Source organism: Cibotium barometz, chromosome 3 (genome assembly GCF_041138505.1).
Source record: "Cibotium barometz isolate CiBa-2024 chromosome 3, ASM4113850v1, whole genome shotgun sequence".
NCBI classification, from domain to species: Eukaryota; Viridiplantae; Streptophyta; class Polypodiopsida; order Cyatheales; family Cibotiaceae; genus Cibotium; species Cibotium barometz.
The window spans coordinates 52,982,717-53,109,129 of NC_141048.1; the positions used below are offsets into that span (position 1 = coordinate 52,982,717).

General features: G+C 43.5%; 2 protein-coding genes and 1 pseudogene across 4 annotated transcripts; all 3 read left to right on the forward strand.

Moving 5' to 3' along the window:
• Positions 1-2,174: 2,174 nt before the first annotated feature.
• On the forward strand, positions 2,175-5,527 carry LOC147640254 (pentatricopeptide repeat-containing protein At2g13600-like). Of its 3 annotated transcripts, none has more exons than XM_086778592.1 (3): positions 2,175-2,378; positions 2,474-2,556; positions 2,666-5,527. In XM_086778592.1, the coding sequence occupies exons 1-3, from the start codon at positions 2,333-2,335 to the stop codon at positions 4,940-4,942; spliced, it is 2,406 nt and encodes an 801-aa protein (XP_086634718.1). In that variant the 5' UTR covers positions 2,175-2,332; the 3' UTR covers positions 4,943-5,527. The 3 variants fall into 3 exon arrangements, with proteins under 3 accessions (XP_086634718.1, XP_086634710.1, XP_086634703.1); XM_086778584.1 differs by having other exon boundaries at positions 2,177-2,378; positions 2,471-2,556; XM_086778577.1 differs by having other exon boundaries at positions 2,178-2,378; positions 2,462-2,556.
• Positions 5,528-26,537: 21,010 nt separating this feature from the next.
• On the forward strand, positions 26,538-27,419 carry LOC147640255 (F-box/LRR-repeat protein At1g67190 pseudogene; annotated as a pseudogene).
• A 21,741-nt stretch (positions 27,420-49,160) lies between these two features.
• Positions 49,161-117,526, forward strand: LOC147640256 (Nucleic acid-binding, OB-fold-like protein). Its single transcript, XM_086778604.1, has 3 exons — positions 49,161-49,644; positions 116,814-117,020; positions 117,150-117,526. The coding sequence occupies exons 1-3, from the start codon at positions 49,183-49,185 to the stop codon at positions 117,291-117,293; spliced, it is 813 nt and encodes a 270-aa protein (XP_086634730.1). The 5' UTR covers positions 49,161-49,182; the 3' UTR covers positions 117,294-117,526.
• The last annotated feature ends 8,887 nt before the right edge of the window (positions 117,527-126,413 follow it).

The window sequence follows — 126,413 nt, forward strand, 5'->3', positions numbered from 1 at the left end:
TTAAGAAGCATACATGAACCTGTATCTTCTCTCTCAAGACCCAATTTTTTAACTTGGACAATTTGTGGGGGTCCGCAATCCCCTTAACATTGAAGGAGAGAATAGATTTAAACATTATTTTCTTTGGGTTTTTGAAATGTGGCTTCCTCTTCCTATCGCTTTTTTCTCTTCAGCAACAACAGGGGAGTCTATACTCAAACCTACTTTGGAGATTCTCCTTTTGGAGGAGGAAAATTCTTGATGAGGTAATTCTGAGTTGCGGGAGGGTTTCTGCCACCCAATTGAAGAGCGAGAGTCTTCCTGAATAGGTGTTGGGGAATCAGATGTTGGGGTTGGAATCAGATGTTGTTGGGGTTGGAATCAGATGTTCCAACCCCAATTATGTCCTTGTTGGCCAGGCTTGGAAGCTTCTCTTCTTCAAGAGTCAAAGCATTTCTCGGGGAATCCTCACACAAATCCATTTGATCGATTTCTTTTTGAAATCTATTGGTAAAATGGGTCTGTGAGTCCTGAACCACCTCATCCTATTTCAGATCCTCATCCTCTGGAGGTGTAGGATTAGCAACATCAACAAGGAAAGGAGTAAATCTATTATGATTCCTCATACGAGCTAAGGGCCTATTAGCTGGGGGTCTAGGACCTTTGCCCTTTTCTGAATAGTTTGAAACCCATCTTGATTTGGGGGGAGAGACTCATTTGATTGGGGTTTCTTACTATCTTGGGCAGGAGGGGGATTCTTGAGAGGGCAATTTCTGATGAAGTGCCCTGGCTTGTTGCAGTGAAAGCATGCATTTTGTAGATTTCTGAATAGAACAGGCTAGACCATGCTGCTATTGAGGTCAAAGTTGATTGTGATTTCATCAGGGAGTTTTGAGTTCAGATCTACTTGGACAAGAGCTTGTGGGTGCCACCGGGGATTCATATCAGAATTCGGTCTTTGACCAAGAAGTTTCCCTAATGGTTTCACTATGTATTTTAACAGAGGGCGCAGGGGAAGGGGAAGGTCTGTGAGCTCTACCCACACTAGAAATCTTGAAGGTTTAGGCCCATTTGGTGAAAATTCTGGGTGCCAACGGAACAAGGATAGCGGAGTGTTTCTAATCATCCATTGTCCTGCTCCTAGGATATTGAGGGTCATCTCGGCTTCTTTTTGAATAAGAAGCAATAGTAATTGTTTGATAAGAATTGGATATGTTCGACTTCTACACCCCTTGGAACCCAGTTTGCCCTAACCTAGCCTCTAAGGACATCCGCCAAGGGATGAGGGACAAGGGCCATGACATAAACCTATGAGGGCACCGGACTGGTAAACCATGAGCCAGCCATTCACCAAATTCATGGGCAAAAAGACGGATGGTTTACCTTTTACACTGTGATTGCCTTCTTGCTTAGCATGTGGACCGCGGTCTCCTTCTTGATCATCAGGCCCAGATTGTAGTCCTCCACGAGTACTGGGTCTTTGTGGAGCAGTGTTAGAAGCCGACCGACCTCCTTCTCTTCCATAAAACTGCTCTCCATAGACGGCATGGGCTTCTTGTTGGGGGGGGACAAGGGCTTCGCCTGGTCGCATCTCTGGGAAGGGAGATGCGAGTGCTCCTTTACTCGGTGTGAGGAGGGATGTGGATAGCGCTTGCTGTATGGAGTCTTGAGGCAAGAGGCTTCCATCACCCTTATCTGCTTGGCTCCTTGCATGAAGGATGATGGAAAGGTAATGCACCGGGGCCAGAGAAGACTATAGATTAAGATGAGCTTCCTCAAGAAAGGCCATCGTTTGGTAGATATGGTTCTGTTGCATGGTGGGAAAAGGGGGCTTCTCTGCCACGTGCCATGCCTGTCCGTGCATGCCAGGCGTCTTGTCCATTGCACCTGGGAGAGGTGGCATTGATGTCGATTGTGCGATGAGAGTACGACCGCTGAGGTGAATCTACAAATACTCCACTACGATGCCGATTTAGAGGCATTAACGTAGGGGGAGCGTCTAATGGCCTCCCCCACGTTTGGTTCCTTGGAAGGATAATAAGAAGCAACGGAACCGAACCTGAAAGGGGTCGAAACCCTAACATCTCTCGTCAAGCTCGTCAAGCTCTCGTGTGTCGTCTCTATAAAAAGCTTTATGTAATAATCCTTTTCTCTTTTTCTTTCATACAAAGCTTTATGTAATAATCTCCTTTCTCTTTTCTTTCATATAATCTTCCAGTTCATCCAGAAAAGAAATCATGCTTAAATACTACACAGGGCGTGGCAGTCATTTTAGTGTGACTATGATAAGCTAAACATCTGTGTACTTCAATGCTTGCTGTGTTCTACTGCGGTTTTATGAGGTTCTTCTTACATGCAACCGCAGCCAGAGGAAGCTATGCAGCCCTGTTCTCGCTCAGGTACGAGTAAGCAAGTTTCTGTAATGGAAGATCGCCCACATGTTAACATGTGTTTGTGGTGTGGGTGTGTGTGTGTGTGTTAGGGTTTGCAGCAGGTAGCTCAAGAGCAAGCATCAAGCGTCTGTGGAAGGATTACTTTGCAGATCCCTCCCTGTGGCGGGACTGCCGAAAGAGCAAAGTAAGTGGATGCACGTTCTTGCACAGCAATCAAGTTGCCGTTTAGATTCGACGGCTGAGCCTTGTTGTTGTTGTTGTCGTCCCTGCCGCCGCTGCTCTGGATCCAACAGACAAATTCAAAGGCTCCAGATTTTGAGCATAAGGTCAGCAAGGAGTTGCTGTGGCTGGACGCCTGCCACAATCCAAGCTGGGTTACACACATGCTCGAGAAAACGCACAAAGTGTCTTCTTCTCCCAGATTTCCCACAGCAGAGCTGCAAGAGGAGAAGAAGAACCACCACCACCATCGCCGCCACCACAACAACAACAACAACATTAATAATAACAACAAGAGCAGCAGCAACAGTGGCAGAGGTGGTGATTGGGAAACCCTTAGCTTAGAGGATGCACTCGCCTCTCTTGAAGAAGGGTTGCTTCCGGAGCCTTCAGTCGAGACCCTTGTATACATTGTGTGCAAGTGCACAAAAGAGAGAAACCTAGCCTACACCCTGCGGTTGCTTGCCTACATGCGCAAAAGTGGGCTGGATGCTCATAGATCAATCGGGAACTACCTAGTCTCCATGTTGGTGGAAGTTGGAAGCATGTGCAATGCCCAAAAGGTTTTTGACAGGTTGGTGTCCAGAAGTGAGTGTTCGTGGAATGCTCTCATCAAGGGTTACATCAAATGTGGGGAGGTAAGGCATGCTATTGCTCTGTACCAGAAAATGCGACAGGATGATTCTCTACATCCAAGTGGGTATACTTTTGTTGCCTTATTAAAGGCTTGTACTAAGCTGAAAGATGTGGACGGAGGCCGTCAAATACATGCTGACATTGCCAGGGAGGGGTTGTTGAAAACAAACGTTTTTGTTGGTAACACGTTGCTTGATATGTACGCCAAATGTGGCTCACTTGAAGAAGCGCAGGAAATCTTTGACGTGCTTCCTGTTCGAGACGTAGTCACATGGACTGCACTGATTGCAGGTTATGCACAACAAGAGCGTGGTGAGGAAGCACTAAACTGTTTTGAACAGATGCAACGCATGGGTGTCTCTCCAAATGCTCTCACATTCGCTTGCAGCTTGAAAGCTTGTGGCAATATTGGAGATACAAATTTGGGCAAAGAAATACATGCCGACGTTGAAAGAAAAGGGTTGTTAAAAACAAACCAAATTGTTGGCAATGCATTGGTTGATATGTATGCCAAATGTGGCATGCTATCAAAAGCACAAGAAGTGTTTGACAAGCTTCCAAATCGTGATGTAGTCTCATGGAATGCACTGATTACAGGCTACACTGAGCACGAGCATGGTGAGGAAGCATTAACTTGTTTCAAACAGATGCTACTTGAGGGTGTGTCTCCAAATGCTATCACGTTTGCTTGCAGCTTGAAAGCCTGTGGCAGCATTGGAGCCATAGACAAGGGCAGAGAAATACATGCTGAGATTATGAGAAAAGGATTGTTGAAAAGAGACCTTGTACTCGGAAGTGCCTTGGTTGATATGTATGCTAAATGTGGCTTGCTAGCAAAAGCAAAGGAAGTGTTTGACAAGCTTCCAGTACGAGATGCAGTCGCATGGACTGCGCTGATTGCAGGATATGCACAACATGAGCGTGGTGAGGAAGCACTCAATTGCTTCAAAGAGATGAAATCTAAGGGTGTCTCTCCAGATGCTATTGCGTATGCTTGCAGCTTGAAAGCCTGTGGCAGCATTGGAGCCACAGACAAGGGTAGAGAAATACATGCTGAGATTGTGAGAAAGGGGTTGTTGAAAAGAGACCTTGGTCTTGGCAACGCACTGGTCGATATGTATGCCAAATGTGGCATGCCAGCAAAAGCGCAGGAAGTGTTTGACAACATTCCAGTCCATGATGTAGTCTCGTGGACAGCGCTGATTACAGGATATGCTCAGCTTGGAGAAATCGAAAATGTTCTTCATATATTTGACAGAATGAGAGGAGAAGGTAATAAACCAAATTCGGTCACATTCCTTAGTGTTCTCAATGCTTGCAGTAATGCAGGTTTAGTGGATAAGGCTCAGATATACTTTGAGGCCATGAGCAAAGACTATGGCATCACCCCATCTCTTGAGCACCACACATGCATGGTTGATCTTCTTGGCCGTGCAGGCCAATTAGACAAGGCGGTAGCAATGATGAAGAAGACACCTTTCCTTCCCAATGTTGTGATGTGGCTCACTGTGTTGGGTGCCTGTCGAAAGTGGGGCAACGTGGAGCTTGGAAGAGAGGCCTTTGAACAAGTAGTGCGATTGGATGAAAAGGAAGCTTCAGCTTATGTTTGTATGTCTAACATCTATGCAGATGCTGGCATGCAGGAGGATGCAAATAAGGTGGAGGCAATGAGGGTGAAAATACAAGCATGGAAGAAGCCAGGAGATTGTACATGAACTGACACTGGTGGGATTGCGCATTTGCATAAAAACATCCTCAAAATTATGCAAACCTAGAAGACTTATCCCTCAAAATGCAGGAGCAAGTTGTCACAGGACATACCTACAATGCAAAGAAAGAAGTGTTAGGGACACATTGGACATTACTTGAGGGCATAGTGAGAAGTTGGCCCCTTTATTGATATGGTAAAGAGAACACCCATACACCTTTTAAATATATGACTGCCATTTGGCTACAACATTCATATCGAAGTTTGAGGAGCAACCTATTCAAATCAGAGATGCTTACCGATTCCAACCAAGAAAGTGTGGTGGTGGAGACTATTGGTGATGGTAGTGCAGTGCAGGAGCAATGTTTAGTAGTGTAAACCCGGACTGTAGATACAACACCTAAAGGATAGGTACAGGAATCGGAAAAACACTCTTTCGGGTACTGCCAAGGTATTGCATATTCCTATACATGTACACACATCAAATCTACATTCAAGAGGAATGAAATGGTACTAATCTGCTCACTAATTTCAACATGTAAGGATTAATTTCATTATTCATTTGATAACAAAGAAAATTTTGCACTCAAAATACTCTCTCTCTCTCTTTGTCAGCAAACCTAATGAGATTTTGTACAATGAATGTTTTGCACTGCCTTAGGAATCTTGTATGGTTTTTGTCCATGCAATTAGTGATAAGTCGATTATTAGATAGTTCATCAAATTCAATGTTTGCACCACACACAAACTCCATGTTTTCTCCCAATTGCTATGTCCACCTATCTAAGCCACCCCTACAAGTTCAGCCTTTGCATAATACATCCATTCCTTTTTTTTCTCATCATCTTTGCTTACAAGGCATATCTGTTCCTCTCAAACAAAAATTATAGTCCATCATAACTTCTTTTAGTTATTGAAACAATAGTGAAGTTTATGAGGCTTTCATATTTGTTTAGCACTCTCACAAGTCAATTTTGGTGTGGCTTATAGTAGTTGTTATAGTAATCATCTCTCAATTTTAGTGTTTGGAGTTTACAACGTATATCTCCAAAAAATTCCATTTGAATGTGGACAGCATTAACAAAATCCAAAGTGTACGTGACACATTCTAATCATCTAGTGTATGCTTCCATTTGTCTACATACAACTTGCCACATGAAAAAAAAAAAGGTAAAGAGTTGAAGAAAGCAAAAAGTGATGGAGTGAATGAAAATGGAAGAAAGCAGAAGTGTTTAAGAAAATGAAAATGAAAAAATTGAGTTAGAGACATAATCAGAAAATCACTTGCACAAAAACACTTTCTCTTGCTTATAGAACCTTATGTGCCTTCATGGCCTCACCATCAACACAACATCACTAACTATAGTGTTGACCATCCATGACCCTTAGTGCAAAGAGTGACCTCCTTTAAAGCCATCAACATCTTCACAATAAGTTGACTACAATATGATATATTGTAATCAATAAGCAGTGGTCACACTTCCAGTAGCCTCTCCAACCAATCAACATCATTGCATCTTCACTACTTTTTGACAACCCATCTTAAGTAAGAATGCCTAGCTTGTTTCACCTCTCCAATTGAAGCAACCATGCTCATCACAAGAGTTTCAATGCTAAGTGTAGTCAACATGTACACGAGCAAACACATGTAATTTGAAAGACATCAACCCCCTATAGACTTTCAATGCTAAGTGTAGTCAGCATGTACACATAAGCAAACACATGTAATCTAAAAGACATCAACCCCCTACCTACTGTAGTCAACATATACACATGTAATCTGAAAGATATCAACCCCCTACAGAGTTGAAGGTGTGTACATAGTTGTTCAAGTCAAGAGCTTACCTTAGCCTTGCCGAAGCATTTGTCGGTCGGTCTTGCCTTCGAGACTCACAAATGCAACTTCCCAAATGTAGGTGCGCTAGCTTGTCTGTCGTGAAATGCTCCTTGCCAAAGGGGTGAAGGGAGAGCTCTCAATTGCCAAAGGGGTGAAGGGAGAGCTCTCAATTGCTTTTACGGTAGGTCGGGCGGGGGTGAAACCATGTTAATCTATGGAGTGGTTGACATATCCCCCTTCCTAATGGTGATTGTGTCCTCACGTCACCCAAGTCGTTAGTGAAGCGACTGTTGAGAAGTGGATGGTGTGGATGGTCCAGGACATGCCATGGAGTTGGTGGTCGAGGTTAAGTGGTTAGGTAGAGACTGATTCACAACTAGATAATAGAGCAAGGTGATGGGCAACTTTGGGTAGGAAACAGCTTGTCGAGGTGTCATGGAAAATGATAGGCGATGTAGAGATGCTTCATGTTGGGCCTACGTTGGTTGTGAAAGTGGTGTGGACCCATCAAGATGAGGTAGCTGGGAGAAGCGATCCGCACCCTGTGATGAGTGGTGGATTTAATGCCAAGACGACCATGGAGTGATTGGCATTGTTAGATGGACATCTGAGATAGCTTGGTAGCATAAGAGGGTATTATGTTGAGATGGGGCTTTGCGTGACGAATACGTTAGCCTGGGTGCGGTTTTGTTGGTGGTGAATTGGAGTCGAACCAGAGGCGTCACACAGCCTGTAAACGGCATGCGTGAGTTTCCCGTAGCAGCGGGAAAGCTCGACCGGACACGGAGTCCACATGTCGGAGCACGCGTGGCGAGTGTATTCGGGGTTTAGGGGTGAGGTGCCCGTGTCGGAGGACCGTGGGTAACTGGGCTAGTGTGGATAGGTAGGCCACTATATAAGCCCGACAGTGTGGACACTTATCCACATTCCTCTATGGTTAATTACATCAATTTCTTCATCAATTGGAGGAATTTGACTCTCTTTTGCTTAATTTTTTCTTAAAAGAAGAGACCAAAATTAAGAGTATGATTAATCTCTAATTATACATTAATTTACACATTAATTGATGCACATAGCTTAGCAATGCCTTGCTCTATTCAATGATGTGCTCAATTGTGTGAATTAATTTTAGTGATTAGGGTTAATTAGAGCCCTTGATTAGTCTAAAAGAGGGAAAGATTAGTGAAAGGATTAATCTTTGATTAATTTCTAATCACTTTTTTACATAACTCATTAAGGCTAATGAGCATTGAATGAGTAGATGCTCATGAGTTGTCAAATTGTCCATTTTGGGAGTCATTTATGAGGGGTGTAAGGGGGTCATTTATGAGGGGTGTAAGGGGGTGTCATAAAAAGGTTGACTTTTTTGAATCCTATTTGTCTTTTTGGGAAGATGCCAATATCCACCTAATTTAAAATTCAAAAATTATTTTTCCCAAATAAGGAAATTCAAATTTCCCACTAGACTTCAAAAAAAAATATTTCGCGTGAGCCATGTGATTCACGCCATGAACCGTTTCTGCACTCATGCCTTAAGCGTTCACGTCGTAGGGGTCCGCGCCAAAAAATAAAATAAAATCTACGTGAGACACTTGGCTCATGCTGTGAACCATTTCTGCATTCACGCCTTAAGGGTTCATGTCCTAAGGGTCCGTGCCCAAAAACAATAATCCGTGTGAGCCACGTGGCTCACGCGGTGAACCGTTTCCGCACTCACACCTTAAGGGTTCACGATCTTTTTTTTTTAAATCCGTGTGAGCCACGTGGCTCACGCCGTGAACCATTTTTACACTCACGCCTTAAGGGTTCACGTCTTAGGGGTCCACGCAAAAAAAAAACAAAAAAAGATCGGTTCACGTCTTAAGTGTTTCACACCGTGAACCCCTATTGTTTCACGTTGTGAAACAATCCCCACCACAAAAAAATAATAATAAAAATTGATAAAATCTGTGAACTCCATTTCACGTCGTGAATTGTACCCTATTAGTTCACGCTGTGAAAAGGGGTTTGTCAGCGCGCACACACACACATACACACATACACACAAAAAAATAGCCCTGTTTGGAGGCTCGTTCTCCTAAATTATGAATCCAATGAAGGTGCTCTAGTGCTCATCGAAAAGTGAACATCGAGCTCTTCGAAATTGGTCTTGACTATCCAAGGTCAAAATCAATCGTTTTTGCCTCTGACCAACTGCCTCAAAATTCGACCCAAAAATCGAGGCAAAAAATAGCCCGAAAAGCACAAAAATCGTCAAAACAGCACGAAAATGACTGCGAATCATATTCGGGCTACTTTTTGAGAGTCTAAATGACAAAATCAAGAAAGACTCAGAGAGACAAAGTTGTAGTATTCCAAAAATACTACAACTCTCTCATACATAGTTTTTCCAAATTCCTTTTGGAACACCTTCAAAAACGGGTTGTTAAACAAGGGAAAATTTACTTGAAAAAATTTTCATCTTGAGAGAGTGATGGAAAATAGGTTTTAGGACCTCCTCTTCCATCTAGGATTCTATTGGCATGCACTTTTTTCAGAAAAATATCCTTGAGAGGTCGTTTACGTGTAGCGCCTAAGCTAATTAGAGCAAACACACTCGTTTGACCCAGCGAAGAGTACGCCAGGCTTCCTGAGGCCGAACGGACTACTGTGAAAAATTATAAAAAGCAAAAAAAAAAAGAAAAAACAGTGTGCTTGCTCATTAAGGAGCAATTGACAACGTGAGACATGGCAAATAGAGGGACTACGTGGGCCGACACTCTCACTGAACCCAATGGTGGCTGACATCATCGAGCCATTGAGATCCATGCCGCAAATGCACCTCCCAATACCATTCGCCATGCCAACAACAAGAGTGTCATTGGGTTTTGCACCACTTCAATCCCACCGGGTTTTGGTCCTTTACTTAACATTTCCACAAATCCTATAGGTACCAACCCTTTCCAACCCCTGGATGCCCACACCTTGGACATATTGACTAGTCTAGGAAGGGGGGTTGCCCAAGGACTAAGTGAATCCCTACCAACAAGAGCACTCACATATGGCCTCAATGACTCATATAAGAGCACTCACATGTGGCCTCAGTGACTCATATAAAAATACGACCGTACAGATTTCTAAAATTATGGGCAAATACGACGGAACAATTGATCATGTTCAATTCATTCAAATGTTTGAACAGAGATGTGAAGCCTTTGGAAATCCAAACTGCCCCACCAAGATACATACGTTGAACCTATGCTTAGTGGGAAAGGCAAGTCGATGGTTCATCACATTGATCAAGATAAACTTCAGAACCTCGAAGTCAGCCTTTATCCATGGCTTTTCAGACAAGGTGATCGGTGGAGTGCAGCAAGCAAACTATATTTCTTTTGAGTGTAAACCAAATGAAACCATTAGAGACTTTATCCTTCGGATAAAACCCTTAGACTCACGATGTGTATCATGGGAAAAATTAAACGATTCTCAATTGAAGAGATGTTTCATGATGGGCTTTTAAAAAAAATAGCTTACACAACTTGATCATTGTATCCAATCCAAAAACATTCGATCAATGTTGTAAAGAAGCAATACGTTTAGATGACAACATGATGGAAGATAATCATGATACGAGATGTTCCTTATCTAAGCCAGGTAAGGCAATGGCTAAAGAAAATTTGATCTCATAATTGTCAGTCCCCGAATTCTCTATGCAGCTTTGCTTAAAAGCTTTCAATCGACATCTCTAAGAGAGGATGAGATCCTTTAAGACCAAACATCCTTAATGCCTCTCCAAGTGATGAGTGAAATTCATTGTGTTAAGTGCAATCACTACGACCATCTCGATCCCCATTGTGCGTACAAGGAGGCTATTTTTCTGTAGTGCATATATTGCAAAACCTTTGGTCATGATACTACCCAAAGTTCTAATTCATTGATAATTGACTCAAAACCTCCATCTCCCGTGTACCAAACAGAAATAGTCTAAAGGGTAGAAGCCGCTCAAGAAGCAGTCAAGCAAACACTTCAGTGTTTCTATTGTCATGGACCGCACAAGGTTTTGCACAGTTTAGGATACTTCCATGTCCACAATCACTGACACTTTGCAACCCCTGTGTGAATGTTGTGGCATCGACCACATGTTTCAAGATTGCCCAAGGTGAGTTGCTTCACTGCAACCTGTCTCATAGAATACAACTCTAAACATCTTAAGTGTGAAAATGGGCAATTGTCCATGGTACCCTTGAATGTGCTTACGCTATTACAAGCCAAGGCATGAGAAATGGTCAAAAAGAACACAAAAGAAAACACTTCAAAGTGGGTAGAAGAATATGCCTTAAAGCAAAAACCAAAAGAGAAAACAAAACCTTCTAAATCCAAGAAAAAGAAGGGACAACAAACTATCGAAACCAAGGTTGAAAGAGAGGACAAGGAAAGGAGCCTGTTGGAGGACCTAATCCTAAAAGAGCCAAAAGCTACACATGATGCAAAAGCATCCACCTCAAAGGATACCACACAAACCACAACACCCATATGTGCGACACATAATACAAAAGCCCAAAGGAAATTTTTGATTCGTCATCACTGAGTGCACTTAATAGACTAATCACGAAACTAGAACCCGCCCAACCACCCCAAATTGAAAATCATGATCATATGACATATGCGGAATGCAAAAATCAAGCTCAAGAGAGCATGCTTAGCATTGTTGAGTGTTATACAGGATCACTGGTTATGATTTAACCTCATCATGCCAATCCTAAAAAAGTAACCAAAATACAAGAAATAGAGGATTATCGCTTCCCCTTTTAAGAGGAAGACACTTTCTCTATAGAAGAGTCTTTAGAGGGAGATTACATGAATTATGCAGTTGAAAAAGCACGTGAGAAATTTGATGAATCCCTTACGAAATTAAAGCAATCTCTAAAAACCTCATTTGGAGGAATGGTCTTCTCTTATGGTGAAGCCAACATAGCATCAGCACTTGCACCTTTAAAGACTAAACGTGAGTTATACCAAGATATAAAGAGCTACATAACACAGGACTGTGAGGATTCACAAGTTTCCAAATAGACCTCAATTAGAATTGTCTGAGGACCAAGTGTGCCATCCCTACAAGCAATGATGTTAAGCGCAAATGCACATTAATTAGCCCTCGAGCTAGTCATAACATCATGAACCCTTGGGTGTCATTGGGATAGCCTAAAATCACCCCTAAAGACAATGGTCTTGCAAGAGGATATGGTCATAATAAAACTATTTGGGACACAATGGTCTTGGGGATACCTTTAAGCTATGCAGGGCTATGAGGCCAGTTTGGATTTCCAGGTCATACACTTGGCTAGAGCATATATTAGTCTAAGCAGGGAGTGGTTGTATAACCTCAACCCTAGCCTGAGTTGTAGCTACCAAGACAATAGCCTAGAGTTTGTGCATGAGGGGAGAGTGGTGGTGAGGCTACAGGGCGAGCAGGAGGTTCCAGCTTCACCCATGATTTCGTCCCTAGAGTTGTGCCATGCCATCGACATTGACGATATATAGCAGGTATATATTTGTACTCTCTTGTATCAATTTTATTTTTGTAGATGAAATAAATGTGATTAATAAAGTTTTCATGGAAACTAATTTAAGTTATGATAACTTAAATGGCCTTGGTCGAGACCACTGTTTTCCAAAACCTCTTTTGTCTTCTTGTGAAAAAAACATAAATACCAAGGCTAAAACCGAGACAATAAAACAAAAGTATGCAGTTGCTTTGAGTGATTTATTGCGCGAGTTTAGGGACGTGTTTCCCGATGATCTCCCAGATGGTGTTCCACCGTCTAGGGAGCTTGACTGCATTGATGCACTACCAGGGTCAAAACCTATAAGCAAACCTTCTTACAGGTTAAGCCACTCTGAGGTAAAAGAAGTAGAACAACAGTTAGTCAAGTATATTAATAAAGGATTTATACGTCCAAGTTCTTAACCATGGGCATCACCCATTCTTTTGGTAAAAAAGAAAGACAGGTCTATGCGGATGTGCATAGACTACCATGCTTTGATCAAATTATGATTAAGAATAAATACCCAATGCCACACATTGACTAATTTTTTGACCAACTTAATGGTGTGAATTACGATCTTAGATCGGGCTATCACCAAGTTAAGATAAGGGAACATGATATTCCCAAGACCGTATTTAGGACTAGTTTTGGACATTATGAGTTCCTAGTCATGCTGTTTAGCTTAACGAATACTCTAGTTGTAGCATTATATAGTAGTGATGTGTGTGAACACACTTAGGACCTTCAAGGCACTTTTACCCTCATGGGAGGTTTTTTCCCCGTGCATATGTACACCCTCTTATCTACTCATTTTGGAGTGTGTACTTATCTTTTGTATTTGGCACACATTTTTTCATTCTAATCTAGTGAGTTTGTGTGCTCTCAAGCTTCTCTTGTGTGTGTGCATTGTTGCAACCCTGACCCTGATTCCAACAATTGGTATCAGAGCTAGCTTCCTTAACACTTGATCTAGTAGTCTGCCTCCCTCCTCATGACCCTGATTTTCTGTCTCTAATTGAGATACCCTCTTAGGAGAAGAAGGTATATACTATAGTGTGATGTATACGGAGTATACAAAGTTTTCGAGGTACGCGGCATGATTCGGGCGCGTTTTGGGCACCGCAAGGTTTCTGCAAACGTTTTAGAGAGGCATCATTTTGGATTGTTCTGCTCGATTTTTGGGTGTTTGGGCTTTGGAGCGGTAAAGATTTGGTGTGTAGCAGCATTTACAATGTCTTCAACAACATCGACCATCATACGTTTGCCAGTAACACTCTATTCTCTACTTTGTGTTATTTTTCATACACTTTGCAGATGATTCAGTCAGTTGGCAGCCATCCGGGGTTACATTTAGGGAATACTGAGTATTTGCAGTGTGTTGAAAGATTTTGCATTTGGTAGACAGTCATGGCTAGTGATGTATTCAACATGTTGTCTACTAAGGATAAACTTGATGGGACTAACTACCCATTGTGGTCCTATATGATGGGACTAACTACCCATTGTGGTCCTATATGATGAGACATGTACTGGTTGCTAAAGGCCTTTGGAATGTGGTCAGTGGTAGTGAAACTCGTCTTGTTTCATAACTACCAGTGCGACCAGGCGCTGCAGGTACATCCGAAGTGGAATATGATATAGATGTGGCTCCTCGACATGTACCACCAGTACCTCCCACTGCTTCTCAAACGAGATAGGATGGAAGAGATGCACAGGCACATGCATTGCTTGCACTTTTTGTGAAGCGAAGCATTATTCCTCATATTCGATCATGTAAGACTTCAAAACAGGCATGGGGTGCACTTACTACATTATACCAGGTGTGCAATGAGGCACGTGTTACATATCTGGGCAAACAATTAGAGTCTGAGCACATGAATGAGGGAGACTGGAATGGATAGCTTCTTGACCAAGATCAAAGATTTTAAGGAGCTGCTCGTCGTCGCTAGTGTGGAAATAGACAAGACAATCATCCTCACCATCTTCTTCTTCTTCCTCCATAGCTAGGAAATATTCAAGAACAAGGGAGAACATTGGTGCCCACAGTTCTCAATACATTGCCGGATTCTTATCAGAGTTTTGCCTCTACCGTTAGACTCATGATGATGAAGGGAAATCCAAATGCCCTTACATTTGATGTGCTAGTTTTCATACTCGTGCGAGAAGAACAGTCTAGGCAAAACAGATATGTTATGCGAGTTGGTGATGACCAAGCTTTTGTTGCCAGTTATTAGAAAGGCAAAGGTAAAGCTTCTTCGTATGGTGGCTACTATAAGCCAAAATCAGAATCCTTAGGTAAGGATGCAAAGAAAGACGGTGATAGGGCAAGTGTCACTATTGCAGGAAACCAGAGCACTACATAAATGAGTGTAAAAAAAGGCTAAAGAAAAAGAAAAAGAAAGAATTAGGCATGGCTATGATGCATCTTCACCAAGTGCGCAGAGAAGAAGGAATCTACAAGTTTTGCTCAAGATGATTGGGCATAGACTGTACATTGCAGTTATGACCCTTTTGTTCATGATGTATGCATGTCAGTGGTGGCAAAATCGGATGCTTGGTACTTTGACAGTGGTGCTGCTAGTAAGCACATTACTTCACAAAAAAATTTGTTCTCATCTCTGGAATCTATCCCAAGTGCAAGAACCGTCACGTGTGCAAATGGTTCCTCATATCCTGTCAAAGGAGTTTGTAGAGAGTATTTACTCTTTCTAAAGTTTTATATGTGCCAGGCATTAAGAAGAACTTGCTGTTAGTTTCAACCTTAGCCTTATCAGGCTTAATGGTGAAATTTGTAGATGACAGATGTACAGTTCAGGATAGAAATGATGGCTATTCTATCATTGTCTCTCAGGTACCTTCTTTCATGGCCTATACAAGATGGATGTATTTGAGAAGTTACAGCATGATGCTTGCTTAGTCTCTACGACTCATGCTATGAGTGATGTAGAATTATGGCATGCATGATTTGGCCATTGAATTATGGCAGTTTATTATGCCTTCAAAGGCATGACATGGTGTCTGAGTTGCCAACTCTTGAGACCCCCACTAGACATGTATGTGAGGGGTGTATTCTTGGTAAAATGCATCGGGTATCATTTTCAAAGGATGGATCTATGAGAGTTGTTAAGAAATTACAGCTAATACATAGTGATGTATGTGGTCCTATGAGGACACCATCTATTGGGGGATATCTCTACTTCATCACTTTTATTGATGATTACTCCAGATATAGCTGGGTGTATCCATTAAAGAAGAAGTCATAGGTTTTTATGTGCTTTAGGCACTTTGTATCCATGGCTAAAAATGCATGTGAATGTAAAGTTGGCACTTCGTTCAGATCAAGGAGGAGGGGAGTATATGTCCAAGGAATTTCATCCATATATGGCATCAATGTACACTGCCATACACACCTTAGCAAAATGGTGTGACTGAGAGGAAGAATAGGTCTCTCATGGAGATGGCACAATGTATGGTGAAAGCCCAAGATTTACCTTTGTAAGAGGCAACTATATGCACAAACTATGTGTTGAACAAATGCCCTACCAAGGCCTTGCAGTCTAAAACTCCTTATGAAGCTTGGCATGGCAGGAAACCTTTTGTGGCTCATTTGCATGTTTTTGGTTGTCTTGCTTATGCTCTTGTGCATGAGCAACAACATAGTAAGCTTAATGATAAGGCAATTAAATGCATATTTGTGGGATATACAGTTCAAAAAGCAAGGGATATAGACTCTACCATTCGGCCTCAAAGCGGATTTTAGTAAGTAGAGATGATGTTTTTTTCGAAAACTCACTTCAGCCCATGCTTTCATGCAAAAACAGCAGAATGTATGCTCATAAGACATGTTTGATTCGCTCCTACCTTTGTTTAATAGAGGGCAGCCATATGTAGAGCAATTGAATGCTCAATCAAGTGTTGAAATTCATCCTTTGTAGGTGCAAAATTAGCCTGCAAATCAGGCTTTTGATGAGGCAATTATTGAGGATGTAGTGGATGAGGAGAGAGCAGCCATAGAAGAATCTAGGCATATGCCAAAATGGCTTGTGTAGACATCGAGGGATAGAAAGTTGGCAGCTCCTTTGCCTAGCAGAACTCGTGTAGGTTCTCATCATGCAGATCATTCTCATGTGGATCATGTTCTCATTTCTACTTATGTAATGAGGAGGAACCTGTTTCCTTTGACGAAGCACAGGATGATAATCATTGGATGCATGCTATGCAGGATTAGTATAACTCTATACTCAAGAATGACACATGGTATTTGACAGATCTACCTCATGGCAAGAAGGCCATTGGTACTAAGTGGGTTAAGTTAAAACTCAAAGCAGATGGTAGCATATTGATCGCTACTACAAGGCCAGACTTGTTGTTGCAAAGGGGTATGACCAGCAAAAGGGCATTGATTATGATGAGACCTTTGCACCCACATCTCGTATGACTACCATTAGGTGTCTCATTACTTTGACAGCACATCATGGGTGGAATGTACATCAGTTGGACATTAAGAATGCATTCTTGAATGGTGATTTACATGAGGATGTGTATGTATTACAGCCTCCTGGTTTTGCTGTGAAAGGAGAGTCTAAAGTATGCAGGTTGAAAAAGGCTCTTTATGGCCTTAAGCAGGCTCCTAGAGCATGGCATGAGAAGATTCATGCATACTTGGTTGCAAATGATTTTTGCAACAGTCTAACAGAGAGAGTACCCTCTATGTGAAGAGAAGTAAGGGCACATTTTTGTCATTGTTCTATCATGCTGCTCATGGGACCCGATATAGATCAGATTTCAGCCTTTATCCACTCGTGTCCCTCTTTCGAGTTGGGGAGATGCCATGTAAAAAAGAAGAAGAGCAAGAAGCATAAGAGAGAAGAAAGAGATTACTAAATACAACCACTTGGAAGGATATTAAACAAGGAAGAAAGAGTCCTAGAACATATAAGAAAGAGAAGAGAAGATATAAATAGAGCAAAAATTATGAATAGAGCAGAAAAGCAAAAGATATAAATAAAGTAGTAGATATAATAGAGAGAAAAAAGATAAATTTAACAAAATAGGGTTTTGAAAATGGAACGTTAGAGAGAGAAGAAGGAGGAGAAAGAGGGAACAAAGAAGAAGAGAGGGGAGGGAGGGAACAACAAAGAAAAGAGAAAAAGGAGAGGAGAGAGAAGGAGAGGGGAGGAAAAGGGATATAGAGAGAGGGGGGGGAAAGGATAGAGAGAGAGAGAGAGGGAGGGGTCGGTCCATGAGAGAGAGAGGGAGGCAGGGGATGCTCCATGAGAGAGAGAGAGAGGGAGAGAGAGGGAGAGAGAGAGAGAGAGGGAAAGAGGGGGGGCTGTTGTGTTTGAGTTGAGTAGGGGGCTCATCGCGTTTGAGTTGAGAGAGGGGGGCAGCGCGTTTTAGTTGAGAGGGGGGGGGACAACGACACTAAGGGCCCTCAATAGGGGTGATCATCGCCCTTATTGAGGTTGGCCCCCTCAATAAGGGTGACGATTACCCTTATTGAGGGCGACTGTAGAAAAGAGAAAAGGAGAGGAGAGAGAAGGAGAGTGGAGGAAAAAGGATAGAGAGAGAGAGAGAGGGAGAGAGAGAGGGGGGGGGGACAACGACACTAAGGGCCCTCAATAGGGGTGATCATCGCCTATTGAGAGGGGTCGGTCGGTCGGTCATGAGAGAGAGAGAGAGAGAGAGAGAGAGAGAGGGTGAGATGGGGGGGCTGAACACATTTGAGTTGAGGGGGGGCTGAACGCATTTGAGTTGAGGGGGGGCTTGTCGCGTTTGAGTTGAGAGAGGGGGGGTGGCAGGTTTTAGTTGAGAGAGGGGGGGCGAACATGTCAAAATACACAGCGGAAATAATAACCAAACTTGGGTCCACAAGAGCAAGTAGAGTGCAAAAAATAGACAGCACAAGAAACACTGAGAGATAGGCTTGTAAACTCTTCTCTATACACAAGATCCCGAACAAAACTGAATGACAAAATGGTGAGGAACATGGGGCCTATTTATATGCCCCATGGATGCAGTCGGCCAACGCTTGAGGGCTCTCCACGACTGCATAAAGCAAGTCGGCTAGCAGAAAATATCTCCACACGACTGTACAAAACAGGTCGGCCAGCATCAAAACCTCCCACGACTGCATCATAGGCAGTCGGCCAGCCACCAGGAACACATGAGGTGCAGTCGGCCAGCACACCAGGGGCTCTTGCCAACATGTGGCATCCATCCGCACCATGGAAAAATGGGGAAAAATGGGAAAAAAATACGGAGAGTGGGGAAAAATGAGAAAACACCTAATAAGGGCGGGCACACCCACAACAAAGGCCCTGGTGTATAAAAATAGATAGGAGATGACTTCTAACACCCCCTCTCAGCTGCTGTCTATGAAAACAACCACAGGGAGCTGGGGTGCCGCCTGAGCAAATCCTGAGATAGCGACTTCGTGAAGAGGTCCATCGTACCGTCCTTTGTTGAACAGAACTCTAGCAAGATGTCATCACAGCAACGATTTGTTCACGAACAAAGTGCCTCTGGATGACCATGCGTTCCTCCCAGTGGAAGCCCAAACCTGCAATGCAACCTCTGCATCCTCACCACCTCACAAGCAGCATCACACGCAGCCCGATACTTTGCCTCTGTCCTTGACAAGGCAAAAGATGACTGCCTCTTACTGCTACATAAAACTGCTCCTGGGCCTAAAGTAGATATCCTCGTGTCCGGATCTCCTACCCAAACTGAGTCACTCCAACTGTGGATTCGGACTCCATCAATCAATCCCCCTCCTGTGTAAAAGAGTCCATGATCCTTCGCATGCCGCAGAAACCACAGGAAACGCAATCCTGCCTCCCAAAGAGTCATCCGCAAACCATGAGCTCAACTGCCTCATCAGGAAGCTCCCGTCCAATCTGGTGTCCATCAACCAGATCAATGAACCATTCTGCTTCTGAGTCAAAGAGGCATCACACTGCTCACAAGGATCAACACCTGTTTTACGGTGCAAAACCAAGTCCTGAAAACTTGCTGAAGACCACGCAAGGCCTTCTGAAACCTATCAACCACCCCCTCTAAATCCGGAACCACAAAGCCTGGAGAAACCACCTCCTTCTGCAAGTAATCAACTGCCACCTGCCTGGCTTTTTGAAAGGTCCCCATGGAAAGAACATCCTCATCTATAGGAGTTTCTTTGTCCCGAGTACTACGAGACATCAGAGCATAAGTTACCTGTCAAATTTCCTCTGACTGACGAACACAAGAACTACCAACATCAGTACTAGAGAGTTCCTGCCAACTACTCTACTACCATCTACTGGGGTAGGCTATCCACCATCTGGTCCCAGAAAGCCTGCACCTACAATGTATCCACACTTAAGTGGCCATTACCAGACTCACAAACCTGAGGACCTGGGAGAGAGAGTGCTAAAAGCTTGTAAACTCCATTCTCCACTCCGCCTTCCCAAACTACCTGGCCTGTTGCTTTGTCCCGGAGAGCAACAAAGTGCTCATCAAACTCCACCCGTACGCCAGTCTTGCAAACCTGATGCACTGACAACAGATGAAAACCAAGTGACGGAACATACAACACTTGGGAGAAATGCTTCCCCCCTGCCATCAGGAACTATCTCCAACCTGCCCTCACTCTGTGAACTGGGATAGTGGATGTATCCCCAATAAAAATGTGATCAGTAAACTTGCAAATATCCTGTAAGCCAGAAAGGGAAGGAGTCATGTGCCTGGAAGCACCACTATCTAGAATCCACTCCCTAGTATCCGTTTTGCAGAGAGTCCTCCATCTCCTCCCTGCCTAAAGAAAATGAAACATCGGTGTCCACCACCTCCAGGTGCACAAAAGCCAGAGTCTTCATGATTGCTGCTGAGGAATCTTCACCCTTCTCGGTCTTCCACTTGGGACACTACCTCCAATAGTGGCCTTTCTCGCCACAATCATTACAGGTCCTCTCTGCCTTTAGTTTCTCGCGGTCAGACTTATTCTTAGAAGACTTCTCCAACGAAGCCTTCCCTTTGCCCGTGTTACCGCCTTTCGACCGTTGGCCAATTAAGGCATCCGAACCTCCACCCTAAGGAGGGTTCGTGAATCGTTCCTCCTGGTCCAAGACCATGGGCGCAAGCTCCTCCCATGTGATGGTGTTGAGCCTACCACTGGTAATCAAAGACGAGTAAAATGTTGAGTACTGAGAGGGCAAGTGTGACAGCAATGTTATGGCCATGTCCTCTACACAAGATCTCGAACAAAACTGAAAGACAAAATGGTGAGGAACATGGGACCTATTTATATGCCCCATGGATGCAGTCGGCCAGCGCTTGAGGGCTCTCCCATGACTGCATAAAGCAAGTCAGCTATAGCAGAAAATACTCCATGACTGTACAAAATAGGTCGGCCAGCATCAAAACCTCCATGACTGCATCGTAGGCAGTCGGCCAGCCACCAGGAGCACATGAGGTGCAGTCGGCCAGCACCAGGGGCTCCTGCCAACATGTGGCATCCATCCGCACCATGGAAAAACGGGGAAAAATGGGAAAAAAATAGGAAGAGTGGGGGAAAATGAGAAAACACCTAATAAGGGCGGGCACACCCACAACAAAGGCCCTGGTGTATAAAAATAGACAGGAGATGACTTCTAACATAACAACCATACTAAGTGTTGTCTGCAATCCTGTAAACACTTATATGACCTTGCTTGAGAAGGGAAGAACCCAACAATTTGGTGCATTGGGTTGGGATGACTAGACTACTAGATTTGGAGGCCCTTACATAGCCTTTGTCCTGCCCAGTTGACCTTGGAAGTCCCCTAGGCACGTTGGCCCACTTTTTAAGGCTTGATCCACTCCCTTTTAAAGGAAGGGGAAGGCAACGGTGGAAGGGGTAGGTTCGGCAGCACGTTGGGGCTCAAAGAGGTGTTGCTTGAAGGAGAGGGCTGTTGAGATATCGAGCTCATCTAGTGAGGCAGTGGACACTGATGACCCACCTGGGGGATAGGCCCCACACTTACACCACTGGCATAGTTGGTGAGATCATGGGTGATATGCGGCCAGTGGGATGATAGGCTGTGTGTGACAGCCATTCTAGAGACTGGCATAGTTATAGCGCTAGCTCATTTAGTTGGGTTCACACTATAGAGAACCCTAGTATGTATTTGGTTGAGTACCTTTCATATTGTGTGTACTCTTATCTTTGTATATGGTGTGTTGAGTGTTGAGTGAAGAAGAAGAAGATTTTTAGGCTCTCACCTTGTGTGTTCTCTCTTAGGGTTTTGTGAGTGTGTGTGTGTGCTTGGAAGAGCTCAAGCTCTCTTCTCCCCTGCATCTTTTCATGGTATCAGAGCCTGGTTCATGCTAAGGGTTGAGCTGCAAGCAAGAAAAGCACAGGAAGCGGTACGAGGGTAAGAGCTTCAACTACTCTTCCCTATTTGTGTTGGTGACTACACCCTTGTTAGGAGCGGGAGGCACCGGCAAACGATCTCTGATTGAGGAGCTTTCTTCGCGGGAGTAAAGCTATAGGGCAACTATAATGTCCTATCAGACAAAAAAAATTTGGGCCAAAAACGCATTTCGGGCGCATCAAGACCTCAGTTTTTCAAAAAGCAGGCGATTTCGAGCACTACGGGTAAGTCATCGATTTCGAGCACTGTGGGTAAGTCATCGATTCTCTGCAAAACTCTATTTTAAGAATGCAAGAAGACAGATTGACTGTGCAGACACTGTGTGTGCTGCAAGGAGGTCAACAGTTGCCATTGGTATGTATGCACATTGAGGTCACTGGTTGTGACATTTGAGTGTACTACAGTACCGCTGCAGAAAATACAGCAGTTTATGCAGGACAAACTAGAGTGCTATTTCTGGTAAATTTGTGTCTGGCAAGATGTCAAATGATGGCATAAACCAGATTGTCGCTGAGAAGCTTGATAAGAACAACTTCCATGCTTGGAGGTTCAGGCTGACAAATTTCCTGATGGGAAAGGGCTACTGGGACTATATAGAAGGTGAGCATGAAGAGGCACCAGAGATACCAGACATCAATCCGACTGCTGCAGATGTGAAAGAGTTCAAGGATTTGAACCAAGGAGCCAGAAAAATTATGTATTGGCTCTCTATCAATATACAGGACACCATGATTGGGCACATACAGGATGCCAAGTCCCCCACGGAGGCGTGGGATACCTTGGTAAAACTCTATGAAATGAATACCAAGGCACGAAAGATACAGTTGAAGAATGAACTTCATATTGTGGAGAAAAAGAGTATGTCTGTGAATGACTATGCATTGAAGATAAAGAGTATTGTGGAATCCCTTGCATCTATTGGTGTTTCAGTAGATGATGATGATAAGGTGGAAGTCTGTCTACATGGTCTCGGACCACAATACAAGGCGTTCAAGACATCTATTCAGACTCGGGAAAACATTCCCAATTTTACAGACTTGGTATCTATGCTGATTATAGAAGAGAAGAGCTTGGGTGAAGACCAACAGTCTTCACAAAACAAAAACAGTTCAGAGCAACAGGCCTTCTACACAAGTTCAGGAAGAGGACGAGGTAGAGGAGGCCGTGGACGCGGTCAAGGACGAACAGGTAATCAGAATTATGGCCAGCAACAGCAACAACAACAGTCCCAGAATTCACAACAACAACAACAACACGCAGGTGGAAGAGGCCAATTCAGAGGCTGAGGGGAGTCAAAGAGGTCGTGGAAATTGGCAAAGGCAGTATAATGATACACGTGGATGCTTTTATTGTGGTAAGCCTGGACATGTGCAAGCAGATTGTTATAAGAAGTAGGCTGACATGCAAAATGGAAAATTGCAGCAAAACAACTATGCATTCTCGAGCAGAAACAATGAGGATAATGAAAGGTTGTTTGTTATGCAGCATGTCGTTAATGCCATGTCTGAAAATGTTGAAGCAGTACATAAAGATGATGTATAGTATGTTGATTCAGGTGCTTCGAACCACATGACAAGTCATGGGGAGTGGTTCAAGGAGATGAAGAACCTTGAAAGACCAAGTTTTGTGGAAACATGGGATGACACTGCTCATCCAATTGCCCATGTTGGAGATGTGCCACTGTCTATGCAGGATGGCAAAGTGAAGTACCTTGCAGATATACTTCATGTTCCGAACATAACAAAGAATCTGGTTTTAGTTGGCCAGATGATTGAGCAGGGTTTGCAGGTTCGATTTAACCCTGATGGCTGTTATGTTGAAGACTTCAAAGTGGGCAGAATGTTTACGTTGAATGTAAACATGCCTGAAGTGAGTGCTGCGATGTTTGCAAATAGTCCAAGAATTGTTGCAGACACAGACATTTGGCATAAACGAATTAGACATGTGAATGTGTAGAGAATGAAGTCTATGCAGACTAAAGGAATTGTGACAGGGCTGCCAAAATTTAAAGTTGAAGGTATGCAAAAAATATATGAAGCATGCCAATTTGGAAAGCAAACAAAGCATGTATTTCCACATAACAGAAATGTGAGCAGAAATGCACTAGATGTTGTGCATTCAGATGTATGGGGTCCTACGAAGACCATGTCTATGGGAGGCTGCAGGTATTATGTGACATTTATTGATGACCACATAAGGAAAGTGTGGGTATACTTCATGAAGGAGAAGGGTGAGGTGTTCACTCACTTTCAGAATTTCAGAGTTATGGTTGAAAAGCAAACAAGGAAATATGTACAGTGCCTAAGGTCAGATGGAGGGGGAGAGTACTTCTCCAATGAGTTCTTTGAATTTTTGAAGAAGAATGGTATTCGGAGACAGTTTACATGCAGGTACACTCCGCAGCAAAATGGAGTAGCTGAGCGGAAAAATAGGCACATTGCTGAGATTACGCGAGTATTGATGGAAGAGAAGAATATGCTGCATAGCTATTGGGCTGAGGCTGTTTCTATAGCAGTTTACATCATGAACATGACTCCAACCTGCAGCCATACATGATGTAACTCCAGAGGAGAGGTTTACTAGCAGAAAACCTGATTTGTCTCATCTGAAAGTCTTTGGATGCATTGCATATGTGCATGTGCTAGATGAGCTGAGAACTAAGCTAGATCCAAAAGCAGAAAAATGTGTATTTATTGGATACTCCCTTGAGCAAAAGAGATTCATGTGTTATAACCCTGCTACACGTGACTTGAGGGTAAGTAGGGATGTTGTCTTTGATGAGATGAGCAGCTGGTATGCTGCTGAAAAAGAAGCTGTTGGGGCTGATGAGAGTGGAAATGTGGTTGCACAAAATACAAGTCAGCAATCACAGTCTTTGAGTGGACCAGGAGAGTCCTCATCTAGTGGTTCAGTTGATAGACCATGGAGTGGCAGGCTGCATCATAATACCAATCCTGCAAATGTGATTAGTATATCACGTAAAGGAAAAGAGAAAGTGGTTGAGCCCCTTAGTATGCCTGACATTTCTGCAAGGCATTCTCATGTTGATGGAGAGTCTAGTGGCTCAGAGATGAGCCTTGATGAGGAGCTTGGGATATTAGTGGCTACGTCAAAGCAATGGTCTTTACATCAGTTGGATGTAAAGAATGCATTCTTGCATGGGGATTTGCAGGAAGAGGTGTATATGTTGAAGACAACTGGTTATGAGAATGTGAGTCACCCCGAGCATGTTTGCAGGTTGAAGAAAGCCTTATATAGCTTAAAACAAGCACAAAGAGTATGGTCTGACAAGATTTTTGAATATCTTGTCACTATTGGCTTTCATGTAGCCAATGCACATTTCTCGCTGTATGTGAGACACAGTCACAATAGAGGGGTTGTGCTTGTTGTCATCTATGTAGATGACTTGATCATTACGGGAGACCATGATACAGAGATCTTTGATGTAAAGATCTTACTTCGACAGAAGTTTGAGATGAAGGATCTGGGGGAGCTCAGATATTTATTGGGCATTGAGGTGATTAGGTCACCACATGGTATTGGATTACTGCAGAGACAGTATGGCTTGGACATGTTGTCCAAGTATGGTATGACAGGCTGTAAGCCTATCTCAGTGCCATTGGATCGAAATGGCAAGTTGAGTGTAGATTCAGGAGAGATTTTGGAGGATCCTACTATGTATAGGCGCATAGTAGGAAGCTTGATCTACATGACGATCACCAAGCCGGATTTGAGCTATGCTATTGGGTTGGTGAGTTAGCTTATGCAGGTTCCTCGGAAGCCGCATTTGGATGCATTGAGATGCATACTGAGGTATGTGAGGTCTACTTTGCATTGTGGACTATTTTATGAAACTGGGATAGAGATGTGTACATGGGTACACAGATGCTGATTGGGCTGGTAGTATCTCAGATAGAAGATCTACTAGAGGCTTCAAGTTTTCTTTGGGGAGTGCTGCTATGACTTGGAGCAGCAAGAAGTAGCCTACGGTTGCTCTATCCAGTATACAGAGGCCGAGTACAGAGGTGCTGTTATGGCAGCATGTGAGGTAGCTTGGTTGAGAAAGCTACTTGCAGATTTGGGTCTATCAGTGGATAGACAAGTTGTCACCTTCTGTGACAACATTAGCAGTATACAGTTGGCCAAGAACCCAATTTTTCATGCTCGCACGAAGCATATAGAGGTCCACTACCATTTTGTCAGAGAGAAGGTCTTGGCTGGAGACGTTGACCTTGTTTATGTCAGCACACAGGATCAGGTAGCTAACATCTTCACCAAAGCATTGGGTACAGAGAAGCTTCGCAGATTCAAGGCTTCGCTTGGTGTACATGAGATGGAGTTAAGCTCGAGGGGGAGTGTTGAGATATCGAGCTCATCTAGTGAGGCAGTGGACACTGATGACCCGCGTAGGGGATAGGCCCCACACTTACACCACTGGCATAGTTGGTGAGATCATGGGTGATATGCGGCCAGTGGGATGACAGGCTATGTGACAGCCATTCTAGAGACTGGCATAGTTATAGCGCCAGCTCATTTAGTTGGGTTCACACTATAGAGAACCCTAGTATGTATTTGGTTGAGTACCTTTCATATTGTGTGTACTCTTATCTTTGTATATGGTGTGTTGAGTGTTGAGTGAAGAAGAAGAAGATTTTCAGCCTCTCACCTTGTGTGTTCTCTCTTAGGGTTTTGTGAGTGTGTGTGTGTGCTTGCAAGAGCTCAAGCTCTCTTCTCCCCTTCAAGGGCTGGCCCATTAGCGCTTAGCTGGCTGCTGTGACCTTGAGACCCATCAATCTTCTGCATCTTATAGGACTTGGGTGTGATTGATTTAAGCCTTGCGCAGTGCCCATGGGGGGTTGGCCCTCAATAAGGGAAACGGTCGTCCTTATTGATACCTTATTGTGGGGGTTCGTGTACATATCGACAGTCGACCAGACCATCCACAAGTTCCCATCACTTGTCTCTCTTACTCTCTCAACAATCGAGCCAGGATGTCGGCATTAGTCCTCAATCTACTACTTTCTATCTATCCCAAGCTAGAGTTTATGTCTTTGTTCAACATTAACATCACTTTCTCTGATGCACTATAACGATCGAGCTAAATAGTGCTTCTTTGAAGACTCCCAACATTGAGAAGCTCAGTGTTGACAGTATTGTGCTGGAAGCAGATAGGCTCGAAAGTATGATCCTAAGGGACTCCACATTCAAGCAATTTGAGCTTGTGAGCAAGGGCAATTTGTAGCATCTACGATCAAGGATGTGAGCATTATATAGTTAGAAATTTGGGCAATCAACCGATTTACTTGAGGAGGTGATTATGAGTGATTTTACGATTATGTGGCCAAAATTCTATCAAATGATTTTGAGGGCAAGTAACCTGAGAGGAAGTTGCGGCTGTGGGGTCTACCATTTGATGCTGAGGAGGACGACATTGACTTGGAAATGCTTGCCTTATTTTTTCTGTGCCTAAGTTGGCTTGCTCTAAATTATGAGCTAGGGGATGGGCATTTTGTACTCGAGCTTGGTACATCCAAGATCCATGAGCTCTTTGCTCAGTAGATTGTTGGCTTCTTGGAATGGTGCCCAAACTTGAAACGGCTAGGAATTTATGGTTATGTCTCTAAGGCCAAATGTCGTGAAGATTACCAGCTGATTGGTAGGTTCACTTCCTTGATGATAAAACTCACGTGTCAATACTCACACATCGATGTGAAATTCGAATTTTCTTGAAGCCTGTAAAACCAATAAATTGCAACCCTTGCATTTAATTATTCTTTTATTGGTTGAAGTCCTAAAGACTTAATTCTTGATGGGAGGTTTCCTAACACTTTTTCTATTGTGCAACTATGTTAATAAATGATACTTAAGGTCAAATAGCAACTTCAAATTTTTAATGAGCTTATAGGATTTTGACAACTAGAGAGAAATTAAGTGCATTACACACTGTTTGCGGCTTGCAAAGAAGAATCGCAATCCAAGTCCACACACTATGCTTTTAGCTTTTGGCTGGTTACACGCTACTACACCTACCTCTCAGCAAGGGATTTCCATTAGGAATGGACACGATTAGACCAAAGGGCATTTCTTGGGTAGGGAATGTTGTGTTACCAACCATAGCAATTATTTTTCATTACGTTGGCTATGAGTAAAGTGAAAACAGTTGGTGGTGTGAGCTGACCCATGCTATTTTTTAAAGAGAACATTTTGTCATAATTCGTGATTCATGATGATTTTATTTTGACCTCATATGTACATATGCAAGATTAAGTAGTCTTATCACATGCATGCATTCTGGTGGTTGTATTGTCTTCCTAGTTTGTTACATCATTTTTCATGTGTCTTTATAGTGTGTGAGTTCATCACAAAAGAATGATGAGAATACAATGCAAAAGAAATTAATGAGTGGATTATAGTATACACAAAAACTTTAATCAATTCTCGAAATTGGAAGAAAATGAATGCATTCGCAGATTGGGAGTTTTAGTTTTAGCAGTAGTAGTAATATTGGCTACCGCCATGGGTCTATGCATAGCCAAGAGCTCAAGTACATGGCTATTGCAATTCATTTGGTTACATCAAGGAATAAGATGTTATATGTTTGGACAAACTTGGGAATGTCTAGCTTGTAGGTCGAGCTAAAACTTGTAGCTATGGGAGCATAACAGTCGATATGGGACAATCATGTAGACATGTGTGATCTAGATCTTCGCACATTATGTGTGATCTAGATCTTCGCACATTATGTATGGTTCACAGCTTGGATTTGGTTATATTCAAAAGTATAAGTGTGTGACTGCTGCCATGGGTTTATATATGCTTAAGAACAAGAGCACCATGATTTGCCTTGTTGATTGGGAATCATATACACTGTCAGAAGATTGAAAATCATGCATACACTTAACATGTATGCAACATACATATGTTAAATTTTTTTGGTTAGCAATGCTAGTAATTTGTTTAGTATGTATAGAAACTTATTTATTGCTAGTTCTTGCAAGTGATTAAAGATCTCATGATGAAGTTATTTCATATAGTTACTTATGGCAACATAAAGACATGTGGAAGCTTAAGGAGACAAGCATAGCAGTTAATGGAAGCTCGTGTCAGAGCTAACGCGACGTAAATCCCTAAGGATGGCTAGAAACTCAAAAAGTGTGTCTTTGAGAAGCTCCCACCGAGGAGTGCATTATTGAGCAACCAAGCAACCAAGAGGTTGGACCAAGTGGTCGATCTTAGGTTCTAAGCTAGTAGAAAAGTCAGTGAGAAAACACCCAAGAAAGCACACTAAGAAACACCCTAGTCTAAGCAAGAAGCACAATCAAAAAGGAGGTGGGAAGCGGATTAATCGATGTATGAAAACTCAAGCAAAACTAATGAGAAGGCACCGAGTGTCAACAAGGCATAGGCTCACAAGAGTGTAAAAAGGTGTAAAAAGGCATAACTGACCGAGAATCGGGATCTTTTTGAAGTCTTTGAGGTCGTATCTTGATACATTTACTGGTAATTATTGACAATCATTATCTGAGCAATCAATTGTGCCTTCATTTTGTCAAAACCTTGTACTTGAATTCTTATAATGGAATCGAACTTTCTTGTGGCAATTGTTTCTTGTGCATTTTGTTACCTTCCTTGGACACTTCTTTCTCGTTTGCTTTCCCTGCCACTACTGACACCATACCCACCTCAAGTATTACCATCCTAGTACTTAGTGAATTTGCTAGAAGACTCCAAGAGCAAAGAAAGGTATTAAATGACATGCAAGGCTATGTAAGTAATGCCACCTGGGGTGGCTACTCCCTGCCCAAAGAGAGCAACCAAGTGCCCACCACAAAGGGAGAGAGAGCGTGCACAGCCCATGTAAGAGGCAGAGAGGGTATGAGAGAGAGAGAGAGAGAGAGAGAGAGAGAGGGTGGGAGCATAAACAACATTCCATGACTGGATGAGTGTATGATTACAAGGAATTTTGTGTGTTTTATAATGGGCACCCCACTACACAATCAGGGGTCACGATTGCACTGAAATCTCAGTTTAAGCCATCATTAGTTATGTAGGATGTCCGGGGGGTGGTTCATTATTGTGGAAGTGGAGTTTATGGGAATGAAACATTATGGCTTGTGGGGCTGTATGCGCCTAATGGTTTTACACAGCGTCGTCAGTTATGGGATGCTTTATTGTGTTTGTGCAACGCTAAGCCTGGCTTTGTGCTAGGCGATTTTAATGTATATGAATTGCCGGAGCATGCTCCATTATGGTGGATTGGAATTGTGGCATTCGTATCATCACTCTCATAATACTGGCCCAATTGGTTGACAAGTATTTTGACAAATCTGGGTGTTACCTCTTCCTCATGCACTAGGTTTTTCTCTGCCAGACGTGACTGGCTCTCCTTTGTAGTGGACATTGGGTTCAATCTTCCTTCTACGCAATCCTTAACATCTGCCCACAATGCCGGCGTGTTGCATAGTAATGGTCCTAGTGGCATTCTAATAGTTGTGGACAGTATGGCTGTGAGACTACCTATGTCTCTAGGTTCCCTGGAGGGCTCCTTACACGTATCTATCGTGTATTCAATCCTAGGACATGAATGGATTGACAAATCTTGCTCTGCTTTCTCAAAAATTCTGGCCATGAGGTCACCTTGAGTCCCTTGAACTCTTTTGGGATTGGAGTAGAAACATCCAATCTGCTTTCCTTTAACAGCTCAGTTCTTGGATATGCTGTATCCCCAGCCCGGTTTAACTTGGCTTCGTGATTACGTTCACACTCCTCAATTAGGGCCTTAGCTTCTTCAAGCTTCCTTATTTCTTCTTCAATATTTGGATATTCTCCAATCCCCTTAGGGGTTGCTGGTCTCTCCCTTGCAGTTTCTTGGACATGCCCATCATGTTTCGGCACTTAGTCACCTTCTTCCTTTGATTGGGTGGATTTGGTGTCAACGGTATCTTCTTCAAATCCATCCTGAATTATGACCATGGTATCTCCCTTGCCCACTTTTTTCACTCTTCTCCTTCTCCCAGTCTTAGAGGTTGTAACACCACTTGGGTTTTCTCCTTTGTCCACTTGTTTCGCTTACGCTCGTGTTAGTGATGTGACATTTCTAGGTTGCACACTTATAGTCCTAATAGTGGCACAATTAAAAGTATAAGTGGAACCACTAGCACGATATGGGCAGTCTTTGATCAAATGATCGACACCACACTTCACACATGAAAGTGTAGGCATTACATTGGTCTATGCTGCACGACGACTGGCTGAGCTTGGCCAGCATTAGCCACATTCTTAAGAGGACACTCCACCACTCGATGAGGTCCATTAGAATGAAAACATTATATGGGTCCCCTTCTCATAGTTGAGTTTATGTCTTTTCCTTTTAACCATGGTTTAAAACACTGGTACTAGCGTGTTGTTCTATAAGACATAATACTCTGGTGTGATGTCCATGGGCTCCTCATAGTAGTCATTATTAACTTCTACCTCGTGCATGATTTTTCCCTCATCCAAGGGCTCCTTAATTAACACTTGGTTGATTTTGGCCTCCGGTGGCTATGGGGGTAGAACATGTGGCAGCAAAGGCGACATGTCCTGCATTCGGAACATCCCTCTTGGTAGGTAGGATGTATTTGGCTACCCTACAGTTACATTGCTTTACACTAGTGGTGCTGGCAAGGCTAGCGGCACTATGGGTGCTGGTAGTTGTGCTAAGGGCTTGATCCTCAGATATCTGCACATGGCAGTGTCATGGTTGCCCAATCTCTGATAGTGAGCACAATAGAGTAATTGCCTTGGTTTTAAGTGAGGGCATTCGATGCTCGTGTAATTTTGTCTACAAATTGAGCACTAAATGAATTCTCTCCAGGGGTAGAGATGAGCATTTCTTAATGCCTCTCTCCCATCCCTGACTTTTAATTTCTCCAAGATGGCATTACTGAGTTCTTTCACTGTCATATTGCCAACTTGCTTGCTCTTGGTTCCTATGTCTTAATGACTGGAGACGCATGAGGTTGCCACTATTGAAGCTACCTTGGCATCTTCTGGTTGTGGCAACTCAAGCATATTGTCCTCATATTCAATTGCCAGCTTATAGAGAAAGTATCTAGAGTAGCTAGTCAGACTAACTTTAGATAAACGTGCATCTTATGATCTCAGACTCCTCTTTGGAAGCAGGACAATAACTGATCATCGAGTACATCACTTATGACTTCATCCTAACTTGCTACCACACGCTCTTGAAGCGGGAATCGCCATAAATACTCCGTCACACCATTACGGGCGCCCGTCCAAGTTGCAGCTTTGGACACTATTGCTTCATATCTTGAATGTATGACCCTTTGGCGTATCTACCGTGACTCCTTGATGTAAGATAATGGCAGTAACTCTTGTTAATCCTAGAATTGGATTAACATTCCCCCCTTCCTGATGACGATCACGTCCGCGTGATCGCGTTGAAGACCTTTGTGTGGGGAGAATGAACAAGCTTTGTTAATGGCTTTGATGTTGAATGATGTTCAATGGTCTTAGTTCCTGAATGATGTTCAATACACCACGAAAGAAATAAGAAAATCTAGTTAATGAATGAAGAGGTTAATGGTGTATTGGGAATTCCTAATGGGGTGGGGGGTTTTTGCGAATGATTGCATTTTTATATTTGTGTGAGCCCCTTTTATTTTTTCCTTTTTTTGGCTCACTTTGTTTTTGGCAATCATCGGCAAGGTTACATGTGATTTTTGTTAGTGGGGACACTAAGAGATGTTAATAATAGGAGAGAAGAGAGAGAAGGATCCAGAGAAACGTAGACTTAATCATCAAAACAAGATGGTGATTCTCAGTTCCTCATTTGATTCATTGAAGCGACATTCATCATTTGAAGTAATTGGCTTATGATGATGTTCCTTTGTATGGCAGGATTCTTGTCAAATGTTGTTGAGTAGGACCTGATCCTATCTTCTTTTGCCCATGTTCTTTTATGTTTTTATGCATATTTAAGTGCTCTTAGAAGCAGATTTTCAAAAGTACAAGAATTGAGTTATATCGACTCTTATTGAACTGCTTTGTGTTGAAGTAGCCACTTGTTGAGGATTGAAAGAATTGCGTCGACTTGCGAGGCTAATATAGATATCTTCACTAGGGATTGAAAATCATTGAGTTGTGAAGATTCTGGCGTCGTTTGGAGAGGTTTGTAATTTGAAGGGAAATTCCAGGTGATGGGTTATACCATTGACTAGGCTTTCACCCACCATGGCCCCCCCATCCAAAGATATACCTGGAAGTTGTCGATGATGAGGCTTTTCATATGATCCATTTAGACCCAAATTAACACATTTTCTAAATTTTTGGCCTCTTGAACAAGATTAATCACCCTTAATAACAAAGACCAGTCCATTAAGAGAAATTAGCCAAATTCAAGAATTTTTTATGGTTTTAAGAATTTTCTTGAAAGATTAAGCTACTCCTAATGCTTGCTAACACTCTAATCCAAACAATTTCAACAAAAAAACACACAATTAAACTCAAATTAATGATCTTAGATCTATGCTTAAACTAAAGAGAGCTAACATTCACTAAGAATTGCATTGTTTGATGCAATGGATGTAAACTATGCCTAATACAACTATGTGTAAGTCCTAAGAACATGAAAAACAACAACAAAAACAACAAATTAATCTAAAAATTAAGTGAAAAGCATTCTTTTCAAAAACAAAAAAGAGAGCTATTCTACACCAAATCTCACACAAATCACCATCAAATCCACATCTTTTTCATGGGAAACCACAAATCAAGATAATGGGCAATGGGTTATGCTTAGATTAGAGATAAAACGATGGAAAAAGCCAAGGGATGGCTCCCCGACAGCGATGCCAAAAATGTTATGGCTCACCCTAACCCTCCTTGAAACACATCCAAAAAGAGATTACCTGGTGAACCGCAACTATCGTGAGGATCTTTCCAATGGCCGAGCTCATAACCCTTGAGGTCTCCAAGCTCTACAACTCCTTGAGAAGAAATTCCACTGCATCTCCCCGCAAGCGTTGTCACACCGCCGCATTGCACTATGGGTCCTCGTCCCTCCTCTCACCTCACTTCACTCACACATACTCACTAGCATGCATTAGGGAGAGAGATTAGCAAGAGCAAGACTCAATTGCACAATGGGAGAGTATGTTGTATTATGAGAGAAATTCACTTATATACATGGCCATAAGTGTTCACACTCACTTAGACTATGGTCGGTCGGGCACTTTAGGCTCATAAGAGACCTAATGCTATTCCAATGACTAATCTCATAATATATCCATGAAGTACATCACTTAGGACTTCATCCTAACTTGCTACCACATGCTCTTGAAGCGTGAATCGTCATAAATACTCCATCACACCATTATGGGCACCCGTCCAAGTTGTAGCTTTGGACACTATTGCTTTCATATCTTGAATGTATGACCCTTTGGTGTATCTACCGTGACTCCTTGATGTAAGATAATGGTAGTAGCTCTTGTTAATCCTAGAATTTGATTAACAAGGGTATTCTAGGATTAACACATTGTTAGCAGCCTCAACCCACCTTTGTTGGATTAGGAGTTTCATGCTCTACAAGAATGTGGGATCATTGATCATTTCTTGTATATCCTCTCTTGTATAGAGATGATCCTCACCTCCTACAGGTGACGTAGGTAGATTTTCCTCCTCTTCTTATGTTTTAAGGCTTTCATCAGGCCTTGGTTCCTCATTGATCTGTTCTAGAGTTGGTATCACTCCTTCTGTTATTCCCATCCACATGCTATTAGTGATATTTCTAGATGTTTCTGGTTCTTTGCCACATGGTCGAAACGGATTCAAATCCTCCATTTCCCTTTGTTCCGCCCTTGTTCTTTGTGTATCGAGGTCTTGTTTTCTTAAGCTCAATAGTCGCAATTGTCGCTCTGCCTTAGCACTCTTCAAGTCTGTTTCCATTTCCTTCGATGTGGGGAAGAAGACTTGACCTATCCTGGCGGTACTTACCTTATCCCTTCTAACCCTCGGGGTCATCCCACTAATCCTTGGGCTAGGATATTGGGTTGATAAATTCGATCTTAGACTGTGTCCCGCTCTTTTGACGGGCCCATGTCTGCAGATTGCGCTTCATCTTCCGTACCATGCTGGGGGAGAGCAAAAAATCCCCTAGCCATATCAAAGATTTCGTTGGATCTCGCCACCCAAGAGAAGAGGGTTTTTCTTCCTCTCCTAGGCCAAAGAATTTTAGCCCTTCTTCCATGGATTCCTCACTACTTGTTTTTACGGTGGTCAGATTCCTCCAAGCTGAAACACTCAATTGAGTGCTTGCCGAGTGGCTTCAGCCAACACTTTTCTGGTAGGAAGAACCTAGGTGATTTGATGCACTGTCATCGGTCATCTCCAATGAGTTTCCCAGACCTCAAGTACATGAGAATGTGTTTCAATAAGCAAAATCACTACTCCAACTGTTCCACCTAGTTTTTTGCCAAGCTGTCTTTTCTTGTCGTGAAATAGCAAATCTCTATGAAACAACAAACCAATTCACATCGTGAAGTAGCACGCAGTAATTCATGTCGTGAAGTAGCACGCAGTAATTCATGTCGTGAAAGAGAATGTTGTTCACGTCGTGAAATATTTTTCATGCTGCGCGGCAGGTGTTTCACGTTTTGAATTTTCAGCTTAGAATTAGTTTTATTTGAGTCAAATAGACTCCAATGGTGCAATTAGGGTACTCTCTTACCTCTAGTCTAACAACCCTTGATTTATGAACTAGCAGTTCATGAAAGGTTATTTTGTGAACTGCTAACACATGAACGTGAAATGAAATGTAACCTGTGGAGTAGCAAGTTATAGTTCACGCTGTGAAAAAGTAGCACACTGCACTTCACGTCGTGAAGTAGACTATGCTATGCGTCAAAAAGAATGTTGTTCATGTCGTGAAGTGCCTCGCTACTATTTCACGAGATAAGATTTTTCTAATCATTATGTCAGATGTGTCAGGATAAGGTGCCCTAATTTTAGTAAGGTAATCCCGAGATTCTCGACGCTGATTGTGGAAAGTGTTTCACGCCGTGAAGTGGCAGGTTATGTTTCATGTCGTGAACGATTTCCTGCACTTTCACGTGTTTAGAGCCTCATCGAAAGAATGATGGTTAGAAGGTGATTTCCCTATCCAAAAAGGTTGTGCCAAGGATTAGGAATGCAATGTAAGACATGAACACAACTAATTGCTTCTTTTTTTGTAGTTTTTGTGATTTTTAGCAAACACAATATATTGCGTGTCACCATCTGCTAGCTCATGCTATAGGAATTGGTGACGAAAAACAATAAAATTGAATGTAAAACTAAGTGTAGTTTTCCTCTAGGTACTATGAAGTACTCACCCACACTTCCAACACACGATTTTCCAGAACTATTGTAATTCCTTCTCTACCACTCAAAGCTTATCTACATAATTTCTTCACAATGTACCTTCCAAATGCAAAGGCAATAGTGAATCTAGCTTAATGGGAGCTGGAGCTCTAAGAGGATGGAAGAAACAATGGTGTTTCCCTGACAACAGTGCCAAAAATGTTATGGGCTACCGCACCTCCCAAAAGAGAACTCTACCCAAGGTCACAATCGGAAGAAGCAATAGACAACAACTATTGTTGGTACTTACGAATGCTTCGAGCTCACATCCCTTGAAGCTCCCCAAGCTCGCTTTTGGAGGCTCCACTCCTCCAATCTCCACCTTCATGCTGTCACCCTACAAAGTCGCTCTCACCACAATGCGAGGCAATCTACCTCTCACTCTTCCACACACACATGCATAGAAGAGGAACACGCACTAGAGTACACTTTCACTCTTTCTCTGACACTCGTAAAACAAAGCAAGAGCTCTCATAGCATAAAGGGGGATTGTGTTCTTTCATTATATGAGAAATTGTCTTTTATACATCTTGCACTTATTCACACTTGGGCGCTCAAAACTTACTAACTAAGGCCTTGGGTGGCCAATATCTCAAAATGTATAACTTTTATAGTGTGTCATTACATAACACTTATTAATGTCCTTGATTGGAGGAGCATCTTTGTTAATCCAAAACGGGATTAACATCTGGTGGGGCAAAGAAGGTGTGGGATTTCCTTTCTCGCGCTTGGATTCCATTGATAGATAGGCCCATAAAGGTTAAAGACAAGATTTTTGGCAAGATTTCGAATGGGCCGGATAACCAAAAACATTCAATTTTCTTTCAGTTTCCAGGTGGACAGGTTTGTGGCATATCTACTTAACTAGGAATGCCTTCATATATTTAATGCAAAAGTGGGTAGTACAGCTCACATAGGTCATAGAAAAGGGTTACTATTGTGGCAAGTCTCTTCCTTGCAGTCAGCTCATTTGGTGGAGAATGACACGGCTATATATTGGATGAGGGTACTCCGAGCTACACCTGTGGTTTCGGAGTAATTAGTGAGAGAAAGCTAATACATCACATGGTGGCCATGTGGCCATTTGTAAAGTAATTTGGGTAATATATCTTCTATTATGAAAAAAAGAGAGGGTGGGAGAGAGTGTGTGATATAATGGAATGCTAGCACATGCAAAGGAATAAGAAAAGCAAACATAAAAGAGGAAAAGAGAGATGATAAGGGGGAGAGAAATAGAGAGAGAGAGAGAGAGAGAGAGAGAGAAGAGAGAGAGAGAGAGGGAGAGAGAGAGAGAGAGAGGGAGGGGGGAGGGATAGAGAGGGATAATGACATTCCAACACATGCAAAGGAATAATAAAAGAAAACATAGTAGAGAGAGAGAGAGAGAGAGAGAGAGAGAGAGAGAGAGAGAGAGAGAGAGAGAGAGAGAGAGAGAGAGAGGGGCAGGAATGGAGGGGGCAGGGTGGGAGATGAGATGAAAGAGAGGATGGAGAGAGACAAAGAGAGAGAGAGGGTGGAGAGAGATAAAGAGAGGGGATGGAGAGAGAGAGAGAGAGAGAGAGAGAGAGAGAGAGAGAGGAGAGGATGGGAGCAAGATAAGGTGAGATAAAGAGAAAGTATGGAGAGAGAGAGAGAGAGGAGAGAGAGAGAGAGAGAGAGGAGAGGATGGGAGTAAGATAAGGTGAGATAAAGAGAAAGTATGGAGAGAAATACATGGCAAAAGAAAGAGTGAGAGGGAGAGAGGGAGGGAGGGAAGAAGGGAGATAAAGTGAGGGAGAGAGAGAGAGAGAGAGAGAGAGAGAGAAGGTGGGAGAGGGAGGGGAGAGAAAAGGAAGGAGAGAGAGAGAGAGAGAGAGAGGGTGGGAGAGAGAGAGTGAGAGGGAAGAGGGAGGTGGAAGGAGAGAGAGAGAGAGAGAGAGAGAGAGAGAGGTAAGAGAAGGCAAGGGAAGAGGGTGGGAGAGAGAGAGAGAGAGAGAGAGAGAGAGAGATGGGAGTAAGATGAAGTCAGGGGGAGAGAGAGAGAGTAGGAAGAAGGTGGGAGAGAGAAGGGAGGAGAGAGAGAGAAGAAGAAGAAGAAGGGAGAGAGAGGGGAGAGAGAAGGGAGGAGAGAGAGAGAAGAAGAAGAAGAAGGGAGAGAGAGGGGAGAGAGAAGGGAGGAGAGAGAGAGAAGAAGAAGAAGGGAGAGAGAGAGAGAGAGAGAGAGGGTGGTGGAAGGAGGAGAGAGGAGGAAGGAGGGTGGTGGTGGAGGGAGAGAGAGAAAAGGGAGGAGAGAGGGAAGAGGGTGGGAGAGGGGGAGAGAGAGAAGAGGAAGAGGAAGAGAGAGAGGCAAGAGGGTGGGAGGGAGAGAGAGAGAGGGAGGGGGGGTGGGAGTAAGGTGAAGCGAGGGAGAGAGAGACAGAGTAGAGGTAGAGAGAGGAAATGGAGGAGGTAAGGTGGGCTAGAGGGAGAAAGTGGATTGGGTTGAGAGGTGGTGGTGGAGGTAATGGGAGGAGACAAGAGGAGCTAGTTGTGGAGGACTAGAGAGAGAATGTTCACATCTTTAAGAGAGAAGGGTTGCTAGCAAAAGCTCCCTCCACTAAGCTCCCTCAAAAAACACACTCCTATAGCTGTAGGGCTAGAGAAGGAGAAGTTGCAGTCTGTCAAGGAGTTCCTTAAAGACATTAAAGATATGCTCCAGACAACAAAAGATAGCATACATAGTGCTCAAGATTATGTGAAGATGTACGTAGACAAGGGTCGCAACAACAGAGAAGTAGCCTTTGAAGAAGGTGACTTTGTATATTTGAAAGCCCTTGTGAAGTCAAAGACTTCGTAATAAGTAGCCTTTGAAGAAGGTGACTTTGTATATTTGAAAGCCCTTGTGAAGTCAGAGACTTCATAAGTAGCCTTTGAAGAAGGTGACTTTGTATATTTGAAAGCCCTTTAAAGACGAGAAAGTGTCAAAAACTTTCACCTAAATATTGTGATCCCTTTAAAATCCTTAAGAAGGTTGGTGGATTAGCATCTTGAGTTGCCGAAGAGCTCTCAAGTTCATCCTATTTTTCATGTCACTAGATTGCGATAAGCCGTTGATCATAAGGAGAACATAGTTTCTCCAAGCGTTTTGGTGGAGTTAATAGAACCACCATCTCTTCCGCAAGAGGATTCTCAGATTTAGAGATCAGAACACAAGGCACACTGTGTACTGAGAGGCACTTATTAAGTGGAAGAATCGCGAAGGATGAAGCATCCACATGGGAACACTAAAGTATGCTATCCAAGAGCTTTCCGAACACAAGGCACACTGTGTTACCGAGAGGCACTTATTAAGTAGAAGAATCGCGAAGGATGAAGCATCCACATGGGAACACTAAAGTATGCTATCCAAGAGCTTTCCGAAGTTTGTTTTCGTGGATGAAAAAATCTTCTTAAGGGGGGAGTAATGTTACATAGCCCATAGCGCTACGGGGAGCTTAACTAGACTCCGAGACTGCCCAGTAGAGCCTAGGCAACGAGCGAGCCGAGGTTCAAGGGAGAGGGCGCCCAGGCGTAGTTTCACGGGTGGCTGGGTATGTGTGGGCAAGCAGGCCACCATATATACCTAACAGTGGGGAACCTTACCCTCATTCCCTATATGGCTGAGAGGTGATCTAGAGCTCTCCTCCTCTGTTATATCGACAAGTTTCCACAACTATAGTGTAACAAATAGAAAAGCCAAGGTTGAACACATGTGTGTCTTTGGTTGTTTAATATATGCACATGCGCCATCTGATCTTTGGTTGTTTAATATATGCACATGCGCCATCTGATCTGGACTAAGCTTGATGAAATCATTATTTTCTGGAATCCAAATGTCCTAGACCCATATCCAAACATCATTTTATTTTTCTACATAATTCAAATGTCCTAGACCCATGTCTGCTAAACAGCAACTTTATTGTGGATGATCGTGCTTCCATAGAGGATCTCCATGATCATGAAGCGGATAGTATCTACTTGGTTTTTGTCTCTTTGATACAGTTGCTCCTCTTCCAATCGTTCAACTCGGATGTTTTCCCTATACTCGTTCTGGATGATTTTGCTTTTCTAGATGCCTATGTATACTCCTATGAAGGGTACTTTTGGCCATATGATATAGTTAACATAGATTCAATATACAGATCTTTAGAGATGGACTCTCGCACCATTGTACTTCTTTGATGTACCTTCCAATAGATCTTCCCTAACATTAGGTTTCCTCTTGATAGTCATTTAGTTTTCCTTTGGTTTTACTAATCATCTTGTATGATCTTACATGGCACACCTTGTACCTCCATGGCACACCTTGTACCTCCAAGTTGTACCTCCAAGGCACATGTAGTTTTAACAAACCACTTGTTGGCACAACATTATGTTGCATTTTGTGGATTCGATTTAAATCCATAGAGCAAATTATCCTTCACGCATGCTAGGTATTAACACGTGCACACATTAGTAGTTAGTACGTATATCATGATACACACACACTAGCCTCACCCCACACATTTTTTCTTATTAGCATTTAATTACAAAGGTAATTAATGCCTTACGTTTTCTTGGAAGATCACATACAATTATGTAACAGGATGGGGGGGAAGGAAACAGAGGAGGGAAAAGGCAAGCCAATGTGAGGAATGAAAATGTAGATTTTGTATCTTCTCCTCCTCCTCCTCCTCCTCCTCCTCCTCCTCCTCTCTCTCTCTCTCTCTCTCTCTCTCTCTCTCTCTCTCTCTCTCTCTCTCTCTCTCTCTCTCTCTCTCTCTCTCTCTCTCTCTCTCTCTCTCTCTCTCTCTCTCTCTCTCTCTCTCGTGTTGAACATTTTCTACGTCGAGGAAAGAACCCACAAACACTCTAGCAATCCTATGACTTCGACCTTGGAAAATGTGTTTTCTTTCTACTAACTAAGTTATGCTAACCCCATTTCATAGAGTTAAGTGGGTGGACAACTTTGGTGGGCCCAATCGTTATATTTTTTATGCAAACAAAGTATTTTAGGAGTGATGGGCATCATTAATTCATTCATTTAACATCTCATTGTAATTTATGTCTGCTAGAGCGTTCTTTATTTAATGTATATCTTACCAAATTTTTCGCTCAAATGAGCTACACATAATGTAAATAGGGGATAAATAGTTAAGTGTAATGCGATCGTTTATTTCTCATGTGCACTAGATGACCTAGGTCACATAGGCATTATAAACAATGCTCGATTGCCCAAATAGGGTGCCCAACCACTTAAAATTATGTATAAATAATAACTTAACTAATGAGAACATGCTTTTCCCTTGTGCAAACTAGTGAACTCTTGAGCCCTTGCTTCCTTTTCATCTTGTGTGAGAGTGAATAAGTGAGTTTTTCTCTTGCAAGTTTGGTTTTTTGTACCATGGCTTTCCTTGATTTGTGAGGTGGATCTGCCCTTGGTGCATAAATCTTCTACAATGAAAATCGAAGCAGCCTCGATGAGCTCACTGAGTAATTAGTTAGGCAACTTCCCTTGGGAAGATACCAATGGGTGGGTAGATTCCCTTGGGAAGCATGTTGTGTAATCCCCACGACAACATGGTGGTTTCTTTCCTCTTTTTAGTGTTTACACTAAAAAGTGTTATACCCACCTACATAGTGTTTACACTATGTAGGTGGGTATAACCCTACTGTGACCTTAAGGGTGGGATTTGTGCTTATTAACAATGGTGTCAATGTTATGGAGGCACGATCCACTTCAGCTCTCTCGACATCTCTTTGAAGCTCCAAATTCCATTTTTCCTTCTCCATGTCCTACAATAACAATACTGTGTAAGGTGGTTCAAGGAGATAAGGCTTGGAAGGGTGTTTTCAACCATGGGTTTGGATTGGTGTTTTTTGTTTATGAGTGGTTTTAAGTGTGATTTTGAGTTGGTAAGGTTAGATTTGTGGCTGGATTAAGGTTTTAGGAGGCTTCATTTCAGCTTCCAACTGAGTTTTCTACTATGTGTAAAGAGTTTACACTATTTTTATAATTAACAATTAATTAAGCTAATTAGTCTTGTTTTTCATTAGTTAGTTCAATATTTGTACTTAGCTTTGCATTGCTAAGCATTAATTAGGAGTTTTATCACTTTAATTATTATTTTTATTCTTGTAAAGATAAAACCTAAAAAGTGTGCAAAGTTGCTCAAAGAAGCTTCCAATGAGCTCTTTGCTCATATTTCCTTTTACGATGTCTACTCAAAAATCAAAAAATTCCACGATGATCAGGATGGTAAGATTGAGCTATTTCTAGCTTATAGTCTTGAATTTTTACTAATGACTAATTCCTAATTCCAACTAGGTAAGATTTTCCCTCAACTTCCTTGGTGAGAGCTTGGAGGAGAGAGCTCAAAGGAGAGGAGCTAGCAACCAATATGCTAGCTTAGATGGCTTCAAGAGACCTAATCCCCACAACACTTATGCTTATGGGTGCGCGCACGTGCAAATGTGTTTCCATGTAGTGCAAATGTACGAGAGAGTTCTGGAGAGAGCTGAGAATGGGCCATAACAAACACTAACAACTAAGTTACCAATGCTAGATAGTGCTCCCCACTTTTTTTATCTAGTTCCAACCTTTAAGAGCACTTACTAATTGTATTAGTATTGCCAAGTTTCCACCGGTAGGACATGTCTTTATCTAATGCAACTTTGTGTGCATATGGCAAGCTCATCAATAATTGTATTAGTATTGCCAAGTTTCCACCGATAGGGCATGCCTTTATCTAATGCAACTTTGAGTGCATATGGCAAGCTCATCAATACAAACAAAGCATGCTAAATTTTCATGGTATTATGTATGATTGTCTTTGTAAAAAACCAAACAATCAAGAGCAAAAAAAGGTTTGTGTGCATATGGCAAGCTCATCAATAATTGTATTAGTATTGCCAAGTTTCCATCGATAGGGCATGCCTTTATCTAATGCAACTTTGTGTGCATATGGCAAGCTCATCAATACAAACAAAGCATGCTAAATTTTCATGGTATTATGTATGATTGTCTTTGTAAAAAACCAAACAATCAAGAGCAAAAAAAGGTATGTAAATGCATTAGCCTTCTAATGAGTTTATTTGTTTTAAATACATCCAACATTGGGTCCATTAAAAACTCTACTTCTATGTATCAAAGATTAAAAAACTCTACTTTTTTGTTTTAAATACATCCAACATTGGGTCCACAAAAAACTATACTTCTATGTATCAAAGATAAAATATATGACACTCTTTCTTTTCAACATTATTTTATGTTGCATCATGAGTGACTCAAAGAGAGAGATATCCACCTTAAACCACATTGGGTTTGGTAAAATGGGATTGCATCTTGGTCCAAAAAATTCAAGAAAATATAGTTTTTCTTTCAGAGGGATTTGACTCATTACCAACTTATGATCTATTGAAAGAATATGCAATGCATTGTTCGCATGGCCCAATGTAAACTTATTAAGGGGTCCAAACTTATTAGAAGCGGTCCAACCAAGCTTTCAAAAGAAAAGGAGTTACCCAACTTTTGGGGTATTAAAGAGAGATAGATCTACACCATGAGGCTATAAATGTGTTCCCACAAATCGGTTCCCTACACCAGTTTTTTGGAATTGTCACCTCACGTTTTCCCATAACTTAGTAACTACACCATAAAGGTGTTCCCATAACTCAGTACCTACACCAAGTTTGTAGGATTCTCACCTCACAATAGTATGTCATTGTGGGTAAGACCCTTGTACTGTTACACCAATGCATGTATCCACAAGAAAATACATGGGTAAGACCCTTGTACTGTTACACCAATGCATGTATCCACAAAAAACCCATGGGTAAGACCCTTGTACTATTACACCAATGCATGTATGCACAAAAAAAAGACATGTTGCAAGGTGGGATTATTAAATCCTTTATCCTATAAAAGAGAATAGGTAACAATGATGATCTATGTTAGAAGCTAGCATACATTACAAAGGACATTATGATGTGCTCAATGATTCTCTCTACATTTTGGAGAGACAAACAACAGTGAGTCTATATCATTGAGGACCTTGCTAGTGGGGTATCAAGGGATGATCAAAGAAACTTCATTACATCAAACTCATATGTGGTGAAAGGTGGGCGATTTCATATTGTATCAATTTCCCATGGAAGTTGTGAACTATGAGAGCAAGCTTTGTAAATCAATTTACATTAGCATGCCCTTGAGATTAATATTTGTGCTACTTGCCAATGGCTTGTTATTGTTGAGAAAGGTAGAAGGTGCAATTTGCAAGCACTTTCTAGTCTTGTTTAAAGTACATCATGGAGTTCAAAATAAAACAAGTTGTAACACAACATTTTCATAGGAATGCTAAATATCCATATGTTATTAATGTAGTTTGCTATCTAGCACTACTAGCATATTGTTGTTTGTAACTTTGCCACATTATATATTATTGCTTTTAGGAATCACATAATAATTAGTGCTCATGATATTAAGAATTGCAATGACTCAAACTAGCACTTCTATTCGTGGTGTTGGTAAAAATCAACACATGCAAGAGCCAAAAAAGGTCCCAGCTAAGAACCTTCACTTATGCATTGGGCACCCCATGTGAAAAGTCCAATCACTATATAAGTAACTTTTTGATACATCTCTCTTCTTCTTCTTCTTCCCAGAGAGAGAAGAGAGGTGGGAAGTGATGGTGCAAGAGAGGGCTCATGTCCATGGCTTGAGATTATGTGTTATGCAGCTTATAACAGCTATGGGGAGCTCGACCAGCCTTCGAGACCATTCATCAGAGTGTGGGTGGTGAGAGAGCCGGGCTTGAGGGGAGAGGGCACCCAAGCATAGCCTTGCGGCGGGCGGGTGGTAGGACATGTGTGGGCAGGTAGGCCACTGGCGCGCGGTCGATGCTGCAAAACGTGGTAAAAAACAAAAGAAAACTTTTTGAAAAGATTAGCCAAGTTGAGTTTTTTTTTAACACTGGAAAAATCGACCCTTCTTCAAGCTTCCATATCTCCAAAACTGATGAGAATTTACCTGCGCTCGTGAGATAGTGTTTTGTTCTCCTCGGTGAGCTCTACAAGCGCCGTGAGACACTCTCTCTCCAGACTTGCCTCCGAATTCTCAAAAAATAGACTTTAATATTGAATTTTCTAGAGAGAATGAAAAACTGGCATTTTCTTACTTTTTCTCTAATCTAAGGCATCAAACGAGATTGAAAACGACTAAAGTATGAAACCTTCACTCTGGCAAAGTTGTTCCATGTGATAAGGACTACATTTCATATATACAAAACTTTTTCTAATTCAATCCATAACATGCTCAAAAATCAATCCCAATGTATGCACTTGTGAAGGTGGGATGAGTCACTGTCAGAACATGCCCATATGAGACTTTAAATCACCTAAAAATCACTTTTAAACTTTATCTACATGCATGATACAAAAAAGCTTATTATGGCCTACAAGGGTCTATTACAATTAACTCTTTATAACTAAACATTGTCAAATAAAACTTTTAATGTACTAAGAAAATTAGCATGGTAGTGGTATAATCAAACTAAAAAATGTTTCTTAGTCCTTATATGATATTGTGGTGTGGTGTTTTAAGATGCAAGAACATGTCCCTCCAATGTGATATTTAACTATTTTTCTTTAACATGCAGTAAAAGATATATGTATCTTGCTTCTTTCTTTAACATGAAGTAAAAGATATTAGTATCTTGCTTTTTTCTTTACTCATGCACAATTTTCTTTTCTTATGCTGAAGATGTAAAGCCTTAATGTTGCTTCTCAAGGTAATAGGCCAGTTCTCCTTCCACAGGCTCATTGCTTCTATGGAAGCTTGTATAAAGCCTTAATGTTGCTTCTCAAGGTCATAGGCCAGTTCTCCTTCCACAGGCTCATAGCTTCTATGGAAGCTTGTAGAAAAGATGTCTGTTTTTAGAAGAGTTGTAGCCTAAAAATAATGCTTTTAGAAGAGATGCCGCCTGTGAGTGAAGCTATGAAATCTTTAAAGCATAGAAGCTATGGAGGCTTCAAAGCTATGAAATCTTTGATATCACTATTGCCCAAATCAGAGCCAAACTCACACACACACAATGTTCAAAGAAAAGAACATGAGAGTGTAGAGTGTGAGGGAGAGTGCATAGCTCAAATGTGGGAGAGATGAAGCTCTTTGTAATAAGTATAAATGAGAAAGTACAAATGAGCACCAACCCTAAACAATGGATATGGTTGCTTATATACTAACTAACCTTAAAGTGTCTATTCACACTTGGATGGTCATAGGGAAAAACCTGATGGGACAAAATTACCCATGTATCATTACATGGCCTCATTGTAGTACTACCATGAATATTTAACAATATAATCATCTGAGAAATTAATGTTTGCATGTGCATCTACATCCATAGTATACTCAAAACATTCTTTTCGAAGCATTATGCATATTCTTGGTAGGATTCGAGGAAACATCATCATGAATAATTATTAATCAGATTAATAGCATCAATAAAATCATGTATCTGAAAAATTGGTATGTCATGCATACTAGGCATATAACAATTCCATCATGAAAAGAATATGTTTGTAATCTGGATCATAAGCTCGATCTACTAGAAGTGGAGCATTCATAGAAGGTTATCTTGAACTAATACATTAGCATCACGAACCATATCATTATGCATTACAGTCCGAGTGTCAAGTGAATACAGTACATCATCATGTATTATAGTTTGATCATCGAGTGCACCATCATATAAGACACCTTTGTCCTGAGGATTAACTGGAGCTAACATCAACATCATATGAATCTATAACATGTGGCTCTGGATGCATATCGAGATCAATTCATAGAAGACTTTGACAATCAACAATACTATCGCGAGGAGAGATATTTGCCACAATGCTAGTTGCAACCGAGGATTTGTCTTGGCTCTCACGACCATCATTTACCTCATCATTCTTTGCTATTGCCACCTCAGTAAGTCTCTAATCAATGAATGGAGATAACCATCACAGGTAGCAATATTCTCATGAGAGATACTTGCCACTTTAAGGCTAGGGCTAGGTGCAATTGAGGATTTGTCTTGGTTCTCCACGGCCATCATTTACTTCATCATTCTTTGCTATCGCCACCTCCGTAAGTCTCTAATCAATGAATGGAGGTGACCATCATAATCAACAATATTATCATGAGAGATACTTGCCACAAGGTTAGGGCTAGGTGCAATTGAGGATTTGTTTTAGCTCTCACAATCATCATTTAGCTCATTCTTTGCTGCCTCCATCTCCCTCTCCTCTAAAATCCGATAGAGGTCATTAACTTTTCCATACATACATACCTTCGAAAAGACCCGAATGGAGAAGATAATTTGAAGAATCATCAAACCACACAATTGTGTCATTTAGATTTTCATGAAATTCCCCTAATAATGAAATGCCAATATCATAAACCAAAACTTGCACTAGTGGGAAAATATGGTGAAATTGGTGTTCAGTCTTCTTTGGACAATGCTTATGGTGATGACCCATTTCCTTGCATGAGGAACATGGACAGATTGGACAATGCTTGGAATGATGCCCCCTTTCCCCATAGAATTTGCAGATCTTTCCCATTTGGATCCCCATTTAGATCAAGCTAGATGTTAGCATTTTCTTGTTTTCTAAGGGGCTCGTGTGGACACGATGAATCTATTACAAGATCGATGTTACTAATTGTTGGTGTTGCTAAAATTTTTAAATGGGAAGTTGATTTCCACATGTAGAAATAGTATGAAATCTTGGAAGCTTATGACTTGTAAGTTTGGAATGTAGGTGCCAGAGTACTGATGAGTATACTATGGAACAGAAACATTAGCAAGTTGCTTATTCCCCTATACTATTTACCTACCTAATCTATCTATTACTGACTAGATTACTCCGCTTTACCCCATCCCCTGGCACCAACTCAATTAATTGAGATTACATAAAGAAATTGGGCCGGATTGGCCGGCCTTTCCACACGGTTCATTATCTTTCAACCAAATTACCAATACAGTCATCTTTCCACCCTTTTCCTTGTTTTTTTTTTAGGGGGGGGAGGGGTGGATAATTCCAATCAAATCGATTGGCTGGGTCGATAGGAGTCAATTCTATTCAAAAAGAGACTGGCCTTGATTCATTGTCCCAATGGTTGATTCCCCTCGTTGTTCCTATCAAACTCACTAAAGATTTGGTAGAGCTCTTGGTAGATTCAATCGGTTCGATCAGTTTATCTTTCGTTGGAATATTCATTTCCTATGTAATGTATAGACCAAATTCTTTTTGTGAAATAAAAACTTATAAATCTATTAAGAATATCAATTTTTTAGATGAGAATTTGTTGAGTCCGTTCGGACATTTCATTCAAGGTTGGTCATGGAGTGCCCAAGGAGTAGACAAGCTATATATGTAGACAAGATTTTCATCCCACATTTGATCCCAAGTCATTTGCTAGAGACAATCTATTAAGAAACTACATATAAGCCAAGAATGAGATCAAGCGATTTCATGTAGCTTGCTAATGCTTGCAAATAGAGGATTGAGACTTGTGCATTCATGTGGAAGAAATGCACAATGAAAAAAATGCGAACGTTTACACTCGCACCGATTTTTGATCATTAGAGACATTAACGATAGAATATTGCGGAATAAACCTTAAGAGCTTTGGATAATCATAATTACGATGCATTCATAATTATGAAATGCTACTCAATTTAGTTAGTAGAAAGAAAGAAAGAGTGTTTGTGGGTTCTTTCTTCAACATGGAAAATGATGGGTGATCTTCCAAGAAGACGTAAGGTCTTAACTGCCTTTGTAACTGAATGTTGACAGGATACGAGGGGGGTGATGCCAGTGTGTGTATCATGATTCATCTACAAACTACTAACGTGTGCCCCCGGCAGAACAGATGGAGCTTGATGGAGATGGTGGAGACAAGGAACAGGACCCTACGGTGGCCATCTTCTACATTTCATGTTAGAGTCAAGGGTAGAGAGGTTAAAAAGCAATTCAAAGAACCCTACCGTGGGCGTCTGAACCCACACACGTGGCCGAGAGGAATCGTAGTGTGAAAGAGACCACATTTTTATCGTGTGGAGAGCAAATGTGGAGGCTGGGAGGTTGTACAACAGCCATGGCATTGAGGTCGGTGTTGTGCTGCAGGGCAACCATAGCCAGGATTCAAACTCTAGCGCCATCATCATCATCCACAGCTTGCCGCTCCCCCATCCGCGCAAGCAGTGCGCGAGCCTTACCCTCCTCCTTTAAAATACGCTGCCTTTCTTCTTCTTCTTCTTCGTCGTCGTCGTCTACACCATCGTCTCTGTCAGTTGAAGAGGCTCCAGCGCCATTTTCCCCTGCAGAATCAGCAGCAACAGCTACAGAGGCCCCAGACCCTTTTGCAGATCTCAACGCTCTGGACATCCGCGTAGGCAGAATCGTCAAAGTTTGGAAGCATCCAGAGGCCGATTCGCTCTACGTTGAAGAGGTCGATGTTGGGGAACCCGATGGCCCTCGTACCATCTGCAGTGGCCTCGTCAAGTACATTCCCCAGGAGGAGCTCCAGGTTTTTCTTCTCCTCAGGGTTTCTGTCTCTATCTGTATTGACTGGTTTTCACCAGATTTTCTGCACGCGTGCTAAGTCAGTTCTCTTCCTGTGATGAGCTGTGTTAGGGTTTCTTTTCCAAGGGTGTTTGCTCTTGTACTGACCAGTGCCTTGTATCAGGGTTTCCTTCGGTATGGTTTGTTCTGTAATTGTTCTCAGTGTAGAATGTACATAAATTTTCCACAAATCAATTCGTAAACTTCTGAATTTATCTTTGTAATGCACCTGAAATGAAAGCAAGTGTGGAAAATAGCGCTGGTGGTGGCAATGGCGTGTCCTTTTTCAACCGTGAAGTTATTCCATGTCATGGTATTGAATGGCGTGTCCTTTCTCATCCATGCAATCGACAGTATCAGGAAGGTTCTTGTGGGCGTCTTATTTCACAAAGTATCTTGTAAGGGGGTGGTAAATTCCAATCTCTAGTAATTTCCTTGTTGAGGCTTTCAGATTGGCTTCTACCTATCCAGGATTAATGAATGTTATATCTGAATGTACAAAGGAATCATTGTGTCAATCATGACAATCGTGTCAGCAAAAAATCAGGAAAGTACATAACATCATCCAAAATCATGTCAATCCTTCGCATCATCTCTTGGTACCACCAGGTAGCCTGCAATCACAAGGATCTCCACAAAAATGTGGGTGCCACTCTTTATCACACGGGTCACGAAATAAATATCAAAATACACTCCGCATCCCAAAGTCCAAGAGTTCATCAAACAAACTCAAGTTCATCTTGGGCAAGACCAGTCCAAAGAAGGCTCTTGGGTCCGTCCAAGTCATCTGTCTCTGTTGTACCTCTATTGGTCAAGGGTTTTTTAAACTACCCATCTACCCTTGGACCTTTCGGATATTGAGCAAATAGTGTAAATCTGGGATTGCAGGCTATAATCGCCGCATCTCCCCTGTCAGCTAGTCAAAACCAACCTTCTTAACATACTCTCTCCACTTGTCAGGCATCAATTTGCTCATCCTGGGTGTAAATCCCACGGAATACTCCAACGGAGGGAAAGAAGCTATCAGGTATCGAGAGGAATCGTGCAGGTAAACTTGAGACAAACTTAGGATAGTCTGCCTCGGAAAGCCTTTGGTATACTTGTGCCGTGTTGCTCCCAATCAGGAGAATAGAGGATTGTGAAAGAGTGCACAGAGCGGAAGCAAAAGGGCACTAGAGTGTGCTGAATAGAGAGTGCAAGAGTGCAAGAGAGAGAAATATGGAGCAACTATGCTGAATATACTGAAGCAAAAGAGTCCCAAGCAAGAGACACAAGTAGTCTCATAAGTGAGGGAGCAAAAGATGTAGAAGACAAGATGAGAAGTGGGAGGCCAGCCCCACCTATTTATAGGTGGGTAGCGTTGGCCGACTGGGAAAATAGCATATGGGCTGGGAAAAATCCCAGAAAATATATAAAATAGGGGTGGCCAGCCCAAAATCAAGGGCCATGCAAAAGGGACCAAAAGGACACCAGAAATGGGCAGAAACTGGGGATGAATGTGCTAACACCCCCTCTCAGCACCAGATGTTGAACATACTCCGAGAAGCCGAAGAAGTCGTCCTTTGTCAAAGACAAAAGAATGCAGCAACAACAGGTACCAGGAAAGCTCCACAAGCAATCTCCACAACAACTCAGCTACAAAAGCAACATAACAAGCTGCCAGGTACACTGCTCCTCTAGAAGAAAACAACCATGTAGGCTGCGTCGTGTTGCTCCAAATATTGGTGCCAAACCCAAATGTAAACTCGCTCCAAGAAGATAATACCCTCAAAGGAAAGAGTCCATCTACTCCAACTCAGTACCAAGAGTATGTTAGAAGTCATCTCCTGTCTTTACTAGACACCACGGCCTCTGTTGTGGGTGTGCCCGCCCTTTGTAGGTGTTTTCTCATTTTTCCTCACTCGTATTTTTTCCCATTTTTTTCCATTTTTTTGTGGCTTGCGGGGGGCAATCCTGAGTTAGCAGGCGCATACATCTTTTGGCCGATTGTACCCGACTGTAGTACAGAGCTGGCCGACTGGTCTATGTGGCAGGTCGTGGAGACGTACCGTCGTTTGCCTCTGGAGTAGGCCGACTGCTGCTTGGGGTCCATATATAATGTACCCTCACAGCCCCTTGTCATATCATCTTGTATCACTTCGGGATCTTGTGTATATAGAGCAGAGTTACATGCATATCTCTCTCCTCCTCTTGTGTTGTCTATTTTCTGCACCCTACTTGCTCTTGTGGTCTCAGATTTGGTTATCATCTCCGCTACGTATTTTGACATGGTATCAGAGCCCTAGGCTCTTGATAGATCTTGGGAGTTTTGTGAGCAAGAGAGGGACTGTTGCGTTGCTGATTGGTGGATTGTTCGGGAAGAGAAGAAGCAAGAGGACGGCGGGCTGAATTGTTGGACAACCACTTGTAGGTGTAAGTTTTTTTTTCCCACCCACCTACCCTGTCCAATTACATCCCCGCAATCGCAGATTTGTTAGAGATGGTTGAGAAACATGTGAAGATCCCATCACTCCCCACATTCCCGGTGGACCGTCAGTTGGACGGGAACAATTACGGCATATGGAAGGTTATGATGGAGTCTGTGCTGGAGTCATATGACCTTGTTGATTTCATCGTTGTCGGGGTCCCACGGCCAGAAGCAGAGGAAGGGGAGTTACAGTCAACCAGAAAGGACCGCGAGACACAGGCATAGTTGTGGGATCGTGTCAATGCCAGGGTCCGTTCTTTTATCTTCCTCAACTGCACACCGCAAGTAATCAATCATGTTGTCATCAGCCTGGACATTTTCCACTATGAAAGGAGTTTGGTGGACTCCAGGATGTCTAAATATTTGGAAAGTACAAGCTTTGGGAAGGGGGGATTATCCTAGAATACAAAGGACCACACTCCTAAAATTTAGGAAAGTCCCGACTCCGATGGAAATTCTGTTCGCGTCATTACATTTGGAATTGAGCAGATACCAAGAGTTGGCAAAGTGCCTATGATAGAATGTCTACCAGTTGGGATATTTTTAGAGATAAAGTTTATGGAAGGACCCATCTCTTAGATTGGGACATGTGGCAAGAAAGTGGACCAAAGTGAGACAAGCGGCCTGACACTTGTTAGAAAGTGGATCAAAGTGAGACAAGTGGCCTCACACTTGTCACTTCAGCTATTGTGTGGCTCTCCACTTGTCATGGTAGCCTTCTCTTGCCATTTTAGCTCATGGGAGGCCCAAATCTATAAATTGGAGCCCTCTCTCTTCATTAATGGAGGCTCTTTTGTTGCACACTAGCCTCTACCACCATTACAGGCTGCCCTAATGATGGCTACTCTCTTTCTCTCTCTCTTGAAGGCTGCCCATGAAGAATACCGGCTGTTGGGGATTGTTTTGGAGGCTTCCATCGCGAAGAAATACTGAAGGCAAGGGTATTTAATCATTTATTATGATTTCTAGCCATTGTACTTGTTGTACCAGCCCTTGTACCGGCTGTACCAATCTCTGTACTTGTTGTACCAGCCATTGTACCTACTCTACTAGTCATTGTACATGCTGCACCAGCATTTATACTTGCTGTACTTGCCGTACCAGCCATCGTACCGGCTGTACTAGCCACCATATCGGTTGTACCAGCCATTGTATCTGCTGTACTGGCTGAATGGAGAGTTGTACTTGCTGTACCAGCTCTATTGCATGAAGACCCATGATTTTTGGGGAAGAATCAGTACCCACACAGAGGTATATGGATTATATTGTTGGCTCGGCATTTCTACAGCTTGTGTTCCGGCTTGGTTGCCTTGTGTTGGGCTGTGTTATGGCATTTGTATATGCATAATCCGACATCTCGCGTGGGGAGACTAAGGCCCTCAAAGTTTGTACATGATATTATTCTCCTTGGGTAATAAAATACTGCAAGGGGGGGGTCGGCCCATTCCGGCCTATTCGAGTTTACTCCACGATCTGTTAGAAGTCATCTCTTGTCTATTTGTATACACCAGGGCCTCTGTTGTGGGTGTGCCCGCCCGTATATCATTTTTCCACACTCCCCGTATTTTTTTCCCTATTTTTTCCATTTTTTCCTAGTGGCTGGAGGGCTGCCAGGTGATGCCAGGAGCACTCTGAAGCTGGCCGACTGCATCTGTATCTGGGCTGTAGGAGTGCTGGCCGACCTGGTTTGCTCAGGCGTGGGCATCTGTTGCTGGCCGACTGCTATTTTCAGCAGTCGTGGACATTTATCTCAGTCGTGGGCACCATCTGAGGCTGGCCGACTGCTCATGTGGAGATGTATATATTGGCCCTCAGCCCCCACCACTTTCTCATTCAGTATTTCCGGGATCTTGTGTATAGGGAAGAGTTTACACACATCTCTCTGTGTTTCTTGTGCTGGTTATTTTCTGCAGTCTACTTGCTCTTGTCTACCCAAGTTTGGATATCATTTCCGCTGCATATTTTGACATGGTATTAGAGCCCTAGGCTCTAGGAGATCTTGGGCGTTTTTCTAAGCAAGAGGGGGAGCAACAGGTTGCTGATCGGTGGACTGTTTCGGGCTGAACGGGAAGTGAAGGTGCAAGAGGAAGGCGGGCAAAGGGGCTGGACAGCCACTTGCATATTTTCTGATTTTCAGATTTTTTCCCACCCACCCACCCTTTCAGGTTACTCTCCGAGATGGCAGATTTACTCGAGATGGCTGAGAAGCACGTGAAGATTCCGACTCTTCCCACGTTCCCAGTGGATCGGCAGTTGGACGGGTCCAATTACGGCATCTGGAAGGTCATGATGGAGTCAGTTCTGGAGTCATATGATCTTGCTGATTTTATTATCATAGGGGTGCCACGGCCGGAAGCGGAGGAAGGGGAGTTATTATCGACGAGGAAGGACCGAGAGGCACAGGCACACATGTGGGACCGTGTCAACGCCAGGGTCCGGTCGTTTATATTCCTCAATTGCACACCACAGGTGATCAACCATGTGAAGCACATGACGCTGGCGAGAGGCATATGGGAGCACTTGGCTTCTTTGTACAACAGGGTGTCACCCATGAAGCGGATATCCTTGGAAGTGCAGATGCGGGTTATGAACCCTGCAAAGTCTTCGACGATGTGGGAACACATTAACAAGCTGCAGGCCCTTCAGCAGGAAGTCCTTCAAGCTGGGAAAGAGATATCATCTGAAGATATGGCCATCACGTTACTTTCCCACTTGCCTGGTCAGTATTCTACTTTCTATTCCTCGTTGATCACTAGTGGCAGGCTCAGTACCATTACTTGGGAGGAGCTTGTGCCAATGGTCCTGGACCAAGAGGAACGTTTCACGAACCCTCCTCACGGCGGAGGTTCGGAGGCCTTAACTGGCCAACGGTCGAAAGGCCGAAATACCAACAAGGGCAAAGGGAAGGCTTCACCGGAGAAGTCTTCCGAGAAGAAGCCTGATCCAGAACGAGAGAAGCTGAAGGCCGAAAGATCGTGTAATGATTGTGGCGAGAAAGGCCACTACTGGAGGAAGTGCCCTAAGCGGACAGGGAAGAGTGCTGAGTCCTCAGCCTCAGCTGCGAAGACTCCGGCATTTGTGTACTTGGAGATGGTGGACTCCGATGCTTCATCATCTTCGAGCGAGGAGGCAGTTGGCTTCACCGCAAAGGATACCCGGGAATGGATTCTCGACAGTGGTGCTTCCAGGCACATGACTCCATCTCGTGACTTCTTCTTGGATCTGAAACGGCAGTCAGGTCGTATCTTTATTGGCGATAACTCCACTATTCCGATACATAGTGAGGGCCGGATGGAGATTATTCCCGACGGCAAGGGGGGCAAGCATGCTTCCCGTGTTCTTTATGTCCCTGCTCTGGGCTTTCATCTTTTGTCAGTGCATGAGGTATGCAAGACTGGCTTTCGGGTGGAATTTGAGGAGCATTCAGTTGCTCTAAGGGACCGTGAGACAGGCAAAGTTGTTTGGGAAGGCGGTGTGGAGAATGGCATCTACAAGCTCTCTGCACTCTCCTCACTCACAGGCTCTCAGGTCGGAGATTTGTGGCACTTTCGTTTTGGCCACTTAAATGTGGATGCTTTGCGGCGCGCCTTCCGGGACCAGATGGTGGTTGGCTTGCCAGATGTTGGTAGTAGGCAAGGACGCTGCAGTTCTTGCATACGTGGTAAGCAGCACAGGGAATCCTTTCCGAAGCAGGCTTCCAGGCGGGCTTCGAAACCTTTGGAGTTGATTCACACTGACTTGTGTGGACCACAGCAGATTCCATCCTTGGGAGGATCTCTCTACTTCATGCTGCTTGTTGATGATTGTACCAGATTCACGTGGGTCTACTTTCTTTCACAGAAGGACGAGGCTTTTGCTCGGTTCAAGGATTGGCACGTGATGGTGGAGAAAGAGTCTGGATTTCAGGTCAAGACTCTCAGGGCTGACAAAGGAGGTGAATTCTCCTCGACTGTATTTTTCCGGTTTTGTGCAGATCATGGCATCAAGAGGGAATTGGCCAATACCGGATCGCCTTCAGAGAATGGAGTTGTTGAACGTAAGAACAGGACTGTGGTGGAGATGGCGAGGACCATGCTGGAGCATCGAGATCTTCCTCGTCCACTTTGGGGTGAGGCTGTGGCAACAGTTGTCCATACCATTAACCGCTCTCCGACGACTTCTGTACCCCATATGACTCCGTTTGAGGCATATTTTGGCAGGAAACCCGATGTCTCGCACTTCCGTGTCTTTGGGAGTGACGCGTATGTACATATTCCGAAGAAGCAGAGGGGGAAGCTCGACTCCAAGTCCCGCAAGCTGATATTTGTGGGGTATAACTCTCTTTCCAAGGGATACAGGTTGTATGATCCAGAGAGGAACGAGATTGTTGTCAGCCGGGATGTGGTCTTTGACGAGCATGTTCCAGCATCCACTGTCGAGGAGCCGCCACTTCTTGGAGATCCAGAGGAGTCTGATGATGATTCCCAGTATATCACTCCAGACTCCAGTTGATCCACCTCAGTCATCACAGGAGGTTGAGCCCGCAGCTGGAGTTGAGCCCCCGCGAACACAGGAGGCTCCACGATCTGTTCGAGTATCTAGGTGGTTGTTAGACACCCTTCGGGAGTCAGGTGTCACGGAGCTACCCTCCGAGTGGACCACAGAGGACGGCCCTCGAAGATCACATCGAGTCCGAGATAAAAGCAACACGGCGGAGCTTCTTCAGGTGAACTATGCTCTTATGTCTCGTATCATGCGAGATAAAGAGCCCACTTCCGTAAAGGAAGCCCTTTCACAGGATACTTGGAGGGAAGCCATGCAGGTGGAACTTGATGCCATCGAGAAGAACAACACTTGGGAGTTGGTACCGAGGCCGTCGAAGCGGTCAGTCATTGGTGTCAAATGGGTCTGTAAGACCAAGTACGCGGCTGATGGGTCGGTGGACAAACACAAAGCCAGGCTCGTGGCTAAGGGTTATGCTCAGCGGCCAGGCATCGACTACGAGGATACCTTTGCACCGACAGCGCGGATGACCACGATTCGGACCGTTCTTGCCCTTGCTTCTTCTCAGAGGTGGCCCGTGTACCAGATGGATGTAAAATCAGCGTTCCTTAATGGTGACCTGCAGGAGGAGGTGTACGTTGAGCAGCCTCCAGGCTTTATTGTTCCAGGATCGGAAGGGATGGTTTACAGGTTACGTAAGGCCTTGTATGGTCTTAAGCAGGCTCCTAGGGCTTGGAATCAGAAGATTGATTCCTTCTTTATTCGGACTGGATTTCAGAGATCGGTTGCAGATCCGAACCTGTATCTCTTTCGGGAGCGCGGCATGGTCACACTCATCATCCTTTATGTGGATGATCTCATTCTCACCGGCGGTCATGTGGAGCACATTGGAGTGACGAAGGCTGCCTTGTCAAAGGAGTTTGAGATGACCGACTTAGGCTTACTCCACTTCTTCTTGGGATTGGAGATTTGGCAGACCCAGAGGGGGTTTTTCGTCTCTCAGCAGCGGTATGTTCATGAGTTGCTTGAGGCCTTTGGGATGGAGAACTGCAAGCCTATTACTTCGCCGATGGACCCGAACACAAAGTTAACCATTACAGATCCTTGTGAGCCAGTTGATGCCTCGCAGTACCGGAAGTTGGTTGGTTCATTGATCTGGTTGCTGAACACCAGATTGGACTTGAGCTTCTCCGTGGGGCTGTTGAGCTCTTTTATGCAGACGCCATTGAAGACTCACTGGGACGCAGGATTGCGGATCTTGCGGTATCTGCAGAGTACGAAGGATCTGGGACTCTTTTACACAGGAGGGAATGGAGTCAAGCTCCAAGGTTGGAGTGACTCAGATTGGGGAGGAGATCCAGACACGAGGAGATCTACTTCAGGATACACTTTTACCCTCGGCTCAGGAGCAGTTTCTTGGAGCAGCAAGAAGCAGCCAACTATTGCCCTTTCTTCGACAGAGGCTGAGTATCGGGCTGCTTGTGGTGCTGCTTGTGAGGTTGTATGGCTGCGGAGGCTGCTTGGCGAGATGGGGTTTCCACAGAGGGAGCCCACAGTCATCTAGTGTGATAATCAGAGTTGTATAGCTATTGCTCGGAACCCGGTTTTCCATGCCCGGACCAAGCATATAGAGATACAGTATCACTTTGTTCGTGAGAAGATCTTGGCGGGTGACATCTTGCTACTTTATTGTTCGACGGAGGACAATGCGGCGGACCTCTTCACGAAGTCTCTACCTCAGGCTACGCTCCGGCGGCACTCCAGCTCCCTGGGGTTGGTTACACAGCCAGGAGCTGAGAGGGGGTGTTAGAAGTCATCTCCTGTCTATTTGTATACACCAGGGCCTCTGTTGTGGGTGTGCCCGCCCGTATATCGTTTTTCCACACTCCCCGTATTTTTTTCCCTATTTTTCCCATTTTTTCCTAGTGGCTGGAGGGCTGCCAGGTGATGCCAGGAGCACTCTGAAGCTGGCCGACTGCATCTGTATCAGTCGTGGGCTGTAGGAGTGCTGGCCGACCCGGTTTGCTCAGGCGTGGGCATCTGTTGCTGGCCGACTGCTATTTTCAGCAGTCGTGGACATTTATCTCAGTCGTGGGCACCATCTGAGGCTGGCCGACTGCTCATGTGGAGATGTATATATTGCCCCTCAGCCCCCACCACTCTCATTCAGTATTTCCGGGATCTTGTGTATAGAGAAGAGTTTACACACATCTCTCTGTGTTTCTTGTGCTGGTTATTTTCTGCAGTCTACTTGCTCTTGTCTACCCAAGTTTGGATATCATTTCCGCTGCATATTCTGACATCTATGTGGTGTCACATGTGCAAGATCCATTTTCAGCATTTGTGGATGTTATGTCCAACTTTTATGTTTTATGCAAAGTGATGATGGATATGTGTTAAGGCTATGGCCATGTTTAAATGTTTTAATATGCATTGATGGTATCAACAAGTGTGTCAAAGGCATAGTGACAGGGGGACGGTGGGACGCCCACGTGGGACGTGGGAACGCTGTCCCGACTAACGACAGTTGCGTAACGGCGGTGGGACGGCCCGGGGGACGGGACGGACGGGACGTGACCAGGGGACGGGCATCCCCGCCCGGGGGGACGGGGGGACGTTTGCAACGGCGCAACGGCTACAAAATTCGAGCCGTTTTTTTTTTGGGTAACGGCTACTAGCCGTTGGCGGCTGGCCGTTTGAGAGAGAGAGAGAGAGAGAGAGAGAGAGAGAGAGAGAGAGCTGCCATATGCTATATAATGGGCTTCCTGCTACTCCTCTTCTACTCAAGCCTTCCAACTTCCAAGACTTGAGTACCTCTCCACCATCTCCCTCTCCTACTCAAGCTTTCCTCTCCACTATCTCCCTCTCCTACTCCACCACCTTCCTCTCCACCCTCTCCTACTAGACTACTTCAATCTTCCCTCTACCTCTTCTCCTACTCTACCCTCTAAGCTCTCTCCACCCTCTTCTACTAGACTACTTCAATCTTCCCTCTACCTCTTCTCCTACTCTACCCTCTAAGCTCTCTCCACCCTCTTCTACTAGACTACTACTAAGTTACTAACTATTCATGGCATCCTCTTCTCGTGCGGGCGGTAGGAGTAGAACGGATGGGTGGTCATGGTGGGATGAGGTCAACTTCGAGCCTCCTACTCATGCGGGGGGTGCACGTCCATGGACATGCAAGCGTTGCCCATATAAGCGTGTGGGTGGGGCCAATAGGGTGAGGGCCCATTTGTTGCATGAGCCCGGTCATGAGGTGAAATTTTGTGAGCGGGTCACACCGGAGATAAGAAAGGAGCTTCTTGCAAAGCTTGCCGCCCATCAAGCTTTGAATGCAAGCCAAAGGGTGCGTGGAGTGGATCCCAACACTTATGTCACTCCAACCCAAACATCAGGTTCTACATCGGGTGGTGGTGCATCTTCATCTACCTCTCTACCACGTCCTCCTCGTGGCACTACTCGAGGCTTCACACAAGCCGCCTTCTCAATGCCGCAACCTAGTCCACCCTCTCTCTCTCGTCGGCAAAGTACTCTTCTTGAGGGGAGTTGGGATCCCAAAAAGAAGGAGGAGGTTGATGCCGCGGTGGCCCGCTTCTTTGTTCATGACCACATTGCTTTTCGTGTGGCACGGTGCGTATTTCACTCACATGATTTCATCATCATGTCTCACGAGTCACGATTCACGGGTCACCATTTTGCCATTCTAATTACTTACCCTCTTTTTTTTTGAAATGATAAATAGGTCCGACTACTTCAAAACAATGGTGAAGAAGATTGGCGAGTACGGTCTTCACTACACACCTCCATCCTCCGAAACCTTGCGGACCACTATGCTTGACAAGGAGAAACGCCTTGTTGAGCAAGCGGCGGCAAACACAAAGAGACAATGGGCTCGCAATGGAGTCTCTTTGATTGCAGACGGATGGAGTAATGGATGGAGTGACACGCGGAAAAGGTCTATCCATGGCCTTGTGGCATACTCACGGGGGGAGATGTACTTTGTCTCCTCACATGATGCTTTAGGGACGGGAAAGAGTGCGGATGTACTTGCTGCTGAGTGGAGTAGTGCTGTCGAGATTATCGGCCCTGAATGTGTGATCGGTTTCATCACGGATGGTGAGGCGACAAATAGGGCAGCGGGAGCTATTCTTGAGAGTATGTATCCTCAAATCACCGTCTCTTTTTGCATGGCACATTGTCTCAATAATCTTTTGAAAGATATTGGGAAATTGTCGTGGATTGAATCGGTGATTGATGATGCATGTGCAATTGTGACCTTCATCAACAATCACACATACCTTCGATCCGAGTTTGGGAAGAGGTCCACAAAGGTTCTTCTCAAGTACTCGGACACTCGCTTTGCATACAACTTTCTTATGTTGCATCGCTTGAAGGATTGTCAGGGTGCCGTGCGGCAACTATTCATCAGTGATGAGTTTTGCTCCTCATCTTTTGCACGTACACAGGTAGGGATTTCATGCAAGAAAAAGGTCGACGATGCTGATTTTTGGGAGGACCTCAAGCGCACTGACGCCATGGTGCATCCCATTGTCCACTTGCTCAGGATTGCTGATGCTATGCAGCCATGCATCGGCAAAGTATATAAAGCCATGGACCAAATGATAGAGAGTCTTGAGAAGCTTGAGTCAGACGTAGATAGATATGAGGAGATCCACTCGCTTTGTGTGGCGAGATGGAGCTCATATTCCTCTCCTTTACATGCAGCTGCTTTTATGGTGGACCTAGAATTTCAGGGAAAAGGGCAAGAGGGTGATAAAGAGGTGAGCAACGGTTGGAGACTCATCTTGGATCGCCTCACGCCGGATGCAGAAATGAGGCGCAAAATTAGAGACCAGCTCTCTAATTACAGGGCATTTCAAGGCTCATATGGATGTGCAGATGCGCAGCAGGACAGATTCAAGGTTGGTGCAGCATTATGGTGGGAGGACTTCGGATCAGATGGACCAGAGCTACAATAGTTGGCGATTCGGATCTTGAGCCAGTCCGTTAGCTCTTCTTGCTTAGAGCAATTCTGGTCCTCCTACAGTTACATTTCATCAAAGAAAAGAAATCGGCTTGGGGTGGAAAGAGCTAATGATCTTGTCTTCATTAGCGCAAACTTGCGCATGCTTGGCAAGAGTGCAAGATGCAATGCCGATACTTTTACATAGTGGGAGATGGAACAAGAGGAGGCAGCTACAACTATTGCACAGGAGGGTGGGACAGATGGTTCTCATCATGAGCCTTCATCGGATGACACAACCCCCATCCACACTTCACGCACTCATGATCATGAGGCTAGCACCTCTCTTATTGGGAGCGCAGAGTATGAGAGCGAGTGACTTATATTTTGTATCGCCTAGGCTCCAACATCTTTTGAGTATATCTATTTAATGTTATCAACTTTAAAGTCTTTCTTTTCCGACTTTGCAAGTCTTGACTGTTGACTCTTGCACCTCGTAGCGTAATTTAATTTGTAATGTGTATCATGATTCATAACTTTTGGAGTTAGAAAGCTTGTTGTTATTGATTGATTAATCTTGATTCTTTACTCTAAAATTAACAATTTTGAGTGCCGTCCCCACCCCCCGTCCCCGTTCCCTACCTTTAGCCGTCCCCGTCCTCGTTCTCGTTCCCCGTCCTCGTCCCCGTCCCCTGGTAACTATGGTCAAAGGCCCTAGTCCCCCGGGCCCGCTGCGAGTTACATTGGTATCAGAGCATAGGCTTTCTTGGAAGCGGAGACTTCCCTCTATCAATAAGGAAGAGAAAAGATCTTAAGTGGGGACCACACTTACCATCATTGCTCTTTTTGACTGCAAGATGCTACTAGTGCTGGAAAGGTGTGGATCATCTCGATGAAGAGACCAGTCTACTTGTTTCGAGGCTACGTAGAGATAGGGTTTGGTTGACCATTGAGTTAGTAAGGCTACATGTTTCGGGGCTGCCTGGAGATAGGGTTTGGTTGATCATTGAGTTAGTAGGCATGTCGAGGCTACATCTGGTGTAATGTGGGTAAAAACATTCTTCATGATGCAATTTGGTTGGGCCCATATAGAAAGGAAAAAGGACCCATGGCTTTACTTATGGATTCATACACCAAGGTCAACTTTATTTGATTAGTAGTAGTGACCAACCCTATGGTGGTCTTGAATTTGGATTTGGATCTCATAGTAAAACTAGAGATTCGGGTGATTTTGTTATTACTTATTGCTCTTTATTGGAGGTGAGGTTCTTGTTGTGATGGTGAAGGTAGTCAAAGAAGAGGCAAATGGTCCAATGGAGATTAGAAGGAGTTTATTTCTTTGATGATCTTTGGAGGTTCCTGGATGCTCAAAGAGGATCCAAGCAATGGGTTATACCATGGACCAACAAGCTTTTGCCCACCATGGCCTCACCGTCTAGAGAGATACGTGGATGGCTATTGATGTGATGAGACTTGGGTGTAGGTCCTAGCTATTATAAGTGCCTATGTATGTAAGATATGCTTTTTAACTTCAAAGCTGTTAAAACCCTAAGATCTCTCTAGATAATTGTTATACATAAATATGCATAAATCATGCATAAACTCATCCACCCGATCATCCCCAAGCCCAAGGGATGCACATATGAATTATAATGAAGTACATCATACCTTTACCTTCATGTCTCATACCATCAAGAGGTATAACTCCAATCCAGTAGCATGTAGCTATAGTGTGAAATGGTAGGTGAGTAGTTATGATCCTCTACACAAGAGAGCATAACATAACCTTAAGATAACACTAAGAGACCATAGCCTAAGCCTCCCTCGAGTGTGCCCCATGCCCCTATTAAATAGGAGGGCCCTCAAGTGACTCTTAACTCTCCATCTCCCATGTGTGACCCTTGGATGCCTGACCCTAACCTTAACCCTTAAGGTTAGTTCTAACCCATGCTCCACTAGAGCTTGTTCCCATGCTCCCAGGACCCATGCTCACAAGACTAATGTGGGTTAGCCTCCTAGTATATGCACACATAATGTACATATAACATACTTTCCCTCTCGCAAAACATTGCACTCTTGCAATGAAAAGAAGGAGAACTGCGCTGAACAATCTCAATCGACTCCCAAGTTGAATCCTCTATTTCCCTATCTTTCCAGCTAATTTTAACCTTAGGGAATTAGTTAACTACAAAGTTTTCTTTCCCTGAATTCAAGTACCTTATTAGGTTCATGTGGAACATAGGATAATTCTTTGACTTCAACGAGTTCTTAAGGAGTAACTATGTTATCCTCACCTCCCAGTTTCCCTTTCAATCTATTAATATGAAAGACTGGATGAACTCTAACATGTGGAGGTAGTTTAAGTTTATACGCAACCGTGCCAATCCGATGAATAAATCGAAATGGACCACAATATCTAGGAGATAAATTTGAGCATTTTCCTTTGACAAAGTTTGAAAATCTTTAGGAACTTTTAAATAAACCAATGCTCCTGGTTCAAAAGACCAAATTGAGCGTCCTCTATTAGCATAGAACCGTGTCCTATCCAAAGCACTCCTGATAGAATCCTGAGCTTCGATCAACATTTCTTGCACATCACGCAAGAAATCCCTCGATGCATCAAGCTCGATGTCCTGAAGACTGACATCAATAGGTGCCCTGGGTTGATACCCATACATAAGCATGAACGGACTAAAACCAATAGCCGTATATTTAAAACTTTTATAGGCAAATTCCATCATTGGAATATCAGACTGCGGGATGATCATAGGAATTCATACTCAAAGTAATTTCCTCGTTGTAAACCATTCGGAATAAAGTAGGAAAACATGGCATTATAACAGCAGGAACCAGGTATCCATCGACGGCCTGATGTATCCCACATCTGCTCATGGAATTATCGGCATCCCGAGTTACCCATATCAACATAGAGAGTCATCAACGTCTCGATGAGTCACATATGTCCATCCGTAAACCATCAGGTTGACTGTATAAATCACCAAAGTACGGAGCTAGAGAAATGTCATGTGCACAGTGGATATCTACCGTGTGCTATACGCATGCAAGACTAGTTTCGAGGCTTGGGGAAGCTTGGAACTAGGCAGGCTGATTGACGAGCTGAGTTAGGGATATACTAACGGGCGGGCACCCAAGTATGGACGGGCGGGCGGCCAAGTGTGGACGTCCGATGACCGGCCAAGAGTCTATAAAAGGGTGGCCAAGGTTAGTTATTGATATAGAGAGTCTCGCGAGTTTGTGAGAGCTCTATGGTCTTGGAGCCTGGATCTAGTGCAGACGTGCACCTGCTTTACGCAGCCGAGGCCGGCAGCAATCTCGAGGCCCGCGAGGGCAGCTTCGTGGCGGTATGGGACGTCACGAGGAGCAGATTGGTCGGTACGTCAACCTAGTTAGCTCAACTCGTGGCTCGGTGGGGACAGCCAAGACTGTGGGCTTGCCCACGGCTGTCATGGTTGGGAGGTAAGTCAGGCCTGCACCCCCTTTGTTGTTTGTTGTTCGTTTGTTTGCAGGATTCGAGTTTCGAACCAAGATCGATCACGAGGGAAGATCCGTGCGGATTTGACAGTGGTATCAGAGCATACCTCGTGAACGAGCAAGTCGGTAGGTAGAGAAGAAGAGGTCGAAGTACGGTATGTGTTAAAAAAGCTTGCTGTTTTTTCTGTGCATACTGCAGTTTTCAGAATTTGTATGTGTTTTTTCTTCATCAAAGAACCCCATGTTGATGGGAGATGGTAGGTTGAATAGGGTTGATTGCTTTTGCAAAGAAGAGCCTGTTTTGTTGTGCAGTCGCATAACTTGCAGGGAGAGAAAAAAAAAAGAAGAAGGGAAAAAAGCATGATGCTTTTTGTAGCTTTTTGGTGCATGAGAGAAAGAGCGACAGAGAGTGTCGTGTTGCTGTGTCTGCTGGCCGAGAACTGCTGTGCTGGCCATGTATGTTGCGTGTGTGTCGTAGGCGTGGGGGCTACTCACAGCTACAGGCGGCCAGGCCTGCTAGGCATGCGGCCAGGCTTGCGTAGCCAGCCCAAGCCATCGCCCAGGCCACGCAAGACCAGCGCACAGGCCAGGCAAGGTGAGCGCCAAGGCCACGTGGCCCTGTGGCCAGGCGTAGGCGCAGCCTACGTGTGCGCACAAGCGCTGGCCGGAACCAAGCAGGATACGCCGGCGGGTACACGCGTGGGTTGGCGCAAGCGTAAAACTGCACCCGGCGGCACTCGATGATGGCAGCATGGTCGACGTCAGCAGCTGGCGACGGCATCTCCACAGGCGGGCGAATCCAGATTCCAGGGGGAGAGAAGAAAAAAAAAAAAAACTAAGGAAAGCTTTCGTTTTTTTAAGCTTTCAGTTTTTTGGAGTTAAATTTTTTTTTAAATTTTTTTTTAAAAGAACCCCCCCTCTCAAAGGTTTCAAGATGTTTATTTTTTTAAGAAAAGCGAATATATATCCATATATATATATATTAAAATATATATATATATATATATATATATATATATATTTATTCAAGAAAAAAAAACAAAAAAAAAACACAAAAGCTAAAGCAAAAGCTAAGCCTAGCTTTTCGAGTTTTTTTTTGGCTTTTGGGAAACCTTTATTAACCCCCTCACGTGGGCTTCTTGCCACACATCTCTCGAGTTCTCAAGTTTTCAAGCTCTCAAGCTCTCGAGTTCGCTCGCACTTTCATTGTGCAAAGATCGAATTTTCTCTCCACGTACCCTCTTCACGATGTCGACCCAACAATCAGAGTTGGAGCCCCTCGTGGAACGCGAAGGCTTGCCGGCTACGGAAGGCACTGATGCCGATCTTTTTGACGAGTTTGTGTCAAAATCAGATTTCCAAGAGTTCAAAGTAGCTCTCGAAGCTTCTTCGACGGAATGTCAGGCACAAATCGCAGCCCAGATGCAGGCTTTGCAGAACTCCATCGCTCTCTTGACCACTATCCTCTCTACTTTTTCAGGAATGGATACCTTGGCTTCTGCTTTAGGTCCCAACATTACTCCGGAACCGTTCGGGGGCGAGCAAAAGCAGCGAACCAAGGAGATCGTGGACACTTGGCTACACAAGTGGCAAGTTCACTTTCAGTTTCATCCATATGATGATGGAAAGAAGATACAGTTAGCAGCAGGTTTCCTGTCCGGCAAAGCTTTGCTTTGGTGGAAGGAACTGAACCCAAAGCCAATGACTTGGGCACAATTCGAAGACATTTTCAAGAAAGAATTCCTCAAGAAAGAGGATGACTACGATGTTGTTGCCCGGTTTTCAGCTTTGACCATGACCTCGCAGCACCTCACTTATGAGGTCTACCTCCAGAAGTTTCGTGACTTGCAGATGAAGGCTACAAAGATGGATCCCACTACTCTTTTGGGGTTTTTCGTAGCTGGTTTACCAGACTCGTACCGATTACAGGTTAAAAATAACAAATGTAAAACATTGGACGAGGCCATTCATTCAGCTCGTATCTATGATGATACGATGGTCTCTTCCAAGTCAAAACCCGTCACCGAGTAGGGGAACAAGCATAAAAGAAAGTTCTCCGCACCTATGGCTAACACGAATGAAGGCAAGTCTTCGGACCAACCTTCGAAGAATTCCAGTTCGAAACCAGCGAAGAAGAAACGACTCCTTAGGGCTTTGAAGCTCAAGAAGGAAGGACGTTGTTTTATCTGCGAAGAAAAAGGACACATGCGTAATGAGTGCCCGAAGCAAAAGGGTACCAAGTCAAACGCAGGACCCAAGCCAAAGACAGCTAACCAGTTGTCTTTGACAGGTACGTCAATTACTGTACTTTCTCGCCCTAGTACTTGTTCTGATTGTCTGTTCAATTCTAAAGTATTTGGCATGCATGATCTTCTCCGAGTTTATGGAGAAGTGAATGGCCATAAAATTCACATTCTTTTAGACCCTGGCAGTTCGCATAACTTTGTTAACTACAAACTTGTGCAGAAATTGAGTCTTGACACGACACTCAGCGACCATACCTATGACGTACGTCTACCTGCGGGCAGACAAGTTTGGGATCGCAAGGTCGAGATGCTTCCAATCCAGATTCAGGACTACAAAGATACTCTGGAATGCTATGTCATGCATCTGGAAAATGTAGACTTGTTATTAGGGATTGAGTGGTTTAAGACTCTTGATGTCCAGATAGATTGGTCTAGTCATATTTTTTCTTTTCAGCATAGGGACACCAAGTATAGTATTTTAGGTGATTGTATCCATCCCTCTCAGGGACCTCTTGTAAATACAATTGATTTTGGAAATATAATGAATTCTTCTTTGTACACCGCTTTCCATTGTGTATTGATTCCACTTTCTTCTTTTCTCATCCCTTCATTGGATGTGAATGAATTAAGTGTGTTTGAAAGCAAAGAATTATAGAAGATACTTGATTCGTTTCAAGATGTATTTCCTAAGGAACTGCCATCGGGTTTACCACCTGAACGGGCAGTAGATCATCGTATTGACTTGATCTGAAACGAGACCCAAGCAGGGGTCACCCCTTCCTGGACTCACCTCTCCAGTTAGCACTCTATTATACACTCTTAAAAGACAATAGCACAAGACAAAATAGCAAAAAGTAATTAACAACTCTGAGCATAGATAGATGACACCACACTGAGGCCGGAACGGCCGGCCCCCCCCCCAAGGAAATGATATTATTACTTGGGAGAATTTGTTACAAGTACACGGGCCCAAGGCCAGATTTCCAATAAGCAATGCACAATGAAAACAAAGTATCAAACCCAAACATGTTTGTTGATGCCGAGTCTGAAGTCACCAAGGGCTGCCCCGTCCATAGCACCTTCCAGAGTCACACTTCGCGTGCAATCCACCCGTCCCTGGCACTACGGATCACGCCGTGCCAGTCCTAGCGATGGGGCACCCTCACGGAGTTGACTCGGTGAATGGAAGAGGAGTCCAGACATAGGAGAGCAGGAGAATTCCTCATTCTTCGCGATGAAAATCTTCTGGAGCCACCGTACCTGCTGTACGACCAGAATCAGCAATTAATGAAGGTATTGTACCTGCTGTACCTGCTGGTGTACCTGCTGTACCTGCTGTACGACCAGAATCAGCAATTAATGAAGGTACTGTACCTGTTGTACCTGCTGGTGTACCTGCTGTACCTGCTGCACAACCAGAATCAGCAACTAATGATGGTACTGTACCTGCTGTACCTGCTGCTGTACCTGCTGTACCTGCTGTACCTGCTGCTGTACCTGCTGTACAACCAGAATCAGCAACTAATGATGGTATCGACCTGCTGTACCTGCTGCTGTACCTGCTGTACCTGCTGTACAACCAGAATCAGCAATTAATGATGTGCTCCAGCCTGTTTTCTCTAAATCCCAGCCAACAGTTGTGTTTTCTTCCTCCAAAATGCAAGGGAGAGGGCTGGAAGTGAGGCGCCTTCCTCCCATGCACATAATTGGGTGTGGTAGGTGGGGTAGGTGGCCAACCCCCACCCCACATGCTATAAAAGGGTGCCCAGGCCAAAAGAAGGTGCCCACACTTATAAAGTGTCCACCTACTTTTAATGAAGTATGAAACCTGTAAGTTATAAGACTTATAACTTAAAACTCTTATTAAAATAAGGATTTCCCACCTGTTCACACGCCACAAAACCTGTCAGAAGACAAGGCATTCCACGGCTCACGGGAGGGCGTCCCCGACCCCTGAGCTAGACACACATGTCAGGCATGCAAACAAAACCAGTTCACGCGAAAACATTTCAAAGGCAGGCAAACATGAGTGCACAATGCAACATTGTTAAAGGATAATCTCCGTTCATGTACTTGCACAATACTTGACATTTCTGGGCACAAACAGGCCCACCGGAAAGTCAATTCCAGGTACACACACAGTGTACAATCCACCCGTCCCTGGCACTACGAATCACGCCGTGCCAGTCCTAGCGGTGGTAATCCAGAAACATACACCGTGTGCAATCCACCCGTCCCTGGCACTACGAATCACGCCGTGCCAGTCCTAGCGATGGAGCACCACTACGGAGTATGCTCATCCAGAGCCCAAAGCTCACACAAGAAGATAAGAGGACCATTAGATAGCTCAATGGTGACATCTCCCCGTCTTCTAAACAGTTGTCCGCAACTGAAAAGCTTCCAAATAGTCATGGAGAAGCTGCGGATAATCTTTGAAGTAGTCCTCATCAACCCACTTAGCATCAATGGGGAGATAATTCTTGAACTTCACCAAATAGCGTCTTACAAGCTTGCCTGCAGATAGCTTACGCTCTTTATGAAACACAATCTGCTCTGGTTGCAAAATCTCTTCCAACTCATCCACTTCTGGTGGATCCTCAATGATAGGAAGACTTGGTTCCGGACCCACATACTTTCGTAAGAGGCTAACATGGAAAGCATTATGTATCTTCCAATGAGATGGCAATGCTAAACGAAAAGCAACTTCATTGATCTGCTCAATGACCTTGAAAGGCCCATAATACCTGGATGAGAGCTTGGGAAACATCCCCTCCTTACCAGATCTCTTACGGAGTCTAGCTTTTTCGAATTTCAGCAATACCCAATCATTTACCTTGACATCCAAATGCTTTCTATGCTTGTCTGCAGCCTTCTTATGCTTCTCTTGAGAACGGGCTATGGCTGTCCGTACCTGTGCAAAGGCAATATCCAAGTCCCTGACAAAGTCATCAGCAGCAAAAATCTCATCCTTAGTATGTAGGATGGGAGGCAATACCACTTTGCCATAAACTATCTCAAAGGGAGCCTTCCCAGTAGAAGCATGCACCGTGTTATTGTATGCAAACTCCACAAGTGGCAAATACTTTTCCCACAAAGTCTTTTGATCAGCTACATAGCATTTGAGAAGGTCCAATACGGCTGAATTTGCTGCTTCACTTTGACCATCGGTTTGAGGATGAAAAGCGGATGAAAAATTCAGCTTTGTGCCCATATTGTCAAAAAGTGCTCTCCAAAAGAGACTGGTAGTTCGAGGATCACGGTCACCCACAATAGATTTAGGCATACCATGATGCTTGAATACCTGTGATAAGAAAACTTTTGCCATATGATCTGCCTTGATCGTTTTCTTGACCGGCAAGAAATGAGCTTGCTTGCTAAACCGGTCAACGATAGTCCATATAGCATCATTACCTTGCTGAGTGCGAGGCAAATCCATGATGAAATCCATAGCTATACTCTCCCATGGCTGTGAGGGAATAGGCAATGGTAGAAGCAATCCAGGAGACTTCTGACGATCAAACTTGACCTTTTGGCAAGTAAGGCAAGCACGTACATAAGCCTCAATGTCCTTCCTCATCCCTGGCCAAAAGAAGTAGCGTTCAACCATATGAGTAGTAGGTAGAATACCTCTATGTCCTGCATACGGTGGAGCATGGCATTCTTCCAACACTTTTTGCCTCAAATGTGTGAGCACACAAAGGCAATTATCTTTAAGGAGATACCCATCTTTGATCACATATGATGCATGAGTATGACCAGCCACCAAATCAGCCCATAAATCTGAAAAATCAGCATCTATATGGTACTTATTTTGCATAGACGACAAGTCTCCATGAGAGGCAATTGAGATAGAGGCTACATACGGCCTTCGAGACAATGCATCGGCCACCACATTCTTCTTTCCCGGTGTATGCACAATCTGAAAATGAAACATAGAGAGGAAATTTGCCATCCGCATATGCTTCTCTGAGAGCTTAGTTTGTGTGAGAAAATACCGTAAGCTTTGGTTGTCGGTCTTCACCATAAACTCTGCACCGAGAAGATAGTGCTTCCAAATGGTCAATGCATGAATCACTGCCAATAGCTCCTTCTCATAGATCCCCAAAGAAAGCTCCGTATCACGCAAACGGCGGCTCTCAAATGCCACGGGGTGTCCTTCCTGGTTTAGGACAGCACCTAAACAATCTCCACATGCATCACATTCCACAAAGAATGGCTTGTGCAAGTCAGGAATGATCAACACGGGCCCAGATATGATTGCATCCTTTAGTGAATAGAAAGCTTTGCTTTCCAATGAAGTCCACTGAAAGGAGACTTTCTTCTTTGTCAACTGATGAAGAGGGGCAGCAATCAAAGCAAAATGCCATATGAACCGTCTATAGTATGAGCATAACCCAAGAAAACTACGAACCTCATGCACTGACTTGAGTTCAGGCCAATTCTTGATAGCCTCAATCTTGGCAGGATCCATTCGTATGCCATCTTGAGAAACAATGTGCCCAAGATAATGAATTTCGGAGAGGAAGAACTCACTCTTCTTAGCATTGATGTGAAGTCTATGCTTTCGGAGTTCTTCAAAGACTATGGCCAAATGCTTTCTGTGCTCTTCTTCACTCTTGGAATAAACCAAGATGTCATCGAAGAAAACTCCAGTGAAAGATCGATGATCTCTAAAAATCCTGTCCATCATACGGTTAAAAGTGGCAGGAGCATTTGTAAGACCGAAAGGCATAACAAGATACTCATACAAACCAAATGCTGTCCTGAAAGCGGTCTTATGCACATCCTCTGGTACTACCCGTACTTGATGATATCCACTCTTCAAATCAATCCGGCTGAAATATGCCGAGCCATCCAATCTATCCAAAATATCATCAATGCGAGGAATAGGAAACCTATTCTTGATGGTTAGCTTATTTAGAGCCCGATAATCCACACACATACGATAAGAGAGATCCTTCTTCTGCACTAGAAGTACGGGAGAGCAATACGGTGAAGAGCTAGGGCGGATCAAACCTTTTTGCATGAGCTCATTGACTTGCTTCATGATCTCCTCCTGCTGTGATGCACTCACACGGTATGCCGGCCTATTTGGTGGAGAACTGCCAGGCACAAGGTCTATACGATGATCCTCCGGCCGTGGTGGTGGTAGCTCCCCTGGAAGTGAATCTGTAAAGCAATCTTCATATTGTTTCAAAAATTCCAGCCTATCACATGTGAGAGAATCAAGAGAATGATCAACATGGTCTACTCTATCACGAACAAAAATCATGTACGAGCAAAGACCCTTTCTCATGGCTTTATTTATTTGTATGTGGGATACAATAGGGATAGAATTCCCTTCCACACCGGCATCAATAACATGCTCTTTGCCCCTATGCATAAATGTGATCCGGTTGGTCTTGTAAGCCTTGCGAGGATCAAGACGGGAGTGCCAAGGCTTTCCAAGCAATACATCACACCCATTTAATGGTGCAATGAGGAAGTTCTCATGGGCTAAATATCCCTGAATATGCATGCGAAGCTTGCCAATAAGGGGTGTGACCTTGACTTGCTTGCCAACAAATGCACTTCCGGCCTCAATCTCCGGTCCCATGTCATCCACACTAATGCCCAATGCTGTAGCCATTTCCAATGATATGAAGTTGTCCGTGGCACAATCATCAAACATAAATAATGCGGGTTGATCTTTGAGCTGTCCCCATGCCTTGCATACCATCCTATCCAAAGCATCATGGGCTGTCCCCCCTTGTACATCGGGCACCATATGCACATTAACCTTGGTTTCCTTTGCATCCTCTTTGCCTGCTTTCTTTGGGCATTGCCGGACCATGTGATCTTTACTACCACAAGAAAAGCACTTACCGTCACGTATATATTGCACCCTTTGTTCCGGAGTAAGTCCATAGTTAGGCCTTTTGTTGGGACGCTTCTTCTCTGAGGTACTTTCAGCTTTTGGAGCTCCCTTAACTTCATTGGAGTCCCTTTTTGGTGGCTGTCCACCCTTTTGCAGATTTGGGACAGCCTTGTCCTTCCCCTTTTGAGCATGTCCATCTCTATAATTTTGCTTCAGCTTTTGCTCCAATTGTTCGGTGGCCAAAGCAGCTGAAATGAGCTGTTGTAGAGTGTGGTTTGGGTACAACTCCAAGCCCGATTGATAAACCGGTTGGAGTCCCGATTCAAACTTTCTCTTGCGTTCCTCATCATTTACCTGCATAATAGGGGAAACTTCCAAGAGTGTTTTCCAAAACTTGGATACATAAGCATGAACTGACTCACCTTCATTCTGCTTAACCCAATCCCACTTCTTGCGGATGTTCTTCTTGGCATTAGGGGGTAAGAATTGGACATAGAATCTAGTTTTAAATTCAGCCCAAGTGTCCACGGGAGTGCCTGAGAGCTTTTCTGCAAGCCACCAATGAGCGGCCGTGCCCTTCAAGAACATGCTGGCATGCCTCACCTTGGACTTTTCTGAAAAATCCTCATCACTAAAAGCAATGTCAAATTGGGAAACAAATGACATAACCTTGGAAGCATCAAACTCACCATGATATGTCTCGAACTTGACGGATTTGTCCCCGGCTTTGAATTCCTTTTGCTTATGAACATGATGCTCATAATCCCCATGCGTCCTCTTGATTCCACGTTCATGTGGATCAGCCCTGGCATCCATAGATGCTCCTGCATACTTAGGTGGCATACGTGGACGTGAAGCATGTGCTGTACCTGCATGCATGTGTGTAGCCCCACCACTATCTCTTGCAGCATAAGCATAATCCGGAGAGGATGTGGAGATGGGAGCATGAAGAAATGGCTCTTCATGGGAGAGTTCAACAGGTAAAGTAGTAGTACGGGGATGTCGGTGCTCTCTAAGCCCATGAGAAACCTGCAATGATGAAGAATGAGGCTTGTAACGATCATCTCTAGAAGTAATATTACCTTCATAGGCATGGCTATGCCTCCCATGTAAGGTAGAATCACGTCGGGATGTAATGGAAGGCTCCTCTTTGTGGACAGCAGATTTCAGCTTTGGAGAGGCTATCCCAGGCATGTCCACCAATGGAGATCTCTTTATAACAAGCTCCCCATCCTGGCCCTGCAATACATCACCCTTATCCACTAAGAATGAAAGAGCTAGCTCACGAGGTTTCAGCCCTGATCCACGAGCCAAAGCTTCAAAGTCTTGAAAGACGGTTGCCTCCTTTTTCTTTGCATCTAGCACTTGTTGAATGTGTGGGTCCTCACGTAGGCTGGCCAATTCCATCTCCCTGGCATGGAGAAGCTCTCGCATACGCTGAATTTCTGCATTCATGGCACTTGGCTCTTGCTCTTGCTCCTGCATTTTCTCCTTGCCACGGGACGGCTGTCCCAACCATACATGATCACGGGCATAAGGCATCCGTCCACTTGCTTGTGTTCCACTGGAGTGCCCCTTTGAATTTGGCACTTCCCTGCTACTTGCTTGGCTAGCCATAATAAGAGTAAAGTCACTAATGGAGAGTGGTCAGGAAGCCTTTGGATCGTCTCCCAATGTAGAAAAAGGAAGATCCGTGCTCTGATACCACTGAAACGAGACCCAAGCAGGGGTCACCCCTTCCTGGACTCACCTCTCCAGTTAGCACTCTATTATACACTCTTAAAAGACAATAGCACAAGACAAAATAGCAAAAAGTAATTAACAACTCTGAGCATAGATAGATGACACCACACTGAGGCCGGAACGGCCGGCCCCCCCCCCAAGGAAATGATATTATTACTTGGGAGAATTTGTTACAAGTACACGGGCCCAAGGCCAGATTTCCAATAAGCAATGCACAATGAAAACAAAGTATCAAACCCAAACATGTTTGTTGATGCCGAGTCTGAAGTCACCAAGGGCTGCCCCGTCCATAGCACCTTCCAGAGTCACACTTCGCGTGCAATCCACCCGTCCCTGGCACTACGGATCACGCCGTGCCAGTCCTAGCGATGGGGCACCCTCACGGAGTTGACTCGGTGAATGGAAGAGGAGTCCAGACATAGGAGAGCAGGAGAATTCCTCATTCTTCGCGATGAAAATCTTCTGGAGCCACCGTACCTGCTGTTGTACCTGCTGTACGACCAGAATCAGCAATTAATGAAGGTATTGTACCTGCTGTACCTGCTGCACGACCAGAATCAGCAATTAATGAAGGTACTGTACCTGCTGTACCTGCTGGTGTACCTGCTGTACCTGCTGTACAACCAGAATCAGCAACTAATGATGGTACTGTACCTGCTGTACAACCAGAATCAGCAACTAATGATGGTATTGTACCTGCTGTACCTGCTGCTGTACCTGCTGTACCTGCTGTACAACCAGAATCAGCAATTAATGATGTGCTCCAGCCTGTTTTCTCTAAATCCCAGCCAACAGTTGTGTTTTCTTCCTCCAAAATGCAAGGGAGAGGGCTGGAAGTGAGGCGCCTTCCTCCCATGCACATAATTGGGTGTGGTAGGTGGGGTAGGTGGCCAACCCCCACCCCACATGCTATAAAAGGGTGCCCAGGCCAAAAGAAGGTGCCCACACTTATAAAGTGTCCACCTACTTTTAATGAAGTATGAAACCTGTAAGTTATAAGACTTATAACTTAAAACTCTTATTAAAATAAGGATTTCCCACCTGTTCACACGCCACAAAACCTGTCAGAAGACAAGGCATTCCACGGCTCACGGGAGGGCGTCCCCGACCCCTGAGCTAGACACACATGTCAGGCATGCAAACAAAACCAGTTCACGCGAAAACATTTCAAAGGCAGGCAAACATGAGTGCACAATGCAACATTGTTAAAGGATAATCTCCGTTCATGTACTTGCACAATACTTGACATTTCTGGGCACAAACAGGTCCACCGGAAAGTCAATTCCAGGTACACACACAGTGTACAATCCACCCGTCCCTGGCACTACGAATCACGCCGTGCCAGTCCTAGCGGTGGTAATCCAGAAACATACACCGTGTGCAATCCACCCGTCCCTGGCACTACGAATCACGCCGTGCCAGTCCTAGCGATGGAGCACCACTACGGAGTATGCTCATCCAGAGCCCAAAGCTCACACAAGAAGATAAGAGGACCATTAGATAGCTCAATGGTGACATGATCCCTGGTGCTCATCCTGTGAGTATTCCACCTTATAGGATGAGCCAAGCTGAGGAAGATGAGTTGGCTAAACAACTCGAAGATTATTTGAGGATGGGCCAGATCCGTCCAAGTAAATCACCTTGGGGTGCACTTGTGTTGCTTAGGAGAAAGAAGGACAATACTTGGAGAATGTGTATAGATTACAAAAGATTGAACAAGCTGACAATTAAGAACCGTTATCCTCTCCCTAGATCAGATGACCTAATTGACCGGTTAGCAGGAGCGAAATATTTCACGAAGATAGATTTGCGTACTGGCTATCACCAGATACGTATTCATGAAAGGCATGTCGAAAGAACCACCTTTCGGACTAGGTATGGCCATTACGAGTTTCTCGTATTACCTTTTGGGTTAACCAATGCTCCAGCCACTTTCTAGCAAATGATGAACGATCTTTTTCGTGAACATTTGGGAAAATTTGTGGTGGTGTTCCTGGATGATATTTTGATATATAGTCGTACTCTTGAGGATCATGTTAGACACCTCACGATTGTCTTATCTATTTTAAGACAGAATCGACTATATGCTAAATTCAGTAAATGTGAGTTCTTTATGACCGACATCATTTACTTGGGACACAAGATCACTAGAGATGGATTGAGCATTGACTATGACCGAGTTCAGAAGGTTTTGGACTGGCCTATACCGCGAACAGTGAAACAACTTCGTTCTTTTCTCGGTTTTGTTGTTTTTCTTAGGAAATCTGTACGGAAGTACTCTCAGCTCACACTACCGATGACCGACTTATTGAAAGGTCGTGGACGTAAGTCCAATCAGCCTATCACTTGGAATAACGATTTGGATATGGCCTTCAGACTTTTGAAAGATAAAGTCAAGGAAGCACCTATCTTAGCATTGCCTGATCCTAGTCGGCCTTATGTTCTGGAAACTGATGCCAGTGACTATGCTATTGGGGCTGCTTTATTTCAAGATGGTAGACCGGTTGCTTTTGAAAGTAAAAAGCTAGACGACACTCAATCTCGTTGGCCAACCCTTGAGAAGGAGCTTTATGCTGTGATTCATGCTCTCAAGGTTTGGAGACATTATTTATATGGCTCCAAGTTTGTGGTATTGACTGATCATCAGTCAATCAAGTATGTGTGTGATGCGGATGATTTGAGAGGCAGGAAAGCTCGTTGGGCAGAGTTAATGCAAGATTTTGATTTTGAGATCCGTTATCGGAAAGGGTCCATGAATAATATTGCAGATGCGCTTAGTCGGATTAGAGAGGTGAATACTTTGTCGTTCACCGAGATTTCTACTGACTTATTTCAGTCATTGAGAGGGCTTTGCAGGACTGATAGTTATTTTGGTCCATTTTGGCAGAGGATCCAGGACGGGAGCTCATTGATTGACCAAGACTCGGTGACTGAGCAGTCTACTATTCAGGCTGCAGGAGGTCAGTGGATGATTCGGAATGGTTTGCTATTCCGTAATGACAAAATTTGTGTACCATAGATCCCGGACATTAGGTCCAAGATTCTGAGGGAGTGTCACGACGCCCCTTCTGCTGGACACCCTGGGGTACACAGGACACTATCATTAGTGAAACACACTTTTTATTGGCCGAAGATGAAAGGGTATGTAGAAGATTATGTTCTCAAGTGTCAGATTTGTCAGGCAAATAAAGCTGAACGCTTTAGGCAGGCTGGGTTGTTGCATCCTTTGCAAATCCCAGGTAATAAATGGGAAAGTATTTCCATGGATTTTATTACCGGATTGCCAAGAACACATCAAGGCCACGATTCTATTTGGGTTGTGGTAGATCGCTTGACAAAAATGGCTAGATTTTTACCGACCCGGAAGAATATTACAGCTACGCAATTAGCTCGGCAGTTTATCGAGCAATTGTTTAGACTGTATGGGTTACCGCAGGACATAGTCAGTGATAGGGACTCTAAGTTTACGAGTGATTTTTGGAAACTTGTTTTCGAGAAGTTGGAAACAACTTTAAATTTGAGTTCCTCAGATCATCCTCAATCTGATGGCCAGACTGAAAGAGTGAATCAGATTTTGGAGGATATGCTTCGAGCATATGTATCCAAAAGACAAAGTTCATGGGAGGATTATCTTCCTATGTTAGAATTTGCATATAACAGTACTAAGCATACGAGTACAGGGTTTAGTCCTTTTATGCTTATGTACGGTTTTCAACCAAGATCACCTGTTACAGTAGGATTCTCAGGACTTCAGCATGATGCAGCACGTAATTTTTTGCAAGATATGCAGGAAATGTTACAAGTTGCGAAGGAATCTATTAGAAGTGCTCAAGACCGAGACAGGTTTTATTCTAATAGACATCGTTCACCTAGAGAGTTCTCTGAAGGAACGATGGTGTATTTGCGAGTTCCGAAAGATTCCGAGACTTTACGGACAGGTAGATCTCCGAAATTATTCCCTAGATACTGTGGACCATTTCGTGTTACACGACGGATTGGTTCAGTTGCATATGAATTGGATTTGCCTTCTCATGTGAAAGTTCATCCTGTATTTCATGTCAGTAGACTTAAGGAAGTACTGGGTGGAGCAGATCAGTTAGTTACTCCTCAAGAAATTATAGATGTCCAAGACATGACATTTGTTCCGCACGAACCTGAAAAGATTCTTGGCTTTCGTGAACGAAGATTGCGTCATACGCTTATCACGGAATACAAGATCAAGTGGAAGGATCGTGTTGAGGAGGACGCTACATGGGAGACACTGACTTCTCTTCAGAGAGATTACCCTGGCTTTTTAGTGAGCTCAGGAGTGAGCTCTTAGAGGAAGGGGAGTATGTCATGTGCACAGTGGGTATCTACCGTGTGCTATACGCATGCAAGACTAGTTTCGAGGCTTGGGGAAGCTTGGAACTAGGCAGGCTGATTGACGAGCTGAGTTAGGGATATACTAACGGGCGGGCACCCAAGTATGGACGGGCGGGCGGCCAAGTGTGGACGCCCGATGACCGGCCAAGAGCCTATAAAAGGGTGGCCAAGGTTAGTTATTGATATAGAGAGTCTCGCGAGTTTGTGAGAGCTCTATGGTCTTGGAGCCTGGATCTAGTGCAGACGTGCACCTGCTTTACGCAGCCGAGGCCGGCAGCAATCTCGAGGCCCGCGAGGGCAGCTTCGTGGCGGTATGGGACGTCACGAGGAGCAGATTGGTCGGTACGTCAACCTAGTTAGCTCAGCTCATGGCTCGGTGGGGACAGCCAAGACTGTGGGCTTGCCCACGGCTGTCATGGTTGGGAGGTAAGTCAGGCCTGCACCCCCTTTGTTGTTTGTTGTTCGTTTGTTTGCAGGATTCGAGTTTCGAACCAAGATCGATCACGAGGGAAGATCCGTGGGGATTTGACAAGAAAGAAATGCCAACAAAGGAAAAATCCGAATTTCCTTAATCCGAACATAACAAGATAAACTCGTTGAACTCTAAAGAAAGAGATTTCAACAAGTGAAAATGTCGACGAGATTACACTCATCAATACATATAGGCTATAGATAAAAGAAGTTTCTCTAGAGAATGCCCACACAATAACTTTAAATGAATTCAAAAAATGAGATTGTCTTTGAATGTTGAGGTTAACATGCTAAGTGATGTTAGCAAAGCAACAATCTTGAGCCCAAATTATCCCATAAGATAATATATGTGAGGGATCGCTAGCGTCCCATACCACCATGATACCACCCAGACATACCTTACCAATTTGAAACTCCCTATTATGCCGTCTAGGAGATATGAATGAAATCCTTTATAAAAGAAATAAGATGGCCTTATCCCAAACTTTCACATATTAAAACCTGTCTCTATATTTTCCTGAGACCACATCAAGGAATAACTCTTTTCGAGTACATCATTAGAAAAGAATTTTGAATTATTGGCACCTTTCTAATGATAACTACCCAAAACACAATAAAGTTAGGGTAGAAAAATAACTCACCTAGATACATAAGCAACTAGGTATCCGAGTTGGAATATGTACAAAAGTACAAGGAACATAGTCCAAAATGACATGCAAAAAACGAAGGCAAATGCCTTCAAAGCACATGATATTATCCAAAAGATCAAAAGATTCTTATAAAACCATGGATAAAAGCATAGAAGCTCCTCAAATCCATGAAAACCATAGTTGATCATAAAAATCAATGCATGCCATCTAATGGTCATTAATCATACCAAAAGAAGCATTAAAATTGGTGGCCAACTCATTAATCTGGAGTATATGAACGTGGTGTTCTTCAAGCAAAACTCCAAAGTAAGCAAGTGAAACACGTGTGTAGCACTCATTAAAAAATCCCTAGACACACAAGTGATCTAGGTAGAACTTGATGAGTCCATATAAAACTTGGAAAAAATCCAATAAAATCCACTAAAACACCTCCATGAGAGACCTGCTCTTCCTCTTAGCCACACCATTTTGCTAAGGTGTGTATGGCACTGTACATTGATGCCTTATGCCTTTTCCAGCCATATATGCATGAGATTCCTTGGACATATACTCTCCCCCTCGATCTGAACGAAGGGTGCCAACTTTACATTCACATGCATTTTCAGCCATGGATATAAAGTGCCTAAAGCACATAAAATCTGACTTCTGCTTTAATGGATACACCCAGCTATATCTGGAGTAATCATCAATAAAAGTGACAAAGTAGAGATATCTCCCAATAGATGGCGTCCTCATAGGACCACATACATTACTATGTATAAGCTGTAATTTCTTAACAGCTCTCACAGATCCATCCTTTGGAAATAATGCCCGATGCATTTTACCAAGAATACACCCCTCACATACATGTCTAGTAGGGGTCTCAAGAGTTGGCAACTCAGACACTATATCATGTCTTTGAAGTCGTAAACAAATTGCCATAATTTAGATGGCCTTAATCGTGCATGCCATAATTCTACATCACTCATAGCATGAGTCGTAGAGACTGAGCAAGCATCATGCTGCAACTTCTCAAATACATCCATCTTATATAGGCCATGAAACAAGGTACCCGAGGCAATGATGGAATAACCATCATTTCTATCATGAACTGTACATTTGTCATCCACAAATTTCACCGTCAAGCTTGACAAGGCTAAGGCTGAAACGTCGTGACAGCAAGTTCTTCTTAATGCTTGGCACATATAAAACTTTAGAAAAAGTAAATGCGTTCCCATTTGTAGCAATGAGCACAACTCTACCAACTCCTTTGACAAGATATGAGGAACCATTTGTACATGTGACGGTTCCTGCACTTGGGATAGATTCCAGAGATGAGAACAAATTTTTTTGTGAAGTAATGTGCTTACTAGCACCACTATCAAAGTACCAAGCATCCGATTTCGCCACTGACATCAATACATCATGAACAGAAGGGTCATAACTGCAATGTACTATCCATGCCCAATCATCTTGAGCAAAACTTGTAGATTCCTTCTTCTCTACACTTTTGCAGATGCATCAGCCATAGCCATGCTCGATTCTTTCTTTTTCTCCTTCTCTAGTCTTTTCTTGCACTCATTTATGTAGTGTCCGGGTGTTATATGCACATTATGTGTGCATATACTAGGAGGCTAACCCACATTAGGCTTGTGAGCATGGGAGAATGGGAACAAGCTCTAGTGGAGCATAGGTTAGGACTAACCTTAAGGGTTAAGGTTAGGGTTAGGCATCGAAGGATCGCACATGGGAGATGGAGAGTCAAGAGTCACTTGAGGGCCCTCCTATATAATAGGGGCATGGGGCACACTCAATGGAGGCTTAGGCTATGGTCTCTTGATGTTATCTTTTGAGGCTAGGTTATGTTATGTTCTTTTGTGTAGAGAATCATAACTACTCACCTACCATTGCATACTATAGCTACATGCTACTGGATTGGAGTTATACCTCTTGATGGTATGGGACATCAAGGTAAAAGTACGATGTACTTCATTATAATTCATGTGTGCATCCCTTGGGCTCGGGGGTGGTTGGGTGGATGAGTTTATGCCTGATTTCTGCATGTTTATGCATAACAATTATCTAGAGAGATCTTAGGGTTTTAACAGTGGTATCAAGCAATCTCTAGTTGATTGTTTGTATTTTTTCTTTCTTACTGTAAATTTTTAGCATTTTTTGAAGTAAATTTTAATATTTACTAAATAAAAAATGTTATTTTATTGATTTGTGTTGATGATTTGCACGTGGATTGTCGATATGGCGGTTGGAACTGACCAGCCTCTTCATAGCTTATGAAGCAAGAGCATGAGCAGTAGACAGCTTGTTGATCTAAGGATTTATGAATTCACAAAATTTATCTTGGAAGTATGGAGTTGGCTTTATGTGCACACGTTTAGCACTCTTTCCATATGGATATTGTGGATTATATTATCAAGCTTACAAGCAAGCTATATGGAGATATATCTCAGGATATCTTAAGGATATGGTGACGAGATATTTCTTTTGGCTTCATGACCAACCTGGCAAAGAAAGCTAAGTATACTTTGAGTTTGCAAAGTTGGTGCTTTTGCTATTTACTATGAAGTATTTTTTGATGTTCACTAAGCCTTGTATAGCTATGCAAGGAGAAAGGTGTTGTTGTTTGCCTTGAGATGGTTTCAGGGAAACATTATTTGCCTACAAACTATTGGTGGCACTTGAGAGCAGATGGAAGGGAACATGGGCACTTGAGAGGGTAGTGTGAGTTTGTGGCCGAAATGCCTATAAACTATGTGTAGCAGAAATGCTTATGGAACACGAGGGTATCTATGCCTGCGAGTGATTGTTTTATCTTGCTACTTGAGTCCACCTCTCATCCAAGGTGTGTGGTCAGAGTACCAACATGGAGTGCAAGTGGTAAAGTGGACATGACGCCTGGTTGGCACGGAACTTATGTCTATGCCAAGGGTCATGTGGACTGATGTCTTGGCCGAAATGCCTATAAACTATGTGTAGCAGAAATGCTTATGGAACACGAGGGTATCTATGCCTGCGAGTGATTGTTTTATCTTGCTACTTGAGTCCACCTCTCATCCAAGGTGTGTGGTCAGAGTACCAACATGGAGTGCAAGTGGTAAAGTGGACATGACGCCTGGTTGGCACGGAACTTATGTCTATGCCAAGGGTCATGTGGACTGATGTCTTGTTGGCAGGAGACTTATTTTGTCTCGCCCATTTATTTGGGACATGGATTTATTTATTTTTATGTCATATTAGAATCACTATCTCCCCGTACAAAGGCCAAGAGGTTCATTGTTCATCTCACCATGCATGTGGATTCATGTTGGGATTGTGCGAGGGTAATTCAATGAACACTCCACCATACACTTGGATTTGTGTTGCGATTGTGAAGTGAGTGTTTCATTGTTTCCACACCATGCTTGTTGATTAGAGTTGGGATTGGGAGAAAGGATTGCCAGAACTATGGAGAACCAGCTTTTCTGTCACCATGGTTTGTGCTCTTGAATGGCACTAGTTTGTGTGCATAGCACATGTTTCTGTGTGAGGCACTAGTTTCTTGTGCATGGCACTTATTAAAGTGTCTTAGCACTTGGTTGGTGATTTTCATTGGCATATGATTATCTCATTGATATTGGTGATTGAGACACAATTGGCTCTTGTGCCTGTGTCTAGCATATCTTCCATGGAATTCTCGCCTATTTATTTTGGAACATGATTTTGATATTGGTATTATGGAGACTTATTTAGTCTCACCTATTTCTTTGGGACATGGATTCTTCAGTTACATTGGATTTTTGAGACTGTCTTGTCTCGCCCACTTGATGGGACATGATTATATCTTGGATATATGGCTTCAAGCTTAAAGTTGTGGACAACTTTTAAGAAGTTGGGGAGGATGTCACCAGCCTGGACATTTCCCAGTATGAAAGGAGTTTGGTGGACTCCAGGATGTCTAAATATTTGGAAAGTACAAGCTTTGGGAATGGGGGATTATCCTAGAATACAAAGGACCACACTCCTAAAATTTAGGAGAGTCCCGACTCCGATGGAAATTCTGTTCGCGTCATTACATTTGGAATTGAGCAGATACCAAGAGTTGGCAAAGTGCCTATGATAGAATGTCTACCAGTTGGGATATTTTTAGAGATAAAGTTTATGGAAGGACCCATCTCTTAGATTGGGACATGTGGCAAGAAAGTGGACCAAAGTGAGACAAGCGGCCTGACACTTGTTAGAAAGTGGATCAAAGTGAGACAAGTGGCCTCACACTTGTCACTTCAGCTATTGTGTGGCTCTCCACTTGTCATGGTAGCCTTCTCTTGCCATTTTAGCTCATGGGAGGTCCAAATCTATAAATTGGAGCCCTCTCTCTTCATTAATGGAGGCTCTTTTGCTGCACACTAGTCTCTACCACCGTTATAGGTTGCCCTAATGATGGCTACTCTCTTTCTCTCTCTCTCTCTCTTGAAGGCTGCCCATGAAGAATACCGGCTGTTGGGGATTGTTTTGGAGGCTTCCATCGTGAAGAAATATTGAAGGCAAGGGTATTTAATCATTTATTATGATTTCTAGCCATTGTACTTGTTGTACTAGTCCTTGTACCGATTGTACCAGCTTCTATACTTACTGTACTAGCCATTGTACCTAGTGTACTAGTCATTATACATGTTGTACCAGCATTTGTACTTGTTGTACCTGTTGTACCAGCCATCGTACTGGCTGTACCAACCACTGTACCTGCTACACCAGCCATTGTACCGGCTGTACCAGCCATTGTATCTACTGTACCGGTTGAATGGAGAGTTGTACTTACTGTACCAGCTCAATTGCATGAAGACCTGTGATTTTTGGGGAAGAATCAGTACCCACACGGAGGTATATGGATTATATTATTGGCTCGGCATTTCTACAGCTTGTGTTCCGGCTTGGTTGCCTCGTGTTGGGCTGTGTTATGGCATTTGTATATGGATAATCCGGCATCTCCTTTGGGGAGAGTAAGGCCCTCAAAGCTTGTACATGATATTATTCTCCTTGGGTAATAAAATACTCCAAGGGGGGGGTCGGCCCATTCCGGTCTCTATGTGGTGTCACATGTGTAAGATCCATTTTCAGCATTTGTGGATGTTATGTCTAACTTTTTTTTTTTATGCAAAGTGATGATGGATATGTGTTAAGGTTGTGGCCATGCTTAAATGTTTTAATATGCATTGATGGTGACACACAATGAGCCGGAACGGCCGACCCCTCCCTTGAGTAAATTGCATTACTATTAGAGAAATTCAATACATAGCTTCACGGCATCCATTGCCAAATCCTCCATGCCAATGCATATGAAATTAGAAAACAATGGTATGTCGATGTAGATCACCAAGGAGCTGCCTTGATGCCCGGCCTGACTTCAGTGCCCATATTCTCTACCATTGGCTCTATGTTCTACCAAGCAAGGTAGCAACATCTTCAAGAGCACATCGGACAAGAGAAATACTACATAGGGCGGCTAAACAAGGAGTCCTGCTCTTCTACTGAATAAGTAATGACAACACATTGTCCAATTAGCTTACCAGTCTTCATAGAAGTTGTTGCAAGCGGAAGCCTTCGTGTTGGAAGCTTTAGAAGTGTTGATATCTTCGATTTGCCGCAATCCTTCGCGACAAAAGTCTTCAAGAGGATGAAGGGAACCCTGGGAAAGCTTCCCCTATGGTTCAATTTGAGAAAGGAAGGCTGAAATTAGGGTTTTCAGCAAAAAGACCAGAAATTACAGCAAAAATGAGAGCTATTTTGCTGAATTTCAGTCATTGGGAGTGAGTAGGAGAGTGATTAGCACTTGGAAACACTCTTGGAAGCTTGGAAAACACCCTAGCAAGTTGGGTATGGCTATGGAGAGCTTGGAAATGGAGAGAAATGGTGAAAAAACAGAGTTTTCAGCCTCCAAAAATCCTCATGAAGAGAAAACACGAATTTTCTCTTAATAAGTAAGTGAATTGGGGTCCAATCAGGTGAAGGGACATGGGGAGATGCCCCTTTATGAGTAAAAAGGGAGGATCAGGTCCTGGACATTGAGTCTTGTCCGCCTCGGGACTTCAGTGAGTGTGAACTTGGAAACGGTCATAATTTATAAGTGACTTTTGGGTGCCCAAACTTTAATGAAGTGGGAACGCACTCACTTATAAATATTGGCTAAGTCCTAAGGGCTATTTGAGCCTAGATTGGGTAATACTTACCACGTGTTCACATGCCACACAACCATGTCAGCAGACAGTTTCACACGCACGGTTCACGGGCGGGCGTCCCCTAGCCCGGAACTACACATAGGTTATGCAAGCATGAAAACAGCATGCAATTTCATTTGCAGGCAAGCACATAAAGATGCTATGCAATGCAGCATTGGCATGAGCAATTTCCGTTCATGAAACCATTTAAGACCAGGCGTTTCCAGGCAAGTATATGCGATACCAGACCCAGTGGAAAGCCAATCCTCCAGGCATTTCGGGGCATGTATACAAAGGCACAAGTCCCAGCGGTCCTCCAGATATTCCGGGCATGATAACATCAAGTCCCAGCGGAATATCATATCCAACTATACAGCATGACACGTGTCAATCACATGCATAGGCACATTCCATAAGCCATGGACACCAATCCAGTATGTACATAGTGTGAAGGCAAGAGTGAACCATTCGGGTGGCCAAATGGTGATATCCCCCCCTCCCCCCCCCTCCTGCTGCTAAACAGTTGTCCGCAACTGAAATGCATCCAAATATGTCTGAAGCACATGCGGGCAATCTTTGAAGAACTCTTCATCTACCCATTTAGCATCAATGGGAAGATAGTTCTTAAACTTCACAAGGTAACGCCTCACAACTTTGCCTGCAGCAAGCTTGCGTTCCTTGTGATACACAATCTGCTCTGGCTGCAAGATCTCCTCAAGCTCATCCACTTCTGGTGGATCCTCAATGACCATTTCATTGGGCTCCGGCCCTACATACTTGCGAAGGAGACTCACATGAAAAGCATTGTGTATGTGCCAATGACTAGGTAATGCCAATCTGAAAGCCACTTCATTGATCTTCTCAATCACTCGAAAAGGCCCATAGTACTTGGTTGCAAGCTTAGGATATGCACCCTCTTTGCGAGGCCTCTTTGCAAGTCTCGCTTTCTCAAATTTCAGCAATACCCAATCATTCTCTTTAACATCCAATTGCCTTCTATGCTTGTCGGCAGCCTTTTTATGCTTGTCTTGTGACCTTGCAATGGCTGTCCGCACCTGAGCAAAAGCAATATCCAAGTCTCTTACATACTCATCAATTGCAAATATCTCATCCTTTGTGCGAAGGATGGGTGGCAAAACCACCTTACCATAAACAATCTCAAACGGGGCCTTTCCCGTAGATGCATGCACTGTGTTGTTGTATGCAAATTCCACAAGTGGTAAGTACTTCTCCCAAGAAGACTTTTGATCCGCCACATAACATTTCAAGAGATCCAACATGGTTGAATTTGCATTTGCCCATCCGTTTGAGAGTGATAAGTTGATGAGAAGTCCAATTTGGTGTCCATATTATCAAATAAGGCCCGCCAAAAGAGACTTGTAGTCCTGGGAGCTCTATCCTCCACAATGGACTACGGCATTCCATGATGTTTGAACACTTGTGTGTTGGGGTAAAGGCACTATGCCCACCCTTATAGTGTGTACAAGCCCATAAGTTATAGTACATAGTACACTTAGTACTTTTAATGTACTAAGTGCACTATGTGTACTAGTGCAATATACATGTGTGATAGGGGAGTCACACACTCATGCCTCATGAGTTGACTTATCCCCACAACTCTCTCTCTCTCTCTCCCTCCCTTGTTCTCTCTGTGTGATTGTCTCTCACATGAATTAACCTAACCCTAATTCCTGTTTCTCCCACACAACTGGTATCAGAGCTTGACCGATGCAGGGAGAGGGCTGGCAATGCCTTTTTCAACCCAAGCCTCAAATAAGGTGTCATTGAAGGCTTCAGCTCCAAAACTGTGCTGGGCGTAATAGGCGACAGTGAGTGAGGCTGGAGGAGGTCCAGTCGGCGGCAACAAGAAGCTGGGCAGCAATCAGGCGTGAGTGAATAAAAAGCCAGCGCATTCAACCTTGTAGGCGTCGAGCGTAGCTGGAGGAGTCGGGCAGCCACTTCTGCGCTAAATCACACGCAAGGCAGCAATCAGGCGAGAGGTGGCAGCTCGGGCACGTACAAGGGCAGGCGTGTCAGGCGCCTACTGCAACCAGGCGGATACGTAAGCCGAGGCGTGCAAAAACGCTGGCCACCTAGGCGAGTGGCGCTAGGCGAACAGGCGTTGGAGTGTTGCGAGCGAACCATCAGGCGAAGGCGTAATCACTGACTGCTGGGCGTGAAGCGAAGGCTACTAGGCGAGCGAAGAGGCGGAGACGGCGAAGGCGCATAGCCAGGCGAACACGTGTGTAGCGCTGAGCGTGGAGCGAGCGCTAGGCGAAGGCAGGCGGCATATACGTGAACGTTTCCGTGTAAGGTTTGCCACCGATATCACTGGCGCCTGCAGCAACGCCTCACGACTGTCCTGAGCAAGCCAGTCGACGCCTGGCTGGACCTGAAAAGCTGGGCAGCGCTGGTTGCTGCCTGTTGGGCAGCGTAGGCTACCTGCAATCAAACATTCAACGTGTCTACAATTCACAAGCCCGTGCATCAGCTACAGCTTCAGGAGCAGCAGCATCAGACATGCCCCCCCCTTTCTCCTGCAACAACTGAAATTCAGCCTGCAGATCAGAGAAAATAAAAAAATTAAGAGGTATTTGCCTTCAATTTTGAGAATTTCTTATCAATTCAATCAATTGAGCAGGTACAGGTGCCAAATTGCTCAATTTTTGAGCAAAATTGGCAAAATTGGGTGACATTGGTCACAATCAGGATCAATTTGCAGGACATTGGTCACAATCAGGATCAATTTGGAGGAAATTGGTCACAATCAGGATCAATTTGGAGGAAATTGGTCACAATCAGGATCAATTTGCAAGAAATTGGATGTCGAAATTTGGGGCTTTTGATGTAATTGTGCAATTAAGCACTCATACATGCTGTATGATGTGAGAAATCGCACATTTGGGCAAAATTGCAGCAAATTGCAGTGCAAATCAAGGGGCTTTTGTGCCGATTTGGTTGATTTGCATGCAGGCAATCGCATTTGATGCTGTGAATAATGTGTTGATGTATATGTGGCCAGGGGGAAGCATCGTGAACACTCTGGATGCCTTCATGTGCGTCAATGTACCATGTATGATCAGAAATTGATCTTAAATCAAGGGGCTTTTCAAGTTTGTATGCTTGTTGAGCTTGGCAAAGCAGCAGGCAAGACATTTGTGCCTTGAATCCTCAAAAATCAGCTTGCAGTCAAGGAGCTTTTGCCCAATTTCTATTCGGGACTGTGAAAGTCTGATTTTCACTCATTTGGACAGCCAGGAGAGCATTTATTGCTACTGTACCTGTTGGTACAGATTTGTCACAGCTTTGTGCAAGTTTTGGCATGGCTGTACAGTGTTTTGAGTGACCAAAAGGTTCAATTTCAGTTGCTGTACTTGCCGGTACAGGTTTGGTACATCATTGGTGAGCACTTGGTACTGCTGTACAGTACTTTGGAAGGGCAACAAAGCACATTTAAGGTGCTGTCCAAAATCTGCAGCAACCAGATTTTGGTGATTTCATCACATAAAGTGGGAGAAAAGTTGCATTTGTGCTTCCGCAGTGGGAGATAAAGCTTGGGAGAACAACTGTGAGCACTTTGTGTGCTTTTGGTGCAGTGTTTGCACATTTTGCAGGGAGTCAGGCATTGACAGGTTGCATTTTGCTATGGCAACCACAGGTGAGAGCTCTTCATTGCTTCACATCAAGAAGCTTGAAGGCTCGCATAATTATGATATTTGGCAAACCCAGTGCTACAATGTGTTGCTCCAGAAAAAGCAACACAAGCCTATCAAAGAAAGGGGTGTGATGCCCGCTTCTCTTACTGCTGAAGAGTGGGAAGATATGGATGAGCTGGCAAGATCTACTATCATGTTGTCTGTGTCAGACTCATTACTTTTCAGCATTCGTGAAGAGAAGACAGCTTGGGGAATGTGGCAGAGATTGCAGGACTTGTATGCCCAACAAAGTGCCTCAAGCAAAGTGTATTGGTTGAAGAAACTCATAGGTCTTCAGATGAAGGAAGGGGCGTCTATGACAGCCCATCTAAATGAGTTTAATGGTATTGTCAGCCAGGTCATTAATCAAAAGTTGGCAATGGACGATGAGTTCAAAGCCACTTTTCTGTTATGCACTTTGTCAAAGAGTTGGGACACATTCAGGACAGCCACTAGCAATTCGCATGCTATGCTGTCATATGCAGATGTTGAGGGTGCTCTTCTTCAAGAAGAGATGAACAGGAAAAACAACTTTGTTGGAAAGTCCAATGCAATGAATGCACGTGGGAGATCCCAGCAAAGGGGGAAAAGCCAAGAAAGGGGAAGGAGCAAGTCTCGCTCCAAAAAGGATTTGGAATGCCATTATTGTGGCAAGAAGGGACACATTAAAAAGCAATGCTACAAATGGAAAAATCATCAAAAGGAAAAGGGAAAAGGCAAAGACAAAGAGAAAGATGAAGCCAAAGATGTAAAGCCAAAGGGCAAAAGTGGAGTCAAGATTAAAGAAATCAATGTGTCAGATGCAGGTGGCAGTGAGGATGAGGTCCTCTTTACGTCTTCACTTGATGCCCATTCACTTCTTACAGGTGGTCATGGTATGCACTCATGGATCATTGATTCAGGTGCCTCCTTTCATGTCACAGGTTGCAGAGACTTGTTTGTCAGGTATACTGCTGGCAATGAAGGAGTGGTTTATTTGGGTGATAACCATGCATGCAAAATTCTTAGCAGAGGTGATGTGAGGCTTGTATTTTCAGATAACTCACAGCTTATGCTCCATGATGTCAGGCATGTGCCTGAGATAAAGAAGAATCTGTTGTCTACTGGACAGCTTGATGATGCTGATTATGTTACCACATTTGGTCGTGGAAAGTGGAAAATTAGTAAGGGCTCACTGGTTGTTGCCAGAGGCTCTAAGGTGGACACTCTTTATTTCATGCATGCAGGTGTTTGTCACCATGCTAATGTAAATGCAACCGAGCTGCCGGAAATCTCTATGTGGCATAGCCGGTTGGGACACATGAGTGTCAAGGGAATGGAGCAATTGTCTCGTTTGGGTTACTTGCCTTCTCTAAAGTTTTCAAGTTTTCAGTTTTGTGAGCATTGTATATATGGTAGGCAACTACAGTGCCCCCACAAGAAAGCTCTTGGACAGAAAGATGCTCAGTTAGAGCTTGTGCATACAGATGTATGTGAGATGCCTCAGCTTTCTTTGGGAGGGGCAAAATACTTTGTGTCTTTTATAGATGATGCCACACGCAAGGTGTGGGTTTATCCTCTTCGTTTGAAGAGTGATACATTCTCAGTGTTTGAGAAGTTTGTTGCTCTTGTTGAGAATCAAACTGGCAAAACACTGAAAGCTTTGCGTTCCGACAATGGTGGAGAGTATATGTCCAAACAGTTTCAGGACTTTTGTGATGCTAAAGGCATCAAGAGGGAGCTCTCTACTCCTTATGATCCTCCACAAAACGGGACAGCAGAGAGGATGAACAGGACCATACAGGAGAAGGTCCGTTCTATGTTGTCACATGCTGCATTACCTCATGGTTTTTGGGCTGAAGCTGTTATGACAGCCGTTCACCTTATAAACAGGTCACCTAACACGAGGCTTGGTGGGAAAGTGCCAGAAGAGGTATGGACAGGGAAGCCTCCGTCATACAAGCGCTTGAGAGTGTTTGGTTGCGTTGCGTACGTGCACATACGCAGGGAAATGCGCACCAAACTTGATCCTAAGTCTCACAAATGCATATTCCTAGGATATGGTGACAGAGGTGAAATGGGGTATAGACTTTGGGATCCCGTGAATAGAAAGATCATACGCAGCAATGATGTCATTTTTGATGAAACATGCATGTATAAGGAGCCTGCAAGGCAACAGGAGCCTAGTACAGTCATCTTTGATGATGATGGACATCATGGACAACAACCAAGGGCTGTAAATCAGCCATTACAGCAGGAAAACCAGCCCTTAAATGGTGCTGAAAATGGTCCAAATGGACAGCCAGAGATGGCAGAAGATATCCCTATGGATATACCACAGTTAGAGGAGATACCGGGCATGATTTTTCAGCCTTATGGCATGGAACAGGAGCCACCAATGGGTGATATGCAGGCTGGACAGCAACCTGCAAATGATGGTCATTGGGTACGGAGGTCCACAAGACCCTCCAGAGCCCCTGACAGGTTTGTTCCAGGGGTTGACTACTTGATGCTCACTGACTGTGGGGAGCCCTCATGTTATAAAGAGGCTTTACAGAGGGCAGACAAAGCTCTATGGGAGCGTGCCATGAAGTCAGAGATGGATTCTCTGCATAAAAATGGAACATGGAAGTTGGTGCATTTGCCTGCAGGCAAGAAGGTTTTGCCATGCAAGTGGGTATACAGGCTCAAAGTTGCACCTGATGCAAAGCCAAGATACAAAGCCAGGTTAGTGGCTAAGGGCTTCAAGCAGGAATATGGTGTGGACTTTGATGAGATCTTCTCTCCAGTGGTCAAAATGACCACACTTAGAGTTGTGTTGGCTTTGGTTACGCATGATGATCTGGACTTGATTCAGATGGATGTGAAGACTGCTTTTCTTCACGGTGATCTCCATGAGGAGATATATATGCAACAGCCAGAGGGTTATGCAGTAAGTGGAAAGGAGAAGCTTGTATGCAAGCTGAAAAAGAGTCTTTATGGGCTCAAACAGGCACCAAGAGAATGGTATCATAAATTTGATACATTCATGAAATCTCAGAAATTCAGGAGAAGTGACATAGATCACTGCTTGTACACCAAGAAAGCTTTGGATGGCAGTCTATTGATCCTCATCTTGTATGTTGATGATATGTTGATTGCCGGGAAATCTCGTAAGGAGACGGATGCCTTGAAGCAGGGGCTGCATCAAACCTTTGATATGAAGGATTTGGGTGATGCAAATCACATCTTGGGTATGCGGATACTTCGGGACAGAAATCAGCATGTGTTGTATTTGTCTCAGAAGGAATACATTGGCAAAGTTTTGCAGAGGTTCAATATGGACGGGGGGAAGAAGACTAGTACTCCTTTGCCTCCATATGTGAAACTCAGTGCTATGGACAGCCCACAGTCGGATAGAGACAGGGCTGATATGGCCAAGATTCCGTATGCTTCAGCTTGTGGCAGTCTCATGTATGCCATGGTTGCTACTAGGCCGGACATTGCATTTGCAGTGGGAGTGGTTTCTAGATACATGGCCAACCCTGGCAAGAAGCATTGGGAAGCAGTGAAAGGTGTCATGAGATACCTGAAGGGCACACAGGATATGTGCATTTGCTTTGGCAAACAGGATGCATTAGTGCATGGTTACACAGATTCGGATTATGCCGGTCATCCAGATAACCGGAAGTCTACTACCGGTTATGTGTTTACATTCACAGGAGGTGCTGTGTCATGGATATCCAGGATGCAGAAGTGCACTGCCTTATCTACTACAGAGGCCGAGTATATTGCAGCCACAGAGGCTTGCAAGGAGGCATTATGGCTATCTCGGTTAGTGGTTGATTTGGGTTATACAGGGGATATTCCATTGTTGCATTGTGACAGTCAGAGTGCCATCCAGTTGGCAAAGAACCCTGTCTTTCATGCAAAGACGAAGCATGTGGATGTGAAGTATCACTTCATCAGAGAGGTGATAGAGAACAAGCAAATTCAGCTTGTTAAGATTCATACGGATGACAACCCGGCTGATCTGTTGACAAAGAGTTTGCCTCCGGAGCGGTTTGCTCATTGCAGACACTTGATGGGCATTGGATGAGGCCAGTTTCAGCCTTGATATGACCTTGTATATTATCATGTACATGCTGATTTTTCTTTTCCTTTACTTAAGGGCACTTTGCCTTTAAGTGGGAGGTTGTTGGGGTAAAGGCACTATGCCCACCCTTATAGTGTGTACAAGCCCATAAGTTATAGTACATAGTACACTTAGTACTTTTAATGTACTAAGTGCACTATGTGTACTAGTGCAATATACATGTGTGATAGGGGAGTCACACACTCATGCCTCATGAGTTGACTTATGATGGTCTTTTTGACCGGCAAGAAATGAGCTTGCTTGCTAAACCTGTCCACAATTGTCCAAATTGCATCATTACCCTGTTGGGTACGTGGCAAGTCCATAATGAAATCCATTGTAATACTTTCCCATGGCTGCGTGGGAATAGGCAATGGCTGAAGCAAACCTGGTGCCTTTTGCCTATCAAATTTGACCTTTTGACAGGTGATAGATGCACGTACATGTGCCTCTATGTCCTTCCGCATACCTGGCCAACAGAAATACCGCTCAATCATGTGCGTAGTAGGCATTATGCCTCTATGACCAGCATATGGAGGAGCATGGCACTCATCCAAAACCTTTTGCCTCATGTCAGACACCACACATAGGCAATTATCTTTCATGAGATAACCCTCTTTGATCACATATGAGGCATGTGCATGACCAGCCATCAAATTAGCCCAAATAGTGGCAAAATCAGCATCCGTATGATACAAATCACGCATGGTAGACAAGTCCCCATGAGAGGCAACTGAGATAGCTGTTACATACGGCTTTCGTGACAATGCATCGGCCACCACATTCTTCTTTCCCGGGGTGTGCAAGATCTGAAAATGAAACATAGAGAGGAAATTGGCCATCCTCATGTGCTTCTCTGACAACTTAGTTTGAGTAAGAAAATACTCTGGTGATCTGTCTTCACAGTGAAATCAGCCCCAAGAAGGTAATGTTTCCATATAGTAAGTGCATGAATTATAGCCAAGAGCTCTTTCTCATAAATGCCAAGAGATAGCTCTGCATCATGCAATCTACGACTCTCATAAGCCACGGCATGTCCCTCTTGATTAAGGACAGCTCCTATGCAATTTCCAGATGCATCACATTCCACACCAAAAGGCTTTTGCAAATCCGGAACGATCAACACTGGACCATGAGTAGTTGCATCTTTCAATTTGAGAAATGCATCTCTCTCTACATTAGTCCATTTGAGCACGGCCTTCTTCTTTGTCAAATCATGCAGAGGAGAAGCAATCCATGCAAAGTGCCGAATGAACCTGCGGTAGTAAGAGCATAATCCAAGAAAACTACGGATCTCATACACCGAACTCAATTCGGGCCAATTCCGAATTGCATCAATCTTTGCAGGATCCATCCGCACTCCATCTTTGGACACAATATGCCCAAGATAATGTATCTTTGACAAGAAGAACTCACTCTTCTTTGCATTTATGAAGAGTTTATGCTTATGGAGCTCTTCAAAACAATAGCCAAATGAGCTTTATGCTCTTCTTCGGTCTTCGAGAAGACTAGGATGTCATCAAAGAAGACACCTGTAAATTTCCTGTACCCACGGAATATGCGATCCATCATTCTATTGAATGTAGCCGGGGCATTTGTAAGACCAAAAGGCATAACAAGATACTCATAAAGCCCAAATGCTGTTCTGAAAGCAGTTTTGTGTACATCCTCAGGCACTACACGCACTTGATGATATCCACTCTTGAGATCAATTCGGCTAAAGCATGCCGATCCATCCAACTTGTCAAGGATGTCATCTATGCGTGGAATCGGAAACCGATTCTTGATGGTAAGCTTATTCAAAGGTCTATAATCCACACACATATGAAAGGATCCATCCTTCTTTTGAACCAAGAGGACGGGTGAACAATATGGGGAAGAGCTTGGCTAAACCAAACCCTTCTCAAGAAGCTCATTTACTTGCTTCATGATCTTCTCTTTTTGGGATGCACTTACACGATAGGCTGGCCTATTAGGTGGTGAGCTACCCGGCACAAGATCAATGCGATGATCTTCCGGTCGTACAGGTGGTAACTCATCAGCAAAACAATCATTGTGCTCTTGCAAAAATTTCAGCCTATCATTACGAAGAGTGTTTACATGTACATTACTTTCCTCAACAGGATCTCGTACAAAAATCAAGCACGCAAAAATACTCTTTTTCATTACTTTCTTAATTTGTACATGAGATACAAGGGGAACGGTATCACCCTCTTCACCAGCATCAATTACATGTTCTCGTCCTTTATGCATGAAGATGATCCTGTTAGTCTTGTAAGCCTTGCACGGATCAATACGTGTATGCCAAGGCTTTTCAAGCAATACATCACAGCCATTCAAAGGCGCCACAAGAAAATCCTCATGATCCCTATAGCCTTGAATGTGTATGCGCAACTTGCCAAAAATAGGCATGACCTGCACTTCTCTACCAACAAAGGCAGCCTCTGCTTCAATTTGAGGACCCATGTCCTCCACTTCAATACCCAAAGCAGCTGCCATCTGAGTGGATATGAAATTCTCCGTTGCACAATCATCAAACATAAACAAAGCGGGCTGATTCTTGAGTTGTCCCCAAGCTTTGCATACAACCCTCTCTTTGCCCTCATGCATTGTATCCCCTTGCACATCGAGAATCATATGTATCTTGGACTTCGGTACATTCGCATTTTCAGCTTTGTTCTTCTTATTTGGGCATGCTCTTGCCATGTGCTCAGTGCTGCCACAAGTAAAGCATTTGCCTTCACGCATATATTGCTCCTTCTTCTCAGCACTAAGACCAAAGTTTGCCGGCTTATAAGGACGCTTTTTAGCAAACTTATTTTCAGCTTTTGGACCTAATTTGGCTTGGTTTTGGTCCCTTTTAGGTGGCTGTCCATCATTTTGCAGGATTTGGACAGCCCTCTCTTTGCCTTGAAATGAGGGTTTAGCCTTATTGGATCGACTCAATTTGAGTTCCAATTGTTCGGTGGCGGTGGCGGCTGCGATTAATTGGTGTAAGGTATGACCAGGATACATTTGTAATCCCGCTTTGTACACGGGTTGCAATCCCGATTGAAACCTTCTCTTCCTTTCCGCCTCGGTGACATGAATAAATGGAGACACCTCCAAGAGCACTTTTCAAAACTTTTGTACATATGCATTTACTGATTCCCCCTCATTTTGCTTTACCCAATCCCACTTCATTGTTATCTCATTCAATGCATTGGAAGGCAAGAATTGAGCATAGAACCTCTCCTTGAATTCTTCCCATGATCTAACAGGATTCGGTGAGAGCTTCTCCGTGAGCCACCAATGGGCAGCAGTGCCTTTCATGAACATGCTTACATGCCGGATCATGGATTTCTGAGTGAAATCCTCATCATTGAAAGCAATATCAAACTGGGCAATAAAAGCAAGTGCCTTTGATGCATCATATTCCCCATGATATGTGTCAAACTTCACAGATTTGTCTCCGGCTTTGAAGTCACGAGACTTTGATGCATGTGTGTGCATCTCAACATGTTTTCCCCCATGTTTGTCCATTGGGACAGCCCCTGTGAGACTGGCATCATTTTAGGACCAAAAGGTGATGCATAAGGCATAGATACATGTGCCCTGTAAGCATGAGGCATGGCTGGCCCCTCAACATGCATTGATACATTTTCAGCCATAACTTCTCTCTCACGAGCACACTCGAAGGCATGAGTGGCATGAGAGATACGCGGAATACCTGCACCAACAGAAAATTGCAGCCCATGTTGCATGTGTTGTGCATGTACATTTTCAGCCAGTAATGGCATTTGACATACATTTTGACCACTGCCATAAACATTGTATCCTTCACGGGCTACATAAGGTATTCCTGCATGGCGTGAAGTCACTGATTGTTCCTCTCCCATAGCATGGAGATTTATCCTCTTAGACATAAGTTCTTGTTCGGGCACCAGTGGGGATTCCAAGACATGTGGGATGGTTGCCTTTTCTGCATATGCATCCTCGGTACGAGCCAAGTATGCACGTGTTGCATCCCTCGGTTGCATGTGCAACTCTTGAGCAATCATTGCCATTGCATGATCCATATAAGATTCAGCTTTCTTGGCCTTCAAACGATCATGTACCAATGGATCCTCGCGGTGATAGAGATTCAATTCTTCTTGTTGTGCATGGAGAAGAGCCTGCATATGAGTAAGTTCAGCCCTCAAGACTATGGACTCTTCTTGCATCTTCTCTTTGCCACGGGACGGCTGTCCTACATTCATGTTTCCTACTGTGCACCACATGAGTTTGCTCATCCTGTAAAGCATTGGAGGCATGCATTTCATTGTCTTTGCCTCTTGTATTAGCATCTCCAACATTCATTGTATGGCTGTCCATAATGTTTTAAGTGTAGAGATAGCTAGTGTTCACGGTGATCGTCTCTCACGATAGAAGTGAAAGAGAACCATATGCTCTGATACCAATGTAACTTGGTTGAACACAATGCTAATCAATACGCTTAAATACACTAAGATTTGAAGGACACTTGCTCAAATTCAAGAAGTAAATTGCTGAATTGACAAGAGACACACAATGAGCCAGAACGGCCGACCCCTCCCTTGAGTAAATTGTATTACTATTGGAGCAATTCAATACATAGCTTCACGGGCATCCATTGCCAAATCCTCCATGCTTTTTCTCTCACCTTACCCTTTTCAAGATGTCGACCCAAGAATCCGAGTTGGAGCCCTTTCTTGAACGTGAAGACCTGTCGGCTACGGAAGCCATCGATGTCAATCTTTTTGACGATTATGTTTCAAAATCAGATTTCCAAGAGTTTAAAGTTGCTCTCGAAGCTTCTTCCTCGGAACGTTAAGCACAAATCGCCGTGCAGATGCAGGCTTTAAAGTACTCCATCTCTTGTTGACCACTATCCTATCTACTCTTTCGGGTATGGATACCTTAGCATTTGCTTTAGGCTCCCATATTACTCCGGAACAATTTGGGGGCGAGCAAAAGCAGCGTACCAAGGAGATAGTGGACACTTGGCTACATAAGTGGCAAGTCCATTTTCAGTTTCATCCATATGACGATGGAAAAAAGATCCAATTAGCAGTAGGTTTCCTCTCAGGCAAAGCTTTGCTTTGGTGGAAGGAACTCAACCCTAAACCAACGACTTGGGCACAGTTCGAAGACGTCTTCAAGAAAGAATTCCTCAAGAAGGAGGATGACTATGATGTTGTTGCCCGGCTTACTACTTTGACCATGACCTCGCAGAATCTCACTTATGAGGTCTATCTCCAGAAATTTAGGGACTTGCAGATGAAAGCTACGAAGATGGATTCCACAACTCTTTGGGGTTTCTTCGTAGCCGGTTTACCCAACTTATACCGTTTACATGTTAAAAACAACAAATGCAAAACTTTGGACGAGGCCATTCATTCCGCTCGTATCTGTGATGATACAATGGTCTCTTCCAAGTCTAAACCTGTTACCGAGCAGGGGATGTCACGATTGTGACTAACTCTCTTAATCTCTCCTTAATTACTCATTAATTCCTTATTAACTGAAAGGACACCTGTGAAGGGTCACACCCTTACACATGAGTCACTATCAAAGGACATGTCTATTCATTAAAAGACACACCCCTAAGTCCAAAGGACATAACCATTGACTCAAGAGCTACACCCCTTCCCAGGGATGTGTCTCTTCACTTGTACCCTTTCGGCCTGTATTTAAGAAAGGCCCCTGTCTCAATGCAAACATCTCAATCTTTCTATCAGCATTTGTCTTATGTTTGTTAATTAAAGTCTTAATCATGTTAATAAAGCTATAAAGGCTTTACAGTGGTATCAGAGCAAAATTTTTTCCTACCCGTGGGTTGTGAAGCCCTCACCCTCTCCGCGGCACTCCCTCGTCCACCCCTCTTCTCGGTGTTGTATGGAGGTGGAGGAAAGATCTTCTCACCCGCAGCAGATGCCTAAAGATTAAGCCTCGCTGAAATTTTTTTTTCCCGTCCCAACCCGATGGAGTTCCTGTAGCCGTCCCCCTCTGCCTGCGTCCTCGGTGGTCCTGTGAGCGCGCCTCGCGCACTAGGAGTCACTGCCCTCGCGCCTCGTGCCTAGACGGGTCCTTGTTGCCCTTCGGCCTTCGTGTCTGGCCGCCCTACAGGCGAGTTCCACCCGTGGCGGTACACCTACGGGTACTCACTCAATGTTTTGGCGGGTCCGCATGGCAGTGTTGGCAGGCGTGAGCCCTTGCTTGCTTAGAGCAACTGCCGGCCCTAAGCCCTCGCCGTCGAATAGCGCCCGCCACCTTTTTGCCTTGCTGGCGGCGCACCCCTACGAAGCGGTACCTCTTCGCTTTGCTGGCCGTCACCTTTACACCCATGACTTAAGGCTTATAATTAAGCCTTATTATATACGTGGCTTCCACCAGCCACGTGAAGCAGCCGACAGCTAGCACCGAACGGCCACCCGCCAGCGAAGAACAGCCGCCGACCAACGCACACCAAAAAAAAAAACAACAAAAGAAGGAAAACCCGCCAGCGCAAGGAAACCGGCAGTGACCAGCGCTAAGCAAAAAAAAAAAAGGGCCAACGGCAGCATGTGGCTTCATCTGCGAATTCTGCTAGACACTTCCCAGGTTCGCTCTCTCTCCTCCAGCACTGGCCCATCTGCAAGCACCATCTTGTGCGTGCAATGGCAGACGAAGTTTTCGATGTGCCCGTTCCGTATCTCTCGTATGTAGACGAGGTTCCCAAAGATGAACTGTCAGCGAATCCTCTCCCTTCACAGGAGATTATTGTCATCCCGGATTCACCCCTGTTTTAGCCAGAAGTGATCATTATTCCCGATTCCCCGACCCAGAGCCCGAACCTGTTCCAGAGGCAGTATCCGTTCCAAAACCTGCTCCGACGCCCGAACCAGTTCCAGTTCCAGTTTCTGCACCAGTTCCAATTCCTGCACCACAGGCATCACATTTGCCCCAGGATTGTCTGAGTGCCGGATAGATGCGATGAACACTATTATGATCAAGAGATGGTCTCCATATTGATGGCTATAAACAAATCCTTGGAGTAGCAAAATGCACAGCAACAAGCTGCATTCCAGCGGTTTGAAGCCATGTTTCATCAACCACCAAAAGCTCGTATCGATGAGCTTCAACATGTTTCTCAACAAAAATTCTCTCACCCTAAGCATGGTTCTTCAGAGACAACCAGACACCAAGTATCTTCGTGCGAGCAACGCAAGCCTCAGTATGGATATTCTTGGAAATGTTACGGTTCTAGGCAACCAACTTCTTATTGGAATCATCAGCAACAGAAGGAGCAACATGAAGCTTCCAAAGGATCACATCTTGGAAAGAAATCAGCCATATCAAGATGGGCTTACTTAGTGGCACGTGTGTCCGACCCTAGTCGAGTACTCGGTCGTGAACGTCGTGACGTTGGACAAGTTTCCCCTCGCGAGCAATGCCCTACATTCAAGTCCTTGCAAGCTCTTGGTGGCAGTGTTGAAGACTTACTCATTCTCACGTTGTGCAAGAGGATCCTTGAGAGGTCTAAGAGGCGCAAACAACCTCAACCTTCCCCTTCTACATTGGAAGCCTTAATACCTGCTGAGAAAGCTGAAGATTCAGAAGATTCTTGTACATGTGTGACAAATACAATGTCCACAACTTCTTTTCTTGCCGTGACTCAGGCAGAAGCGATACCCTCGTCACCGCTCGTGCAAAACAGAGTCTTTGCCTCTGACCAGATACCTGACGCCGTGGTGAATGATGATTCTTCTTCAAAAATGAAGACTCCAGTCCTTACCTTCAGTGGTGCAAAGGATAAATCAGACGCAGACTCTTGCAGCATGACTTAAGTCGAGCTGCAAATGAATCTTTGGACATAACTTGTCCCGAGAACAACTTTCTAAGCAAAGAAAACCATATGGAAGATATTTCTTCTCAACCTACGACAACACTTGAAGACTTTTGTGTTCCAGAAAAATCAGTGGAATCCCTTTCAGACATCCAACAGGTGGTTGTTGCCTCTTAGCCGGAAAGCGTGGCGACACAATCAGATAATTTACAAATAGTTTCACTTGAAGCAGATAAAGATTCAATCTTTTCTTGGACAAAGCTCGAAGTTACCAATGATGTAAACAAAAGTTCTACCCAAGTTACAGATATGATTCTCATGCTTTTGGTAAAGATGAGACAAGTTGCAGATGCAGTTAATATTCAGTTTGGTATATGTAAGATTGTTATGGTCAACAATAATGCCATGACATGGGATCTAGCAGCTAGAGCTTTGGATGCAGAAGCAATTCAATCATTTCTCTTCTTTCAGAGTCTCAACAACTACCCTTGGATTTTATTTTAAGTGGGAGGGAATGTCACGATTGTGATTAACTCTCTTAATCTCTCCTTAATTACTCATTAATCCCTTATTAACTGAAAGGACACCTGTGAAGGGTCACACTCTTACACATGGGTCACTATCAAAGGACATGTCTATTCATTAAAAGACACACCCCTAAGTCCAAAGGACATAACCATTGACTCAAGAGCCACACCCCTTCCCAGGGATGTGTCTCTTCACTTGTACTCTTTCGGCCTCTATTTAAGAAAGGTCCCTGTCTCAATCTAAACATCTCAATCTTTCTATCAGCATTTGTCTTATGTTTGTTAATTAAAGTCTTAATCATGTTAATAAAGCGATAAAGGCTTTACAGGGGAACAAGTACAAAAGGAAGTTCTCCACACCAATGGCTAGCACGACTGAAGGAAAGTCTTCGGACCAACCTTCGAAGAATTCAACTTCGACACCAATGAAGAAGAAACGTCTCCTTACGGCATTGAAGCTCACGAAGGAGGGACGTTGCTTCATCTGTGAAGAAAAAGGAGATCTGCGTAACGAGTGCCCGAAGCAAAAGGGTGCAAAGACCAATGCAGGACCCAAGCCTAAGGTAGCTAACCAGTTGTCTTTGACAGGTACGTGAGTTACTGTACTTTCTTGCCCTAGTACATGTTCTGATTGTCTGTTCAACTCTAAAGTTTTTGGCTTGCATGATCTTCTCCGAGTTTATGGAGAAGTGAAGGGCCATAGAATCCACATTCTTCTAGACCATGGCAGCTCGCACAACTTTGTAAATTACAAACTTGTGTAGAAATTGGGTCTTGAAACGATCATATCTATGAGGTACGCCTACCTGCGGGTTGGCAAGTATGGGATCGAAAGGTGGAGATGCTATCGATCCGAATGCAGGACTACAAAGATACTTTGGAATGCTATATTATGCACCTAGAACATGTAGACTTCTTATTAGGGATTGAGTGGTGTAAGACTCTTCAAGTCCAGATAGATTGGTCTAGTCATATTTTTTCTTTTGAACATAGGAACACCAAGTATAGTATCTTAGGTGATTGTATACATCCCTCTCAAGGACCTCTTGTAAATACAGTTGATTTTGGTAATATAATGGATTCTTCTTTGAATACTGCTTTCCATTGTGTATTGATTCCACTTTCTTCATTTCTCATACCTTCTATGGATGTCAATGAATTAAGTGTATTTGAAAGCAAAGAATTACAGAAGATACTTGATTCATTTCAAGATGTATTTCCTAAGGAATTGCCATCCGATTTAACACCTGAAAGTGCAGTAGATCATCGTATTGACCTGATCCTTGGTGCTCACCCTGTTAGTATTCCACCTTACAGGATGAGCTGAGGAAGATGAGTTGGCCAAACAACTTGAAGATTATTTGAGGATGGGACAGATCCGTCCAAGTAAATCACCTTGGGGTGCACCTGTGTTGCATAGGAGAAAGAAGGACAACACCTGGAGAATGTGTATAGATTACAAGAGATTGAACAAGCTGACAATTAAGAACCGTTATCCTCTCCCTAGATCGGCATTACGAGTTTCTCGTATTACCTCTTGGGTTAACCAATGCTCCAGTCACTTTTCAGCAGATGATGAACGATCTTTTTCGTGAACATTTGGGAAAATTTGTGGTTGTGTTCCTGGATGATATTTTGATATATAGTCGTACTCTTGAGGATCACGTTAGATACCTCACGATTGTCTTAACTGTTTTAAGACAAAATCGACTATATGCTAAATTAAGTAAATGTGAGTTTTTCATGACAGACATCATTTACTTGGGACACAAGATCACTAGAGATGTATTGAGCATTGACTATGACCGAGTTCAGAAGGTTCTGGTGTGGCCTATACCGTGAACAGTGATAAACTTTGTTCTTTTCTCGGTTTTGTTGTTTTTCTTCGGAAATCTGTGCGGGAGTACTCTCAGCTCACACTACCGATGACGGACTTGTTGAAAGGTAAGTCAAATCAGCCTATCACTTGGAATAACGATCTGGATATGGCCTTCAGACTTTTGAAAGATAAAGTCAAGGAAGCACCTATCTTAGCATTACCCAATCCTAGTCGGCCTTATGTTCTTGAAACTGATGCCAGTGACTATGCCATCGGGGCTGCTCTATTTCAAGATGGTAGACCTGTTGCTTTTGAAAGTAAAAAGCTAGACGACACTCAATCTCATTGGCCAACTGTAACTCGCAGTGCTCGGGGGACTAGGGCCTTTGACACACTTGTTGATACCATCAATGCATATTAAGACATTTAAACATGGCCACAGCCTTAACACATATCCATCATCACTTTGCATAAAACATAAAAGATGAACAAAACATCCACAAATGCTGAAAATGGAGCTTGCACATGTGACACCGCATAGAGGCCGGAATGCCTCCCTCCCCCCCTCCCCCCCCCTTCCCCTTGGAGTATTTTATCACCCAAGGAGAATAATTTCATGTACAAGCTTTGAGGGCCTTACTCTCCCCACGGGAGATGCCGGACTATCCATATACAAATGCCATAACACAGCCCAACACGAGGCAACCAAGCCGAAACATAGGCTGGACCCCTGCAGAAACTGTTTCTTCAACAGCGACTAAAAGCCAGGTCATCAGTGATGATACAAACCCCATGTTCCAAGAAATTATGTGCATCATCATGCAACAAGGGGAACGGATGTGGGCGTGGCTTCTATACAGACCCTGGAGAAACGGATACCTCTTCAAGAAACCTCGACACCCATTCCCCTCACCCTCCTCTGCTAGTCATCACGGAGATCCCTTCCCAGATCCTTGCTTCGGCTATCTTCCTTGAGGAGTTAACACAGCAAGTCCATGCGTTACATGATTTCCAAGTACACGAGGTAGACCTTCAAACAAGGCAGCACCCTGTCATATTTCTGACTATACACATGTGGGGGAACACCATGGAAGGGTAGGTATAGACCCTAGTGTGTGTTCAAGGCATGGTTTAGTTACATGTGGAAGGACTCCATGGAAGGATTGAAATCCTGGTGTGAGCTCCTGGCATGGTAGAGAGCAAGGCGGCTGAAGTGCATCATGACATGGCAAGAAGACCAGTTGGCTGCAGGCGCATCAAAGTATTATGAAGAAGATGCCAGTCGGCTGGCCGACCAGCAGTCGGCCAGCACTCCTATGGTCCAAAGGGGCTATAAATAGGCACAAGAGCTCATTGTTATAGTCATTCATTCCTCTAGGGAATGGGTCAAGTACTAGGAGTAGTTTTGGGTGATGTATACCACCTTTTCATGAAGGCAGCCTAGGGCTGTAGATGTAGGTACCTTTTTGTACCATCAGAAAATTTCCAGCTCTCTCTCTCTCTCTCTCTCTCTCCCCTCTCCCTTCTGTTTGCGTTTTTGCATCAGCATGTTCTGAGTGGTGTTTAGGGCTGAAAGAAGACTCCGAAAGCTTCCGCATGCTACACCGAAGAATTCAAATCAGGAGATAAGGATATTAGGTTCAAAAATTTCCATGGAAAGATGGATACTACGAAGGTTCTTTCATTTGTCAGGCAATTTCAGATAGCCTTTTGTGATGGAGACTTGTCACTTCACAGAGAAGTCTAAGTTGAGACATGTGGGCATGCACTTGAAAGATACGGATAGTGATTGGTGGATGGCCAAGTTATTGGATGGCACTACAGCTCTTTCATAGACTGATTATAAGTAGCAATTTTATGCATAGTTTTTGCCACCAAACTTTGCGGCCTTCAGCAGGGGTTCACTCTGCATTTTCCTCTACTGGTCCAGGCCGCCAACTGCAGGGCTCACATCAGCCTTACCACAGGCTGTTTCTTGGCGCTTACATCAGGCCTTCTTCTGCTCACATCTGCGTTTACTTCAGCATATGTCAGCGCCTACATCAGAGCATACATCAGCGTTTATACATCAGCTTGCATCAGCGTTTTGCTTCAGCAGATATCTGCATTTTGCTGTAGCATACATCAACGCTATACGTCAGCCCACATCTTTGCTTACATCAGGCTTACGTCAGGGTTTATATCAGCGTTTATCTCAGCCTTCTTCAGCACATACATCAGGGCTCACATCCAGTATATCTTTTGCGTTTTGGCACAACCCTTGGAACAGCAGCCCTCTCTGCTACGTTGGGACAGCAGCCCTCTCTGCATCCAGCCCTAAATAGGGACTTTCTCGTTATTTTATATTTTATATTTTTGGGGTTTTTGTCTTGGCTGCTGGCCTACACCTTTATGGTGACCGACCAGCACCCTCCCTTCACTATATATAGCGTTGCCTCTACCTCATCTTTCATGTACCACTTCATTGCCATATTAGGTACCGTTTGGTAGCCTTCAGTAAGAGTTCACTCTGCATTTTCCTTTGCTAGTCCAGGCCGCCATCTGCAAGGCTCACATCAGTCTTACCACAGGCTGTTTCTTGGCGCTTACATCAGGCCTTCTTCTGCTCACATCTGCGCTTTACTTCAGCATATGTCAATGCCTACATCAGAGCATACATCAGCGTTTATACATCAGCTTGCATCAGCGTTTTGCTTCAGCAGATATCTGCGTTTTGTTGCAGCATACATCAGCACTATACATCAGCCCACATCTGCGCTTACATTAGACTTACGTCAGGGTTTATATTAGCGTTTATCTTAGCCTTCTTCAGCGCATACATCAAGGCTCACATCCAGCATATCTTGTGCGTTTTGGCACAGCCCTTAGGACAGCAGCCCTCTCTCCTACTTTGGGACAGCAGCCCTCTCTGCTACTTGGGGACGGCAGCCCTCTCTCCTACACATCGGGATAGCAGCCCCCTCTGCTACATCGGGACGGCAGCCCTCTTTGCTTCAGGTACACAGCACCCGTGTCACCAAAGCTTGCACCACTCGGGACGGCAGCCCTCTCTGCTTCAGGTACACAACACCCGTGTCATTAGAGACTACACCACGGTCCACCATCATTGTCATCGACGTTATCTTTTTCCGTTGCCACTATCACCTCGGAGTGCTTTGCCTCACATTGACGCGAGCCTTCGTCATCGACCGTGCTTCAGCTCCGACATCTTCTCTGCTTCAGCATTGGTCTTCTTTTTGCTGAGAGCCACCTCTCATATGAGGGCTCTTGTACATATCTACACTCACCCTTTTATATATATTCACTCACATATTTCATGCTACGTGGTTTTACTCTGATCTCTCGTATATCTGGTCCTTTCGTCCTTTTGCCCTCACAGGTCATGCAAAGGTAGGGCAGCTATCCCTACAATTTTGTACAAGCGGGAAAATGGATCAAAGTGAGACAAGTAGCCTCACACTTGTCACTTCAGCTATTGTGTGGCTCTCCACTTGTCATTGTAGCCTTCTCTTGCCATTTTAGCACATGGGAGGCCCAAATCTATAAATTGGAGCCCTCTCTCTTTATTAATGGAGGCTCTTTTGTTGCACACTAGCCTCTACCACCGTTACAGGCTGTCCTAATGATGGCTACTCTCTTTCTCTCTCTCTTGAAGGCTGCCCATGAAGAATACCGGCTGTTGGGGATTGTTTTGGAGGCTTCCATCGCGAAGAAATACTGAAGGCAAGGGTATTTAATCATTTATTATGATTTCTAGCCATTGTACTTGTTGTACCAGCCCTTGTACCGGCTTTGATAAGCTCAAGGTGACCGTAGCAGCTGCACCTATTTTGACTGTTGTCGATCCGAATGAGCCGTTTGTTTTGGAAACAGACGCTAGTAATGAAGCCATTGGGGCCGTACTTATGCAAAGGGGACACCCAATTGCATTTGAGAGTAAAAAGTTAGATCGTGCGCAGCGTAACTACTCGGCTTATGAGCGAGAGTTACTAGCGATAGTTCATGCATTGAAAAAGTGGAGACACTATTTATATGGTGCTACTTTTGAGGTCCGGACGGACCATGAAAGTCTGAAATGGCTTTCAAGTCAAAATGAACTGAAGGGTAGAAAAGCTCGGTGGGCGGAGATTCTACAGGAGTTTGACCTTCAGATACGTTACAACTTACTAGAAAGGTAAGTATAACGTGGTGGCAGATGCACTTAGTCGCATGCCACAGATTAATGAACTTAGTTTCACAGTCTTCAAGAATGATTTCTTGGAGTCACTACGTGGTTTATGTGAGCATGATCCATCTTTTACAGAGGTCTGGCGCGCTGTACGCGTACGCACTTCTTCACAGACGCGACCACCTCCCTCGTTGGCACGTATTGCTAGTCCGGAGAGACTGGCCGAAGGTGCAACGAGAAGGAAAGCGAGAGTTAGTCCGGAGCGACTAGCCGTGTCTTCTGGGTATAGTTTGGAGCCGGAGAGTTCTGACGTAGGCCCTTCATCACCTTTGACTGCCACGGCTTCAAAGGGGAGTGATAAACTTCGTCGGAGGGAGAAATATGCTAATTACTCCATTGACGACGGGTACTTACTCTACAAGGGTAGAATATGTGGACCAACTATTGGTGACTTTCGGGCCCAAATTCTTAAAGAAAGTCATGATAGTCCAAGTGCGGATCATCCTGGGATTCAGAAGACCTATGCACTAGTAAAAAGACAGTTTTATTGGCCTAGTTTGTTTAAGGACGTCCAGACTTATGTGCTGAAATGCAATAAGTGCCAGGTCAATAAACATGAACGTCTTAAGGTTGGAGGACTACTCCATCCGCTGGAGATTCCTCAAGGGAAATGGGAAAGCATTTCCATGGATTTCATTACTGGTTTATCCAAGACGAGTCGAGGGAATGACTCGGTGTGGGTGGTAGTGGACAGGTTAACTAAAATGCAAAGTTCAAAGAAAACTGTTAAAACGCCAGAGTTGGCAAAACTCTTTATTGAACATCTCTACAAGCTATATGGCCTGCCCGCAGATATAGTGTCGGATAGAGATAGAAAGTTCAACAGTCATTTTTGGAGGGAAGTCTTCAAAAAGTTGGATACTACTTTGAGTATGAGTACGGCAGATTATCCGGAGTCTGATGGTCAAATCGAAAGAGTTAACCAAATTCTAGAGGATATGTTGCGTTCTTATGTTAGTAAGAAGCAATCTAATTGGGAAGAGTACTTGCCCTTATTGGAGTTTGCCTATAACAGCTCCAAACACTCAGCGACTGGATTTACACCATTCATGTTAATGTATGGATTCCAGCCGAGATCTCCGATGGCTATAGGCCTAGAAAAGGAGAAGATTCAATCTGTCAAGGATTTCCTTGAAGATATGAATGATATGCTCAGAGTCGCACGTGAGAGCATTCGTAGCGCTCAGGATTGCGCTAAAACTTATGCGGATAAAGGACGTAGAAAGGTGACCTTTGCAGAAGGTGACTTTGTATTCCTCAAGGTTCCTGCGCAGTCAGAAACCATGAAAACGGGAAAGTGTGATAAACTTTCTCCGAGATATTGTGGTCCTTTTAAAATCCTTAAGAAGATTGGGGACGTAGCATATAAACTTGAGTTACCGGAGAGTTCTCAAGTCCATCCTGTCTTCCATGTCAGTAAACTGAAGAAATCAGTTCACGGGTTAAAGAACGCAGTTTCTCCAGAGATTTTGTCTTGGCTGCTGGCCTACACCTTTATGGTGACCGACCAGCACCCTCCCTTCACTATATATAGCGTTGCCTCTACCTCATCTTTCATGTACCACTTCATCGCCATATTAGGTACCGTTTGGTAGCCTTCAGTAAGAGTTCACTCTGCATTTTCCTCTGCTAGTCCAGGCCGCCATCTGCAAGGCTCACATCAGCCTTACCACAGGGTGTTTTTTGGCGCTTACATCAGGCCTTCTTCTACTCACATCTGCGCTTTACTTCAGCATATGTCAATGCCTACATCAGAGCATACATCAGCGTTTATACATCAGCTTGCATCAGCGTTTTGCTTCAGCAGATATCTGCGTTTTGCTGCAGGATACATCAGCACTATACATCAGCCCACATCTGCGCTTACATCAGACTTACGTCAGGGTTTATATCAGCGTTTATCTTAGCCTTCTTCAGCGCATACATCAGGGCTCACATCCAGCATATCTTGTGCGTTTTGGCATAGCCCTTAGGACAGCAGCCCTCTCTTCTACTTTGGGACAGTAGCCCTCTCTGCTACTTCGAGACGGCAGCCCTCTCTCCTACACATCGGGATAGCAGCCCTCTCTGCTACATCGGGACGGCAGCCCTCTTTGCTTCAGGTACACAGCACCCATGTCACCAAAGCTTGCACCACTCGGGACGGCAGCCCTCTCTGCTTCAGGTACACAACACCCGTGTCATTAGAGACTACACCATGGTCCACCATCATCGTCATCGACGTTATCTTTTTCCGTTGCCACTATCACCTCGGAGTGCTTTGCCTCACATTGACGCGAGCCTTCGTCATCGACCGTGCTTCAGCTCCGACATCTTCTTTGCTTCAGCATTGGTCTTCTTTCTGCTCAGAGTCACCTCTCATATGAGGGCTCTTGTACATATCTACACTCACCCTTTTATATATATTCACTCACATATTTCATGCTACGTGGTTTTACTCTGATCTCTCGTATATCTGGTCCTTTCGTCCTTTTGCCCTCACAGGTCGTGCAAAGGTAGGGCAGCTATCCCTACAACTTTGTACAAGCGGGAAAATGGATCAAAGTGAGACAAGTAGCCTCACACTTGTCACTGCAGCTATTGTGTGGCTCTCCACTTGTCATTGTAGCCTTCTCTTGCCGTTTTAGCTCATGGGAGGCCCAAATCTATAAATTGGAGCCCTCTCTCTTCATTAATGGAGGCTCTCTTACTGCACACTAGCCTCTACCACCGTTGAAGGCTGCTCTAATGATGGCTACTCTCTTTCTCTCTCACTTGAAGGCAGCCCATGAAGAATACCGGTTGTTGGGGACTGTTTTGGAGGCTTCCATCGTGAAGAAATACTAAAGGCAAGGGTATTTAATCATTTATTATGATTTCTAGCCATTGTACTTGTTGTACTAGCATTTGTACTTGTTGTACTTGGTGTACCAACCACCGTACCGGCTGTACCAACTTCTATACTTCTTGTACCAACCATTGTACCGGCTGTACCAACCATTGTACTGGTTGTACCGGTTGAATGGAGAGTTGTACTTGTTGTACCAGCTCTATTGCATGAAGACCCGTGGTTTTTGGGAAAGAATCAATACCCACACGGAGGTATATAGATTATGTTGTTGGCTCGGCATTTCCACAGCCTATGTTCCGGCTTGGTTGCCTCGTGTTGGGTTGTGTTATGGCATTTGTATATGGATAATCCGGCATCTCCCGTGGGGAGAGTAAGGCCCTCAAAGCTTATACATGAAATTATTCTGCTTGGGTAATAAATACTCCAAGGGGAGGGGGGTCGGCCCATTCCGGCCTCTATGTAGTGTCACATGTGCAAGCTCCATTTTCAGCATTTGTGGATGTTTTGTCCATCCTTAATGTTTTATGCAAAGTGATGATGGATATGTGTTAAGACTGTGGCCATGTTTAATGTTTTAATATGCATTGATGGTATCAACAAGTGTGTCAAAGGCCCTAGTCCCCCGGGCACTGCGAGTTACATTGGTATCAGAGCATAGGCTTTCTTGGAAACGGAGGCTTCCTTTTATCAATAAGGAAGAGAAAAGATCTCAAGTGGGGACCACACTTACCATCATTGCTATTAAGCATGGCCAGCCACTTCATAGCCTATGAAGTAAGAGCATGAGCATGAGCAGTAGACAGCTTGTTGATCTAAGGATTTATGAATTCACAAAATTTTATCTTGAAAGTGTGAAGTTGGCTTTATGTGCACACGTTTAGCACTCTTTCCATATGGATATTGTGGATTATATTATCAAGCTTACAAGCAAGCTGTATGGAGATATATCTCGGGATATCTTAAGGATATGGTGAGGAGATATTTCTTTTGGCTTCATGACGAACCTGGCAAAGAAAGCTAAGTATACTTTGAGTTTGCAAAGTTGGTGCTTTGGCTATTTACTATGAAGTATTTTTTGATGTTCACTAACCCTTGTATAGCCATGCAAGGAGAAAGGTGGTGTTGTTTGCCTTGAGATGGTTTCAGGGAAACATTGTTTATGGTTCCCTTTATTGGGATGGATTATATCTATGGAGGTTTCTTTCTTGGACGAGATTTATGTAGATATTGGGCTTCACAAGCAATTTCTATGGACGAATCTGTCCGAGTTTATAGAGAAGAAATCTTTGGATATCTCATGGATATGATGCTTTTATGGATAAAGTCCACCTCTACTCCAAGGTGTGTGGTTAGCACTGAGTATGTGGTAAGAGTTATGGTATACAAGGATTATGGTATACAGGTCTATGGATTCGTGGACTTCTTTTCTAGGGATTTGGATCCATCCTCAGGTTTATGGATTATGTTTATGACTCCCTTTTACTAGGATGGATTATTCTGTATGGCTCCCTTTATTTGGGATGCATTGGACTTATGGAACTCATGGTTCACATACCTTGTGTAGTGTTCTCTTGTCCTACGTGCTCTCTTGAAGATTGTTTCTACCATGTGTGGGTGGAACAATAGAGAGCAGATGGAAGGGAACATGGGCACTTCAGAGAGTAGTGTCGAGCACAACATACCCTGTGTAGTGTTCTCTTGTCCTACGTGCTCTCTTGAAGATTGTTTTACCATGTGTGGGTGGAACAATAGAGAGCAAATGGAAGGGAACATGGGTAGTGTGAGTTGGTGGCCGAAATGCCTACAAACTATTGGTGGCCGAAATGCCTATAAACTATGCGTAGCAAAAATGCTTATGGAACACCAAGCTATCTATGCCTACGAGTGATTATTTTATCTTGTTACTTGAGCCCACCTCTCATCCCAGGTGTGTGGTGAGAGTACCAACACAGAGTGCAAGTGGTAAAGTGGACATGACGCCTGGTTGGCACGGGACTTATGTCTATGCCAAGGGTCATGTGGACCGATGCCTTGTTGGCAGGAGACTTATTTTGTCTCGCCCATTTACTTGGGACGTGGATTATGATATCTCGACTTATGGGACTAATTTGTCTCGCCCATTTACTTGGGACATGATTATGATATCTTGACTTATGGGACTGTTTTTTTCTCGCCTATTTATTTGGGACATGGATTTATTTATCTTTATGCCATATTAGAATCACTATCTCCCCATACAGAGGCCAAGAGGTTCGTTGTTCATCTCACCATGCATGTGGATTCATGTTGGGATTGTGAGAGGACAATTTAATGAATACTCCACCATACACGTGGATTCGTGTTGCGATTGTGGAGTGAGTGTTTCATTGTTTCCACACCATGCTTGTTGATCAGAGTTGGGATTGTATGGGAGAACATGGGAACTGTTGGGATTGGGAGAAAGGATTGCCAGAACTATGGAGAACGAGCTTTTTTGTCATCATGGTTTGTGCTCTTGAATGGCACCAGTTTGTGTGCATAGCACATGTTTCTGTGCGAGGCACTAGTTTCTTGTGCATGGCACTTATTTAAGTGTCTTAGCACTTGGTTGGTGATTTTCATTGGCATATGATTATCTCATTGATATTGGTGATTGAGACACAAATGGCTCTTGTGCCTGTGTCTAGCATATCTTCCACGGAATTCTCGCCCATTTATTTTGGGACATGATTTTAATATTTGCTATTATAGAGACTTATTTAGTCTCACCCATTTCTTTGGGACATGGATTCTTAAGTTATATTGGATTTTTGAGACTGTCGTCTCACCCACTTGATGGGACATGATGATATCTTGAATATATGGCCTGAAGCTTAAAGTTGCGGACAACTTTTAAGAAGTTGGGGAGGATGTCACCAGCCTGGACATTTTCCAGTATGAAAGGGGTCTGGTGGACTCCAGGATGTCTAAATATTTGGAAAGTACAAGCTTTGGGAATGGGGGATTATCCTAGAATCTCCCCCTCCCCCCCTCCTTCTTGGAGTATTTTATTACCCAAGGAGAATAATAAAATACAATGGTTGGTAGAGCAAGTACAAGTACAAGGATTGGTACAGCCAGTACAGTGGGTGGTACAGTAGGTACAACAAGTACAAGGACTGGTACAACAAGTACAATGGTTGGTACAACAGGTACAACCAGTACAGTGGGTGGTACAATAGGTACAACCAGTATAGTGGTTGGTACAATAGGTACAAGGGTTGGTACAACAAGTACAATGGCTAGAAATCATAATAAATGATTAAATACCCTTGCCTTCAGTATTTCTTCGCGATGGAAGCCTCCAAAACAGTCCCCAACAGCCGGTATTCTTCATGGGCAGCCTTCAAGAGAGAGAAAGAGAGTAGCCATCATTAGGGCAGCCTGTAATGGTGGTAGAGGCTAGTGTGCAGCAAGAGAGCCTCTATTAATGAAGAAAGAGGGCTCCAATTTATGGATTTGGGGCTCCCATGAGTGAAAATGGAAAGAGAAGGCTATGATGACAAGTGGAGAGCCACACAATAGTTGGAGTGACAAGTGTGAGGCCACTTGTCTCACTTTGATCCACTTTCTGACAAGTATTAGGCCACTTGTCTCACTTTGATCCACTTTCTTGCCACATGTCCCAATCTAAGAGATGGGTTCTCCCATAATCTTTACCTCTAAAAATATGCCAACTAGTAGACATTCTGTCGTAGGCACTTTGCCAACTCTTGGTATCTGCTCAATTCTATATGTAATGATGCGAACAGAATCTCCATCGGAGTCGGGCCAAAAATAGCAACGCTCCTAAATTTTAGAAGTGTGGTCCTTTGTATTCCAGGATAATCCCCGATCTCCAAAGCATGTACTTTCCAAATATTTAGACATCTTGGAGTCCACCAGACGCCTTTCGTACTGGGAAATGTCTAGGCTGGTGACAATCTACATGCTTCATCATGTGCCTTGCATCTGGCTATAACCTATTCAATGCCCTTAACACTTGTCATCATTCTAGAGGGTGACTCACAGTACGAATTGGCATTGCTTTATGTGCGGGACTTGCACACTTGACCAAGACCATGCACGGGACTTGTACACTTGACCCTGGACGCTTAGAGTAGAACCTTGGCTGACTCATCTCAGACTAGGGCTCACAAGGGACCAATTACCACTCCAGGTCTTGCGCCTACCTTACAGATATGCCCACGTGGCATGGATGCACATGACAAATGGTCATCTAGTTGCTTGCATGTCCTGTAAATTGAATTTTGCAGAGCATAATTACTTAGTCTATGATCGGGAACTTCTTGACGTGATCGAGGCCCTTGGAAACATTTTCTATATGGGCGTGAATTTGAGGTTCACACTGATTATCAGGCTTTGTGCTGGCTTCAAATGATGCTAAGTGCGTAGTGGAGTGACCGGCAGCACTGTTGCAGCGAGATTTTCCAACAATATGGTAGAATGATTGAGTATCTCCGAGGCAAGACCCTACCCTTGGGCAGTTGAGTGGGGATGTCATAGCACGCAGTCTGTGCTATGCATGATGGAGTTGATGATCTTAAGCTTTGTGAGTAGACCCTTTGGAATCAAGATTGCACTTTGACTTTTGTTTAAGTTTGGAAAATAACTAATACTTTCCTTTTTGTCATATCAACAAACATGCATGTTTCTTTTGAAGTCTTTGTCCAAGTTGCGAAGCTGGTTTATTTTAATCCTTTCTATCCAAAGCGGTGCAATTATATGCAACTTTTGTGGTGTCTTTTCTTTTATTCATTTATATTTATGCAGCTTATGAGTGTCTCTTTCCTGTCACTTAAGGTGTGGAACTTTTGGTCTTCGAATGGGCTTCCTTTTCTGTTTGTTTGTCAATCTAGTCACACGACTGTGTGTGTGTGTGTGTGTGACCACACATTGTCATCATGTAGCATCACATGGATATACTTTAGGTGTGTGTGTGTGTGTGACCACACATTGTCATCATGTAGCATCAATGACATGGATATACTTTAGCTTATGTAGCTAGTTTTGTACAGTTTTTTTTTCTTTTCCATGGTCCAGCTTCTTCATGCATACATTGTACCACCTTGGTCTCATAGACCATCTTGGTTGAAGATGTTAATCTCTCTCTCTCTCTCTCTCTCTCTCTCTCTCTCTCAACTTTGCTTGAACTTAGGTGCTGATTTACAGGAAAGAAACGTCATGGTTCTGGCAAATTTGAAGCCTCGTAACATGCGAGGAGTTAAGTCAAACGGCATGCTGTTAGCAGCCTCAGATGCCTCTCATGAGAATGTAGAACTCGTGACTCCCTCAGACGGATCCGTTCCTGGGGAGCGTGCTTGGTTTGGTACGGAGGCTGATAAGGAGTCTCAAGCAGATGCAGCAACTCCAAATCAGGTAATTTGGATTTTTTTTCTCAGAAAAAGAGTTTGCTTCACAATAGAGTTCTTTCTCCAGTAGTGGCTGATCTACTGACCTATCCATATTATTCAAGTGTCGTAAACTCCTTGTGCCTTGTTCAATCAGCTGCAAAAGAAAAAAATTTGGGAGGGCATTCAACCACATTTGAGGACTTCTGAACAGTGTGTTGTGACCTTTAAAGAGAGACCTATGCGAACTTCTGCTGGATTGGTGACGTGCAAGTCTCTCAAGGGAGCCAATGTTGCATGAGCTAAGCGGAGTATCATGTGTTGCTTTAAAGTCAGGGAAAGTTTGCAGTGCAGTATTCAATTTTTCTTTAGATTGGAGGCTAGCATAATCCTCTCAACATTTTTGACATCCTGATGTAGTTATTATTTCCATATTTATTTTAAGATATATATGGACTTGGATGTTTTCCTAGTGGGTGGAGCTTTTCAGAAGCTTGCTAACAATCTTTTCCAACCAATAACTTATTACAAACATCCAGCAAGTTCTATGCAGTACCATTCTTTTTGGCTTACAGAATATGCAAACATTTTTAGGGTGCTGTGTGTTATGCTAGTGTGATCATGCTGCGGGTACATGAGGTTTTCTAGGGTTGAACCTGCATGCTATGTGAGTGATGAGCTGTGGTTACTTGAAATAAATGGTGTGTTTTGTGGGGTGTTGGGCCTATTGTTTCTCCCCTTGTGTGTTTCCGTAAGGGATGGCTGGAACCGGCTTTTCCCCTTGTTTCAGGTTCAGCCAAAGAGTTCCGCTTCCAGCTGGTGTGTAAACAGCCCGAGTTGTGTGAGAGATACCTAATTTTTAAGGACAAAAAATGGTTGAGCCTCCCTTTCTTGGGTTCTCAGCTAAAAAGGTGGGTGGGTGTGAGGGGAGGAGTGGGGGAGATTCCCCCTTTTTTTCGGCGATCAGCTGAATAATTGGCCTTCCAGCTGGTGTGCAAGCCACAAGAGATACGTAACTTCTTGGACAGTGGGTGGTCTAGCAGAGTGCTCAATGTACGCACATGACATCTATGGTGGTGTGACATCAAAACGGAATCAGAGTAATGCCAAGTGAAATTTGTAGGAAAAGGGTATGTACTATGTGCATATGTAACTGATGAAGGTGCTCTCAATGTGCTTGCTGCCAGCATGCATGGAGAATGGTCTGATTTGCACACTGTACCTAACCCTCATGCTATGGTCCCTTAACAGCATGCTTTGGATGAGAGGCTCCAAATCATGGAGACCCTTGTTACCAATAGAAAGCAAGCAGCAAGAATTGCTAGAGTAGATTTTCTTTGATTCTCAATTGTAAAACAATCCAAGACCACTTGATCAGTCCGCTCTCTCTCTCTCTCTCTCTCTCTCTCTCTCTCTCTCACACACACACACACACACACACACACGCGCGCGCACACACACACACACGCACACAATCATAATCTTAATCACACTCTCAATCACACGATTTGTAGTCACAAAAGTCATCTCTTTGCATGATGTTTTTTTGGTTCTTGAATTCCATGCCTTACGCCATGTGCCACACCACTTTTAGTTGAGAATATCCAACATAGTATTCTAAAATTAGCCATCAATCCAATATAAATTATGGTGAAAGAAAGTGGCTCTTTGAAGTGAACCAAGAGTAAGACCTGTTACATGGTCAGAGTTCAAAAAGCCCTTAGAACAAATACATTTTCCTCTAGAGTTTTAGATGCAAAATAAGATGAGTTTCTTTGAACTTGCCCACATTAGTGGAGATATGGGTACTAATTGGAGGAAGGGTTGACTTTATATTGAAGGCCTCAAAGCTCATTGAACTAGCCCACATTAGTGGAGATATTGACTTCAATTTCTAATGAAAAGGACCAATCGGAGGAGGGGTGGAGTTTATATTTTATCTAGGACTAAAATCTTATTGGATCAACTTTTAGGCATGTTCACTACAATCTAGGTATGTTCCCAACATCTCATAGCTACACAATCCCCCCTCCCAACACACACACACACACACACACACACCCACACCCACCCCACACTAGCTTCCTTGTATTACCTATTTTTAAAATAAGTTTTTATATATAAAAGAAATCTTGATAACAAAAAATTAAGTCCCATAGTCTCCTAGCAAGATCTCATTTATGTTTTTTCATCAATAGATCGAGGGGAGAAGTATATGACAAAGGAGTTTCATGTATATATGACTGAAAGAGGCATAAAACATCAATGCATAATGTCTTACACACCTTAGTAAAATGGTTTGTCTAAGAGAAAGAAAATATCTCTCATGGAGATGGCATGCTGCATGGGCTAGGATGATTTGCCTCATGTTTTTTGGTTGGAGACACCAAGGCCTTGAAGACAATTCCTCCTTTTAAAGCTTTAAAGGGCAAGAAGTCCTTTGTGGCTCATTTGTGTGTTTTTGATTATTTTTTTAATGCTCTTATGGTAAGAACTTGGATGAAAGGTGGTAAAATGATTTTTTATGGGATAAAACTCAAAAAGAAAAGGGTATATACTCTACTAGCTGGCCACAAGGTGGACGTCAGTGAGTAGAGATGTTGTCTTTGTTGAGAACTTAGTTCAAACCATGCTTTTATTCAAAAAGCAACAAAATGTATGCTCACATGATACCTTTGATACAATCCTATCTTTATACGATGCCATACAATCATATGTGAAGTAAATGCATGGTCAACAAGGTGCTACAAATGTGAAGAAAATACTCTTATGATAAGAACTTGGATGAAAGGTGATAAAATGAATTTTTGTGAGATAGAGCTAAAAAAGAAAAGGGTATATACTTTACCATCTAGCCACAAGGTGGACATTAGTGAGTAGAGATGTTGTCTTTGTTGAGAACTCAGTTCAAACCATGCTTTTATTCAAAAAGCAACAAAATGTATGCTTGCATGATACCTTTGATACAGTCCTAACTTTATACAATGCCATACAACCATACTGGAAGCAAATGCATGGTCAACAAGGTGCTACAAATGTGAAGAAAATGAATGGTCAACAAGGTGCTACAAATCAATCCATACTACCGGCTAAAAATTTGCTTGAATTTCAGCCCACAGATCCGTCTATTGATGAGAAAATTGTAGATGATGTAGTGGACGAGAAAATGGCAACCATATAAGCAACCAGACATATGCCAAAATGGCTAGTGTGAGATACTATAGGATAGCAAATTAGCTACTCCTTTGCCTAGCACGACACGTGCAAGTTCTCATCATGCATCTTATTCTTTTTTGGATGATGCTCTCATTGCCAGTAGATACAATGAAAAGGAACATGTTTCCCTTAAGGAAGCATAGGAAAAAGCATGAGAAAATGATCATTGGATGCAAGCCATGTAGAATGAGAATGACTAACTTAATTCTAAAAAATGACACTTAGTATTTGGCTGTCTTTTATGGTAAAAAGACCATTGGTACAAAGTGGATTTATAACCTTAAGCCTTGAGTTTATGGTAGTGTTGATGATCGCTCCAAGGTGAGGCAACTTACAAAAGGTTATGTTGAGAAGGGCATAGATTATGGTGAGATATATTTTTCCTCACGTCTCGTATAACTACAGTTTGGTGTATTTTTGCATTGGCAATGCATCATGGATGGAATGTACAACATCGGTTGGATATCAAGACTACCTTCTTGAATGGTGATTTATATGAGAATGTTTATGTATTATCTCAACCTTGTCGTTTTGTTCAGAAGAGACATGAGTCTAAAGTATGCAGGCTAAGAAAATATTTATATTAACTTAAGTAGGCTCCCAGAGCATGGTACGAGAAGATAAAAGTATACCTAGTTACAAATGGTTTTTATAACAGTCCAAATGAGACTACCCTCTATGTAAAGAGGAGTAAAAATTGTTTATTAGTTATCGTTTTATATATTGATGAAATGCTCACATGCCCTAATGAGGGTAAGAATTTAACCTTCAAGGTTTAATTACATTTGTCATTTGAGATGTTTGATTTGGAATCCTTGCATTATTATTTGGACATAAAGTTTATGTAATGTGTAATGATGGTACAGACATTCACTTTAGGGTCTCCCAGTTGAGTAGATATATGCATAGTCTTGGCAATAAGCATTAGGTAAGCTGTAAAGTGAGTATTCTGATACTTATAAGACACCTATTCCCATGGGCTATTCTATACTAAGGGGGATGGTAGTGTTGGAGTGGAGACAAAGGAGAAACACACACACAGATGAATCAAGTAGAGATGGCGAGAAGCATAACACTCAAAGTAGATTGATGACAATGAGTGAAGTACAAGTAAAGTGGCATGATAAGGTCACTTATACACACTCATAAGAGTGTGTACACATGCTCAGGGGAAAATGACCTCCTAAGGGAAAAAAAAGTGCCCCAACCCATTAGTCCACATATTATTACCATATAAATGACTACAAATATCTCTTGTAGTGATACTGTGAACATGTACAGGGAGCATGTGGCTGATCAATCCTCAAATAGCAATAAGCCCAAAGCTTTACAAAAAGCTTTGAACTTCTCTCGTGAAAGAACCTGTGAATATATCTATCACATTGTTGTATACATGTAGAGACATAAGCCACGCTAATCTCTCCTGCAAATATCTTCTTGACATAAAAATAATGCACATCAATGTGCTTTATATAAGCATGATGGATAATGCTTATATAAACATTGGGCTCCTTGCAATGATGGATAATGCTTTCTGGCTGCTTTCAGTGAAGATGGAGGTGGGGGACTGCTTTCCAACACCGAGGTCTGCCAATAGGTATCTGAGTCATACACACTTCACAGTCGCTACTATAAAAGCTACCTTGTACTCAATGTCATGGCTCTAAGTCATTGTTGGCTACTTCTTGTTGAGCCATGTTATATATGAATCGCCAAGATGAAAGTAAAAACTACTAGTGGGTGTTGTGTCATAACATCTAGCCCAATCAGAATCATTGAAAGCATATAGTTGAATATCACCCCACTTAGCATAGAATAGACCAAGGGACTAAGTGCCATGTAAGTATCAGAATACTTGCTTGGTAGCCTATTGCCAATGCTAACTTGTAGGGATGTGCATAAATCTGCTAAATTGGGAGACCCCAAGTTGAATGTCTGGCCTCGTATTACATAAAAAGATGAGGCATCCAACATCCTACCGATAAAGTGATGTATGAAATGGTTCACTTGCATCCTGGAGATTATGTAAGATCCCTCCTAAATTATTCCTAATATGTAAATATAACATTATCAATAAAAGGCCCATTTTCTGAGAATGTGTGTATAAAAGATGTGTACACTAGGTAGGGAAAATATTCTAAGGCCAAGAAATATTAAGAAAAATGGGAGAAAAAAAAAACAAAGAGGATTTGCAATCTAGAACCTTGGAAAATTTATTAGGACCTCCAGTGTGCGCACAAGTGTATATATGCACCCTGCACATCCTTGATCCCTCGAGCGTAGATGAGATTTTGACATATCTAGGGGAGAGACGGGGTAGGCGGTCTCAATAGAAAAGGCGAGGAGTGTTGTGGTGGGGAATCTATCCTCCGTGTGGCATCATGGCAGATGGTAAATCTAGCCATATGCGAGGCAATGGTTTGATCACTCGTGGCCAATCCTTCACTCCTAATGGGCCTTAGAGATGATGGGCTCTTGGGTAGTGAATGTAGATCATGTGAAGAGGAAGATGTGATCATGACAGGCCATTGGTGGTAACCAAGGATCTAATCCATGGTGGGCTGATGGTGGTTATTACTGAGGGTTGATGAGATGAGACCATGGCGGGCCAGTCGTTACATTGGGATAATTCATATTACTTTGTCTGAACTGTTTTCTATATTCAAAATTGGTACTGTGTGTGTGAGTAAAGATCTCATTTTATGATGGTGTGTCTGTTTTTCTATTATTTGTTGAAGTGGCCTATTGAAGTGTTGACTAGGGGGATTGGGTGAGAAAAGCCTTGTACCTGGGCACAACCACCCTTAAATTTGAATCGGATCTCATGACTACTCCATAATACTAGTCAATCATAAGGTCAATCAAACACAAAAACCTTTTATATCAACAATTAAAATTTAAGGACAACTTCCCGATGGAAATTCTCTTTAAGTATTCCCTATCATGTTTTGCATTATAATTCTTGAGATCAATTTTGTGAATATGGATCCTCATTGCAACTTTAGATGAACTAGGGTATATTTTCCTTTTATTCTAGTGTCCGTTGACTTGAAGGTTAATTCCTTGACTTTTGCAAATCCCTTCACCCCATTAGGTAGATGAGACTTCTAATCTAATCTTAGCTATATACACTCACTTGATTGCATTTTTGTGGTCACTCACACATGACTATCCCCATTCGCCGAGATAGCCCATGGGTTAGGCACCACTAGAGTAGTATGATTATATCATAAGAACCACACTTGGGACCTGCCATCGTATCTGATAAATGTTTGGCTTTTTATAAAGGGATTGAGGGATAGACTAATTTGTTAAGTTTGAGAGCACTTTTAGACCTGACCATAGTTAATACAAAGTCCTCAAGTATTCTCATCAATACTTGGATAAGAATAGCTTCCATTGGATTTTGTGCATATATACATACATATATATGGTTGGGGTAGGGTCCTAATAACTATTGGTATCAGAGCCCAAGGTTTTTAAAGCCTAGTTTATCTAGAACTATCATACTTAGGTGTTTCACGACCTTAGATTACTCCTCATGATATCCATCGTATGACTATAAGGCATCATGACTGATTATTCATGTTGGGATTCTAGCCCTTGTCTTATAATTGTACTTTGAGAGGAGGTACCCTTGGTTTTATCAACAGTGAGTGTGTGAAAATATATTTTGGCCCTTCTATCTATGTAGGGGTAGTACCTTGGAGCATATTCAAAATCATTGTTGAGAGTAAGGGTGGAAACCTAGTGTATGATTAAAAAGGCGAGATGATTTTGGACCAGGTTTGAGTGTTTCTTTTTTAGAATGATTATTTGGATTAGATTTAAGACATGTTTTTTAACCAATGTGATAGACTTATGAGATCAATGATTTTGGACTATGATGGATTATTTGGCCTTGAGAACATTTTTTATGTTCAGATGGTCCAAGGTATGACTACAACTTGTTTATCCAGTATTGGAGGCTTATCAACTTAGAGACATGATAGTCGTTGCTTTTGAGCAGTTATTGTCAACCCAAGTAGTTCATTTGATAGGTTCATAACAATGTAGTTTACTTTTTTCCTAGCCAGCTTATTACATTCTCTTCTATCTCCTTCTCCACCTTGTGGTCTCTCATCCACACACTAGTTAACAACTTTCAACACATTGATTGTGTTCTCAATGCCCACACCCTAATTGTTCCTATTTCTCACCAATAAAAGAATCTAATAGCTCAACCATATTTGTTGTATAATTATGAAATAACACGATAAGAGGATGCCCAAATCTAATCAAAATAATGTGTGTGCACGCGTGGACGCGCATGTGTGTGGTGTTGCAAGTTGGGGTGCATACATTTTTATGTATGTACATTTGTATGAACATGCATGTATGTATATACATATGTATACATAGTTTACTTGTGCATGTGTTATTGTTTAATGAGGTGCTTATAATTTAAGCTTTTTGAAATGATATGCTCATAATTACTCTTCTTATTGTGTAGATGGTGCTGTAGGTCAACTTATTTCATGGCCTTTGGTAAGCTCCAACTTGAACCTTTGTTGTTTAACATGATATATTCTCATATGAGGCCAACTCAGTGGAACAATGTATCTTTATGCGTTTTTGACAACATGTTATGTATGCATGTCATTACACTAATGCTACACATATATTGGCAGCCCATTTGGAGTGAACTTTGAGTTTAAATATTTATCGTCTAATCTTTGTACATGCAATAAGGCACACATGAGACCTGCCCCCATTGTGCAGCTTGATGATTGTACTGATGCCTTTGTGAGCAAGTAATTGATGGGCGGTGCCAGTAAAAAATGGGATGGATGAGGGTAGGATTTCCAAATAGGATTGCCAAACAATGAGTGTGACATTGCCCATATGGTGCACTGTACCACCTCTCACCATGCTAGAAAATGTGTTCACATAGGTACTTCAAAGATAACAATAGGTGATGCATGTGTGTAGTGCCATCTGTTGTGCTCCACTACTCACTAAGTTTAAGGGTTTTGACATGTGCTTAAGCTTCACGCATGTTGCAATGGGGATGGGTACGATGTGGATGCTCACACTAAGTTCTTCAGAGGATGACCTCTTTCTTTTAGGTCAACAGGAGGCATGCAAAGTTTTCTTGCAAAGGATTACCACATCATGTGTCATAAAAGCCGTTCTATGGTATTCCAACATTCTCATGGGAGTTTGTGTGCTTGTTTTTAGGTTCTTAGTGGCACGGTGGGCATATACCTTCCCTATGAATGCATCTGCCATTGTTACAATCCGTTATTCTCTTGAAGTCAAAGCATTCCATTACACTGGGTCTAATAGTGGTGCTTTCATTGATCTCATCTGTTACCGTTCTCTTATCGTGTCTCTTTACCATCCATATATTCTTTTGGTGCACCATGCACCCTAATGATGTGGCTATTGCAATCACAAATGAGAACTATCAAGTAAAGCAGAAGATAAAAGAGTTAGATGACTATACACATAGCCCAATGTTCTTTTAAGTTGGATGAACATCATGTTTTCCATGGTATGGTAGTGGTGGTGGATAAATGTTAGTTACTCACATGATCGCAACAACACGGGGTTGTCTCCCCAAATGGTGCCATATTTGTTAGCTACTTGAAAGCTTGTGGTAGCATACAAGGATTGAGAAATACCCTAAGATGGCCTTTTAAAATGATGGAGCAAAATATGGGCATGATAGGATGGGCGATGGGGAAGACATGGAGCAGATCCAAGATACATATGGCTTTAGTAATGTAGACCTGATCTGTTGTGCCCCTACTCTGCTATGGCAACATCCTCCCCGTCATCATCAAGGTGTGCTGATATATATATATATATATATCCCTACTCCCCTCTAGTTTACATATTACCCTTGTTGCATATTAAGCTTCCAAGGGAGGTTTGAGCTGTCGTAGATGTATGTGATAAATGAGCTTGTAAGTCCCTACATAGTGATAAAATCCTGGATACAAAGAAGGATATCTAGGGAAAATGCAAACTAAGAAAAATGGAACACTTGTCTATATAGGGAAATTTTTATTGTACAAAGATCCATGCACTACATTTCCTAGCTCGCCTATTTAGGAAAATGTTCTATTTTTTCTATTTTGCACTTTCCCTAGATATGTTCATTTATAATCTAGGAAATTATTTAGAGAATGTTTTTTATATATATAGAGAGTGAACAAAA

Coding starts and splice junctions, on each gene's coding strand:
- LOC147640254 (XM_086778577.1), top strand. CDS start 2,333: ATGCAACCGCAGCCAGAGGAAGCTATGCAGCCCTGTTCTCGCTCAG. Junction 2,379..2,461: donor GCAGCCCTGTTCTCGCTCAG/GTACGAGTAAGC, acceptor TGTGTGTGTTAG/GGTTTGCAGCAGGTAGCTCA. Junction 2,557..2,665: donor GGGACTGCCGAAAGAGCAAA/GTAAGTGGATGC, acceptor TGGATCCAACAG/ACAAATTCAAAGGCTCCAGA.
- LOC147640256 (XM_086778604.1), top strand. CDS start 49,183: ATGTGGAGGCTGGGAGGTTGTACAACAGCCATGGCATTGAGGTCGGTG. Junction 49,645..116,813: donor TTCCCCAGGAGGAGCTCCAG/GTTTTTCTTCTC, acceptor GCTGATTTACAG/GAAAGAAACGTCATGGTTCT. Junction 117,021..117,149: donor ATGCAGCAACTCCAAATCAG/GTAATTTGGATT, acceptor TTGTTCAATCAG/CTGCAAAAGAAAAAAATTTG.